This window comes from Mercenaria mercenaria, chromosome 13 (genome assembly GCF_021730395.1).
Source record: "Mercenaria mercenaria strain notata chromosome 13, MADL_Memer_1, whole genome shotgun sequence".
Classification (NCBI taxonomy): domain Eukaryota; kingdom Metazoa; phylum Mollusca; class Bivalvia; order Venerida; family Veneridae; genus Mercenaria; species Mercenaria mercenaria.
Genome location: NC_069373.1, coordinates 3,507,942 through 3,629,837, shown reverse-complemented (window position 1 = coordinate 3,629,837; position 121,896 = coordinate 3,507,942). Strand labels below are relative to the sequence as shown.

The 121,896-nt window shown below is 36.4% G+C and overlaps 2 protein-coding genes across 4 annotated transcripts; one reads left to right on the top strand and one right to left on the bottom strand.

Annotated features, from left to right (window-relative positions):
* Positions 1-395: 395 nt before the first annotated feature.
* LOC123530128 (ATP-binding cassette sub-family D member 1-like) lies at positions 396-41,349 on the bottom strand. The gene is made up of 10 exons (XM_045310842.2): positions 40,376-41,349; positions 37,705-37,885; positions 25,181-25,305; positions 23,400-23,559; positions 21,840-21,934; positions 21,102-21,247; positions 16,928-17,073; positions 14,154-14,238; positions 11,297-11,422; positions 396-4,418 (listed from the first exon to the last, which is right to left on the bottom strand). The coding sequence occupies exons 1-10, from the start codon at positions 41,273-41,275 to the stop codon at positions 4,145-4,147; spliced, it is 2,238 nt and encodes a 745-aa protein (XP_045166777.2). The 5' UTR covers positions 41,276-41,349; the 3' UTR covers positions 396-4,144.
* A 6,616-nt stretch (positions 41,350-47,965) lies between these two features.
* LOC123530129 (uncharacterized) lies at positions 47,966-118,740 on the top strand. 3 transcript variants are annotated; one of them, XM_045310843.2, is made up of 12 exons: positions 47,966-48,100; positions 67,701-67,836; positions 76,700-76,844; positions 95,358-95,472; positions 99,740-100,938; positions 102,026-102,092; positions 104,137-104,194; positions 107,780-107,831; positions 108,640-108,691; positions 113,570-113,654; positions 113,918-113,979; positions 117,571-118,740. In XM_045310843.2, the coding sequence occupies exons 1-12, from the start codon at positions 48,038-48,040 to the stop codon at positions 118,525-118,527; spliced, it is 2,991 nt and encodes a 996-aa protein (XP_045166778.2). In that variant the 5' UTR covers positions 47,966-48,037; the 3' UTR covers positions 118,528-118,740. The 3 variants fall into 3 exon arrangements, with proteins under 3 accessions (XP_045166778.2, XP_045166782.2, XP_045166780.2); XM_045310845.2 differs by lacking the exon at positions 47,966-48,100 and adding an exon at positions 61,681-61,951; XM_045310847.2 differs by lacking the exon at positions 67,701-67,836 and having other exon boundaries at positions 47,981-48,100.
* Positions 118,741-121,896: the final 3,156 nt, after the last annotated feature.

Sequence of the window (121,896 nt, the reverse complement as noted above, 5' to 3'; positions counted from 1 at the left end):
TGACCTAGTTTTTGACCCCAGATGACCCAATATTGAACTCGTCCAAGATTTTATTGAGATAACATTCTGACCAAGTTTCATTAAGATTGGGCCAAAATTGTGACCTCTAGAGTGTTAACAAGCTTTTCCTTTGATTTGACCTGGTGACCTAGTTTTTGACCCCAGATGACCCAATATCGAACTCATCCAAGATTTTATTGAGGGTAACATTCTGACCAAGTTTCATTAAGATTAGGTCAAAATTGTTACCTCTAGAGTGTTAACAGTCAAATTGTTGACGACGACGGACACAGGGCGATCACAAAAGCTCACCTTGAGCACTCACAAAAGCTCACCTTCAGCACTTTGTGCTCAGGTGAGCTAAAAAGTGCTACAACAGTTAAAACAAAACATACTGATCTGTCAATTTGTTCTTTATTGCTCAAACATAAATAAATATCAATTATTTCATACAATTATGTAATTAAAGCTCAGAATATATTAGCAACTGTCCTAACTAATTCTAACAACATTTATAAAAGAGAAAAGGGAAACAACTGCAAATTAACAATGACATACTGGCAAGACTTTAAGAAACAAGACAATATTCTCATGATATTTGACTCTTACTGAAACTTATCCAGATACCAGATTTAAAATAACACCAACATTTTTAATCAACAATTGCATCATTCAAGCCATTTGTGTAACACATATTACTGATAATGCATGTTTACCAGAACAAGATCTGTTAGTAACATATATAAGCTCCTCTTGATGACCGTCAGAGGGTATGTAATTTTTTATTCTGTGGCATTAACATTTGACCAAAACCTCCCTGGATGACCTGTCACAGGGTATGTAATTTTGTATTCTGTGGCCTTAACATCTGACCAAAACCTCCCTGGATGACCCATCAGAGGGTATGTAATTTTGTATTCTGTGGCATTAACATTTGACCAAAACCTCCCTGGATGACCTGTCACAGGGTATGTAATTTTGTATTCTGTGGCATTAACCTTTGACCAAAACCTCCCTGGATGATCCGTCAAGGGGTATGTAATTTTGTATTCTGTGGCCTTAACCTTTGACCAAAACCTCCCTGGATGACCTGTCACAGGGTATGTAATTTTGTATTCTGTGGCCATTTCCTTTCACCAAAAAACCCATAAACAGTGATCATCTACTGACCATAGGCAATATGAAGTTTGACCAATGCAGGCCAGTGTTCTTTAGCTACCAAGCTGAAACCATTTTCAGTTTCAAGGTCACTGTGACCTTTGACCTACTGAACTTCAAAACTACAGCAGACTACTGACCGCTGGCAATCATCCTACAAAGTTTGATCATTGTGAGACCAATCATGCTCTAGTTATTGGTCAGAAACCAAAATATTTAACAATGAATGATCAACTGACAGAACAACACTGAACAATATACCCTCTCTTCCTCGTAGGGGGGCATAATTATATAATGACTAAAAATACAATTTTATACTCAACCAATTTTGGAGAAATGTTTTTTTTTTAAATGGCTATAGTCAAACTAACTGGAACAATATTATAAAGTACAAAATCAACAACAATAATAGTAAATGCTTAACAACATACAAATGGATTCCCCAATTCATAATACTTGAATTACCCCAAAATCAATGTGGTTAGATTGCCCAAAATCATAATGATTTAATTGCTCCAAATTATAATGATTTAATTGCTTCAAATCATAAAGCTTGATATGCCCAAAATCATAATGATTTAATTGCTCCAAATTATAAAGCTTGATATGCCCAAAATAATAAGGTTTGCACTGCCCTAAATCTTTATGCTCGGATTGTCCAAAACTGTAATACCTGGATTCCCCAAATAACAGTACTTGGAGAATGAAACAAACTACCTTGGATTTTGTGATAACTATGTAGATGTTAACAAGCGCAGCTAAAAATGGTGCAGATAAAACTTTCAGCTTTAATATTTCAAAAGAAACTTAATACTCCTGCAGGTCTTTGCACTGCAAGAAATATGTCAATTTTACTTCAATCACAGCAGCTCTGCAGACTTACTGAGAGTTTTTATTGAAGGTGGCAACATTTCCATACTATTCCTACATAAAAATTAGAGGTTAATAAAAGATTACTGTTGCTATTCCCCTGACCAATTCTCTCAGCTAATCACATTCTGCTACGCTTGTTGAATCACACCACCTTTCATTAAAAATGACAGGCAGTCCATCTCCAGAGAGAATGGTTATACCTTGTGTCACTTAAAAGTATATTCTAGTCTAGTCTAACCCTAACCATGTGCTACAAAAACTTAAAAGCGAGGTATAAGTAGTTCTAAACACATGGTTCACATGATAGACTAACAAATACTTAACTTAATAACAATATTATTTGAATGAGCTGTGTTAAACTAAAATCAAACTACATCTATTGGCCTATCAGAAGACTAAATAATACCCCCGTATCGTCGTCTTCCTGTATGAAATAAAGACCTTTTTTACATATTTTAAGTAGAAAAGTAGCATAAGGATATACCTGTGTACCAAAATGGAAATAAATCAATCCATCCATATATCGAAATTTTGAAAAAATTTAAGTCCTAAAAGAGTTACAGTTTAATAAATTCATTCATTCAAGAGTATTTGAATAGACAACCAAGTTTTATGCTAAAAAGGGCCCTAACTTCCCACCAAAATGGTGGCATGTGAACGACATGAACCTGGCCTGCATTTTAAATTCATAGACTTAATTCAATCCATTCATCCTTTCAAGAGTTGTTGAACTGTCAAAGTTGAAAAGGGGCTAAACTGTGCTAAAATATAGTGGATTGTAACCAAAACTGAAAACAAGTTTCATTCATCCTAAAAGTTATCCAAAAGGAAACTGACATGTTGCTGAAAGTAAACTGGCCCTAGATCGCTCACCTGAGTTACCCTTCTTGCTTGAACAGTTCTTGTAGATGGTTATGAAAGGAAAATGTCTGTGAAAATACTCGGAAGTAGTGGATGTGTTTTCCAACAATAATCTACATAATTAATGGCAGGTAATATGTACAGGAAAACCTGACCACACCTCCTAGCAGCCGTATTATTCCACAAAACAGAATTATTTGTACAATCTTTGTTAAGGGTCATGAAACAAACATTAACAAATTTTGTGTTAAACTGGGCCAGGGATTTCTCACAAGAAGATTTTTGAAGCTTACATTATATACACATGGAAAAATGACTATGCCCCCTTGCCACCATGTTTTTTTGGACAAGTCTGAATAATTTGAACAATCTTGGTAGAAGATCACATAAGGACCATTTGTGTCTAATTATTTCAGCAGTTTCATGGAAGAAAATTGTTCAAGTTTCCACTATAAACATAGGGATAAATGTTCACACCCTGGGGAGACCAAGTTTATTGACAAATAGGAGTCATTTGAACAATCTTGGTACAGGGTCACAGAAGAACCATTTAAATGATATTATTTTAAACTAGGGCCAACAGTTTCTGACCAGGAGATTTTTAAAGTTTCCACTATATAGGGAAAAGTGGCCATGCCCCTAGCGACCGTTTTTTTTTTTGGCAAATCTGAACACTTTGAATATTTCTGGTAGAGAGTTAAAGATTGTGTGGAATTATTTCAAAAGCAGACTAGCAGTTTAAAAGCAGATGTCGTCTGAAGATTTTTCTATTTTTAGCTATAGCAGCCACTATGTGCAACCAAGCGGAATGGCTTCAACAAATTTTGGAAGAAGACCACCCAAGGAATATCCAGGCCAAGTTTTATCAACTTTCGCGAAACAGTTTCAGAGATGTCATTTGAAGAAAATTGTGGAAGAATGTCTGACAGTGACTGATCACAATAGCTCACCCGGAACCCTTTATGTTAAGGTGAGCTGAAAAGGGGCAATGCCATAAATCTGCCAATTATTTGTGGATTGTAACCAAAATCATCCTTGACCTTAACCTTGCGAATATACCTCTTTATACTAAAACCAAACTTGGTTAAAAAATTCTCAATAGTTATCACATGTGCATGGACATAGGGATACACCAGTGCGACTCCAGCATACCCGATCATAAACTTCGTTTATAGGAGTATAAATACTTTGGCGTTTATAAATAGCAGCACTAAATTCTATAATTAGCAATATCTAAGTTTTGGACCAATCATCAACTTTCAGCCTCCTCCTCTAGTTGTTCCTGGTCAAGTTCCTGCTGCAGTGTCTCAAGGTCGTTGAACTTTCCGTGTTTATTAAGAAGCACCGAATCTTCTCCAAGCATTGTGCACAGCTCCGACAGTCTCTGTTGCATCTTGGGAATGCCTGCTAATTGTGTCTCAAGCTTCTGTTTCTCCTCATTGAGAGAGAGTCGAGTTGTGTTATCAAATTTTTCCAGCCTCCAACCCCCCTCACCATCAAACTGTAGCAGGTGGGAATGGAATTTCCTGCAGAGAAAAATTAGTCCAGTTATGAACATTCCCTAGAATATTTCTACGGACAGATTTTTAAAACTTTTTATACATATTTACTTCAACATTTACTCAATTAATTTCAGTGATCATTTGGGTACTTTACCTAATTTTTAAGTTTTTACCACCTGAAACATTTCCGTGCAATTAACTGGAACTGTGAAATACCATCTACAACTATACAGCTTCATGTTAAACCCAAAAGAAGAATCAGTAAGTGAGAGATTGAAAGCTGTGCTAAAGGTTGCACAGTTACAAGTTCCAGAAATGTCCTTAACGAAAACTAGAATGTGTCTGTAGGACACAGGGTGTGCCCCCACTGGTACATCTGTTACAAATAAGGGGCAATAATTTGAATGTTTGCAGTCTTAAGGGGGTATAGCCTCAACAAACATTTTATATAAAGGATTCATTATTCTAGGCCATATACTTTTTGTGCTATGAGCATCACAAACAAAACTAGATGTGTGTCCATAGAACACAGGTGCCCCCACTCCTGCACTTCATAGGCTATAAAACAATCCTCTCATGTTTTATGATTCTAGGTCAAGTACATTTTAACATACATGTTTCACAAACTTTTTTTTTTTGAGTAAGTCTGGACAAGAAGTCTGGTCTTGTGTAGTGAAATTATGACTGTAGGTAAAATATTTTCGGAGCTACGCCTGACAAAACATTAAAATGACAATTTTTTCATAGGTCAGGGGCCAAAACTCCTACAATACTGAATGAATCCGGATGCGAAATCCCAGGTGCACAACTGCACATGCTGATCAACATTCCTGTAAACTTTGGTGACTCTAGGTCAAATACTTTTGGAGCTACGCGCGACAGAACATTAAAATGACCAATTTTTAACTAAGTCAGGGGCCATAACTCCTACATGACTGAATGAATCCGGACACGAAACCCCAGGTGCACAACTACATATGCTGACCAACATTCCTGTAAAGTTTTATGACTGTACGTCAAATACTTCTGGAGCTACGAGCGACACAACATTAAAATGACCAATTTTTACAAAGTCAGGGGCCATAACTCCTACAAGACTGAATAAATCTGGACGCAAAACCCCAGGTGCACAACTACACATGCTGACCAATTTCCTGAAAAGTCTTGTGACTGTACGTCAATACTTCTGGAGCTAGGCGCGACACAACATTCTCGGAAGGAAGGACAGACGGACAAGAGCAAACCTATATGCCCCCACCACTCATGGGGGGATGGGGGGGGGGGGGGTTCGGCAGCACAAAAATCCACTATTTTGGCTATTTCAAGGGCCATAACTCTATAATAAATGCTAAGATTCTCAAGAAGAATGTGTGCAAGGTAACATCATGATAAAGACCTGTGCAAGGTTTCATGAATTTACATCAAATACTTTTTGAGTTAGGCATGTCATTAGGTGAAAATATGCATTTCTTTCTATTTCAGGGGCCATAACTTCAAAAATAGGGGTGGTGCCAGTGAAAAAATAAGAGGTGACCAAGTTTATATCATGATAAAGACTCATGCAAGTTATCAATGATTTATATCAAATCCTTTTTGAGCTAGGCACATCACAAGGTGAAAGTGTGCATTTTTTACTATTTCAGGGGCCATAACTCTAGAAATAGGGGGGGCGGAGCCAGTGAAAAATAGGAGGTGCGCAAGTTCATATCATGATTTAGAGTCATGAAAGGTTTCATCAATGTAGATCAAATACTTTTTGAGCTAGGTGCGTCACAAGGTGAAAATATGTATTTCTGACTATTTCAGGGGCAATAACTCTGAAGATCGGGTGTGTAGCCAGACGAAAAATAAGAGGTGCACAAGTCCATATCATGATAAAGACTCGTGCAAGGTTTCATCAATTTATATCAAATACATTTTGAGCTAGGTTTGTCACAAACTTCAGACGGATACACAGACAGACAAGACTAAATCTATATGCCCCCACCACTCATGGGGGGCACAAAAACAAAGTCAGGTCTGTATACACATTAAAACAAACAGTCATACAGGGTGTTTCATAATATCTGTCACCATTTCATACATTTCATACATTGATATTTCCTACACAAATATGTATGAAACAATTTGAATTTCATATTTTTATTGTATAGTGTTTAAAGTTGTGTTTGATGTATAATACGTGTATAATACCTTTAAGACATTGAATACATTCCACATCTTAGCTACTGTCAATTTTACAGAACATGCTCTAAATGACGCCCATTCTTGGCAATTATGACGTCATGTCTATGTTGAATTTTTTTTTATTACAGCGGTGCATGTGTCCCTACTTATTGCACAGATTTCTCTCTTGACTGTGACCTTAAGTTCACTAGTTGTTCTTGGTTTATAGACCCTGTCTTTTAGATAACCCCATTAGAAGAAATCTAAGGGCTCAGGTCGGGAGAGTGGGGTGGCAATTCATAATTGGTCTTGAATGAAAAAAAGTTCTGCCCAAAGGTTTTTTGTAACCACTCAATCACATCACCGGCTGTATGAGGAGTCGCCCAATCTTGCTGAAACCACATAGTGTCTAGACTGATACCCTTCTATTGTAATGCTGGCACAAATTTACTTCTCAGGACTTTTAAGTAACGGTCCTTATTCACTGTCTCAACATTTCCTCCATTATCTTCAAACAAGAGTGCCAGAATGTCACAATATACGCCCGTCACAGCAAATTTCTTTACTCTAGCTGCTGTATTGCAAATGAATTTTAATTTTGTGGTTGTTTAGTAATCATTGTAAGTCTTTTGTTTTTCTAAGTCCACAAAAAAACTCCTTACCAGGTAGAGAGACCTTAAAATACACCTAAAATTTGAAAGTAACATCTAAGTTGTACCACAGAAAAGTGGCCTTGGTTTTTCCCTACGGTCAATTATAAAACAGTTACAATATAAGTTATTTATAGTAACAACTAAGGGAAGTTAATCTTTAAAAAAAAAAAAAAAAAAAAATCCCCCCTCCAAAAAATTGTAAGTCCACACAAAAATCCTTACCATGATAGGTCAAAATACACCTCAGAATTGGATGTAACATGCATGTTGTATTACAGAAAAGTGGTCTCGATTTTTCCCTACGACTAGTAATGAAAAAGTTACAATACAAGCTATTTAAAGTAACAATAAAGGGAAGTAATTCTAAAGAAGGGACCTGTGCATGACACTTTGTCTCATGATGGTGTACAATTGTGCTAAGTTACATCAAAATCCCTCCATGAATGAAGAAGAAATGCTTCGGACAAAGTCATTCTTGTATCTGACCTTTGGCCTCTTAAGTGTGACCTTGACCTTAGACCTAGGGACCTGGTTCTTGCACAAGACACTCCATCTCGTGGTGGTGAACATTTGTGCCAAGTTATATCAAAATCCCCCCATGCATGAAGAAGAAATGCTCCGGACAAAGTTTTCATTCTTGTATCCTTTGACCTCTAAGTGTGACCTTGACCTTAAACCTAGGGACCTGGTTCTTGCACAAGACACTCCATCTCGTGGTGGTGAACATTTGTGCCAAGTTATATCAAAATCCCCCCATACATGAAGAAGAAATGCTCCGGACAAAGTTTTCATTCTTGTATCCTTTGACCTCTAAGTGTGACCTTGACCTTAGACCTAGGGACCTGGTTCTTGTGCATGACACTCCGTCTCATGATGGTGAACAATTGTGCCAAGTTAAATCAAAATCCCTCCATGCACGAAGAAGATATGCTCCGGACAAAGTCATTCTTGAATTTGACCTTTGATCTCTAAGTGTGACCTTGACCTTAGACCTAGGGACCTGGTTCTTGCGCATGACACTCCGTCTCATGATGGTGAACAACTGTGCCAAGTTTCATCAAAATCCCTCCATGCATGAAGAAGATATGCTCCGGACAAAGTCATTCTTGAATTTGACCTTTGACCTCAAAGTGTGACCTTGACCTTAGACCTAGGAACCTAGTTCTTGCTCAAGACACTCCGTCTCATGATGGTGAACAACTGTGCAAAGTTTCATCAAAATCTCTCCATGCATGAAGAAGATATGCTCCGGACAAAGTCTGTGGACGCTGCCCGCCCGCCCGCCAGGGGCGTTCCCATAATACGTCCCGTTTTTTAAACGGGCGTATAAAAACTGCCCACAGGAAATGATGTCATTGATGACATCATGACGTCAATGTTTTCCCGTACTTTTATGCTTATAAAAAAAATTCATCTATCCACTTTTCATTGATGTATAAATTGTTTTTGTAGCTTAAAAATGCTTAATATACCATGTTTTGTAATGGGGACAGATATTATAAAACACCCTGTACTAATACTGCAATTTAATGTTATTCATTCACGTTAAGAGTCAGAACTAACAAGTAGCTGCGTTCAATATATTCCTATAGCCACCTAAGTATGCAAATGTGAGCTCGGACAGACGGACGGATGCACGGACAAGACCAAATCTATATGCCCCCACCACTCATGGGGGGGCACAAAAACAAACAAGAGGACCATCATGGTCCTGAATCGCTCACCTATCTCCACATGACCCAATTTTCATGAAGATCCATTGAAAAATATGGCTTCTAGAGAGGTCACAAGGTTTTTCTATTATTTGACCTAATGACCTAGTTTTTGAAGGCATATGACCCAGTTTTGAACTTGACCTAGATATTATCAAGGTGAACATTCTCACCAATTTTCATGAAGATCTCATGAAGAGTATGGCCTCTAGAGAGGTCACAAGGTTTTTCTACTTTTATACCTACTGATCTAGTTTTGACCACACGTGACCCAGTTTCAAAATTTATCTAGATATCATCAAGGTGAACATTCAGACAAATTTTCATGAAGATCCTTTGAAAAATATGGCCTCTAGAGTGGTCAAAAGGTTCTTCTATTTTTAGACCTACTGACCTAGTTTTTGACCGCAGTTGACCCAGTTTCGAACTTGACCTAGATATCATCAAGATGAATATTCAGACCAAATTTCATACAGATCCCATGAAAAATATGGCCTCTAGAGAGGTCACAAGGTTTTTTTATTATTTGACCTAATGACCTAGTTTTTGATGGCATGTGACCCAGTTTCAAACTTGACCTAGATATTATCAAGGTGAACATTCTCAGCAATTTTCATGAAGATCTCATGAAGAGTATGGCCTCTAGAGAGGTCACAAGGTTTTTCTATTTTTATACCTACTGATCTAGTTTTGACCACACGTGACCCAGTTTCAAAATTTATCTAGATATCATCAAAGTGAACATTCAGACAAATTTTCATGAAGATCCTTTGAAAAATATGGCCTCTAGAGTGGTCAAAAGGTTTTTCTATTTTTAGACCTACTGACCTAGTTTTTGACTGCAGTTGACCCAGTTTCGAACTTGACCTAGGTATCATCAAGATGAATATTCAGACAAAATTTCATACAGATCCCATGAAAAATATGGCCTCTAGAGAGGTCACAAGGTTTTTTTATTATTTGACCTACTGACCTAGTTTTTGAAGGCACGTGACCCAGTTTCGAACTTGACATAGATATCATCAAGGTGAACATTCTGACCAATTTTCATGAAGATCCATTGAAAAGTATGGCCTCTAGAGAGGTCACAATTTTTTTCTATTTTTAGACCTACTGACCTAGTTGTTGACTGCAGTTGACCCAGTTTCAAACTTGACCTAGATATCATCAAGATGAACATTCAGACCAACTTTCATACAGATCCCATGAAAAATATGGCCTCTAGAGAGGTCACAAGGTTTTTCTATTATTTGACCTACTGACCTAGCTTTTGAAGGCACGTGACCCACTTTCGAACTTGATCTAGATATCATCAAGGTGAACATTCTGACCAATTTTCATGAAGATCCATTGAAAGTATGGCCTCTAGAGAGGTCACAAGTTTTTTCTATTTTTGGACCTACTGACCTAGTTTTTGACTGCAGTTGACCCAGTTTCGAACTTGACCTAGATATCATCAAGATGAACATGCAGGCCAGCTTTCATACAGATCCCATGAAAAATACGGCTTCTAGAGGTCACAAGGTTTTTCTATTATTTGACCTACTGACCTAGCTTTTGAAGGCACGTGACCCACTTTCGAACTTGATCTAGATATCATCAAGGTGAACATTCTGACCAATTTTCATGAAGATCCATTGGAAAGTACGGCCACTAGAGAGGTCACAAGGTTTTTCTATTTTTCAACCTACTGACCTAGTTTTTGATCGCAGTTGACCCAGTTTCGAACTTGACCTAGATATCATTAAGGATGAACATTCAAATAAACTTTCATACGGATCCCATGAAAAATATGGCCTCTAGAGAGATCACAAGGTTTTTCTATTATTTGACCTACTGACCTAGTTTTTGATGGCACGTGACCCAGTTTCGAACTTGACCTAGATATCATCAAGGAAAACATTTTGACCAATCTTCATGAAGATCCATGAAAAGTATGGCCTCTAGCGAGGTCACAAGGTTTTTCTATTTTTAGTCCTACTGACCTAGTTTCGACCAAATGTGACCCAGTTTCGAACCTGACCTAGATATCATCAAGATGAACATTCTGACCAACTTTCATAAAGATCCCATGAAAAATGTGACCTCTAGAGTGGTCACAAGCAAAAGTTTATGGAGGGACGCACGGGCAGACGGACAACGGACGCCACGCAATCACAAAAGCTCATCTTGTCACTTTGTGACAGGTGAGCTAAAAACAATCAAGAGTAGTTAAAACATACAAAAACATTCTGCAGAAATAAAAATTTGTACACAGACTTTTGATTTTGTTCATCCTTCAAAACAATTGCAAGACAGACTTGAAATTTAGCAATTATTTTGCATATAATTTTTTTTATATAAAAAAGCTTAAGGAATGCAGGTTACTTACCACAGAGATGGCCGATGTGTTATTGTCAGTAAGGTAATTCCCCTATCTTTGATTGTCTGGTATATCTTACTTTCTACATCTATAGATACAGCACTAGTGCACTCGTCCAACAGTGCAAACTGTGGCCTGTAAAATACATATTCCATTACGTTCACTCAGCATAATTTCTGTTTACATATTCACTACGAGGAAATACATGTATACTGACAAGACAGGGGCAAGAATGAAATACATGTATACTGATAGGACAGGGGCAAGAATGAAACATATGTATACTGACAAGACAGGGGCAAGAATGAAATACATGTATACTGACAAGACAGGGGCAAGAATGAAATACATGTATACTGACAGGACAGGGGCAAGAATGAAATACATGTATACTGACAAGACAGGGGCAAGAATGAAATACATGTATACTGACAGGACAGGGGCAAGAATGAAATAAATGTATACTGACAGGACAGGGGCAAGAATGAAACACATGTATACTGACAAGACAGGGGCAAGAATGAAATACATGTATACTGACAAGACAGGGGCAAGAATGAAACACATGTATACTGACAAGACAGGGGCAAGAATGAAACACATGTATACTGACAAGACAGGGGCAAGAATGAAATACATGTATACTAACAGGACAGGGGCAATAATGAAACATATGTATACTGACAAGACAGGGGTAAGAATGAAATACATGTATACTAACAGGACAGGGGCAAGAATGAAACACATGTATACTGACAGGACAGGGGGCAAGAATGAAATACATGTTTACTGAAATACATGTTTACTGACAGGTTTACTGACAGTAAAGGGCCAAGAAAATGAAACAGAAGTAAATTAATAGCACATGGGACAGGGGAAGTGCGGGTGTAAGTGTTAGGGTTAAGCATCTTTTTCAACATATCAGTCATAATAAGCCATGCAGTCCAATTGTAGCAGTGAATGGAATGCCCAACTCTATATTGCTGCCTCACTGGAGCATCACACTGTAAGCACATGACATGATACCTCACCCGGTTACATTATACTGACACTGTCTCAAGGTATTAGATACATAATAGTGTACCTCATTTTGAAGTATATTCAATTCCTCTTAAATTTTTCAAGGGGGGCATGGATTCAAGCAAAAATGGGACCAATTTTTTCCCCTTTTATTCTTTTTTTTCTAGTAAGTTTTCACTTTTTTCAAGACTTATTGATTTATTGTACAAATCTTTTTTATCTTACAGGTGATTTTTTGCTGTTCAAAGTGAATTTACCTCTGAAACAGAAGGGGGAAGAGTTAGACATCTTTAAAAATACCGAGTTATATGCAGTAAAAGTTTTCTATTTTGCCAATAATCTTTAGATTACTTATTGTGGAAAAAATGTAGGTAGGTTTCACTTCTGCCCCAAGCTTATTTTTGAATGAAGTAACAAAATTTTAAATAGTCCCACAGGACTCGACCTTAATTTTTCAATGCTGGAGTTAGAATTCTGTCACATTAAATCCTTTTACTTGCAGCACTCTAGAAAAAAATGATACCGACAGTTTTATTTTGTGTTTTATAAGTGTTTGCCAATAGTTTGACGTTTCTTTCATCAAAATAAATGGCATAATGAATTCTCTGCAAACATTTTGGACAATGGCTATTGCTTTGAAATTTGTCTCTACTTCAGCTTGAGGGTATATCATAAATTATACAAAATTTATAAAAAAAAACGGCATGGTAAAAGTTGTTTAACAAAAGCTTCAGCTGACAGCGTGCTCGACTATTCTCAGTGCTTGATAGTATAATATAAGCTATGAGTAAAACTTTAACATTACAATAAGCATATTCTAAGTCGAAAAGGGGCCATAATTCAGTCAAAATGCTTGATAGAGTTGCCTCCTCCTTTTTACAGACTGGGGTCATGATGGTAAACAAGTATGCAAAATACGAAAGCAATATCTCAATGGACTTTGAAAATATTTGGGGTGGTACGCAAATTTTAACATTACAATAAGCATATTCTAAGTCGAAAAGGGGCCATAATTCAGTCAAAATGCTTGATAGAATTGCCTCTTCCTTTTTACAGACTGGGGTCATGATGGTAAACAAGTATGCAAAATATGAAAGCAATATCTCAATGGACTTTGAAAATATTTGGGGTGGTACACAAACTTTTAACATTTGTGTGACGCTAACGCTCACGCCGACGCCGGGGCAAGTAGGATAGCTCTCCTATTCTTCGAATAGTCGAGCTAAAAATTGCTACACAGTCTAAAACCTTAATGCTGAGCATCTCAAGTGAGGTAGGTACTGGTACAATTTTTGCCTTTGGTATGACATGGCCAGGGAGTGAACCCATGACCTCCCACACTCCAAGCAGGTGCTCTACCACTAGGCTACTAAGGCTGTTCCATTCAAATAGGAGTAACAAAATGATACACATGTATATCTGCAGGACGGGTAAGAGAATAATATGCATATATATCATCAGGACATGGGTTACAGAATAATATACATGTATAGCAACAGGATAGGGGTCACAGAATTATTTACATGTGTAACAACAAGACAGGGGTTAGAGAAGGATAAACATGTATACTGACAGGACAGGGGTAATAATAATAGACATGTACTGTGAAATCATTAATATTTGTGGAGGACTAATTTTCATGGATTTTGTGGTTGAGTCAATCCACGAAATGTAATCCCAATGAACAAGTAAAATTCTCATTCATTTTATGTTCAAAAGTTGAAATTCAAGAATTCATCTACCCATGAAATTGCAGTTTTGACCAAAACCACGAAATTTAATGATTTTACAGTATATTAACAGGACTTATTGTCTAAAACAGGATCAGATCAGAAGTAAAAGTTACCTATGATAGAATATCCTGGCCATACCCATTCTCTGTTTCTCACCACCAGACAATACATCTTTCCAGTCACTCTCAGCATCCCATCCTGTCAATAAACAACAGTTAGTTCACTAAAAAATTAGGCTTTTATACACTATTTTAGGGCCAACAAATTTTTCACTTTTCGGACTGGATCCTTTGCTTGGGGTGGGTGGGAATTAAGAGAGGTGTTGAATATAAAACTGACATATATCACCATTCTTAATACTTCTACAATACTAAAACTGTTAACAAGAGGGCCCTGAAGGCCTTGTATCGCTCACCTGATCTAGTTCATACCCAAGATAACCTCAAATCTAATTTAAGGCCTATACTTCATAGACAAACATTTTGACTTATGTTTGAAGTAATTCAGGTACATCATTAACAAAGTTTTTTCAATAAATTAACCTAGTGATATACGTTTTTACCTCAGGAACCCTACTTTTGAACTTGACCTAGATTTCATGCAAACAAACATTCTGACAAAGATTTGGGATGATAAATCTGGGGCCTCTTAAGTGTTACTAAAGTTTTTCTATCATTTTACCTAATGAACTTATTTTTTCTCATGTGACAAAGTTACAAATACTCCTAGATTTTAAATGGACAAACACTCGGACCAGGCCTCATGAAAATCAGGTAGAAAATCTGGCATTTTGAGTGTTAAGGTCTTTTTTTTTTTTAAATTTGACCTATATAATCCAAATTTTGAATCCGACCGAGATTTCATAGAGACTAACATTCTGACAAAGTTTAAAACTGATGAGAAAGAAAATATGGCCTCTACAGAGTGTTAACTCAGATTTAACATGGTTCCATAGTGCCTACTGATACATTTCGCTGATACTTTTAGTTTAGCTAAAAAACAGGTAAAAAATTTCAGCTGTGGTTATCTGTGAAGAAATCATATATCATAACTGAACAATATAGACAGACACAAAAAGCCATAGAGATAAGCAAAAAAAAATCTATCAAAATATTTGATCTAAGAATGAGTTATTTGTAAAAATGGGCCTAAATTTGAGTGATTTGTCTAAATATCTCAGAAAAAAACATGTATCCCCAATTCCTGTATCTTCGTGCCTTCCTATATCTTTGTGCCTCTGGCATTTACATGCGCTCTAGTTCATGCGAAAGTTCCGACGTCACTAAATTGTGTTAACATAATAAGCACATGGTATTTCTTAAACAAAGAAGGCAAAATGCATAAAAAACATGTAATTTGCCTTTATTCCACTTTAATTAAATATCTATCATAGAAAATGTGTAGCTGCTTTCAAAGAAACCAAGTACAATGCAATTATTTTTAAAATATCCAAATTTTCATTTCCAAAACTTCTGACAGTTTCATTCCAAGGTCATTGCCAATTCTCCTAACCTAATTTCATCGAAGGGGAAAATTTCCATGCTTAATGACATAAGCGACCCAAATAACACAAGTGGCAAGATGATATAGGAAAATGGCAGCCATGACTTAGGTTACACACATGGTGGAAACATCTTGAGATTTCACAAAGACTGTTTAGGATATCCAAACAAAAAAGTTTGCATGATAAAGATAAAAGGCTTATCTTCAATATCATATATACAGTTTTGAATGTATTTTGCCTAATTTTGGGATTTAAAGGGGGAATACGTAGGGGGCACGAAGATACAAGAAAAGGGCATATACCCATCATTTCTATGGTTTCATTCTGTTATATATATGATATAATATACATAAACAGAAAAAAGGCTGTCTAGAAAATTTGTGAAAACATGATAAAAATGTGCAATTTTTATTACTTTTTTAGTATAACCAAAGTAATTTTCTCAGAAATAAAAATTTAAAAAAGAAAAAGAAAAGATAATATAATCAATTGTTACTAATTAAATAAATTATAAAATTATGTAATACTCTATGTACCAAATTGAAAGTTCAAGGAAATTGTATCAATTTATTGGGAGATTTTATTCCAGGTTTGCCTCAGTTTTTCAGTCTCATATCTGAATACCAGTTTCTAATTGGTAATACACTTATCCAGTCCTTACCCCTCTGTGTGACCTTGACTGTGGACCCAGTGACCCCAGTTGTGTGCTCTGTATGTCCTCTTGATGAGGTTAAAACCCCTCTGTGTGACCTTGACTGTGGACCCAGTGACCCCAGTTGTGTGCTCTGTATGTCCTCTTGATCAGGTTAACATTTGATGATAGTTTTATGAAAATCTTCCAAGTGATGCTCAAGCAAATGGTGTTTCAATGTATGAAAATCTTTCAAGTGATGCTCAAGCAAATGGTGTTTCAATGTATGAAAATCTTCCAAGTGATGCTCAAGCAAAAGGTGTTGCAATGTATGAAAATCTTCCAAGTGATGCTCAAGCAAAAGGTGTTTCAATGTATGAAAATCTTCCAAGTGATGCTCAAGCAAAAGGTGTTTCAATGTATGAAAATCTTCCAAGTGAAAGGTGTTTCAATGTATGAAAATCTTCCAAGTGATGCTCAAGCAAAAGGTGTTTCAATGTATGAAAATCTTCCAAGTGATGCTCAAGCAAATGGTGTTTCAATGTATGAAAATCTTCCAAGTGATGCTCAAGCAAATGGTGTTTCAATGTATGAAAATCTTCCAAGTGATGCTCAAGCAAATGGTGTTTCAATGTATTTTTGACCTACTGATAATTATTACAATGTTCAAAGAAGATTTCAAACCAAAAATATTTTCTTTTTCAAGTTTTATTAGAGATGTCAGTCATAGCACTGTATCTAATTCTACTTACCTCCTTCTCTTTCCACCACATAATGAAGGTTGACAATATCTAGAATGCCCTGAAGATCCTCTTCAGCGAACCCTTTCAGCCTCATATCTTCTTGTGTATCTGGATATATCACTTGATCCCTTAATGTCCCTATTGACATGTAGGGTCTGTAAATGAATACAGTACAAGTCAAGATAATTAAAAGAACAATATCCAAGCTGAATTTATTTCATTTTACCAGCATAATATTTAGCGGTTTAGGCAAAATGGAGCTAATTCATTGGGGTATAAATTCACTGATTGCGCATCTTAAATAGCAATTTTATATATTCATAGCAGTACCATTTTGTGTATTAATCAACCATAAAATAAAAATAATAATAATCCTACAATAACTATTTCCCAAATATCTACCTATAAAACTAAAGCAAGTCGGAAACATAATTACACTGACACAAAAGGAACATTAATTTTGCTCTCATTAAATCTTAATCAACAGAGATGCGTACTGGTTCCATACCAGAGTTGACAGGTCATGGAGCTGCACTGACTCTGCTTATCACACCTTAAGATACCACAAAAAAAAATTGCACATGATTTTCAATTTTGCCTCTTTAGCTTTTGCTTTGGGTACAAGTTTGCAGCTGATCTCAGCTTTGAACAATGCAAGAAAATGAATTTCAAACTGTTACAAAGTAAATGAAAGTCTAAGATTTCAGTGTGAAGTCCTTGGTTTTCAAGCTAACAATAAGAAACAAACTTATCTCCACAAAAAGACAATATATTAATGTTTTAATTTTAAACTGTTTAGCAAAACTACAACAGGCTCTTCCAGAATTTAAGGATATAAATAAAAAGCCTTACATATATTGGTGAAAATTGCATATGAAGGAAACCCGAATAACCTGTAACTGCAGGTGTGTCACAGACAGTATTTACTACAAACGATTCATTGCAGGTGTGTCACAGACAGTATTTACTACAAACGATTCATTGCAGGGGTGTCACAGACAGTATTTACTACAAACGATTCATTGCAGGGGTGTCACAGACAGTATTTACTACAAACGATTCATTGCAGGGGTGTCACAGACAGTATTTACTACAAACGATTCATTGCAGGGGTGTCACAGACAGTATTTACTACAAACGATTCATTGCAGGGGTGTCACAGACAGTATTTACTACAAACGATTCATTGCAGGGGTGTCACAGACAGTATTTACTACAAAATATTCATTGCAGGGGTGTCACAGACAGTATTTACTACAAACGATTCATTGCAGGGGTGTCACAGACAGCATTTACTACAAACAAGAGGGCCATGGTGGCCCTATATCGCTCACCTGAGTTAAGTTGCTTGCTTGAACAAATTTCTTTGCTAAAGCTTCAAAAACAAGACGGTAGGTCAGTAGGTCACATTCATAGTCACTGAAAGTCAGTTTTAAGATTGGTGTGCAAAACTGTACATGTCATCCAAATTTCAAGGCTTTATCTTAAAAAACAAGAAAGTAGGTCAGCACGTCAAGGTCACAGTTGGGAGACCCCTTATCACTTGGAGTCATCAGGTAAATATAATTCAACAGTCTAGGAAATATGATCTGATTATTTTTTAAGTATTTTTTCCTATATAACTCATATACCAAGTGACCCCTGGGGCAGGCCTCTTTTCACCCCAGGGGCATAATTCGAACAATCTTGTTAGAGATCAACTAGGCAATGATACATACAAAATATCAAAAGCAGAGGCCTTGAACTTTCAAACAAGAAGATTTTTAAAGTTTTTTCCTATATAAGTCTATGTAAAACTTGGGACCCCCAGGGCTGGGCCTCTTCGACCCCAGGGGCATAATTTGAACAATTTTGGTAGCAGACCACTAGGCAATGCAACATACCAAATATCAAAAGCATAGGCCTTGCAGTTTCAGGCAAGAAGATTTTAAAGTTTTTTCCTATATATGTCTATGTAAAACTAGGGAACCCGTGGCAGGGCCTCTTTTCACCCCAGGTGATTAATTTGAACACTCTTGATAGAGGACCACAAGGCAATGCTAAATACCAAATATCAAAAGCCTAGGTCTTGTGGTTTCAGACAAGAAGATTTTTATTTTTTTTTCCCTAAACAAGTCTATATAAACCATGTGACACCCTCATGGGTGGGGCCATATTTCATCCTGGGGGATTATTTGAAACCCCGTATATTTCCCGTATATTCTGGATATACGGGGTATGTACAGTTTGTATATTTCGAAAATACAGGGATTAAATTTCCCATATATTCTTTGTATACAACTCCGTATATTTCCCGTATATGCCGGAAATACGGGATTTAAATAATTTGTATATTTCGAAAATACGGGACGTATATGTCCCGTATATGTTTCATATACAACCCCGTATATTCTGGATATACGGGATATGTATAGTTTGTATATTTCAAAAATACAGGGATTAAATTTCCCATATATTCTACGTATACAACTCTGTATATTTCCCGTATATGCCGGAAATAAGGGATTTAAATAATTTGTATATTTCGAAAATACGGGACGTACATGTCCCATATCTGCTTGGTATACAAGGTGAGCTAACAACTGAAACGGCACTGCAATATTTTCTTTTCATACATTTACTTTATACTGCCCAAGAATAAATTCTTTTAATGAAGAAATATCAATACATTGTGCATGCTTAGTGACTGGAAAATTACAATCAATATCAGTACTTAGATTGTGTTTATAATCAAATAAACACCATTCAGCCAAACTTGCATCAGTCAAAGACAGTATGGCTGTAACAGCCTTCCCTAACTAAACATGGAAACAAAGGCCCTAGGTCGCTCACCTGAGAAACACACCATAACAGCGTAAATATGTTTAACCAAGTGATTTCATGGAGACAAATATTTGACAATTTCTTAGACTGAACCAAACAGTGCCTCTGAGTGTGTAAACAAGCATTTTCTTTTATTTGACTAGTGAACTAGTTTTTTCTATCAACATGGACCCAGCTTGTGCTTGTCCAAGATTCCATTAAAACAAACATTCTGACAAAGTTTTGGGAAGACTGGAGCAAGAAAGTGGCCTCTTGAGTGTAAACAAGCCTTTCTTTTGATTTGACCTAGTGACTTAGTTTCTGACCCCACATGACCCAGGTAGGAATCATCCGAGACTTTTAAGATAAAAAACATTCTGACCAAGTTTTATGAAGATAGAATAAAAAATGTGGCTTCTAGAGTGTAAACAAGCTTATTTTTTTATTTGACCTGGAGACCTAGTTTTTGACCCACATGACTCAGATAAATATTCATCCAATATTTCATGCAGACAAAAATTCTAACAAAGTTTCATGCACTTCAAATAAAAAATGCAGCCCCTATGGAATATACAAGGTTTTTCTTTTATTTTAACAGGTGGCCTAGTTTTTGATCCCAGAAGACTCAGATTCGATACTGGGCTAAAGATCATCAAGATAAACATTTTGACCAAGTTTCATGAAGATATGGTCATAAACGTGGCCTCTAAAATGTTATCAAGCTTTTCCATAGACTTGACCAGATGACCTACTTTTTGAACCCACATGACCAAGATTCAAACTTGACCTAGAGGTCATTAAGATAAACATTCTGACCAATTCTCATGAGTTTCAAACTTAAACTGTTGGCTCTAAAGTGGTAACAAGATTTTCCTTTGATCTGGCCTAGTGACCTAGTTTCTGACCACACAAGACCCTGTTTCAAAGATGACCTAGATAACATCAAGACAAACATTCTGACCAAGTTTCATAAAGATTGAGTCACAACTATGGCCTTGAGAGTACTTACAAGTTCTTCCTTTGATTTGACCAGGTGATCTAGTTTTTGACCCCACATGACCCAGATTCAAACTTGACCGAGAGATCATCAAGACAAACATTCTGACCAAGTTTCATGAAGACTGAGTCACAACTGTGGTCTCTAGAGTTCACAAGCTTTTCCTTTGACCTGGCCTACTGACATAGTTTTTGACCCCACATGACCCAGTTTCAATCTTGATATACAGATCATCAAGGCAAACATTCTGACCAAGTTTCATAAAGATTGGGTCACAACTGTGGCCTCTAGAGTGTTCACTAGACAAATTATGACGCATGATGACGACGCACAATGACAGGTCACAATACCTCACTTTGTGATCAAGTGAACTCAAAATCTCACCTCTGCGGAATGTAGAACATGGATGATGTTGGAGGTCGGTGGAGTTTTCCATCATACACTGGCCACAGTCCACTGAGTATTCTAAACAATGAGGATTTTCCACAACCATTTGGTCCTGTGATCAGTAAATGCATGCCAGGCTCCATCTAGGTATAATTGCAACAATAAGTCTTTTATTGCACTAACGCTTGACTACTGGAAACCATTCCACATAATAATAACTTAATATGTATAAAAGCTTTTGTAAAGCCTTTACCAAAATTTGAAAAAGGGGCATTATTTTGTAAACTGTTTTGTTTGTTTTGCATTTAACGCTGTTTTTTTTTACAATATTTCAGTTATGTAACGACGGACAGTTAACCTAACCAGTGTTCCTGGATTCTGTACCAGTATAAACCTGTTCTCCACAAGTAACGGCCAACTTCCACACATGAATCAGAAGTGGAGGACGAATGATGTTTTTCATCAAATCGTCACGGAGAACATACACCCCGCCCAGGGATCGAACTCATGACCCAAAGATCTGTAGATCTGTGCTGTCCCTACTGAGCTAAGCTGGCGGGCTTTTGTAAACTGTAAGTTTGAGTTATGGAAGTATGTACAATTTGAAAGAAGGAACCTGCTTACATGCAATGTTACTTTTAAAATGTATCTAAACACTTGATTAGTGGAATATTGTTTTAAATCATAATGCTGTGCATCTTAAATACTGCTAATATACAACAGTAAATAATTTACCTGAAGAGAAAGACTTTTAACAATGATATCACCATTGGGAGTTATAATTGGCATGTTCTCTACCAAAATATTTCTTTCTGTTTCAACAACTTCTCCTGTTTAATAAAATACACAATATTTTTGGTGTATCAAATATTTATTGAACAACATTTTCTCATCAACAGTCCTTCTTATTCTTCAAATAGTAGAGCTAAAAACTCAAAATAAATGAACTTAAATGAAAAACTAGAAGATGTAGAAAAGTGCAAAGGCAAGAAGTCGATAGGGGAAAGGCAGGAAAGTCAAAGAGACACTGACGGTTGGCTGCAATAGGGATCATCTACTTGGCATGTCCAATCATCCCACTAAGTTTCAACATTCTGGGCCTAGTGGTTCTCAAGTTATGAACTGGAAACGGTTTTCCATGTTCAGGCCCCTGTGGCCCTGATCTTTGATCAAGTGACTCCAAAATCAGTAGGTGTCATCTACTCCGCATGTCCAATCATCCTATTAAGTTTCAACATTCTGGGTCAAGTGGGTCTCAAGGTATTGATTGGAAAGATTTTTCTATGTTCAGGCCCCTGTGACTTTGACCTTGGCTAAAGTGACCCAAAAAACAATAAGGGTCATCTACTCTTTATGTCCTATCATCCTATGAAGTTTGAAGGTTCTGGGTCAAATGGTTCTCAAGTTGTTGATCGGAAACCGTTTTCCATGTTCTGGTCCCTGTGACCTTGACTTCTGATTAGGTGACCCAAAAAGCAAATTTACTCTACATGTTTAATCATCCTATGAAGTTTCAACATTCTGGGTCAAGTGGTTCTTAACTTATTGATCAGAAATGTTTTTCCATGTTCAGGCCCCTGTGACCTTGACCTTTGATCTAGTAACAACAAAAATAATAGGGGTCATCTTCTCTGTAAGTCCTATCATCCTATGAAGTTTGAAGGTTCTAGGTAAAATCTCTCAAGTTATTGACCGGAAATGGATTTCCATGTTCTGTCCGCTGTCCGTGACCCCAAAATCAATAGGCGATAGGGATCATCTACTTGGCAAGTCCAATCATCTCACTAAGTTTCAACATTCTGGGCCTAGTGGTTCTCAAGTTATGAATTGGAAACAGTTTTCCATGTTCAGGCCCCTGTGGTCTTGATCTTTGATCAAGTGACCCCAAAATCAATAGGGGTCATATACTTTGCATGTCCAATCATCCCATTAAGTTTCAACATTATGGGCCTAGAGGTTCTCAAGTTACTGACCGGAAATGGTTTTCCATGTTCAAGCCCCTGTGACACTGACCTTTAATAGAGTGATCCCAAAATCAATAGGGGTCATCTACTCTGCATGACAAATCATCCTATGAAGTTTCAACATCCTGTATGAAGTGGTTCTAAAATTATTAACTGGAAATGGTTTCCCTGTGACCTTGACCTTTGATGGAGTGACCACAAAAACAATAGGGGTCGTCCACTCCATAAACCCTGCAGGTCCCAATTAAACTTTCTCCATAAAATACAAAATCTAGTAAAGATACAAGTGACAATGTTTTGATTAAAAAGAAGGCCAAAACTGGCAACTTACCATGAGCTTTAACAGGCCCTTCTATTTTCTCCAACAGTACTCCAGTTTTCTTCTGACCATCTTTCACAACCAGTGTACGTTTGTACTTGCCTTGCTTCACATCTTCAAACACTGTAAACATGTCATAGACCCTGGATGTGTAACCTGCCAGTTCTGTTATCTGTAAACACAATATAAGCATGGCTGCCATCGCTAGTCTGCAAGTGCTAGACAATATGTAAGGAAAGAGCTATAGTTCAGATTTTCTAAGTACAAAAAGGGCCATAATTCTAACAAAATGCATATCAGAGTTATGGGTCTTGGCCTACATTGTCCCCTAATGATGATAAACAAGTGTGCAAAGATTCAAAGCTGTAGCTTTTATAGTTTTTTGAGAAAAGGTGGACCTAAACAAAAATTTGTCACTATTACACAGAATAAAAGAAACAAGGCAGTCTGAAAGACAGCTATATCCCCAGCCACTGTTATGGATGGTGAAGGGGTAACCTTGACCCTGAGCTGTGACCCTGACCTTGAACTGACATTGCTGACACATGAAATATGCATATCGTCTTGATGAGGCGATTATTTGACCAAAGTGTCATGAAAATCCTTTAAGGGGTTTAGAAGATACAGAGCTCAAACCTTTTACCTTGAGTTGTGACCTTGACCTTGAGTTGACATGGCTGACTCATGAGTTCTTGATGAGGTGATCATGAGTTCTGCACATCATCTTGATAAGGTGATCACTTGATCCAGGTATCATATGAATCCTTCAAGGGGATTAGGAGATACAGAGCGGACACAAAATGGAAGACTCAAATCTTTGACCCCGAGTTGTGACCTTGACCTTGACCCAACATGGCTGACTCATAAGTTCTGCACATCGTCTTGATGAGGTGATCATTTGCCCCAAGTTTCATGAAAATCCTTCAAGGGGTTTAGGAGATATGGAGCGGACACGAAAGTGTTACGGACAGACGGAAGGATGGACGGATGGACAGACAAAGACCATTCCTATAACCCCCCACCACTCATGGCGGGAGATTAAAAATACAAAAGCTTAATTTTGTGACAAATTCTTTATTATCGTTCTAGTGGCTTGTCTATCTAGTCTATCTGAAAGTCAATAAATATTGTCTTAAGTTAAATTCAATATGGCTGCTGTATTGTTTTGTTCAGATTTTTCAGGAGCAGATAATTTTTCTAATCTGCAGAATACATATATGAATTTATTTATTTATTGCTTCGGAGGTCAATTTTAGGACATATGAGATCAGGGCATATGCTGTTCTAGGTAGGTTGTATGAGTTTCATGATAAATAGAATAACAGACAACTGCCTTTTGATATCAATGTTATCAGGCTCGGCAGATATGGGCAGAAGGGGTTTGGTGAACCTCACCCATTATCAACCTCAACCTGATAACATTGATATCAATAGACAGTAGCCTATTATTCTCTATTTGTTTTTAAAGTTTTATGCAATGTCAGTGGTATATTTGCCTTTTATCCTAAGTCTTACAGGCTTTCACAACAGTCACTTATAACCTCCACACATGAGACAAGTAAGAACATTAATAGCTTATATTTCTATCTGTTAAGAATTGACAGAACATTCAATCTGCTTGCCAATAAGCTTGTACCTATCCTAAATCGTAACGTAACCATTTAGCTTCATTATATTTAGTTATCATATATGGTATATAACATCTCATCTGTAAGAGAAATTCTGAAAATAGAAAGTGGTTAAATTTCTATTCTTTAAAAATCCTGACGATAAAAAACAAATTATAATGTTACCTCTTTATATGATGATATAAGCCTTTCAGTTGCATCAGCAGAATTGATCAACAAGTTCCTAGCTGTAGTGAAGGCACGAGTTCTCTCACTGACGCCTCCATCTGGATCGTCATCCACTTTGCTTCCTACAAAATTAAAACATACATAAATTTCATGAAATGCCTGTCAACAGATAACCTGCATGTTAAGTACATGAGATTTGACTACATTTGTATTGGCAAATTTGTATTGAGAGAGATGTAGCTATATCAGAGGTCCACTATGACAGCTACCTTACTTACAGTAGCCAATATTTTTGTTAGAACTTTTTAACACTAAAATTATGGGGAGAATGCTTCTGTAGCTTCATTTCATGAATTCATCACCATCTTTTGTATAACAAGAGGACCATGATGGTCCTGAATCGCTCACCTGTCCCAACATGACCCGGTTTTGAACTGAGTATGACGTCATTTTTTTCTATTATTTGACATAGTGACCCAGTTTTTGACCTCATGTGACCCAGTTTTGAACCTGACCTAGATATCATCAAGATGAACATTCTGACCAACTTTCATACAGATCCCATGAAAAATATGGCCTCTAGAGTGGTCACAAGGTTTTTTCATTATTTGACCTACTGACCTAGTTATTGACGGCACGTGACCCAGTTTCAAATTTGACCTAGATATCATCAAGATGAACATTCTGACCAATTTTCATGAAGATCCATTCAAACGTATAGCCTCCAGAGAGGTCACAAGGTTTTTCTATTTTTAGACCTAATGACCTAGTTTTTGACCGCAGCTAACCAAGTTTGGAACTTGACCTAGATATCATCAAGATGAACATTCAGACCAACTTTCATACAGATCCCATGAAAAATATGGCCTCTAGAGAGGTCACAAGGTTTTTCTATTATTTGACCTACTGACCTAGTTTCTGATGGCACGTGACCCAGTTTCGAACTTGACCTAGATATCATCAAGGTGAACATTCAGACCAATTTTCATGAAGATCTTGTGAAAAATATGGCATCTAGAGAGGTCACAAGGTTTTTCTATTTTTAGACCTACTGACCTAGTTTTTAATCACAGCTGACCCAGTTTCGAATTTGACCTAGATATCATCAAGATGAACATTCAGACTAACCTTCATACAGATCCCATGAAAAATATGGCCTCTAGAGAGGTCACAAGGTTTTTTTATTATTTGACCTACTGACCTAGTTTCTGATGGCACGTGACCCAGTTTGGAACTTGACCTAGACATCATCAAGGTGAACATTCTGACTAATTTTCATGAAGATCCATTCAAAAGTATGGCCTCTAGAGAGGTCACAAGGTTTTTCTATTTTTAGACCTAATGACCTAGTTTTTAACCACAGCTGACCCAGTTTCGAACTTGACCTAGATATCATCAAGATGAACATTCAGACCAACTTTCATACAGATCCCATGAAAAATATGGCCTCTAGAGAGGTCACAAGGTTTTTCTATTATTTGACCTACTGACCTAGTTTTTGACGGCACCTGACCCAGTTTCGAACTTGACCTAGATATTATCAAAGTGAACATTCTGACCAATTTTCATGAAGATCTTGTGAAAAATATGGCCTCTAGAGAGGTCACAAGGTTTTTCTATTTTTAGACCTACTGACCTAGTTTTTGACCGCAGTTGACCCAGTTTCGAACTTGACCTAGATATCATCAAGATGAACATTCTGACCAATTTTCATAAAGATCCCATGAAAAATGTGACCTCTAGAGTGGTCACAAGCAAAAGTTTACGCACGGACGACAGACGACGAACGCTGCGTGATCACAAAAGCTCACACTGTCACTTTGTGACATGTGAGCTAAAAAAAACAGGCTAAGCAAGTGAAGGGGACGGCTTTTTGTGAACCCAAGCTTGAAATCTGGAGGCTTCCCAGAATTAAATGGGTTCAGTATTTCCCAGTCTTGGTTTAGTCAAAACTTTGCAAACTTAAACACTTAAAATACTAAATAATGAGCTCAATTATATCTTATTTCTAAAAAGGAATGTTTGCCTGTATGTGTATCTAAGTTTGCTTGTGTTCAACGTATGTGCAATTCCTCAAAAAGAACGTCAGTCATCTTGGGTTTCTTGAAGAAGTGCAATATACAAAAGATACTCTGATTCTGCAAGTTTTAACCCATTCTTTTACAAGATGTCATGCAATTTACTGTATAGTGTAAGTCTCATCTAAACGGCTGTCCATAACTTGACTGACAGTACCTCGTAGTCACTTAGGACACTAGAAAACGTTTTGAAATACTTATGTCCTCAAAGAGGGAAATGACAAAATCATTTTTAGATATATGAGTGATATTTTAACCCTTGAATACACAATGTGTAACTGTTATATCTGTTTTAAAATATCATTAAAAATATTTTCTAATAAACAATTATTTGCTCAGATGCCAAAAAGTAAAGCACAAAGCACAGTCTCTAAAATGTCAAGCATATATTTTTTCCAACAGAACTTTTGGCTAAGAGGGGAAAAACCATCAGGATCTTTGTGTGTGTGTGTGTGTTTTTACAACAATGGGGACTGGCCTGTTCTGGTTACCTGCAACTAAAACAGCTAAATATTATATAAGCAAAATAGGGAAGAATAGCCTTGATAGATGGAAACTGTATAATTTGAAATAGTCTGATATAATTGGAAAATATTTTTTGGGGAAGTGGCCTATGTACGACCCTTGCTATAAAGGACAAAAAAACCCATATTCTGCCACAAAATCAGCTGAACAAGTGCCCTGGTACCACTCAGCATCTGCAGGTCAAACCATCCATAATTATGTAAGTAATTATGTAAGTGTGAACTGTGTAATTATGTCAGTGTGAACTGTGTGAATTAATCTTGTAATTCTGATAAAAAGATATCAGTGTTTTTGACCTGTTGAATAAAACTTACATACATGATATACATGATACAGTAGCTACCATTTCATCTGATAATATACTAAATATAGATTTAATTACAATGTATATCATTTCATATAAATGTCAAATAAGCTAAATTTCAAAATCAACAACATTTAATTTCCCCATAGGCAATATAGACACAAATTTGCAAGGCTCTCCAAACTGGTCCAAGACTCGCATAATAATAAAAAAAAATTTATTAAAGAAGGAAGCCATGTCGATCATGGACTAATCTTCCCTGAAGTCCTCCATTATATCATTTAGATTTAAGTATTAACAAAACAGTGTTCCCACTGTCATTTAAAGTTGGGGTGAAAACTGTGTGTGTGTGTGTGTTCAGGTTTAATGTCTTTTTCAACATTTTTTCAGTCATATAAATGACGGGGTCTACTTGTAGCAGTGAGCACAATGCCCAACTTTATAGTGCTGCCTCACTGGAATATCATGCCGTAGACACGTGGCATGATACCCCACCCAGTCACATTATACTAACACTGGGCTGACCAGTCCTAGCACTATCCTCCTAATGCTGAGCGCCAAGCGAGGAAGCTACTAGTACCATTTTTAACGTCTTTGGTATGACGCGGCCGGGGATCAAACCCACGACCTCCCGCACTCGAAGCGGGTGTTCTACCACCAGGCTACCGAGGTGGTTGGGGCTGAAAACTGAGTTTTTCTTGTACTTTTGCACCCCCTCACTAAGAGATATGTAACAACTGTCTCCAAAACTGGGGGTGCAAAGTACCATTCTGGGGGTGAAAAATCCCCATGTGGGGGTTTCTGGGAACACTGACAAAACATAAAATGCAGATAACAAACTGTAATAATAACAATATGAAAAGGCATTAACCTTTATCCTACTGGCGGCAAGTGATTTTGCCTTTGCGGCCAGTGCAGATCAAGATCTTTTCAGTCATTAAATTTTCAGTGAACACTCCTTTAATTAGTAAGTGGAACTGACCAAATTGAATGATGGACTAGTCCACTTTAGAAATTTAGCAGGGTAAAAGTTAACACACCCAAATATTGCTCTCACTCAGAGATGAGGACAACTGGTTCACCATCAGCAACATTTATCACTTTCCAATGTTTTCCCCTTATATTAAAATTATTAAAGCAAAATGTAAAGAGAAAAGATGAGAATAAGCAAATTCAGTGATTTTTTACCCCCCACAGAACAAGTTGTTTGTGAATGAGGGGACTATGTTTTGAAAGATATATGATTTCCAGATATATACAAGTGATGTACAAAAAAACCCTGCAATGGTTTGTTGGTTTCCATGTTTTACAAAAAAGAGGAAAACTCTGCCCTTGAGAAGTAAAGATCCATCAATGAGCTACCAAACTCTGAAGTTACTGAATAGATCCTTATGAAAGATGTGCAAGCACTACCACCCAAATGATATATTTGCATTAAATTTCATGAACATCAGTGGATTACTTTGTTATGTGGGATTTTATGGATTGTAACATAATTAAAGGACAATAACTTTAAAATCAATGAAGTGATCCTGATGAAACTGTAAGTGCCCCACCGCCCTATAGTGATAGAATTATAGTCAAAATCCCAATATTAACCAAATCAATGGGAAAAACTCCGCTTTACTAGGTCACGGGGAATAACACTTCATGTAAGCAAAGGTCATGTGCTGATTAATTATTATGCAAGGTTTGGTGATCCTAGTCAAAATACATTTTGAATTATAAGCAATTTCAACTTTTTTTTACCAAATTAAGAGTAACAAGGCAGTCTGAAAGACTGCTAAATCTGTCACTGTTATGGATAGTGAAAGGGTAAACCTTTGACCTTGAGCTGTGACCTTAACGAACAGACATGGCTGACTCATGAATTATGCACATCGTCTTGATGAGGTGATCATTTGACCCAAGTTTCATGAAAATCCTTCAAGGGGTTTAGGAGATACAGAGCTTAAACCTTTGACCTTGAGTTGTGACTTTGACCTTGAGTTGACATGGCTGACTCAAGAGTTTTTGATGAGGTCACTGGTGATCATTTGACCAAAGTTCGATGAAAATCCTTCAAGGGGTTTAGCAGATACAGAGTGGACACAAAATGGAAGGCTCAAATCTTTGACCCTAAGTTGTGACCTTGACCTTGAGCCGTCATGGCTGACTCAAAAGTTCTGCATATTGTCTTGATGAGGTGATCATTTGACCCAAGTTTTATAAAATTCCTTCAAATGGTTTAGGAGATATAGAGCGGACACAAAACCTTTGACCTTGAGTTGTGACCTTGACCTTGAGCCTGCATATGAGTTCTGCACATCGTCTTGGGTAGGTTATCATTTGACCCAGGTTTCATATGAATCCTTCAAGGGGATTAGGAGATACAAAGCAGACACAAAATGGAAGGCTCAAACCTTTGACCCAGAGTTGTGACTTTGACCTTGAGCCAACATGGCTGACTCATGAGTTCTGCACATCATCTTGATGAGGTGATCATTTGACCCAAGTTTTATAAAATTCTTTCAAGGGGTTTAGGAGATATAAAGCGGACACAAAATGGAAGGCTTAAACCTTTGACCTTGAGCCGATAAGGCTGACTCACGAGTTATGCACATCGTCTTGATGAGATGATCATTTGACCCAAGTTTCATGAAAATCCTTCAAGGGGTATAGGAGATATGGAGTGGACGGAAGGACGGACGGAGACCATTCCTATAACCCCCCACCACTTGTGGCGGGGGATTAAAAATTGTTTTTACTAGGCAAAGGGGGATAATACAATATGTGAGCAAAGGTGATGTGCTTATTAATTATTATTTGAGGTCTGGTGATTCTATCACAAATACTTGTTCAATTATAAGCATTCATTTTTTTTTTCCAAACAAATCAAGGGGAAAAACTCTACTTTTACTAAGTCAAGGAGGATAGTTCTATATGGGAGCAAAGACCATGCTCTAATAATTATGTGAGGTTTGACAGTTCAAGCATGTTAAAATTGATACTTATGTGAGGTTTAGTGATTCTAGCTTCAGTGATTTTTTAGGCCGTTTAGCGGTTGAAATTCGGCCCCATTCCCCTGTCCAAAAAGTATGTTATTTTCCCCTATTCCTGAAAAAACAAGAGCTGTAAGAGGACTGCAACGCTTGACTATTGAACAGCCTTGTCAACTGAATGAATACGAGTCAAAAAGGGGGCATAATTAAGTAAAAAAGCAAAACAGGGTTATAGAACCTGCATAGTGCTTATCAGCTCATGACAATGGACACGTGTGTGAAGTTTCAATGCATTCCCATTAGTGGGTACTGAGATACCAGCTCACATATAATAATTTAACCAAAAACTCCTAAGTTGAAAAATGGGCATAATTTTGTAAAATGCGAAGTAGAGTTACTGACCCTTTGCACTGCTTGTCATATTATGACAGTGAATAAGTGTGTCAAGTTTCAATCCTTTCCCGTTAGTGGATACTGAGATACCAGCTTACATAAAAAAATTAACAAAAAACTGTTAAGTCAAAAAAGGGGCATAATTTTGAAAAAAAAAAAATGAATAGAGTTATGGGACATGCTTTGTGCATGTCAGATCATGACAGTGAACAAGTGTGTGAAGTTTCAATCCATTCCCATCAGTGAGTACTGAGATACCAGCTTACATACAAAACCTTAACCAAAAATGTCTAAGTCGAAAAAAGGGGCATAATTTTATAAAAAAGCCAAAAAGAGTTATGGAACCTGTGCAATGTAAGTCAGTTTATCATGTAGTAAATAAGTGTGTGAAGTTTCAATCCATTCCCACAAGTGGTTACTGCTTACATACAAAACCTTAACCAAAAATTTTTAAGTCAAACAAGAGCTGTCCGTAAGACAGCCAAGCTCGACTATTCGAAATATTGTCCCAGAAGCAGGAAAATATTACCCAAAAAGGTTAAATATCAAGAGTTTTAAGTTCAAAAGGGGACATAATTTGACCAAAATGAAGATCAGAGTTATGGGACTTTCTGCTATCAACTAGTTTTATAACCCCAAAGGCACATGTGAAGTTTTTTGTTTGTTTGTTTGTTTGTTTTGGGTTTAACGCCGTTTTTCAACAGTATTTCAGTCATGTAACGGCGGGCAGTTAACCTAACCAGTGTTCCTGGATTCTGTACCAGTACAAACCTGTTCTCCGCAAGTAACTGCCAACTTCCCCACATGAATCAGAGGTGGAGGACTAATGATTTCAGACACAATGTCGTTTATCAAATAGTCACGGAGAACATACGCCCCGCCCGAGGATCGAACTCACGACCCCGCGATCCGTAGACCGACGCTCTACCTACTGAGCTAAGCGGGCGGGCTATGTGAAGTTTCAATTCAATATCTGCATTAGTTTTGGAGATAGTAACTTGCATGTAAAACTTTAACCAGAATTTTCTAAGTCCAACAGGGGGCATAATTTGCCCAAAATACACGTCAGAGTTACGGGACTTGACCCAGTGAGGTTGGTAATTGATCTAGAAAAAGAAACAAGAGCTGTCAGTGGACAGCGTGCTCGACTATTCTCAGTGCTTGATAGTATAATAAATTGGTACGCAAACTTCAACATTACAATAAGCATATTCTAAGTCGAAAAGAGGCCATAATTCAGTCAAAATGCTTGACAGAGTTGCCTCCTCCTTTTTACAGACTGGGGTCATGATGGTAAACAAGTATGCAAAATATGAAAGCAATATCTCAATGAACTTTGAAAATATTTGGAGTGGTACGCAAACTTTAACATTTATTCTAAGTCAAAAAGGGGCCATAATTCAGTCAAAATGCTTGATAGAGTTGCCTCCTCCTTTTTTACAGACAAGGGTCATGATGGTAAACAAGTATGCAAAATATGAAAGCAATATCTCAATGGACTTTGAAAATATTTGGGGTGGTACGCAAACTTTAACATTTATTCTAAGTCGAAAAGGGGCCATAATTCAGTCAAAATGCTTGAAAGAGTTGCCTCCTCCTTTTCACAGACTGGGGTCATGATGGTAAACAAGGATGCAAAATATGAAAGCAATATCTCAATGGACTTTGAAAAGATTTGGGGTGGTACGCAAACTTTAACATTTATTCTAAGCTTTCATATTTTGCATACTTGTTTACCATCATGACCCCGGTCTGTAAAAAGGAGGAGGCAACTCTATCAAGCATTTTGACTGAATTATGGCCCCTTTTTGAAATGGACTTTGAAAATATTTGGAGTGGTACGCAAACTTTTACATTTATTCTGAGTCGAAAAGGGGCCATAATTCAGTCAAAATGCTTGACAGAGTTGCCTCCTCCTTTTCACAGACTGGGGTCATGATGGTAAACAAGGATGCAAAATATGAAAGCAATATCTGAATGGACTTTGAAAATATTTGGGGTGGTACGCAAACTTTAACGTTTATTCTAAGTCAAAAAGGGGCCATAAGTCAGTCAAAATGCTTGATAGAGTTGCCTCCTCCTTTTTACAGACTGTGGTCATGATGGTAAACAAGCATGCAAAATATGAAAGCAATATCTCAATGGACTTTGAAAATATTTGGGGTGGTACGCAAACTTTAACATTTGTGTGACGCTCACGGCTACGCCGGGGCAAGTAGGATAGCTCCCCTATTCTTCGAATAGTCGAGCTAAAAATAAGTTTCAAATCTATCTGCCTTTTAGTAATAGCTGTATGTACTTGCACACAAAACTTTAACCAGGATTTTCTAATTCCAAAAGGGGGCATAATTTGGCCAAAATGAAGGTCAGAGTTATGGGACTTGCTGCTATCAACTAGTTTTATAACCTTGAACTTGTGAAGTTTCAATTCAATATTTGCATTAGTTTTGGATATAGTAACTTGCATGTAAAACTTTAACCAGAATTTTCTAAGCCCAAAAGGGGGCATTATTTGCTCAAAATACATGTCAGAGTTATGGGACTTGACCCAGTGAGGTTGATAATTGATCTAGAAAAAGAAAAAATAAGGTTCAAATCTATATGCCTTTTAGTATTAGCTGTATGTACTTGCACACAAAACTTTAACCAGGATTTTCTAATTCCAAAAGGGGGCATAATTTGGCCAAAATGAAGGTAAGAGTTATGGGACTTGCTGCTATCAACTAGTTTTATAACCCTGAAGACACATGTGATGTTTCAATTCAAAATCTGCATTAGTTTTGGAGATAGTAACTTGCATGTAAAACTTTAACCAGAATTTTTTGAGTCCACAAGGGGGCATAATTTGCTCAAAATACATGTCAGAGTTATGGGACTTGATCCAGTGAGGTTGGTAATTGACCTAGAAAAAGAAAAGATAAATTTCAAATCTATATGCCTTTAAATGATAGCTGTATGTACTTGCATGCAAAAACTTAACCAAGGTGTGACGCTGACGCCAGGGTGAGTAGAATAGCTAGACTATTCTTTGAATAGTCGAGCTAAAAAAGGGCGTAATTTTGTAAAAAAGTAAAATAGAGTTATGGAACCTGTGCAATGTAAGTCAGTTTATCACGTGAATAAGTGTGTGAAGTTTCAATCCATTCCAACAAGTGTTACCGAGATAGCAGCTTACATACAAAACCTTAACCAAATCGGGACGCAGACGCCGACGCACAGGCAAGTCCAATAGCTCTGCTATTCTATGAATAGTTGAGCTAAAAAATCCCCTTCATATCCCAACCAACGAAACCCTTTCTAGATGTACATGAGAATGTAAACTGTACTATTTAACAAGAGCTGTCCGTAAGGCAGCAAATGCTCGACTATTCGAAATATTGTCCCAGGAGCAGGAAAATATTACCCTAAATGTTGAAATATCTATAGAGTTTCAATCCAGTATCTGCATTAGTTTTAGAGATAGTAACTTGCATGCAAAACTTTAACCAGAAGTTTTAAGTTCAAAAGGGGACATAATTTGACTAAAATGCATGTCAGAGTTATGGTTGCTGCAATCAACTAGTTTTATAACCCCAAAGGCACATGTGAAGTTTCAATTTAATATCTGCATTTGTTTTGCAGATAGTAACTTGCATGCAAAACTTTAACCAGAATTTTCTAAGTCCAAAAGGGGGCATAATTTGCCCAAAATTCATGTCAGAGTTACGAAACTTGACCTACTGAGGTTGGTAATTGATCTAGAAAATGAAAAAATATGTTTCAAATCTATATGCTTATAAGTAATAGCTGTATTTATTTTACGCTAACTAATGAAATACTGTATTCAATCAGTTAAATATTTTTATATCTCATCACTCACACTGTGAAAATATGAAATCTATATTTTCACACTGTGAGAAATATAGTTCTGCCCCCTCATTACATTGTGTATGAATTTTAAATTATTTGCTTAAAACAGGATGAAAACTGTAGTCGCACTTTGTTCTTTATAGTATATTTCTCGATTCAAATTATTTTACTTAAAGAGAATTTCATAACGTTATGCAGCAAAAAATACAAGAGCTGTCACAGGAGACAGCACGCTCGACTATTTCGATGCTGGATAGTGAAACTGGGCACATCTGAGGAAACTAGAGTTGTCACTGGAGTGTTTAATGACTCCAATTGTGGATGAAGATACTGCACATTAGCCTGAGTCTATGTCAAAAATATCAACTTAAAGTAATAAGAGAGGTAAAGATAAAATGTATCAAAACACTATATAAGTATATCCTAAGCAAAAAGGGGCATAATTCATTAAATATTGGTGCCAGAGTTACGCACCTTGTGTCATATGTTGTGGGTGATGATGTTGAACAGCTATTTTAAGTTTGAATCAAATCCATTCAGTAATAACAGAGACAGAGTGAAAGTGCATCAAAACTTTAACCTGAAATTCTAAGTAAAAAGGGTAATAATTAATGAAAAATTGGTGCCAGAGTTATGCACCTTGCGTCATATGGTGTTGGTGATGATGTTGAACAACTATTTTAAGTTTAAATTAAATCCATTCAGTAACAACAGAGGTAGAATGAAAGTGCATCAAAACTTTAACCTAAAATTCTAAGTAAAAAGGATAAATAATTCATGAAAAATTGGTGCCAGAGTTATGGCCCTTATGTCATATGATAAGGGTAATGATGTTGAACAATTGTTTAAGTTTGAATCAGATCCATTCAGTAATAACAGAGATAGAGTGAAAGTGCACCAAAACTTTAACCTGAAATTCTAAGTAAAAGGGGGGAATAATTCATGAAAAAATGGTGCCAGAGTTATGCACCTTGTGTCATATGATGTGGGTGATGATGTTGAACAACTATTTTAAGTTTGAACCAAATCCATTCAGTAATAACAGAGAGTGAAAGTGCATCAAAACTTAAACCTGAAAATCTATGTGATAAGGGGGATAATTCATGAAATATTGGTGCCAGAGTTATGGCCCTTATGTCAAGATGATGTGGATGATGATGAGGAATAAGTATTTCAAGTTTGAATCAAATCCATCAAGTAATTACAGAGATAAGTTGAAAAAGAGAAAGTGCACCAAAACTTTAACCAAGGTGGGGACACGGAAAGACGCCGACGCCGATGCTTGGGCGAGTAGGATAGCTCTTCTTATACTTCGTATAGTCGAGCTAAAAATGAAACGGAACTTTATGATGTATGCGTCTTTATAACGTCACAGCACGTCTGACGTCATGTCTGTTTACGCGCGTCTGTTTCCCGCGCTGAGATTAAAAATAGTTGCAAAATGCACATTTAAACGTAACTGAGCATAAAATAAAAAGAAAATTTGTTTGTTTTTCGTGAATATGGAATATATCTCACCTCGAAGTGAGAAAATTTTCACATTTTCACTCGCGCTACGCACTCGTTAAAATATTTGAAATTTTCTCACTTTTCAGTGAGATATATTCCATATTCACTCAAAACAAACAAATATCCTCTATGTACTTGCACACAAAACTTTTAACCAGGATTTTCTAAGTCCAAAAGGGGGCATAATTTGGCCAAATGCAGGTCAGAGTTATGGGACTTGATGCTATCAAGTAGTTTTATAACCCCAAAGACACATGTGAAGTTTCAATTCAATATCTGAATTAGGTTTGGAGATAGTACCTTGCATGTAAAACTTTAACCAGAATTAACCAGAAGTCCAAAAGGGGGCATAATTTGCTCAAAATACATGTCAGAGTTATGGGACTTGACCCAGTGAGGTTGGTAATTGACCTAGAAAAAGAAAAATTAAGTTTCCAAGCTATATGCCTTTAAATGATAGCTGTATGTACTTGCATGCAAAAACCAGTCCCAGTGTGGGTGGGCTATTGCATATACGACCAACTCGCGTTAATTTAACCCCGCTAGATCCACGGGTCCCGAACTTTGGACCCCAATGACAGCGTTATAAAGGGGTCCAGTGTACTTAGTTATTGTTTTAAAAATATTGATCTTGTGATGAAAGCATGCTGCTCCAAGTCATCTTGAACCTGTTGAATTAATCTTTATAACAACTTTTTGTCTTTTGGGACCTGGAAATTGATTATCCACAATTAATTAACATTAAATGCATTATTATTGGCTCCTAACTGAAACATAACTCAGTATTCTTAAAGGGGTTATTCTTTAACAGAAATCCTGCCTGATGCCTAGCTACAACCATTACTTAAAGTCTTCATGTTGTTGTAAGTGTTGTAAACCTACCATCTGATCTCACACCTCCTGTGCTAATAATAGGTATAGCTACCATGATGAGACCACTTGCACTCCAAACATATTTCATAAGAAACTGCTCCAACATGATATACCAGAGTCGTTGACAGAAAATAGCTTCCATTTGCCGCTTCAGTCGTAGATAACTTTTTTGCAGCAGATTCAGCTCCACCTGTAACGAGAGTAAGTTATAGCAATGTTATAATAGAAAGAATGGAAAGTACAAAGTTCGAGGCCAACTCTTTAGTAATGAGCTGGCACCTCTGGACTGGAATATTATATTGGCATTAATTATCAACATGAATACATCATACTTTTCAGCCCCACATGCTAAGCTCAGTAGGTAGAGCGTTGGTCTACGGATCGCGGGGTCATGAGTTTGATCCTTGGGCAGGGCGTATGTTCTCTGTGATGATTTGATAAACGACACTGTGTCCGAAATCATCTGTCCTCCATCTCTGATTCATGTGGGGAAGTTGGCAGTTACTTGCGGAAAACAGGTTTGTACTGGTACAGAATCCAGGAACACCAGTTAGGTTAACTGCCCGCCATTACATGACTGTAATACTGTTGAAAATGGCATTAAACCCAACAAAAACAAAATATTTTTCAGAGAGTTAAATTTTTTTCATTGAAGTCCAGAAGAAAACAAGAGCTGCTTTTGAGAAAAGCGCATGTCTCCCACAACTGCCTAATCATCTAGATTGGCATTTCTTCCCCACTATGTATCTGAGCCAACCATGCACCAAAACCTGTATCACTGGCATCAGTAGTTTTGGTAATTCAAGGGCCATAATTATGAAGTGCCAGGACAGATTTGGCTAGTTATCGAACTTTGCCAAAGACTTATTGGCAAACACATTTTGCCCAAGTTTGGTGAATATCTGATGAGAAATGTTCGACTTAGAGCGCAGACAAGATTTGTGACAGACAGATAAGATAGACACACGGACACACAGACAGGAGAATATTAATATGTCTCCCACCACAGTGGTGTGGGAGATATAATAAGGTTGACACACTATACTGTAAACATATCATGATATGTAGACACATCAGGTGTGTCTATTAAGTGACAGTCTGACCACACAAGGGACTACCAAATTTATTCCAATAAATGCATGTATTAATTTCAGGGCTTCCACTGGGATTTTAAAAGTTGGAGCCACCAGTTTAGCCACTTTCAAAATTTTAGAGCCACTTTGGAGCCAATCTGTTTTTTTGAAGCCTTGGTCTGTTTTCTATGCATAAAGAAGGGATATGTGTATAAAATAAACAACATAATATGTGTTATACTTACTGTGTAAATGTAATATCTTTTGTGTTTATATTTTCTTATAACAAATAAATAAATAACAATTTTAAGTCTTTTTATCAATGATGATACAAAATTAAATTAGCATGCTTATTAAAAACACAATCTCCTATTCATCATATAAATCAACTTTCAACTATCAACAGACTCTTTTAAACAGAAAGATGTGCATTTATTGGGATTTTACGAGAGCTCTTAAAAGGGCAGGGTACTTAAAAATGGGAAAGGGTGCATTTTGTGCGTTGCACACCTTTGTCTACATCAAACAGAAGGTATATTTCCAAGGTTTTTTGGTTATAAATGTCTCTTTTGTAAGTTACTGCATTGTTTACTACATGGTGTGCAATACAATCTTTATGCAGAACCTAACATTTTATGATATTTCTAATAAAGAAAACTTGCAAGACAAAAATAATGACTGCAATCATAAATCAGACAGTAGGTATTTATTAATCATAAGCATGTTATATAAGCACACAGGAATAATGTTCTGTTTCTTTGTTTTTCATTTGAATTCATAGCAAGTTTCTTCTAGTGCAAATCTGAATACATTTTCAATAAAATTAATCATTAAAATTTTTTCCTTATATAATTTTAATTTCATGTAAATTTAACATTATTTTGCTGAAAGAAATATAAAAATCAAAGATATTATGATACTAAGTAATTAAATATCGAGTATCAACTGCAACCGAGATCAAACTGTGAACAACAAAACTGACACAAGGTGTCATGCTAAAATTACAAAATATGGCGGAAATTGAAAGAAAAGTTTGAAATTATTTAAAAATGTCGGATAATTATAGCAATTACCGTAAATATTATCTGATTTAGTTAATCTCGTACAAAGAACCAAAAAAATCGTCGGGAAAACAGCCATTCAAAACAAATGGGTCACCGCTCATTGATCAATAAAATTGGTTTGGTCATCGATAATTGGATCAATTAAAATAAACATCAGCGGATACTTCAAACATTTCCATTGAAAACGTGCTTTCTTTAATAATTGATCACATCCGTCTCCCCCGCTCCAGTTAACTCGCACACACATGTCACAACATTATGTAATATACACCTGTCGAAACATGCGTCAGCTGATTACTTGCTATCGGTATTATCTACCCGGGAGAATATCCGAGAGGCGCGAAACGGTAACCACGCTTCCGGATCAAATACACAATAACAACGTGGGTAAAAAATGAAAATATATGTGGAGCCATAATGTTTTGCCACTCGGGATTTTTTGGAGCCACTTTAGTCAAAGTTTGAGCCAGTGGCTCCAAATGCGATAGGCTGCGGACGCCCTAAATTTCTATAAAATAGGTAGGATGAAAGGGTTAATGGTACCTTGTGTCCACCATAGAATGCAATTTCTTCAGCATTTGTGATAATTCTTGACTGCATGTATCTAAGATAGCCTCTCCTATTTGCTTCTTCAGCAACCAGCTTTCCAAACTTAGGCGAAACCGCTCTTAAAATCTCTGCTGTTACAAATAAAACAGTTGTGGCAACAATTGTTGGGACTGATGAACTTGCACCTCGGCTTGATGCTAGTCTGTATAAAGTGAAAGACATGAGGGCAACATCCAGTAACGGTTTTGTAATATGTGAATATAAATGAGCCAAAGACGATGTGAATAGTGTTATATCTTCTGTAAGACACTGGTCAACATTTTGCAACCTACTATCTAAGTTACTGACCCTATAGTAAGTTTGATCATCAAAATATGCTTTATAAGCATGGTCTACTAATCGTGTCCTGAATACAAGGGCTAACTGACTTTCTAAGAAGCGTATTACACTATTAATAAATGTTGCTGGAATTGCAATTCCAATCCACTGTGCAAGAAGAATCAGGAATGCTTTAACATCACGTCTTACAATTGTCTTCACAATACGACCATCTAATTTAGCAACATATATTGAAAGGAATGTACGTACAACTAGTGTACATGTATGTAAAGATAAGACACCCAGTTCTTTGCTCCATACTTTGGGTACGATTATTTTAAGAATATATTTCAACTGCTTGTAGAAACGTTTATCTACACTTGGAGTGTCTTTCTTCGGAGATGACTTAGCATTTGTTCTCTTGGCATAACTCTTCAGTACCCTCGGATACAACCTCCTTGCCGAGTAAGTTGTGAATATGCAGACAGCAACACCAAAAACAATCTTCTCTCTTACATATTTGTTGGAGACTGCTGCCTTTAGTAGTTTTACGAGAGCTTTCCACACCTTGGTCATGTTTATGCCTTAGTAATACAAAAATTACATCTTAACTGTCAAATACACCCTCACTTGTCCTCCATTTTTATTTCACGTGGGAACTTTGACCCTTGCACCGGCTCAACAAATAACTATACCCTACCATTTACAACTTACTCTAAAATCCGGTAGCCGTTCATTATATTTGATATAACAGTAAAAGATTTCATTGCTAAACAGACATGTATACATCAGCTGATTTAAACACGTATGAAATTATTTGCACAAATGATACAAGTTAAGCATAATTGTTGATAGCTCAAATTCTATGCTGTGGCAAATACAGTACCGTACTTACCTCATATATATCCTGGTGGGTAGTAATATACATAAACGAAGTCAAAAGACAATTACATGGAAATGTATCACTGAAATTGATTATTCTTTTCTGGAAATATGAATTTCAGCGACTCGCAAGACAATATCAAAATGTGGTTCTGTGGGATAGACGCACTTCTGCCAGTTCCACCCTAACACTGTATTATATTTGATACGATATTAGGTGCTACCTAAAAGACAGAGTGAGAACTGCTGTTCAAACTACAGGTCAAACATTAGACTAATTACTTCCCTTGTCTTACTTTATTTACGGCTGAAATAGGAGTCTATTAAAACATTTTGTATTTTATGGTATAAGGCATACAGACACTAAATAGAAAAATGGTGCGAAAAAAAATGGTATCGCATAATGGCGGACACAAATAGTCCTCAGTTTTTTTGCTCTGTAGAGCTATTTTCCTTATTTTCTTTGCAATTTTTCTTTTTGCTAAAATCACATGACAGATCTATTACTGACATGTAGGTAGCATTTTTATAAAGAAATAACATGACAAATTTTTTCATGGAAACTTAGATCATACACCACTAGTATAATTTGGGGTCTCATTTTTTAGCTGATTTTGCAGTTTGTGTGTTTGACTGAAATTATTTTTCTTGCATCAAACATGACCCCTACTTTTCTTTTGATTTTTCTTTAGCACTAACAATATTCTTCAAGAAAATGTAGGTTACAGACATTTAAAATGGGTCCTGGAGTGTGCTGCGGCCATTGGAAATAGGTCAATTTTATATAGAACAAGAGCCATGTTAGACATGGCCAATCCCCCCGCCGGGCATATTATAATTGAAGGCTGAAGTTCCTGGCAAGTTAGTGTCTGAAATTATTAATTTTTGGGAAAGCTTTGAAGAACCATTTAGTTGTGGTCCGCATCAGGGGTTTTAAAGATGTGGAAGAAAGAATAAGTCAGTGATGAGGTGGTTTACTGCTTAATTTTATTAATTTTCATGAACAGTAAAGCTATGACGTTTTTCTATATGGCTACTGTAAAAAGAAGGAATGGAAAGCTAACAGGGAACACTAGTGCCAGAATGTCACAATATATGCACGTCACAGCAAATTTGTTTACTCTAGCAGCTGTATTTGCAAATGGAATTTTAATTTTGTGGTTGTTTAGTAATCATTGTAAGTCTTTTGTTTTTCTAAGTCCACAAAAACTCCTTACCAGGTAGAGATACCTTAAATTACACCTAAAATTGGAAAGTAACATCCATGTTGTACCACAGAAAAGTGGTCTTGTTTTTTGCCTACGGTCAATTATAAAAATGTTACAATATAAGTTATTTATAGTAACAACTAAGGGAAGTTAATCTTAAAAAAAAAAATTGTAAGTCCACACAAAAATCTTTACCAGGAAGAGATTGGTCAATATACACCTCAAAACTGGATGTAGCATGCATGTTGTACTACAGAAAAGTGGTCTCGATTTTTCCCTACGACTAGTAATTAAAAAGTTACAATAAAAGCTATTTAAAGTAACAACAAAGGGAGGTAATTCTAAAATAGGGAACTGCGCACGAAACTTCGTCTCATGATGGTGTATAATTGTGCCAAGTTACATCAAAATCCCTCCATGCATGAAGAAGAAATGCTTCGGACAAAGTCATTCTTGTATCTGAACTTTGGCCTCTAAGTGTGACCTTGACCTTAGACCTAGGGACCTGGATCTTGCGCACGACACTCTGTCTCGTGTTGGTGAACATTTGTGCCAAGTTATATCAAAATCCCTCCGTGCATGAAGAAGAAATGCTCCGGACAAGGTTTTCATTCTTGTATTCTTTGACCTCTAAGTGTGACCTTGACCTTAGACCTAGGGACCTGATTCTTGCGCATGACACTCTGCCTCGTGGTGGTGAACATTTATGCCAACATATATCAAAATCCCTCCATGCATGAAAAAGATATGCTCCGGACAAATTTTTTTAAGAAAATATGATAAAGGGGAATAACTCAAAAAATAGGCAAGGCAGAGTTATTGTTCTTGCACAATGCACTTCCTCCCAATGTGTGCTATCAGTGTATGAAGTTTGAAGAAAATCCCTCCAGTACTTTTGGAGTTATGCTCCGGACAAAATGTTTTAAGAAAATAAGATAAAGGGGAATAACTCAAAAAATAGGCAAGGTAGAGTTACTGTTCTTGCACACTGCACTTCCTCCCAATGTGTTCTTGAACAAACAGGCGGTTTGTATGAACCAAAGAAGTATAAAATACATTTTTATAGCTCTTTGTATGAACATAATGGCGAATCTAGAAAAACTGCTGATTAAATTTATTCTAAATGGAGATAAATGACAGAATTTGTATCTAAGAGCCAAACATATTAAATAACATGTACTACTATTACTACTCCTCATGTGCCGACACTATTTAACATGTGTATATAGCAAAAGACACTTGAGTCACAGCCTTTTGCACTCAACAACATAAGCCATTAGACCAAATGAGTGAATACAAATGTTTGTTTTGTCAGACTGACAGAATTATAGGTCATATATCAACTTTCAATGCATTATTTAAGGCATGGGCGGGCAGCTAGGTTAAGCCACTGTCCTTTAAGTTAGCTGGATTACTTAAAAATCCACACATGAAAGAATTCTACACCCGAGCAAGGGTTCGAACACACAGCATTGAAGTACAACTATTTTTAAGTCAACTACCCTAACCATCCGGCCACAAAGACTAAGACTCAGATGTAATCATTTAACTGTATCCACTATCAAGCAGACTTTTTTTTATTTCAATTTGCTGAAAATTAGAGATTAAGTGTTTTGTAACAGGGATAATTCCTTAACTGAAATCACTGCTGTTTCCTTGTTTAAAATCTGGAAAGTAGATCCCTCGGAAGCACTGAGAACAAGGCAAACTGAACATTGCAGACTCGGTTTGATTGAGTCTGTTCATGAAAGTTTGACAGTTGTGATGTAGTTAATGTGTCAAAATAGATGATGTTATACTACTCAAGGTTCAAGCAAAGCATATATACTCTGACTCTGGTGCTGGACTGATTTAAGTAACCAGTTGTATTTTAGGCCAGCGAGTGTATCTTACCTCACAAAAACTTGTTTAAACAAATATTAATTAAGATTCTTCAAAAAATGGTTGACATATTTAATTTCTGACATTGTTTCTGATGACACACTGTGCATCCAAAATCTGGCAACAATGAGTTGGATGGCATCCAATGACACCCCTGACTTGATCAGATAATACTTGATACTTTGAACTTTTATGTCACTGTATTAAGGGGAACCGGAAACCATGGATATACATTATTAAACATAACTGATACGTATGCATATAATTATATGTATTTCAGTGAATTGAAATTTCTCTACACTACATGCAGCCACAGGAAAACACTGAAGCAATTACAAGGCAGAGACTGAAGCACTCATGAAGGCCATCTCAATGATTGAAGACTCGACAGAAGAAAGCTCCTCAGTCGTCTTTCTCACAGATGCACTGTCTGTCGTGGAAGCTTTGATCAACAATAAAGCTCCGCGGCTAGCCAGGAGAATGCAGAGCCCGAGTATAACCTGCAAAGTAGCACTTCAGTGGATTCCATCCTTTTGTGGACTTGCAGGCAATGAAGAGGCAGACAAACTGGCTAAGCTAGGAGCTCAGTCAGAACAACCAACATAACCTGTGAGTTACAAGGAGAAAGTCATCATTATCAAGGCACTAACGAGACCAAGGATGGAGAAAGATGCTTTTCATCTCATTGATCGGTCTGAACAAGTGATGATGGTCAGGCTCCGCTCAGGGCACTACAAGCTGAATGCTCACATATACAACAAATACATCATAGCTAACTTGTTTATGTGGTGAAGAAGATCAGACTGCGGAGCATATATTTCAGAGATGTAAAAGGCATGACCAGGAGCGAGCTGCGACTTGGCCGATAGACACCTCAATCCACCAGAAACTGTATGGAGGCATTGAGGATCTGCGGCAAACCACAAGTTTCATCGGGCTACTGGTCTGACAGTGTAGTCGCAAACGACAAGAAAAAGAAGAAGTCAAATGAAATGTCTTCATGTCATTGTACTATTTAGAGTAATATGAGCGGGAGTAGTTATTGATCTGTAGAAAGTAGGTATCATATTTGACCTGATCGGATTTGTTATATGTACATGCCACTTTGATAAGGCAGTAATCACATTTTGAATACATGAACCATACCTTTACCTCCAGCAATTTGCATATATTTAGTAAAATGGAAATGAATTTTGTCACAACTGGTTAAACACTCACTTTCAGGTATTGTGACATGTGCATATAATAATACCTACCCTGAAAACATCAGTCAATTATTAAAAGTCTGAAAAAAATATTTGAAATCAGTAGCTGGTTAGTGTTTCTCTTTTGACTTTAAAAATGAGACAAAAGAATCTTGTATGGAACAGGAGTACAATGCATTATCAGGGGAAACAAAGTTGTGCAAACGTGTGTCCGAAATTAGCATTGTAATAGATTGTACAACATTTGACAACAAGGTACAGGATTAGCTCTTTTTACAGACTTAATAGTCATTTTATTTTTGTTGTTGATAACTGCTTTGTCTATATTGAAATGGCTATTTCATGAGGACACGAAAGTATGGAATTCAACTTTTGAAGATAAAAACGATGGTATTTTATCGGCTTGTTAAAAATTAATTACACAACTATGAAATCCATAAAAATTAGTTCCCCACAAGTATTTATGACTTTGCAACTTGTTTTTCGGCCATTTTTCTGCATAAGTTAACAGGTCCTCTGTCAGTCAATTTATTTTCAATTAATATCTTGTCAGGGATAAAAAAAATAAAAATTTAGTTGGAAAATGAAATGTTCATTGATATGAATAGTTGTATGCATGGGGTCCGTATGCATGCAAAAAAAAAAAACAACTCATTTTGGCAATTTGCTCTTAAAATTTAAAACACCATCTTTTAGTCAGGCTAGAGAACTGCTTTGCATATGTATTTATATACTAATGATGTTTATGTGCATATAAAGTTATGTCAATGTGCATAGGGCTTCTTGCTAGGACTTGAACCAAGAATTCTTACAAAAGTAAATGTGTTCTTTACACTACAAGAAATGATCCCTTGCTTAGCAACAGAGACATTAAAATTTTTATTTAAATACAAAATATTGCATATGTATGTTATCCTTCAGAAACAGACACATTTACTATAAATTAAAACTTTATTCTATAACAGTAATTGGAAATTGGACTGTTGGAGGTCGAATAATCTTGGAACGAAATCAATGGAATATTTCGATGGTTAGAGAAACTGATTAAATTTTATGTCTTGATTTTACCAGTCACTTGAGATTTCCCCGCATGTAGAATCGAGCGAAATCAAGACCCGTATACGTCTTTCGCTTCAAAACCACCCTAAATATAAATATTTTTTCCTGAAAATAGACATGCAAACGTATACTTATATTCCTGATAACAGCTTAAAAGGATTTAAAAAAAATATTCATTACTTTAAATTTTATGACTTGATTTCGCATGTCACTGACCATCTGGCAAAAATCAACACCCGTATATATTTTTCGTTTCTAATTAATACTTAGTATAAATATTTTTTCTTGAAAATCGACATGCACACGTAGAAATATATTCTTAATTAAAGCTTAAAAGGATTTTAAAAAGTATTCATCACTTTAGATTTTATGTCTTGATTTTGCCTGTTACTTGAGATTTCTTCTCATATAAAATCTGGCGAAATCAACATCCGTATAAGTTTTTTGTTTTAAAACCAAACTATATATAAATATTTTTTCTTGAAAATTGACATGCACACTAAGAAATATATTCTGAATAAAAGCTTAAAAGGATTTTAAAAAAATCATCACTTTAAATTTAATGTCTTGATTTTGCCTGTCACTTGAAATTTCTGCGCATATAGAATCTGGCGAAATCAACACCCGTATACGTTTTTCGTTTCAAAACCACCTTATATATTTTTTTTTCTTGAAAATTGACTTGCAAACTTAGAAATATATTTTTAATAAAAGCATAAAAAGATTTAAAAAGAAAATTCATCACTTTAAATTTTATGTCTTGATTTTACCTGTCACTTGAGATTTCCGCGCATGTAGAATCGGGCGAAATCAAGACCCGTTATATGTTTTCCGCTCCAAAACCACCCTAAATATAAATATTTTTTCTTGAAAATTGACATGCACACGTAGATTTATATTTTTAATGAAAGCTTAAAAGCATTTTTAAGCATTTATTCGTTAGTGTACATTTTATGTCTAGATTTCGCTAATTTGATTAGATTTCGCGAAATCTACTAGATTTCGCTATTCAGTCATACCCCCGAATGACGGAATTTATACAAATTAAGGGGAGATCATCTCTTATACATATCAGCTTCGTCGTCTGCAAAAGGCAAAACAAGATGAATTGGATGGGAGGAGCTCGAAATCGTGTTAAATACCAAGAAGAAAGACGGATCCAAGAGGTAATTCACTAAGAAGTTGACAAAAATACATATACTGAATATACCAATTACCGGGATATACATATTACCGCGAATGTCCTGTTTTGACACTTAACAAGAAAATTGCTTTACAATTTTTCTCTCATTATTAATGCTCAATGTGCTCAGATTTTTAGCAAAACTATTTTTGAAAATTGGAATGTCTTTCTTTTTATTTCACACTGATCTCAGAAATTAAGGAATTTAGCTAAGTGACTGGTCATTATGGTTAATCTTTGCAATTTTTCTCCACAAATTTTCATTAAACTTGCTTATTTCTGCCATATCTTTTTCATATTTAGTTTGGCCCATTGTAAAATAGAAATGCTTTCTTTGTCTTAGATCAATTTAACAACTTCTTTAGATTGAAAGTTGAAATTCACGGTAATAGGTATATGCCAGAAAATGCTAAAATTCTCCACCTCTGTTCTTTGAATGACAGTAGTGGAACTTTTTCCTGGGGTTTTGACGATTTTTTGCCAAAAGTCTTAAGCTAAAATATAAATTAATTAAACAGAATAAAAATTATCCTTTCAAACAATCATTTTGTTATAAATAGAGTCCACTGAATTTAAGACTCACGGTAATTGGTATACCCAGTATAATACACTGCTAGTAAAATATGTGGGAGTCTCCGGGTGTCAGACTATTCCCTTCCAAGATGATTCCCCCTCAAGACAATTCCCCACAATTCCCCACAAGAAAATTCACTCCCAGACAATTCCCCCACAATGTTATATAAGGGTGACAGTTCATATGTGTAAAGAGTTGTAATGTTTATTTAATATGGAAAAATTCTATACTCCAATACTGTATCAGTCTTCGTCGTAACTGGGTTGCCCGAAGTCCGGGACAAGTAGATCCTGTTTCGGGCAAGCCAAAGTTTTCAGGTGGTTGCCCGAACGGACAAGTGCTTTTTTCCAAAATTTAAATTCCTTAATTTTCACAATAATTACAGAATTTCGTGAATCTGAAATGAACATTCTAAATACTAGCTTTCGTATATTTATCAGGCTGGTAACATTGCCCGATCGGGCTTATGACACAAAAAGTAATATTTCTTGACAAATAATGAAGATATTTCTTTCAAACTTGGTCCATTTATTAAGTATTACATATAATGCTTATAAAGATAGAATAACTTTGTTGCCTTCAGTTTAGTTAGAATTACTTCCCTTTTTCAGATTTTTATGATGCATAATTTTTGAAGTCCAAAAATATTATGTTTTAATGCAATGTTTAAAACAGAAAAGGGTTCAATGGCTTTCTAGTGCTCCAAACTTGTGCGCCAATACCTTTATTCTATAAATTTAGGGTAAATACTTTGTTTCTAGTGCAGACGTATGAGCAATTTTTTTAGGACTAACATTTCTCATCATCATCATCATCATCATCATCATCTTTGATAATGGCAAGCAGTCCTGTTGGACTATAATGGCCATGCGTGGGGGTTAGTAAAGTGAAAGATTATCAAGCCTCCCAAGCTACTCAATCCACCCAGGAGGACATTGACAATGTGATAAAAAATAGTGCAAAAACCTACTCAAGCCCTTAAAGCCTATACATTGCATAATCTACTATGTACATGGTGAAGAAACAAGAGAGTTAGTACTGTTAACTTCTCTATAATGTTGTAAGTGAAAGCAGAGTAAAATGTTTACATTCATGTACTAGCGCAATAATTTAGAGCATAAGAAAGCTATTTAACCCTTTTTTGTTTTAAACTTAGCATTAGAACATTGTTTTTTTGGACTTCAAAGATTATGCGTCATAAAAATCTGAAAAGGGGAAATAATTCTACCAAAACTGAAGGCAACCAAGTTATTTTTATTCTAATTTGTATCATTTGTTATGCTTAACAAATGGACCAAGTTTGAAAGAAATATCTTCATTATTTTTCAAGAAATATTACTTTTTGTGTCATAAGCCCGATCGGGCAATGTTACCAGCCTGTTTATGCATGAATTGATGACTTCACATTTGCAATATATAAAGTTACTTTACAAAATTCAGAAATTACATCCCTAAAATTACCTGAATTGACTGGAATTTACCCGCGAATCATAAAGATATCAAAACGCCATGCCAGTAATTTTCCATTCCACGAGCATGTGCGACCTATCGTATCGCTGTTACTTTTGTTTATCGACATGTACACAAAAAATGCGTGCGTATAATCGCTTCAAATTTTCAACACCGTTTGAGAAGTTATACAGTTTGAATTCTATAACAATTTTAATAAGATATCGACAGAAATGTAGGCAAAATTCTATAAAAACGATCGAAGTTTCATATAATTATTTGTAAAATTTCAAACAGCGCGATCTTATTTATTTATTTATTTATTTCTAAAAGTAAATAAAGAATACATACTATAGTCATAAATTTCAGACTTTTGACAAGAAAGTACAAAAAACAGAATTAAAAAATCTTAAATAATGAAAAAGCAGCAGCAATTTAAATACATCGAGTAAAACGATTTTTGGCAAACTGATTTCTGCAAGTGCGGCAGAATAGGTTACGTGACCTCGTGGACGTAAATAAAAACAATGATTGTTTTAAAATAAAGCAGTATGATGTCGCTGTGGTTTTTAATAAGTTTAATAAGTAAATGAATCTTTGTACTTTTTTGACTCGACACTATGTCAGATATTCTTTTCAAACAATAATGTAAATTCCTTGAGGGCAAATAGGTCACAGAGGTAGGATATCTACTTTTATCATTTGACACATTTACCTGTCAGTCTATACGGGATATTGTATATTCGCTTTTAAAAAAATTAAAGAAGATACTTTTTTTACTGATTTCTTCTCAGCAATTTAAAGAAACCGAGGCCGTAATGAGCAGACAGTGATGTTAATCCATGGCGACATAAACATGAAGGTAATGCCATGAAAAAATCTCGGGAAAAAAAACACAAACACTGTATGTATGATCTCACTTCAGAAGCCATGATACCGACACACTTCTTTTTAGCTCTTTGGAGGGGTTTTTTAATTGATGATGAAAACAAGGCCAATTACTTGTTTATTCAAAAAAACAATTACCGATAATTGTTAATGTTTTTTTTTCGCTTTAAAACACGGGTGGGTTGACTGATGTTTTATTTTGTCCAATTTTTTTTTGGACAACATCGCCCGAACTTGATAATAGGCTAACATTAGAAAATTTTACTTGATAATAATGCTTCAAAAAAAAACAAAAAAAAACAACAAAAATACTGACCTACCGACCCTACTTTTTTTGGTCTTGCCAGCAGAAACACAACATTTTTTTTTAGGGGGGTTGGGGGTGGGGGTGCCTAACCAGGCTGATCCATTATTGCAGTTAACTTTGAACAACTACACAATATTTTAAAGGCCCTAGAAAAGTAAGTTTTAGAAGTGTAGTGCAAATTTGAACCCCACACCTGGCATATACAGGCCTCGACCTTAACTTTTTTCAGCAGTTGCCAGCAGGTCCACCAACTGCTAAAATCTAGTAGACCTGCTCAGACTTTAGTGGACTTCCAATTCTATCACAAAAATTGTGATGTTGTAGACGTCATAACTTCATATGACTCAAAGAAACAGGACTTATTTCTAAAATAATTAAAAATGAAGACTGTAGCAATCTGTTATCCCTAAAATAATTATTTTGAAAAGTGTCCCAAAATATGGACACAATAATCATCATCCACCCGACCCATGTTGAAAATGAAAAAAAAAAAAAAAGAAAAAAAAAAAAAACCCATTAACAATTGTCGGTAATTATTCTGTTGATAAACTAAGTAATTGGCCTTATTTTCATTATCAATTAACACCTCCTCAGAGAGCTAAATGAAGTGTGTCGGTTTGAATATTATGGCATCTGAAGTGGAGATCAAAGCGGTATAGTTGCCCGAGATTGTCATGGCATTACGTCATGTTTTCGCGCCAAGTGACACATCACTGTCTGATCGTACTTTCTCGATTCCTTAAATTGTTGAGAAGAAATCAATAAAAAAGTTTTTTCTTTAATTTTTTAAAAGTATATGTGCAATATCCCGAATAAACTGACATGTAAATGTGTTAAGCCGTGAACGATAATAGTGGATATCCTACCTCTGTGACCTATTTGCCCTCAAGGAATTTACATTATTGTTTGAGAAGAATATCTAACAAAGTGTTGTGTCAAAAAATACATGTACAAAGAATCATTTAAAACTTACTAAAAACCGCAACAACATCATACTGCTTTATTTTAAAACCACAATTTCTATTTACGTTCACGAGGTCACGTAACCTATTCTGCCGCGCTAACAGAAATCTGTTTGCCAAAAATCGTTTTACTCCATGTATTTAAATTGCTGCCGCTTTTTCATTATTTAAGATTTTTTAATTGTGTTTTTTGTACTTTCTGGTCAAAAGTCTGAATTTTATTACCATAGTATGTACAGTTTATTTACTGTAAGAAAGAAATAAATAATCAAGATCGCGCTGTTTGAAATTTTACAAAACATTATATGAAAATTTGATCGTTTTTAAAGAATTTTGCCTACATTCCTGTCGATATCTTATTAAAATTGTTATAGAATTCAAACTGTATTAGTTCTCAAGCGGTGTTGAAAATTTGAAGCGATTATATTAAAAAATGAATGCACTACGCGCGTTTTTTGTGTCAAAAGTAACCGCGATGTAAATTAGATATTACGATAGGGCGCACGTGCTTGTGGAATGGAAAATTACCAGCATGACGTCTTGATATTTTTACGATTCGCGGGTAAATTCCAGTCAACCCAGGTAATTTTACCTGATGTAATTTCTCAATTTGGCAATCTGACTAAAGTACTTGATCTTCTAAACGAAGATCTGAGAACGACCCATTCACATACGTCTTCTGTATATTTTGGATTTCCATTATTGCTATTTTTATGTTATCCAATCAGACGACTTGTTCGATTGTCAAAGAGTAAGAAAAATATGCAGTTATTCTAGGACTCGAACCCGGGACCCCTCACTTACAAAGCAAGTGGCCTACCGACTGAGCTAACCGGATATCTGATACACTACGACATAAGAATTATAAATATCAAAAGTCAATGCTACAGGTAGATTTGCAAGATGTTGTAAGCTAGGCTCTGATTGGCTAGTGAAAGGGCCGTCAGAACGAGGCAATGAATAGGTAGTTTTCAGATCCTATGCGTAGCATAATAGGAGATGTACTTTAGTCAGATTGTCAATTTGGTAAAGTTACCACGTAAAAACCACTCGCCCGATCGGTGGAGTAGTCCATTCGTGCTATCCTGACTTTAACTCGCCAGTGCTTATAACTGTAGAATGCCGTACTTAAGGCAAAATCAACTTTCGTTTTGTGAATTCGCCGATATGGGTACGAATTTTTCCTCTTTATTTTTCACTTTTAAGGGTTTTATTTTACTTGCAGACCGTGACTGAAAATTGGTTGACCGTCGGTCTACCCAACTTTTGATAGTTAGTGGACCTGCCAATATTTTGGTTGCGTCTGTCAAACAGTCCACCGCTAAGGTCGAGGCCTGATATAACTAGATACTGGTATAGGTCTTACTTTTTCTACGCCCCGTTTGAAAAACTTGCATATGGAACGCCCTGCATGGATGCGGGGAGGCTAGGACTCCATCTAAAACCTTGTACCCAGATACATCTTAAACAATGTAAGGGATTTTGATGAAACTTGCCCAGTTGTTCACCATCATGAGACGGCAGTGTCATGCGCAAGAAACCATGTCCCTAGTCTACTAAGGTCAAGGTCACACTTGGAGTTTAAGGTCAAATTCAGAATTGACTTTGTCCGGAGATATCTTCTTCATCATAGTAGGGATTTTGATGAAAGTTGGCACAATGTGTTACATCATCATGAGAAGGTATGGTACATGCGCAAGAACAGTCCTAGGGCTAAGGTCAAGTCACACTAGAGGTAAAGAGATTACAAGAAAATAAAAAACTGTGTCCGGAGCATTTATCTTCATGCAATAGAGGGATTTGAATAACTTGCACAAATAGTTCACCACATGAGGAGTGTAATGCGTCAAGAACCAGGTTTAGGTCTAAGTCAAGGTGACACTTAGAGCAAAGGATACCAAATGAAAACCTTGTCCGGAGCATATCTTTACATGCATGAAGGGAATTTTGAATGAAACTGGCACAGTTGTTTCACCATTCATGTACGAGTTATGCACAAGACCAGTCCCTAGGTCTAAGGCAAGGTACACTTTGGAGGTCAACAGGTCAAATTCAAGAATGACTTTGTCGGAGCATAAAACTTCTTCATGCATCAGAGGGATTTTGATTGAAAAAGTTGGCCATGTTCACATCTTGAGAAGGAGTGTCAGCGCTAAGAACCATGGTCCTAGGTCTAAAGGTAAGTAACACTTAGAGGTCAAAGGATAAGAATATTGAAAACTACTATTAGTATCGAGCAATTTTTTTCTATGCATAGAGGATTTTGATAAACTTGGACAAAATGTTCAACACCTGAGGCGAAGTATGTCATGCGCAAGAACAGGTCTCTAGGTCTAAGATCAAGGTCCCTATAGAGAGTCAATAGGATACAAAGTGAAAACCTGTGTCGGGCATTTCTTCTTCATGCATAGAGGGATTTTGGATAGTACTTGCACACACTGTTCACCACCACAGACTTAGTGTCATGCGCAAGAACAGGTCCCTAGGTCTAGGTCAAGTATTTACTTGAGGCAAAGGTCAGATCAAAAATATTTGCTGAAAGCATTTCTTCTTCATGCATGGGGATTTTGATGTTTAATACTATGAACAAATTTACACCTCATGAGATCGAAGTGTCATGCGCAGTTCCCTTCTTTAGAATTACTTCCCTTTGTTGTTACTATAAATAGCTTATATTGTAACTTTTTCATTACTAGTCGTAGGGAAAAATCGAGACCACTTTTCTGTAGTACAACATGCATGCTACATCCAATTTTGAGGTGTATTTTGACCAGTCTCTACCTGGTAAAGATTTTTGTGTGGACTTACAATTTTTTTTTTTATTTTTTTTTTTTTTTTTTTTTTTTAAGATTAACTTCCCTTAGTTGTTACTATAAATAACTTATATTGTAACTTTTTTATAATTGAGCGTAGGGAAAAACCAAGACCACTTTTCTGTGGTACAACATAGATGTTACTTTCCAATTTTAGGTGTATTTTAAGGTATCTCTACCTGGTAAGGAGTTTTTTTGTGGACTTAGGAAAACAAAACACTTAGTTATTACTAAACAACCACAAAATTAAAATTCCATTTGCAAATACAGGTGCTAGAGTAAAGAAATTTGCTATGACGGGCGTATATTGTGACATTCTTGCACTCTTGTTTCCTACAGTTTTCTCCCATAATTTCTGTCTGCTAGTTACTTGAATATTGCAACATGGTTATCCACTTACGTTGGCTTAGCCTGCCCCATGGATAGTGTGGGTAGGCTAGTTGACTACCATTTAAATAACTGAATGTTGAATTAAGCATAAACCAAAATATATCATATTTATAAACAATATTATTTCGGGCAAGTAAAAATGTTTTCGGGCAAGTGGTTTTCTTAACTTACTTGCCCGAAAGGACAAGTGCTGAAAAAAAATTAAGGCGAAGACTGCTGTATAATTTAAAAATAAGGCAGTGGCTAGAGAACCAGAATCGGTTCCCTAGACAGCGAACTTATTCATCCGGAACCAGTTCTCTAGCCAAAGTACCGTGCATAGGCTAGGGAACCGGAATTTTATTTCTATGCATAAAACTGTCGAAATTCACTTTGTTTCTTTTGGTAAGTATCATGTGCATATTCTTATCTTAATAAGTTAATTATTTTTACCATTTCAGCAAGCTATGCCCTTTTATTTATTTGTGTTTACTGTGTCTCCAGAAGTGTACTCGCCGCATACTGTCCGCCATATTGGAATGATAAAATAAACTAGTACGAATGAATGCGAAATCATCGACACTGGAGCCGAAATAAACTTGAAATTTAAACTTAAAAGGTATAAGACAATAAAAGAAACGATTAAAACAAATTAAGTAATTTCTGTTAATTAGTATTGATTACATATCTTTGAACGTGAAATGCCGAGGTGTTACAAACAAGTATTTAAAGTGATCAGAGAATCTGTATGAAGTTTTAAGGGCAATTAAATTAGTTTGTTCATCTATAAACATGTAATGACGCAAATACAAACCAATATTATTTTATATTTAAATAATTTAAACATAGTACAAGTTTAAAGCAAAATTTAATAACATTTAAAAACTGCAAAGTAGTTTTCACGCATTCATTCGTACTAGTTTATATCATTCCAATACGGCAGACACGGTATATATGCGGCAAGTACACTTTTGGAGACAGTAAAGTTTAACGCAGATAAATGCAAGGGCATGATAAAATTAATTAAGATAATAATATGCATGACACTTACCAAGTAACAAAGTGGATTTCGGCAGCATTATGCATAGAAATAAAATTCCGGTTCCCTAGCCTATGCACGGTATTTTGCTTAGAGAACAGGTTCCGGACGAATAAGTTCGCAGTCTAGGGAACCGATTCCGGTTCTCTAGCCACTACCTAAAAATAAATAGAAAAACTTATATTTGATGCATTAATTTGGTACTCAAAATAAGGAATTTTTTATGTGGAGTAGTAGCATTTTGGATAAGTGGCCATGGCTGAGAACTTAATTATTTTTAAAGCAATTAATTTGTTAACGGTATATATAGAGGAATCTCTATGCAAAGGTGTATTTAAAAAAAAGAGAAAATATTTACATTTAATATGGTAATCTGATTGTCAAAATAGCGTATTTTTCTATGTGAAAATGTTGCATTTTCGAAAACGTGGAAATCATAAAAGTGCTTAGAGCTGAAATACACTTAAAGCAATTAAGTTAATTTTTGTATTTATCTATAGACAACTAGAAAATGCTTTTGTAAAAAAGCGCATGTCTCCCCCAATGCAATGTCCTATAGGCAAGAAGTCAATAGGGGTCAGGAGCGAAAGTCAAAGAGACACTGATGGTTGGCTGCAATAGGGGTCGTCTACTTGGCATGTCCAGTCATCCCGCTAAATTTCAACACTCTTGGCCTAGTGGTTCTCAAGTCACTGTTCAGGCCCCTGTGACCTTGACCTTTGATCAAGTGACCTAAAAAAAAATAGGGGTCATCTACTCTGCATGTCCAGTCATCCTATTAAGTTTCAACATTGTAGGTCAAGTGGTTCTCAAGTTATTTCCAAAAAATGATTTTACATGAACAGGCCACTGTGACCTTGACCTTTAATAGACTGACCCCAAAAACAATAGGGGTCATCTACTCTGCATGTTGAATCATCCTATGAAGTTTCAACATTCTGGGTCAAGTGGTTCTCATGTTATTGATCGGAACTGGTTATCAATGTTCAGGCCCCTGTGACCTTGACCTTTAACGGAGTGACCCCAAAAACAATAGGGGTCATTTAGTCTGCATGAACAATCATCCTATGAAGTTTCTACATTCTGGGTCGAGAGGTTCTCAAGTTATTGATTGGAAATGGTTTTCCATGTTCAGGCCCCTGTGGCCTTGACCTTTGACAGAGTGACCCTAAAATCGTTAGGGGTCATCTATTCTGCATGACCAATCATCCTATTAAGTTTCATCATTCTGGGTCAAGTGGTTCTCAAGTTACTGACCGGAAATGGTTTTCAATGTTCAGGCCCCTGTGACCTTGACCTTTCACAGAGTGACCCCAAAATCGTTAGGGGTCATCTACTCTGCATGACCAATCATCCTATTAAGTTTCAACATTCTGGGTCAAGTGGTTCTCAAGTTACTGACCGGAAATGGTTTTCAATGTTCAGGCCCCTGTGACCTTGACCTTTAATGGAGTGACCCCAAAATCGATAGGGGTCATCTACTTTGCATGTACAATCATCCTATGAAGTTTCAACATTCTGGGTGAAGTGGTTCTCAAGTTATTGATCGGAACTGGTTATCAATGTTCAGGCCCCTGTGACCTTGACCTTTAATGGAGTGACCCAAAAACAATAGGGGTCATTTACTCTGTATGAACAATCATCCTATGAAGTTTCAACATTCTGGGTCGAGAGGTTCTCAAGTTATTGATTGGAAATGGTTTTCCATGTTCAGGCCCCTGTGGCCTTGACCTTTAACAGAGTGACCCCAAAATTGTTAGGGGTCATCTACTCTGCATGACCAATCATCCTATGAAGTTTCATCATTCTGGGTCAAGTGGTTCTCAAGTTACTGACCGGAAATGGTTTTCAATGTTCAGGCCCCTGTGACCTTGACCTTTCACAGAGTGACCCCAAAATCGTTAGGAGTCATCTACTCTGCATGACCAATCATCCTATTAAGTTTCAACATTCTGGGTCAAGTGGTTCTCAAGTTACTGACCGGAAATGGTTTTCAATGTTCAGGCCCCTGTGACCTTGACCTTTAATGGAGTGACCCCAAAATCGATAGGGGTCATCTACTTTGCATGTACAATCATCCTATGAAGTTTCAACATTCTGGGTGAAGTGGTTCTCCAGTTATTGATCGGAAATGGTTTTCCATGTTCAGGCCCCTGTGACCTTGATCTTTGATGGAGTGACCCCAAAATCAATAGGGGTCAACTACTCTTCATGATCAATCATCCTATGAAGTTTCAACACCCTGGGTCAAGTGGTTCTCTAGTTATTGATCGGAAATGGTTTTCAATGTTCAGGCCCCTGTGACCTTGACCTTTGACGGAGTGACCCCAAGATCAATAGGGGTCATTTACTCTTCATGACCAATCATCCTATGAAGTTTCAACATTCTGGGTCAAGTGGTTCTCTAGTTATTGATCGGAAATGGTTTTCAATGTTCAGGCCCCTGTGACCTTGACCTTTGACGGAGTGACCCCAAAATCAATAGGGGTCATCTACTCTTCATGATCAATCATCCTATGAAGTTTCAACATTCTGGGTCAAGTGGTTCTCTAGTTATTGATCGGAAATGGTTTTCAATGTTCAGGCCCCTGTGACCTTGACCTTTGACACAGTGACCCCAAAAACAATAGAGGTCGTCTACTCCAGCAGCCCTACAACCCTATAAAGTTTGAAGGTTCTAGGTCAAATGGTTCTCCAGTTATTGCTCGGAAATGAAGTGTGTCGGTGGCATTCCCAAATTGGTGAAAAAAAGGCCTGTATAGAGTCAGTACACTTAAAAATGATACCACATAATTTCACGAAAAATATTATATGTTTTGTTTGTTTGGATATACCTTAAAGCCCAACAGCTTTAGGGGGCAAAGCCCCCTGTGAACCCTACCAAAGCCCTGTCATGGACATAGAATTGGCGTGCGAGCCTCTTTGATCCGCGGCGTGAAAATTTGGCTCAAATTTTTTTCAACCCAGTGCTAGCCCTGCACACTTTCGTAATTTATATGTTTGTTTATTGTATGCATACACTTTTATTTTTTTGCACTATATATATTTATATCCGTATTGTTTTTTATATTTGTTAATGGCCAAAGGCATGTATAATGCTTAATAAATCTTGAACCTTGTTAATTTCAGTTATGCCTAAAAGGTAAGGACATCAAAGTTATCCAATAATAAGCTGATAATTAGGTAATATGTAACCCTTTGATTAAAACATCAATCATCATCAAAGATGATTTAAGAATATTTTCACAATGTCTAACTAAAAAATATAGATTAAGAGAATAAAGAATATAAATATAATTATTAGGGATGGGAACGAATACTGAAATCAATATTCGAATATTCGGTTTGCCATATTCGAATATATTCGAATATTCGGTTTGTTTTAATGGAAGCTTTAGAAATAGATACATATAACACGTATTTTGTTAAAGCGTGATCATCGTAAATGTTTGTTTCGGGTAACACGATCCTACCTAGCAAAACCCACTGATCCTAGCGTTTTATTTCACGATTCTGTCAGTATAATCATGAACAGATTTAACTAATTCAGTGTTTTAGCTTCAAAATGATACAAAAAAGTCAAAACGATTATAATTTAGACCGTCGCAATTTTATTTAAATATAGCAGGTCGTCCCATTTAAACATGTGACGCGCTGTTGTATTACCGCCGCCATTTTGAAAATTTTCCATTGGCGTGTAAAAAACGTCGTGTAAAAAGCAAGTAAGGCAGACTTAAACCTCCTTCAACATGAACTTATGCATCAATCATATGTTATTTCTTGATTTTATTATAAAGTACTTCAAAATTTAATTTGAATACGGCCGATGGCGGATGAAAACCGATTCTGCGGATGGTCTGAAACGCCGTACAAAATATTGTGAAAAGATCGACAATATCTACAAGTTTGGTATTGATTTCGAAAAAAAGTCTACAACTTGTTACATAAAACAGGTGCCAATAAAAATGAACAAAAGATAAAAAGATATCACATTTACGCCTAATACAAACTGTTAATCCGTAGCGATGACCCCTGGTAATTATACATATATTATTTTCTTGTTAATTGGATATCTTTTGACATGCATCTAACACATTGACGCCTGTTGCAAACTGTTAATCAGTAACGATGGCCCCTGTCAGTTATGCATTGCTATTTTCTTGTTAATTGGACATCTTTTGATACGCGATAAACAAACATTATATGGTTTTATTCTGTAGAATTAGCATGCTCATATTGCCCAAAATCAATGATACTTATTTTGGAAAAAAAATATATACAATAATTTACGAATATTCGAATTTGATTTTCATATTCGAATATTCGACCGATTTTCGAATATTTGAATGTTCGAATATTCGTTCCCATCCCTAATAATTATCCAATGAACTGTTAGTAACCAGGTGAAAGAATAAAAAAAAATTCATGTAGAATAATAAAAAGCTCACCTTAGAACAAAATTAGTAAAAAAAAGGATATTTTTACATCAATATAAAGAAAAAATAATATAAATAGAATAAGGTGACAATTCCACCCCCAGTTTGGGGGGGAATCATCAGGGGGGGAACTGTCAGATGGGGAATAGTCTTGGGGGGGGGGGGGGGAACTGTCTGGAATTCGGAGTCTCCCTGTGTCTTGGCTACCATAAAATTGACGCTGTTTTTAATTTTTGATGGTCGCGGCCATTATCCGTAACAGCATATAAACACACAGGTGCTAGACACATAATCAAATATTTTACTTAATCAGGCCTATATATGTATATCAGATATAAGGTCCTTATCGTTAAATTCATTCGCACATTGAGTTGTTACACAATGGAACAATTTACCTGCTGAGATAATTAATGCAAAAACTGTTGACACTTTTAAAACAAGGCTTGACAAACACTGGATTAATAAATGTTATGATAATTATGTCAGATATATATTGATAGAAGTTTTGAACTTTAATGTTTCTGACCATGCAGGTGCAAAAATACTAATAAATATAAGAAGCATATATTATCCCGCGACAACCTATTTTCGGACACAACCCGTATTCGGCCGGCCCCCGGTAATGTTTTAGCTTTCCTGGAAAACACGCCCTTTCCGGTTTCCCACACGCATGCTTTGTTCATATTGTATGTAACAGTGAGGGTAATCGGAATAGGAGACACGTTCCTGTGTCCCATTTGTGCTGATCCCACCAACTAACTCCATAAACTAACACTGAAAGTACTTTATAAATACGTTTTGTGTAGTTTTCTTGATACTAACAGTTCAAATGAATGTTCGAAATTTGTTTAAACTGTTTCTGACTTTTTGTGATGTAAACATTGGAGCGCAGTATATTTTGAAGCAGGCGTCCGAAAACGGGTTGCACAACTTCCGGTTAATGGAAAAGTAGGTCAGCCATGTTGGAAAGGATATTTAAAACATGCTGCGGGATGAGGTTTGTTTACTTGCGTATTTTTTAGGATAAATGCTTGTTGAACAAAACTCCAGCATTTTTAATTGTTGTACATTTTCCATGTAGCGAAACCATAGCGATATACCGTCAGGTGTCCAAAAAACAGGTTGTACCGGGATACTAAGAAAAAGTTTAAGCACACCAGTTATCAACTATATAAATAGATAATCAACACAGACAGGAACCGTTGACGCGAGAAAAAACAGAAATCAAATGGGGAATATACGCCATATCAGGGCGTCGAAAATTCCTCTGTCAACATAAGGTAACAAAAGGTAACAAAAGGTAAGTTATCGGAACAAAAACATCATGCTGAACAAACAAGAACACTGCTGCAAGAAACGACCAGATCACGGTTTTCTCTTTGTGGTCACCACTTGAAAGCATCAATCCAAGCGTTAACGCTTTTTATTTCATTAAAATCCCTCAAATAGCAAAATAAATGATGAAAAGTTTCATGAAATACCACGATTTTCAATCCATGTCGTTTCCGACGTCCATTCTATACATGTATACAAAAATGATTTCTGGTCGATTCCTGTGAAATAAACAAATAACGGCTACAACTTCCATATGTACTTTCAATAAACAAACTCTTTTCCAGTCAATCCGCGAAGTCTAAACTGAACGGTGGCCATCTACAAACATAATTCATCTGAAAAAGTACGAAGCTATCTAATTTGCAACGGTATTTTATCACCATGTGCATACTGTTCTGCACTAAATATTATGCAAGCTAGGACTTGATTGGTTAAGACCAGTCATTATTTACCTGTTTCATTATTGACCAATCGTATAACACTATTACAGTACTTCGCATCATTTTCCTGTCACTTCAGAATCAAAATGGCAAGCACGGCTGATATTTTCAGATGAATAATGTTTGTAGAGGACTGTCTTTCAGTTTAGATTTCACGGAGTGACTGGAAAAGAGTTCATTTATTGAAAGTATGTGGAGGTTTTAGCCGTTTTTTAGCTCACATGTCACAAAGTGACAAGGTGAGCTTTTGTGATCGTGCAGCGTCCGTCGTCCGTCCGTGCGTCCGTAAACTTTTGCTTGTGACCAATCTAGAGGTCACATTTTTCATGGGAACTTTATTAAAATTGGTCAGAATGTTCATCTTGATGATATCTAGGTCAAGTTTGAAACTGGGTCACGTGCGGTCCAAAACTAGGTCAGTAGGTCTAAAAATAGAAAAACCTTGTGACCTCCCTAGAGGCCATATTTTTTAATGGATCTTCATGAAAGTTAGTCAAAATGTTTACCTTGATGATATCTAGGTCAAGTTTGAAACTGGGTTATGTGCCATCAAAAACTATGTCAGTAGGTCAAATAATAAAAAAACCTTGTGACCTCTCTAGAGGCCATATTTTTCATGGGATCTGTATGAAAGTTGGTCTGAATATTCATCTTGATAATATCTAGGTCAAGTTTGAAACTGAGTCAAGTGCGGTCCAAAACTAGCAGCGTCCGTCGTCCGTCCGTCCGTGCGTCCGTAAACTTTTGCTTGTGACCACTCTAGAGGTCACATTTTTCATGGGATCTTTATTAAAGTTGGTCAGAATGTTTATCTTGATGATATCTAGGTCAGATTCGAAACTGGGTTAACTGCGGTCCAAAACTAGGTCAGTAGGTCTAAAAATAGAAAAACTTTGTGACCTCTCTACAGGCCATATTTTTTAATGGATCTTCATGAAAATTAGTCAGAATGTTTACCTTGATGATATCTAGTTCAAGTTTAAAACTGGGTCATGTGCCTTCAAAAACTAGGTCATTAGGTCAAATAATAGAAAAACCTTGTGACCTCTCCAGAGGCCATATTTTTCAACGGATCTTCATAAAAATTGGTCAGAATTTTTATCTTGATGATATCTAGGTCAGATTCAAAACTGGGTCACATGAGCTCAGAAACTAGGTCGCTATGTCAAATAATAGAAAAAACAACGTTATACTCAGTTTAAAACTGGGTTATGTGGGGACAGGTGAGCGATTCAGGACCATCATGGTCCTCTTGTTATTTATTTCGTAGGAATCGACCAGAAATCATTTTTGTATACATGTATAGAATGGACGTTGAAAACGACATGGATTGAAAATCATGGTATTTTATGAAACTTTTCGTAATTTCTTTGCTCTTTGAGGGATTTTAATGAAATAAAACGCTTGGATTGATGCTTTCAAGTGGCGACCACAAAGAGAAAACCTTGATCTGGTCGTTTCTTGCAGCAGTGTTCTTGTTTGTTCAGCATAATGTTTTTGTTCCGATAAGGACCTTATATCTTATATACATATATAGGCCTGATTAAGTAAAGTATTTGATTATGTGTCTAGCACCTGTGTATAAACATCTCTGAGCTGAAATTTTTTGGTAGGCTTAAGTTGGAAATATTGTTTCTCGTATTCTCAGGGTTTCTCATATTCTCATTTTTTGCCTAAAGTTGTCAAGTGATTTAGTGTTTGTTATTTTCTAGACAGGAATGGTACAAAACTGACACAGGGAAAATTTCGAGTGATTTGGACGCAAATTGATGAAACTGTATTTTACTGTATTTTAAAAAAAAATCAGGGTTCAAATTTAGACAAGCTGAAGCATACAAGCTAAATGCTAGTGGAATTTGAGAATAGCTGGTGGGCTTGGAATGTAATTTCAGCTAGTCAATAATATACCAAGCAAATGTCTTCAAAGCTTTAATAAAGTTGGTTCTGCAGGTATACATTTTTCTGCATGAAAGAGATGTTATCATTTTTGTTCATAAATGATATTTCATTGTTCAACAAAACTCTGATATAATGCATGATTCCCGCTTGCATTAAGTTAACATGGAAGGATTTGACTTTAGTTTGTTTATTTACAAGTGGATAAAAATGGCACTAGCTATTTTAAGCTAATAGAACTTTTTTGTGTGACTGGCTACTTACAGAGATTAATCAGTAGGTTTTGGCCAGTAAAATATTAATAAAGTAATTAGATATTATTGTTTAACATTAGCTAGTATCTTTTCATTTTAGCTAGTGAACAAAAAAGGCACTAGCTACTTTACGCTAGTAGAAAATGTTGCTAAATTTGACCCCTGAAAATCCTTATTTTTTTCTGGTGGTGTTAGCAAATTTGCCATAAATTATTTATTATGCAATTAATTTTCATATTTCTTGATGTATTTACTACAGATTACATCTTTTTATTACACAATGGTAGTTTTAATGTTTTAAAATCTACAACTTTTTTGTGATGAAGAGTCAAATCTAAATCCACGGGAATACGAGTACCTCTTGGTCCATTTCTGTGGTTGAGGGTGGTATCAGATACTGTAACAAAATAATTAAATGGGATAATTTCTGTAACATTTCATGGCTCCATCTGAAGGACAAGTGAATTTTCTACAAAATAACACCCAATGCTATTTATGAAATGGTTAATCTGTTACAGGGAATAAAAACAATTTCCCTACTGCCCGCCATTACATGACTGAAATACTGTTGAAAAACGGTGTTAAACCCAAAACAAAGTGAACAAACAAAATAATCCATGCAACATAGTTTGAACTCGGGTTATACACACAAGTTTCAAATGGGTACCCCTACAGCAATATTTTGTCCGCCATTGCAGTTGTGACCTGATCAGGGTACTCTTCATTTTGAAAACAAATAGGCGGTATAAAATCGTTATTTACTGACCTTTTTTGAGAACTTAAACCTTTTAAGGTACGTTTTTCATGAACTTTTGTGAAAATAGTTATATTTATAATTCAGTTAAACAAATAAATATGCAAAATTTTGATCTTTATTTTCAAAAAAAACCATGTGCTCTGAAACTTTTGCATGATGTCATAGTTTTTCACGAGAGATTATGCGCGATGTTGCGGTTTGACACTGGTTAGTTAACCAAATGGGGTTACGTCATAACTTAATGAACTTGACCACCAGAAAATAAAAATAGCGTAAGTATAGTTATGGTAGCCAGAACTACGCACAGAAATATTTTATAAAGGAACAACTTTTACCAACAATCTACCTGACCATTACATGTTCTACCATACTGTCCCATATACAATCATGGATACTTGAAATATTCAGAAAAATTTGTTCCCCTTTAAAAAAGAATGCCATTTGTACAGAAATAAATATAAACATGTAACAGTTCTTTGAAAATGGGGAGTTTATAAAGGTGCGTTGAACTGTCCATAAGGAGTGGCCCCTTTTCCAGAATTCAGTGTCACTATATCAGTAAACTGAAGTTATTTTTGTAGAGTTATGTATCATATATATATATTATACTGTTCAATTTCCATGTGAAACAAACTTAGGAATCCTTTCTTTCTATGATTTGATGTAGTTTGAAATTTTTTCTCAAGATGTGTGACTAAGGGTTAAGCCAGGTTTTTTTTTCGACCGTTTTTATAGCCGTTATTGGGCTATATTCCCAATGCCAAAAAGTATGTATTTTTCCCAAAATTAGTGCAAAAATTCCCAATCAACATTCTGAAGAAAAATTTCATCAAAATTGCACAAACATTGACCAAGTTATGGACAATATTGTAATGGCAGTATGTTAAAGAGGTTGTACAATGTGAAACAAGTGTATGAGAAAGTACTTAAGCACATCCTTACTATATCCTATGGGACAAAATATTTCCCAATTTGGAACATTTACGCTTCAAAATTCCCAGTATTGGGGGTATAGGCTACGTTCCAAAATCAGAAGGAAAAAACCCTGTAAGCAGTTTTGTACCCTTCATTTTCAGTGATAATATCAGGCATTAAATACATGTATGCATTTTTATGCCCCCGAAGGGAGGCATATAGTTTTTGAACCGTCTGTCAGTCTGTCCGCAATTTTCGTGTCCAGTCCATATCTTTGTCATCCATGGATGGATTTTCAAATAACTTAGCATGAATGTGTACCACAGTAAGACGACGTATCGCGCGCAAGACCCAGGTCCGTAGCTCAAAGGTCAAGGTCACACTTAGACGTTAAAGGTCATATTTCATGATAGTGCATTGATGGGTGTGTCCGGTTCCATATCTTTGTCATCCATGCATGGATTTTCAAATAACTTGGCATGAATGTGGACCACAGTAAGACGACATGTCGCGCGCAAGACCCAGGTCCGTAGCTCAAAGGTCAAGGTCACACTTAGACGTTAAGGTCATTTTCATGATAGTGCATTGATGGCGTGTCCGTCCATATCTTTGTACTCCATGCATGGAATTTCAATAACTGGATGAATGTGTACCACAGTAAGACGACGTGTCGCGCGCAAACCCGGTCTTAGCTTAAAGGTCAAGGTCACACTTAGACGTTAAAGGTCATATTTCATGATAGTGCATTGATGGACGTGTCCGGTCCATATCTTTGTCATTCATGCATGTATTTTAAAATAATTACGCATGAATGTGTGGCACAGTAAGAGGACGTGTCGCGCGCAAGACCCAGGTCCATAGGTCAAAGGTCCTAAACTCTAACATCGGCCATAACTATTCATTCAAAGTGCCATCGGGGTCATGTGTCATCCTATGGAGACAGCTCATGTTCAGATCAAATATTAATGAAATTCTTACAAAAGGTTTAGGTCTTTACTGTCAACATATAAACTCTGGTATGGTGGAAGACGGTCCTGAGAAACCCACTATGTGTATTTATAGTAGACAAATTACCAAAAATAACATACATTGGCAAGGTGTAGTTTTGCATTTTGGTATTAATTCATAAATTTGGTGCAAATTTTACAGAAATTCTTTGAGAGACAGAAGTTCGCAACTGCCCATTCTTTTGCAAGTAAAACTCCAGCTCAGACAAAAAGAGGCCTAAGTCAAGATTTGATAGCACTTCACACTGTCAGCAGAGTTTATTCAGGGGTTCCAGATGGTAAAAGTTACTACTTTTTGCTTTTTTCTTTAATCAGTTTATAGAATGAAACACGATAATTTTATTTTATCCTGTTATGCTATATTCCAATAACATTGATTAGGTGATTATGATAACATCAAATTAACTTTTTAGTTAGGTTTTTCAAAGTTATAAACCCAGGGTTTGCCTTACCGCGTAAAAAGCGCAGGATTATGCGATTTTTGGCAGTCATGTCCCAAAAAATCTGCAGGAGTGCGACCTCGCTGTCGCGCAAAAAGTCCTTTCCGATAATTTTTTTCGCGTAGTTCTTTTTCGTTAATTCATCCATTCCCACTTCCATTTGTTTTTAATGGTCTCTTCTAGATCTTTGTTGTACCCTATGAGAGAATTTCGTTTTGTGTGTTTTGGAAAGTATTGTGTATAAATGTAAAAGTAAGATCACATTCACTGCTTTGTTTTTACTTCGATGTAGTGATAAATACTTTACTGTTAAATCTTAGCCCATTATCACACCATATAATGTGATAACGCGATACCACAAGACAACATGACACCGGACTTAACGTCGTGACACTTTTCGGAGATTGTTTTTGTTTTGCAGTATGATAAATATTTTCAATTTTGTCTGTACACAATGTGAATCAATGAAAACCAGATTCCTACCAGGTTTTGAGTAGGACTGGGACGATTTCTCGGTTAATCGGATCTGATTCGATTACTAGGTGAAACCGGTTTCAATTTTGCAAAACCGCTAATTGCTCTCAACAATAAACATCACAATTTGTACTTTATCTTTATACATTTCTTTGACTAGCACATAGCCCCGCGGTATATTTCCGTTAAAACACATTGAAAATAGTCAATAGTCACGGATTTGCCTGTCGTGAAGATGTGATATGTGTAAAATAAAATACACCAAATTTTGACTTATTAATTATCACATTGTTTGCAAAGGATAAAGTTTTTAAGTTCCAAATGTAATCAGCTGCTGGAAGTACCTTGATACCGTCGTCAGGAAAGAAAACAGCATTTTCAATATGGCAGCCGATTAACCGGTTCGATTCGATTTCATACAAAAGATTAACCGGTTTCAAAATTTTGAAATCGTCCCAGCCCTAGTTTTGAGGATGAATATAGGCATCCATAGGAATGTTTTTAATCCCCCGCCACAGGTGGTGGGGGGTTATAGGAATGGTCTCTGTCTGTCCTTTCGTCTATCTGTCAGTAACACTTTCATGTCCGCTCCATATCTCCTAAACCCCTTGAAGGATTTTTATGAAACTTGGGTCAAATGATCACCTCATCAAGACGATGTGCAGAACCCATGAGTCAACCTTGTTGGCTCAAGGTCAAGGTCACAACTCGAGGTCAAAGGTTTGAGCCTTCCATTTTGTGTCCGTTCTATATCTCCTAAACCCCTTGAAGGAATTTTATAAAACTTGGGTCAAATGATCACCTCATGAAGACAATGTGCAGAACCCATGAGTCAGCCATGCGGGCTCAAGGTCAAGGTCACAACTTAGGGTGAAAGGTTTGAGCCTTCCATTTTGTGTCTGCTCTATATCTCCTAAACCATTGAAGGATTTTCATTAAACTTGGGTCAAATGATCACCTCATCAAGGCGATGTGCAGAACTTGAGTCAGCATGCCGGCTCAAGGTCAAGGTCACAACTGAAGGTCAAAAGGTTTGAGCCTTCCATTTTGTGTCTGCTCTGTATCTTCTAATTCCCTTGAAGGATTCATATGAAACTTGGGTCAAATGATCACCTCATCAAGGCGATATGCAGAACTTATGAGTCAGCCATGCCAGCTTAAGGTCAAGGTCACAACTCAAGGTCAAAGGTTTAGCCTTCCATTTCGTGTCCGCTATATTTCTCCTAAACCCCTTGAACGAATTTTATAAAACTTGGTTCAAATGATCACCTCATCAAAATGATGTGCAGAACTTATGAGTCAGCCATGCCAGCTCAAGGTCAAGGTCACAACTTAGGGTCAAAGGTTTGAGCCTTCCATTTTGTGTCCACTTTGTATCTCCTAAACCCCTTAAAGGATTTTCATCAAACTTTCCTTGAAGGATTCATATGAAACTTGTGTCAAATGATCACCTCATCAAGGCGATATGCAGAACTCATGAGTCAGCCATGCCAGCTCAAGGTCAAGGTTGCAGCTTAAGGTCAAAGGTTTTAGCCTTCCATTTCGTGTCCGCTCTATATCTCCTAAACCCCTTGAAGGAATTTTATAAAACTTGGGTCAAATGACAATGTGCAGAACTTATGAGTCAACCATGCCGGCTCAAGGTCAAGGTCACAACTTAGGGTTAAAGGTTTGAGCCTTCCATTTTGTGTCCACTCTGTATCTCCTAAACCCCTTAAAGGATTTTCATCAAACTTGGGTCAAATGATAACCTCATCAAGAACTCATGAGTCAGCCATGTCAACTCAAGGTCAAAGTCACAACTCAAGGTCAAAGGTTTGAGCTCTGTATCTCCTAAATGCCTTCAAGGATTTTCATGAATTTTGGGTCAAATGATCACCTCATCAAGACATTGTGCAGAATTCATGAGTCAGCCATGTCAGTTCAAGGTCAAGGTCACAGCTAAAGGTCAAAGGTTTACTCTTTCACTATATCCATAGCAGTGGGGGGGATTTAGCTGTCTTTCAGACTGCCTTGTCTGAATTAAAAATACTACCAAAATAATCACACAGAATGCTAATCCACGGCCAGATTGTCATTGTTTTGGATATTGAACCAAGGATTTTTTTTTCATTTTTGAGGCAATAAGCTTGGCATTAACCTCAATAAAAAGCCCAACATTCTATCTCTTTGTCTGCCAAATATCTCGTCGACATCTCCATTACTTCTGAAAATACAAGGTGTTCAAGTTGGATGGATAAACTTCAAATGTTCTGTCTGATACCACGATTCGCTGGGAAGGTTCCTTCTGATTATAAGATGTTCTGTCTGACACTGACATTTGATCATACATTTTCTTGCTTTTATGTTGCTTGGTTTGCAGTATTTTATCAAACTTACATGTCGCGGGCTTAGCGCAAAACGGTTGTAACTCCTTCTTTATTTCATGTAAGTTACAACCGTTTTGCGCTAAGCCCGCGATGTGTTTTCATTTTTCTACTAAGGGTTTAGGTTATAATGTAACAATTCACCGTCATTTGGTTGAAAATGTACCTTTGCGGTGTAGTTGAAAGAAGTACCTATAAAATAAATGTACCAGATTGAAGCCACTGACACTTTCAGGATTGCATGTTGATGGCGTCACATAGTAAATGACCATACTTTCATTTTCTCTGTGTATTTTTTGCCATAAATGCGAAATTTAACCTGAAACCTGTCTTATTTTACAGAAAATACATTCTGTGAATGAAATAAGCCCCCATTTTACATGCAAAAGTGCCAAAAATTGAAAAATTGAGGGTTTATTTTATCTATAGGTAGGGGTGCATATCAGTCAAAATGATCGATACGATATTTCGAGGGGTTAAAGCCAGAACGGTATAAGTCCATTTTTCAAATAGTGGAGAAAAACGCAAAAGAAGGTTTTAGACACATAAAACTTTTTACTGAATCATAATATTTAGATAAGATTTGGTTATATTACAGACAATAATGTTGTTACAATGTATGAAGAATATAAAAGGACTACTCATAAATTAAATTGGTTTTATAGTTAAAATTGTACTTAACTCAATCTGGCATACAACAAAATGGAAAATAATTCGAGGGTTCAAATGTGTTAAGTGCACTTAGTTCTCTAAAATATTGCAATAATGCTGGTTTTATTCGGTGCCATACTGTCACAAGTGCACTTATAACAAAACTGTTAAATCTTATGACATGATTTACAAAGACTAAGGAAATATGTGCACTTAGTACAAATAGAAATGTTGAGTAAAATGTGTATAAAATTACAAAATATGTTTAAAATTGTATAACAATTACACTACACAAAATTTCAACAATCCATTCTAGATATTAGTAAAAGAACGTTTTCCCATCTTTTTCTATATAGTACCTCTTAAAACAAAACAACTCTTGTACTTATAATAACTATTCAATATCAGACTCATCACTTACTTTTCAACATGTCTGGTTCTGATAGGCAGTCTCTGGCTGCTTTTTCAGAATGAATATTCTTGAAATACTGATGGAATTCTGAAGATGTTGTTCCATCAGAACAAAGCTAAAGAAGTCCTTCCTTTTTTGTATAATGGAAGATTTTATAGAAGCTTCTTTCCTTGATTTCTGTTTTATACATTGGAAATGTAGGTCATCGAAACTGTATTAAACATATTCATTTGCAGGTTTACCGTCTTTAAATTTTAACCTTTTAGTTTTTTTCCCACTTTTCTGTCCCTTTTTATCCAAGCTTTTTTTTTTGAACTTCATACTTGCAATGCTCTTTATGGAAAGAAATTCTCACTGGTAAATGTGCTACAACACAAGGAGTTTTTGTTTTTGCCATTCTCACAATTCTATCCGACTGACAGGGTATGAATACAGTAACAGTTACTGGAGTTGCTTTCTTTGCTCTTTTATTGCCTTGTTTATACTACTACACCATTTACAGCCATTATCCATTTGCATAAGTTCGCTTACTTAAAACTTGCTCAATGGTTTCTATGTTATTGTATTTTTCTTTTGCATGCCAAGTGTTTATAAAAATCTCGGTGATCAAAATTCGCTTCTCTGGAAAAAGACAGTATGTTACAAAATCCCATTCATACTTTTGCAGGGGTATCATATTCCCCTCTTAAAAAAAATAGCAGGGGTATCATAATCCCCTTCTTGAAAATGTCGGTGCTCTCAAAAATCCCCTTGATTAGAATACCCTCTACTGGAGAAAATATCAACAAGGGTAACTTTTAAGTTAATATTTGAAGAAATTGTGTGGTTCCTATTTTGATAAAGTGAAAATAATCAATGAACTAACTTTAAGTATTATATTAAACTATTTTATATCCAAAATTCAACAAAATAGAACTTCGAGTTTTAACAACTGATAAACTGAAATGGTGGAAGTGAAATTTAAAATTAAACAAACTGAATAATATTTCTCTTATTGTTTTCATTAAAATTATTATCAGTGTTATTAAATAAACAACAGTATTTTCTGACAAACAAATATAGATTCAACATTATGCATTGAAGTGTGTCTGAACTTTTAGCTCATAACAATACTGGGGTAAAGCGGAGGATAGCGGATAAGTCATGCCTCACTAATTGACGTTGAATTATACCAACTAAACACTATTGTCACTAAATGGAAATTCTGTAAAAATAATTATCAATTTTTATTGTCCCCTACTTTAATGTTATAGCAACAATTCTCACCTTCACAACAATCACAATGAAAAAACATATGCATTACTGTCCTAGTAAATTATTTTATGTACATGTATGCCAACTTCAAAGTTCACAAGAGCTTCTTTATTCTTTATACTTCAGATATTTTCCACAAATTTCATGTTGAACTTAAATTAGGCAAAGAGAAGAAAAACAAATTGTATCAACCTAATTCTCTCTTTATACATGTAATAAACTTGGTTGACAATGGAACATGGAATCAGTAAAACTACGACTGCAGATGGTTGGTTTTGTTTTGTGCTCAATTTGTTCGATTTTTTTTCTCTATCTCTGATTTTCATTTTACTATGTTCCTGATTAAACAGTCTCAACAGTTTTGTCATCTGTTCTATTCTTTGTTTTTTGTTCACAGCACAAGCTTGACAAAAAACTGATTGTTTACCTCCTTTTATAATTCTCTCTCATAGTTTTAAATCTTTTCTTTGCCATTACTATTTAATATATACGAAAATGGCAGAATACTGTTAAATCTGGAGTTTTCACCATTTTAGCAAGGAACAATATAAGTTTTCACGTGACTATAACATAAACCTTAATAAAAATATTACTTTCCATTTACAATTAACATTTATATACCTTGTGGATACAAGTTCTGAAAGTATTTTCTTTCCTAATTAACCAAAGGTGTTAAATCCAGAATGTATTAAGTGATCATATTTCATTTGTGCCTTGAATTATAAACATAATGTGTTACTTCTAGAATGGTTTAAGTGCACTTGTATCGTTTGGCACATTTTTTACCTTACATAATATATCAAAATGTATACCGCCAGAAGGAACTAAGTGCACTTAAATCCTTCTGGTTTTCAAGTTAATGCACTTAAAACGTTCTGGCATACAATAATACTGATGATAAGCACTTATTGCGATATGGTTCCCTTTGATATCTTAGGTTTTATACCTTATATGGTGCCAGAGATAAGGGCAAAAGAAGGAGCTTTAAAAAAGGTATTAAAAAGTCTAAAAAAGTGATTTTCAGTAAAACGTGGACTTATACCGTTCTGGCTTTAACCCCTCGATTTGTATCGATACAAAATGATCGATATACGATATATCATATGATATTTTCTAACGGAATAATAACAGAGTACAAGACCATTATAGTAATGCAATATGATCTTTATTACTAGTATTGATTATCACTTTTAAGGTCAGTCAGTTCTGAGACAAAATCACAGGACTTGGATACATTTTTCTTTAGGAAACAGAGGCAAGCATGTTAGAATTGTTGTTTTACCTTTTTTTAATATTAACTATCTTGAAGAAATAACTAGATCTAGCAGCTGATTCAATATTTCGGAATGGTATCTTTTAAAATGACATGAGCTTCTCAATTCAAACCGACAACAAAAGGTGTGGTAGTCTTTTCGTTATGATCAAATAGCCAGTAATTACCGGCAATTAGCATGTCACTAGCTCTGTCAATTTTGTTGTTCACAGTTTGATCTCGGTTAAAGATAATACTCGATCTTTAATTAGTATCATAAATTTTGTGATTTATTAATATTTCTTTAATCAAAATACTTTTAAATTTATATGAAATTAATTTTGTTTGAAAGAAAATTAAACCATTCGATCTTTTATGGAATGTAACAGCAGTCTTAGATTTTAGCCGTCACAGTTAGCGCGGAGAGTAGTTTCCCTTTACCAAAATGGCAACGATCGGAAACAAAACTTGTTTCGAAGTTGGAAAATCATATATACCTGTGTATAATCTGCCCACCCACGATTCGGGGGTGGTCCCGGAGGTCAGAAAACTGCGCATTCTACATGGGTATCTACAGTAATAAGGCCATTCACCATGTAGTTAGTTTTTGATCGATACAGGAACGTTCGATCCGATGTATCGATCGAACCCTGAATACTGGTATTCAATACATATCGAGAACCGGTACACACCCCTATCTATAGGTACTTTTTTCTATGACTTGTTATACCCGAAAACACGCGTAAATTTGATATAATACAGCAAACCAAGCAAAAGAAAGGCAAAAAAATGTATGATCAAATATCAGTGTCAGACAGAACATCTTAAAATCAGACCTTGGTGTCAGAAAGAACCTTCCCGGCAAGTCATGTGGTGTCAGACAGAACATTTGTGGTCTACCCAGCCGACTTAAACACCTCGTATTTTTGGAAGTACACAATGTAATGGAAATTTCGCCAGGATATTTTGCAAAGAGATAGAATGTTGGGCTTTTTATTGAGGGTAATGCCAAGCTTGTTGCCTTAGAAATGAGAAAAATCCTCAGTTCAATATCCAAAACAATGAAAATCTGGCTGTGGATTAGCCATCTGTGTGATTATTTGGTCTTTTTAATTCAGAAAACATTCCTTTGGACGCCTCTTTCTATCCTCGAAACCTGGTAAGAATCTGGTTTTCATTGATTCATATTGTGTGTAGTCAAAATTGAAAATACTCACTGCAAAATGAAAACAATCTCCAAAAAGTGTCATAATGTCCCAGGCATTTTTCTCATCATTTTGGGAATGCCACCAACACCGGTACAGTTGGGAAAATACCTCTGTAATTTGTCTTAATTGGGAATATTGGAAACTTAACGAAATGTACTTTATTTCTTTTTGAATAAGATTTTAAAATGTGTGATGGTATATATTGATAACTGTTTACTGAATTTAATGAGTAAAAGTCTATAAAATAACAGAACTTGTTGAAAAAAAAAAGACCTTGGCAGTAACAGTGGTTTGGAAATTTCAAGTTCAACATTCATTGGGAAAAAACATACTTTTTTGCATTGGGATTGCCTCCGTTTATGGGTGGTAGCTTTAAAGGGAAAAAAAGCCCTGTGTCAGATCCGGTGTCATGTTTTCTTCTGGTGTTATTGGATGTGATTATAATTACTTCAAGTTGTCCAGGTTTTATACTATTGCAGACCCGCCCGCTTAGCTCAATAGGGAGAGTGCCGATCTATAGATCGCAGGGTCGTGAGTTCAATTCTAGGGTGGGCCGTATGTTCTCCAAGACGATTTGATAAAAGACATTGTGTCTGAAATTTTTCGTCCTCCACCTCTGATTCATGTGGGGAAGTTGGCAGTTGCTTGCAGAGAACAGGTTTGAACTGGTTCAGAATCCAGGACAGGGCACTCGTTTGGCCGTTTTTGGGGCCGAATATGGGCCCCATTCCCCTCATAAAATAATATGTTTTTCTCCCCTTTCACAGAAGAAAATTCCCCTGATAACAGGTTTTTTGACACAACTAAATATGAACTCTCTTTCAAGTTACATTAAGTTATTCTAAGGAAGGTTACTGCTGCAATATAGTTACATTAGTTAGAAATGATTGAAAAGTAGTAACATATATTTGGCTAAAATCTTCCTCTTTTTGTCTTAAAACGTCGAAAAATTCCCCTTCCTGAGGGTATGGGTACCTGTCCCCAAAAGTTGTCTAGTGCCCTGCAGGAACACTGGTAACTGAAATACTGTTGAAAAACGGTGTTTAACCCAAAACAAACAAACAAATACTTTTGTGATTAACAGGTACAAAGAAAAGGAGGACAATAAAGAAAGTAGATCTGGAGAAATTTCGTTCATGTACACATCAGATAGATGAAGTTGACATGGGGCCTTGTTCACCATCGCAAACTCCATCAAAACTCCTCCTCAGTGATGGAAAGCTTGAAAAGTATGTTTTTGATATCATGTTTTGAATTTTCGTTATTCCACCGTAAATACTTTGTTCTTTTGATCCAAACATTTCTTCATAACAGGCTTTTGATCAAAACATTTCTTCTGTTATGATAGACTAGTTTGTTAACCAGGTTTTCAACGAAAACCTGAGTTATTAGATTGGGGTAGATGTCGGTAGGGCGGGCGGGGTAGATGTCGGTAGGGCGGGCGGGCGGGCGGCGGTGGCAGCGGCGTCAAACTGGTGTTTCCGGTCAATAACTTTTGTTTCGGTAAAGATATTTGAATAAAACTTGGTATGTATGTAGCTTATATCAAGACAGGCTGGGATTGATTTTGGGGTTTCTGGGGTCAAGGTCACTGTTACTTAAGATAGAAAAAGGGTTTCCGGTCAATAACTTTTGTTTCGGTAAAGATATTTGAATAAAACTTGGTATGTATGTAGCTTATATCAAGACAAAGGCTGGGATTGATTTTGGGGTTTCTGGGGTCAAGGTCAAGGTCACTGTTACTTAAAATAGAAAAAGGGTTTCCGGTCAATAACTTAACTTAGGAATGAGCTATCATGATGAAACTTGGTGTATAGAAAACTTATATAAAGTTGTAGCTTGGGATTGATTTTGGGGTTTCTGGGATCAAGGTCAAGGTCATTGTTAGTAAAAATAGGGTTAGGGTTAGGTTAGGGTTAGGGTTAACATATCTTCTACATGCATGGAGGGATTTTGATGAAAGTTGGCACAATTGTTCACCATCATGAGACGGAGTGTCATGCACAAGAACCAGGTCCCTAGGTCTAAGGTCAAGGTCACACTTAGAGGTCAAAGGATACAAGAATGAAAACTTTGTCCGGAGCATATCTTCTTCTTGCATAGAGGGATTTTGATGTAACTTGGCACAATTATACACCATCATGAGACGAAGTGTCTTGCGCAGTTCCCTTCTTTAGAATTACTTCCCTTTGTTGTTACTATAAATAGCTTATATTGTAACTTTTTCATTACTAGATGTAGGGAAAAATCGAGACCACTTTTCTGTAGTACAACATGCATGTTACATCCAACTTTGAGGTGTATTTTGACCAATCTCTACCTGGTAAGGATTTCTGTGTGGACTTACAATTTTTTTTTTTTTTAAGATTAACTTCCCTTAGTTGTTACTATAAATAACTTACATGTATATTGTAACTTTTTTATAATTGACCGTAGGGAAAAACCAAGACCACTTTTCTGTGGTACAACATAGTTGTTACTTTCTAATTTTAGGTGTATTTTAAGGTATCTCTACCTGGTAAGGAGTTTTTTTGTGGACTTAGAAAAACAAAAGAATTACAATGATTACTAAACAACCACAAAATTAAAATTACATCTGCAAATACAGGTGCTAGAGTAAAGAAATTTGCTGTGACGGGCGTTTATTGTGACATTCTGGCACTCTTGTTTATTCTTATGAAAAGTTGAAAACCTGGTTTCGTGGCATTGCTGCGTTTCTTGTTATGAATATTTCTTGGCATACCAAGTAGAGGTGCGCGGTATTACTGGTATACCGGTTACCGTGGTACCATCTTCCCGTGGTACCATACCATGGTACCAGTTCGGGGAATACTGGTATTTTATCAACATTATCCGTTCTTGTGTTTATTTTTAGCTCACCTGTCACAAAGTGACAAGGTGAGCTTTTGTGATCGCGCGGTGTCCGTCGTCCGTGCGTCCGTAAACTTTTGCTTGTGACCAATCTAGAGGTCACTTTTTTGTGGGATCTTTATAAAAGTTGGTCAGAATGTTCATCTTGATGATATCTAGGTCAAGTTCGAAACTGGGTCACGTGCCGACAAAAACTAGGTCAGTAGGTCTAAAAATAGAAAAACCTTGTGACCTCTCTAGAGGCCATATATTTCACAAGATCTTTATGAAAATTGGTCAGAATGTTCACCTTGATGATATCTAGATCAAGTTCGAAACTGGGTCACGTGCCATCAAAAACTAGGTCAGTAGGTCTAAAAATAGAAAAACCTTGTGACCCCTCTAGAGGCCATATATTTCACGAGAACTTCATGAAACTTGGTCAGAACGTTCACCTTGATGATATCTAGGTCAAGTTCGAAACTGGGTCACATGCCTTCAAAAACTAGGTCAGTAGATCAGATTATAGAAAAACCTTGTGACCTCTCTAAAGGCCATATTTTTCATGGGATCTGTATGAAAGTTGGTCTGAATGTTCATCTTGATGATATCTAGGTCAAGTTCGAAACTGGGTCACGTGCGGTCAAAAACTAGGTCAGTAGGCCTAAAAATAGAAAAACCTTGTGACCTCTCTAGAGGCCATATATTTCATGAGATCTTCATGAAAATTGGTCAGAATGTTCACCTTGATGATATCTAGGTCAGATTCGTAAGTGGGTCACGTGCCATCAAAAACTAGGTCAGTAGGTCAAATAATAGAAAAACCTTGTGACCTCTCTAGAGGCAATATTTTTCATGGGATATGTATGAAAGTTGGTCTGAATGTTCATCTTGATGATATCTAGGGAAAGTTCGAAACAGGGTCATGTGCGGTCAAAAACTAGGTCAGTAGGTCTAAAAATAGAAAAACCTTGTGACCTCTCTAGAGGCCATACTTGTGAATGGATCTCCATAAAAATTGGTCAGAATGTTCATCTTGATGATATCTAGGTCATTTTTGAAAGTGGGTCACGTGCCATCAAAAAGTAGGTCAGTAGGTCAAATAATGAAAAAATGATGTGACCTCTCTAGAGGCCATATTTTTCATGGGATCTGTATGAAAGTCGGTCTGAATGTTGATCTTGATGATATATAGGTCAAGTTTGAAACTGGGTCAACTGCGATCAAAAACTAGGTCAGTAGGTCTTGAAATAGAAAAACCTTGTGACCTCTCTAGAGGCCATACCCTTGAATGGATCTTCATGAAAATTGGTCAGAATGTTCACCTTGATGATATCTAGGTCAAGTTTGAAATGGGTCACGTGCCTTAAAAAACTAGTTCAGTAGGTCAAATAATAAAAAAACCTTGTGACCTCTCTAGAGGCCATACTTTTCATGGGATCTGTATGAAAGTTGGTCTGAATGTATCTAGATCAAGTTCGAAATTGGGTCAACTGCGGTCAAAAACTAGGTCAGTAGGTCTAAAATAAGAAAAATCTTTTGACCTCTCTAGAGGCCATATTTTTCAATGGATCTTCATAAAAATGGATCTGAATGTTCACCTTGATGATATCTAGGTCAATTTAGAAACTGGGTAATGTGCAATCAAAAACTAGGCCAGTAGGTATAAAAATAGAAAAACGTTGTGACCTCTCTAGAGGCCATATTTTTCATGAGATCTTCATGAAAATTAGTGAGATTGTTCACCTTGATGATATCTAGGGAAAGTTCAAAACAGGGTCACGTACCTCTGAAAACTAGGTCAATAGGTCAAATAATAGAAAAACCTTGTGACCTCTCTAGAGACCATATTATTCAATGGATCTTCATGAAAATTGGTCAGCATTTTTATCTTGATAATATCTAGGTCAAGTTCAAAACTGGGTCACATGAGCTCAAAAACTAGGTCACTATGTCAAATCATAGAAAAAACAACGTCATACTCAAAACTGGGTCATGTGGGAAGAGGTGAGCGATTCAGGACCATCATGGTCCTCTTGTTAATTTACAAGCTCTTACCGTAACAGCAAATGACACCATGCATGATTTTCTGATTTATATTTCTGGAATTCCCATGCTACTATTACTAGTTTCCAAAACTAACCACCCAGTGGTACAATTCATAATTTTAGCATGTCCAAAACATTGCGGAATAATACTAATTTCACTTGGGTATTGATTACATTTTACTCGGACTTTATCAAACCGCCTGTGTAAAATCTCAAACTTTTAACTAAAATTAAGGTATAAAATCGATATAATATTTCAGTTTTGTTGTTTGTAGCATCATCTGAAGCATGTGCAGTGAAAAATCTTAATTTGATTTCTGAAATAGTATGATATTTATTAATTATTTTCTAAAGTCACTGTATGTTTATTGAAAATATACTTTTTTATACCCAAATGGAAACTGGCAGGTACTCGAAAATGCAGCTCTCTGATTGGTCATTTAGAACCCCTAATGTACTGTGATGTCATGATAAAGTTATGAATTAAACATGCATGATCAACAGCATGATCCCTAATCAAAACCTTCAAAAACCTCCGGATTATTATAGTATACTAAGATGGTTGACGTCATTGGCGCACTTGTTTTATAATTAATTTACATCAGGACACTTGATTGACGTAATTCTTTCGACGATCAACAACGCTCTCAGTGAAATTTAAAGCATGATCAGGACTGTAAATTCAACAAGACCATACGTGACAAAAAGAATATTTCATGTACAGAAATAAAAAAAAATGATCATATATTTTTGGTAAAAAAATTTTACGACGTGCAGTTCTGGTGGGTCGGACAGAAGCTGCAAACAAACAAAATTTCAATTTAGGCCTGACACCAGTTCAGTGATTTTCAGCAGAGTTATTGTCCTTGATTCATCAAGTTTTATAACGTTTTGGCTGCGCTTCTCTTATATTATTGAGCCAATTTCCACAACTGCTCAGATTTCATCAGGAGGAATTACAGAAAACTTGACAACAGTGATCATTGCCACACCTGGTTGTGAATATCTTGGGCATGTTCCAGTTTGGTGTTTTTCTGTTGATTTATGGCCATTGATTCATAAAATTTTATGATGCTTGGGTAATTTATTTTTTATAATTGGGTATATTTCCAGGAAACCTTACAGGAGTGATCAGTGCCAAGTCTACTCTACTTGTGCAGTGAATTTCAGCAGAGTTATTGCCCATTATTTGTCAAACTTGTGATATTTTGGCAATTTCCACCAAGCCTCGGTAGCCTAGTGGTGCTTCGAGTGCGGGAGATTGTGGGTTCGATCCCCGGCCGGGTCATACCAAATACAAAAAAAATGGTAGTAGTTACTTCCTTGCTTGGCGCTCAGCAGTAAGAGGATAGTGCTAGGACTGGTCAGTCTGGTGTCAGTATGATGTGACTGGGTGGGTTATCATGTCACATGTCTACGGCGTGATATTCCAGAGAGGCAGTACCCGGTACTATAAAGTTGGGGATTGTGCTCACTGCTACAAGTAGACACAGTCGTTTATATGACTGAAAAATTGTTGAAAAAAGACGTTAAACCCGAACACTCACACACTGTCCTATACCACAGGTTGGAATTCCACCAAACTTCACAGGAGTGATCAGTGCCAAGCCTAGTTGTGTACATCATTGGAATGTTATGGTTTATTGATTTTGTCTGGAGTTATGGCCCTTAATTCGTGGCATTTTACAATTTCTGCGTGTTAAGTTGTAAGAGACATTATGTTTTTCATGAAAAACAATCTCTACTTGTAGAATTTGGTGTTCCTAACCAAGACTTGGGATCTCTCAAGTCAGAAAGGATGAAAATGAATACTCTGCAGTATGAATTTTGGTGCACATTATGCGTAAAGTAGTAAGATTGCTGTTTACTCAATCAAGATTTTGAAAAAAAAATTATAAGACAACTTACAGTGTTCTATGCCTATGCCTTTTTATACGCCCGAAGGGACGTATTATCTTATAGGCCCGGTGTCCGTCCGTCCGTCTGTCTGTTAGCAATTTCGTGTCCGCTCTGTAACTCTTGAACCCCTTGAAGGATTTCAAAGAAACTTGACACAAATGTTCACCACACAGAGACGATGTGCAGAGCGCATGTTTTGGATGTCTCATTTCAAGGTCAAGGTCACACTTAGGGGTCAAATGTCATATGATTGTGTTTCGTGTCCGCTCTGTAACTCTTGAAATGCTTGAAGGATTTCACAGAAACTTGGCACAAATGTTCACCACACTGAGACGACGTGCAGAGCGCCTGTTTCGGATGACTAGCTTCAAGGTCAAGGTCACACTTAGGAGTGAAAGGTCATATATGACTTTGCTGTGTCCGCTCTAACTCTTGAACTGCTTGAAGGATTTCAAAGAAACTTGGTACAAATGTTCACCACACTGAGGTGACATGCAGAGCACGTTTTGGATGACTCGCTCTAAGGTCAAGGTCACACTTAAGGGTCAAAGGTCATATATGACTTTGCTTTGTTTATTAATCCCCCGCCGTGGCGGAGGGATTATAGGAATGGTCTGCGTCCGTCCTTCCGTCCTTCCGTCCGTAACAAAATCGTGTCCGGTCCATATCTCCTAAACCCCTTGAAGGATTTTCATGAAACTTGGGTCAAATGATCACCTCATCAAGACGATGTGCAGAACCCATGAGTCAGTCTTGTCGGTTCAAGGTCAAGGTCACAACTCAAGGTCAAAGGTTTGAGCCTGCCATTTTGTGTCCGCTCTATATCTCCTAAACCCCTTGAAGGAATTTTATAAAACTTGGGTCAAATGATCGCCTCATCAAGACAATGTGCAGAACCCATGAGTCAGCCATGCCGGCTCAAGGTCAAGGTCACAACTCAAGGTCAAAGGTTTGAGCCTTCCATTTTGTGTCCGCTCTATATCTCTTAAACCCCTTGAAGGAATTTTATAAAACTTGGGTCAAATGATCACCTCATCAAGACGATGTGCAGAACCCATGAGTCAGTCATGCCGGCTCAAGGTCAAGGTCACAACTTAGGGTCGAAGGTTTGAGCCTTCCATTTTGTGTCTGCTCTATATCTCCTAAACCCCTTGAAGGATTTTCATCAAACTTAGGTCAAACGATCACCTCATCAAGGCGATGTGCAGAACTTATGAGTCAGCCATGTCGGCTCAAGGTCAAGGTCACAACTGAAGGTCAGAGGTTTGAGCCTTCCATTTCGTGTCCGCTCTATATCTCCTAAACCCCTTGAAGGAATTTTATAAAACTTGGGTCAAATGATTACCACATCAGAACGATATGCAGAAATTATGAGTCAGCCATGCCAGCTCAAGGTCAAGGTCACAACTAAGGGTCGAAGGTTTGAGCCTTCCATTTGGTGTCCACTCTGTATCTCCTTAACCCCTTGAAGGATTTTCATCAAACTTGGGTCAAATGATCACCTCATCAAGAACTTATGAGTCAGCCATGTCAACTGAAGGTCAAGGTCACAACTGAAGGTCAAAGGTTTCAGCTCTGTATCTCCTAAACCCCTTTAAGGATTTTCTTGAAACTTTGGTCAAATGATCACCTCATCAAGACGTTGTGCAGAATTCATGAGTCAGCCATGTCAGTTCAAGGTCAAGGTCACAGCTAAAATCAAAGGTTTTACCCTTTCACTATCCATAGCAGTGGCGGGGGATTTAGCTGTCATTCAGACTGCCTTGTTAACCAGGTTTTCAACGAAAACCTGAGTTATTAGATTGGGGTAGATGTCGGTCGGTCGGGCGGGCGGACGGCGGCGGCGGCGGCGTCAAACTGGTGTTTCCGGTCAATAACTTTTGTTTCGGTAAAGATATTTGAATAAAACTTGGTATGTATGTAGCTTATATCAAGACAAAGGCTGGGATTGATTTTGGGGTTTCTGGGGTCAAGGTCAAGGTCACTGTTACTTAAAATAGAAAAAGGGTTTCCGGTCAATAACTTTTGTTTCGGTAAAGATATTTGAATAAAACTTGGTACGTATGTAGCTTATATCAAGACAAAGGCTGGGATTGATTTTGGGGTTTCTGGGGTCAAGGTCAAGGTCACTGTTACTTAAAATAGAAAAAGGGTTTCCGGTCAATAACTTTTGTTTGGGTAAAGATATTTGAATAAAACTTGGTATGTATGTAGCTTATATCAAGACAAAGGCTGGGATTGATTTTGGGGTTTCTGGGGTCAAGGTCAAGGTCACTGTTACTTAAAATAGAAAAAGGGTTTCCGGTCAATAACTTTTGTTTCGGTAAAGTTATTTGAATAAAACTTGGTATGTATGTAGCTTATATCAAGACAAAGGCTGGGATTGATTTTGGGGTTTCTGGGGTCAAGGTCAAAGTCACTGTTACTTAAAATAGAAAAAGGGTTTCCGGTCAATAACTTAACTTAGGAATGAGCTATCATGATGAAACTTGGTGTATAGAAAACTTACATAAAGTTGTAGCTTGGGATTGATTTTGGGGTTTCTGGGATCAAGGTCAAGGTCATTGTTACTAAAAATAGGGTTAGGTTAGGGTTAGGGTTAGCATATCTTCTACATGCATGGAGAGATTTTGATGAAAGTTGGCACAATTGTTCACCATCATGAGATGGAGTGTCATGCGCAAGAACCAGGTCCCTAGGTCTAAGGTCAAGGTCACAGAGGTCAAAGGATACAAGAATGAAAAGTTTGTCCGGAGCATATCTTCTTCATGCATAGAGGGATTTTGATGTAACTTGGCACAATTATACACCATCATGAGACGAAGTGTCTTGCGCAGTTCCATTCTTTAGAATTACTTCCCTTTGTTTGTTACTATAAATAGCTTATATTGTAACTTTTTCATTACTAGACGTAGGGAAAAATCGAGACCACTTTTCTGTAGTACAACATGCATGTTACATCCAATTTTGAGGTGTATTTTGACCAATCTCTACCTGGTAAGGATTTCTGTGTGGACTTACAATTTTTTTTTTTGTATTTTTTTTTTTTTTTTTTTTTTTATGATTAACTTCCCTTAGTTGTTACTATAAATAACTTAAATTGTAACTTTTTTATAATTGACCGTAGGGAAAAACCAAGACCACTTTTCTGTGGTACAACATAGTTGTTACTTTCTAATTTTAGGTGTATTTTAAGGTATCTCTACCTGGTAAGGGGTTTTTTTGTGGACTTAGAAAAACAAAAGAATTACAATGATTACTAAACAACCACAAAATTAAAATTACATCTGCAAATACAGGTGCTAGAGTAAAGAAATTTGCTGTGACGGGCGTATATTGTGACATTCTGGCACTCTTGTTTATTCTTATGAAAAGTGTTGAAAACCTGGTTTCGTGGCATTGACGCGTTTCTTGTATTGCTATCCATTGCAGTGCTCTTGTTTTTATTTTGCAGATCTCTTTTTGTTCTCTTACAGTATTTCTTTTTTAATTACTTCCCTTTTGTGTTACTATAAATAGCTTATTTTGAAACTTTTTTATTATTGGCAGTAGGGAAAAACCGAGACCACTTTTCTGTGGTACAACATGGATGGTACATCCAATTTTTAGATGAATTTTGACAAAACTTTAACAGGAAAGAATTTTTTTGTGGACTTTGAAAAAAAATTTTTTTTTAATTTCTTCTTTTTCTTGTTCCTGTCCTTTGGGCTTCAACAGTCAAGTTCTTTAAATTTTGCTCCCATCCTCTGATGTAACCCTTCGGGCGTATATTGCCCCGTTGGCGGAGCTCTCGTTTTCATTAAGAAAATGGGAAATTTATTGGTGTAAAATTAATGTATATCTCTGCTAAAAACTGCTAGCTTGTTTCCAGGCTTGTTTTTTTCTTATGTTAAATGTCCCTTCCCCTCAGAAGATGTTTTGTAAATCATGCAGTTTTCCCCAAAAATTGACTTTACATCAGTTTTTTTAGCTTGACTATTCGAAGAATAAGTAGAGCTATCCTACTCACCACAGCGTCGGCGTCGACGTCACACCCTGGTTAAGTTTTTGTTACCAGTCCACATTTTGACAAAGTCTTTTGAGATAAAGCTTTGAAACTTTTAACACTTGTTTACCATCACCATGTCCAGTTATAGGCAAGACTACATAACTCTGTCAAGCATTTTGACTGAATTATGGCCCCTTTTGACTTAGAAATCTTGGTTAAGTTTTTTGTACCAGTTTATATTTTGACAAAATCTTTTGAGATAAAGCTTTGGAACTTTCAACACTTGTTTACCATCACCATGTCCAGTTGTAGGCAAGAGTACATAACTCCATCAAGCATTTTGGTTGAATTATTGCCCCTTTTTGACTTAGAAATCTTGGTTAAGTTTTTCGTACCAGTCTACATTTTGACAAAGTCTTTTGAGTTAAAGCTTTGAAACTTTCAACACTTGTTTACCATCACCATGTGCAGTTGTAGGCAAGAGTACATAACTCCATCAAGCATTTTGGCTGAATTATGGCCCCTTCTGACTTAGAAATCTTGGTTGAGTTTTTCGTACAAGTTCATATTTTGACAAAGTCTTTTGAGATAAAGCTTTGAAACTTTCAACACTTGTTTACCATCACCATGTCCAGTTGTAGGCAAGAGTACATAACTCCATCAAGCATTTTGGTTGAATTATTGCCCCTTTTTGACTTAGAAATCTTGGTTAAGTTTTTCGTACCAGTTCATATTTTGACAAAGTCTTTTGAGATAAAGCTTTGAAACTTTCAACACTTGTTTACCATCACCATGTCCAGTTGTAGGCAAGAGTACATAACTCCATCAAACATTTTGGCTGAATTATGGCCCCTTCTGACTTAGAAATCTTGGTTAAGTTTTTTGTACCAGATTATATTTTGTGTAAAGTGTTTGACATATGGCTTTGAAACTTTTATATCTTGTTCAGTATTATAGTCTCTATCAATAGGCAAGAGTACATAACTCTGTCATCTTTTTTGGCTGAATTATGGCCCTTTTTGAACTTGGAAATTGGTTCTGTTTTCGTATATGTCCATGTTTTGTCAAGACTATTTGACATATGGCTTTTAAACTTTAAACACTTGTTTATCATTATGATTTCCATCTGTAGGCAAGAGTACATAACTCTGACAACTATTTTGGCTGAATTATGGCCCTTTTTGGACTTTGAAATTTTTGTCAAAACTATTTGAACCGTGGCTTTGAAACTTTTAACACTAGTATATCAACATGATTTCCATCTGTAGGCAAGTGTACATAACTCTGTCAACTATTTTGACTGAATTATGACCCTTTTTGGACTTGGAAATTAGTTAAATTTTTTATACAAGTCCATATTTTGCCTAACATATAACTTAAAATATTTGCCATCATGGTCACACATTGCCATTTAGTGCAAGACTAATCGAAATCCACAAATACAGGAACATTTTTTGTTTAAGCCATTTTTTTCTTTTGTCTGAAAATCTATGGAAATATTTTGACCCCATTCTTCAATCAATTCTTCGAATAGTCGAGCGTGCTGTCATTCGACAGCTCTTGTTTTTATTCCCCTTTAGCTGATTGACCAAGCTATTTCTCCCCAAGTCACAGGCCCGGGCTCCTGGTAGAAAAAACAGAGCTTTCTGTCAGGTTTTGAGAGTCTGAAAATTTAGGCATGCTGGCACTAAAATGTATTTAGAAAAAAACACGAAATAAGGGTACCTATGCTAGTTAGGTTTTCACTGTTGTGCACATCTTTAAGAATATTTAGTAATTTACATGAAGATTGCAGGGCTGAATGTTAAGAAAATTTGACAGTGTTGGCAGTCACAAGTGGTATGTGTGCCACAACATACTCTGATATCTCGTTATTTTTTATTCCCCAACATGAACCGAAACTGCTACTGATCAGCGACACCCCCGAAAAGGCTTATTTCAATGCTAACAGTATATCTTAAATCGTATTTAATTCCACTCTATTTTCAAACGAAGACAAATTTCAAATAATTTTTGTACAGGTTATGTCACGCCCTCAACGAAATTCACATTTTTTTGCCCAATTACGAAAGTCGCGAAAACTGTTTCAAGGTGACGGGTTTTCTCCCTTCGGTAATCTGGATATCTTGCATATTTAGTAATAGGTAACCAGGGTTGTCAATAAGAACCGGCCGCCGGCCTAAATGGATGGTTCAAATGGCATTTGGGCTGGTTCAAATTCAAAAAAGAAAAAAAAAAAAATTGGGCCTAAAAAGTTAAACCTAACAACCATAGCTTTTTTTGCCTGTTTTTTAGCTCACCTGTCACAAAGTGACAAGGTGAGCTTTTGTGATCGCGCGGCGTCCGTCGTCCGTCCGTGCGTGCGTCCGTCCGTCCGTCCGTCCGTAAACTTTTGCTTGTGACCACTCTAGAGGTCACATTTTTCATGGGATCTTTATGAAAGTTGGTCAGAATGTTCACCTTGATAATATCTAGGTCAAGTTCGAAACTGGGTCACATGCCGTCAAAAACTAGGTCAGTAGGTCTAAAAATAGAAAAACCTTGTGACCTCTCTAGAGGCCATATATTTCACAAGATCTTCATGAAAATTGATCAGAATGTTCACCTTGATGATATCTAGGTCAAGTTCGAAACTGGGTCACATGGGGTCAAAAACTAGGTCAGTAGGTCTAAAAATAGAAAAACCTTGTGACCTCTCTAGAGGCCATATTTTTCATGAGATCTTCATGAATATTGGTCAGAATGTTCACCTTGATGATATCTAGGTCAATTTCGAAACTGGGTCACGTGGGGTCAAAAACTAGGTCATTAGGTCTAAAAATAGAAAAACCTTTTGACCTCTCTAGAGGCCATATTTCTCAATGGATCTACATGAAAATTGGTCAGAATGTTCAGCTTGATGATGTCTAGGTCAAGTTCGAAACTGGGTCACGTGGGGGTAAAAACTAGGTCAGTAGATCTAAAAATAGAAAAACCTTGTGACCTCTCTAGAGGCCATATTTTTCATGAGATCTTCATGAATATTGGTCAGAATGTTCACCTTGATGATATCTAGGTCAAGTTCGATACTGGGTCATGTTGGATCAAAAACTAGGTCAGTAGGTCGAAAAATAGAAAAACCTTGTGACCTCTCTAGAGGCCATATTTCTCAATGGATCTTCATGAAAATTGGTCAGAATGTTCACCTTGATGATATCTAGGTCAAGTTCGAAACTGGGTCACGTGCGGTCAAAAACTAGGTCAGTAGGTCTAAAAATAGAAAAACCTTGTGACCTCTCTAGAGGCCATATTTTTCAATGGATCTTCAGGAAAACTGGTCAGAATGTTTACCTTGATGATATCTAGATCAAGTTTGAAACTGGGTCACATGGGGTTAAAAACTAGGTCAGTAGATCTAAAAATAGAAAAGCCTTGTGACCTCTCTAGAGGCCATATTTTTCATGAGATCTTCATGAATATTGGTCAGAATGTTCACCTTGATGATATCTAGGTGAGGTTCAAAACTGGGTCACGTGAGGTCAAAAACTAGGTCAGTAGGTCTGAAAATAGAAAAACCTTGTGACCTCTCTAGAGGCCATATTTCTCAATGGATCTTCATGAAAACTGGTGAGAATGTTCAGCTTGATGATATCTAGGTCAGGTTCGTAACTGGGTCATGTGCGGTCAAAAACTAGGTCAGTAGGTCAAAAAATAGAAAAACCTTCTGACCTCTCTAGAGGCCATATTTTTCACGAGATCTTCATGAAAATTGGTGAGAATGTTCACCTTGATGATATCTAGGTCAAGTTTAAAAGTGGGTCACGTGCCTTCAAAAACTATGTCATTAGGTCAAATAATAGAAAAAGCTTGTGACCTCTCTAGAGGCCATATTTTTCAATGGATCTTCATGAAAATTGGTCAGAATTTTTTATCTTGATGATATCTAGGTCACATGTGCTCAAAAACTAGGTCACTTTGTCAAATAATAGAAATAACGACGTCATACTCAGTTCAACACTGGGTCATGTGGGGATAGGTGAGCGATTCAGGACCATCATGGTCCTCTTGTTTCATGATTCTGTCACGAAAATATAATTTGTATAAAGGACTCTCCATCCAGCCTAAAAATTGATATTACCCGCGGCCGTTTCCGTTCATAATACACAGCATGTCATCATGGGCGATGTTCAGTCTTAATTGTTGAGCGACATGTCATATTCATACATGTCATATTCATTCATACATGTCGATCTTTGATTTGAGTTAAAACATGCGATAAACCAATGACAGCTTTGGATGTAGAACGTGTGACGTATTTTATCGGCAAAATTATTTAAGCTCCGCCTTTACAAATGTTGATATACGTACGTCATAATTGACGAAATCCAAGCTAACGTCAAAGAAATGAAAATCATGTTTCACGGACTGAATTAATATTAGAGATCTGCATGAAAAATATTCATCAGTCATTTTTTGTAATCAAAACAACAAAGAAACACCATGCTGTATGCTCCACATTAAATTTTATTTGACACATTAAATACATGTAATATGTATATGTAACAATATAGATCAAATGACTCATTGAGATGTATTTTAAACAACATATAAATACAGCAGTATCTAAGATTGGGTTTTGTTGGCCGCTCGAAAAAAGAAGGTAGAATTGTTCAACCGAAAGGAGACCAGGGGCGTCAAAGCAATGCAACAAAACTATAGGGGTATAATTAACAGTGCAATACCAGAAATACTTTGAACTGACACTAACACCACTGAACGATACGGTAGAACTGAAGTACACCAAAACCGATGGCTGCGCATTGCAATGACGGAGCCATTGGTGTCACATGACAGGGACCGACCGCCCACAGGTAGCTATAAACGGCAGGCAACTATTATGCGGACCACTGCGTGAAGGTAAGCACATAGTTGCATGCAAAGGGTTACTGTTTAACAGTGAAGCACCGAGTAACGTGGCAGATGTATGCAAGTACACCTAAACAGGATGGCTATACATTGCAACGACGGAGCCACTGGTGTCTCACGACAGGGACCGACTGCTCTTAGGTAGCTGCATACAGCCGGCAACTATCATGCGGACCACTGCATGAAGGTAAGCACATAGTTGCATGCAAAGGGTTGAGAACGCAATACATACAGCAGTACAGCAATACCAACTAGATTTCGCCTTACACTAGGGCAAAACCTATTCAACCCAAGCCACCTAGCCACAAACTTGATTTGAAAGCAGTACGCCAAAGTACGGTGCTTAGGACGGGATATGGCATTAAGCTGAGCTTATAAATAGCAATAACTTGACGCGCCTGATTGCCTTTCGGTATGCACAAATAGAATTTTTCCGTCACAGAGCGAAATTTAAAAGAAAGGAAAATAAATAAATAAACGTGATTGAATTCATTGTTTTAGATCCTGATAGAAACATCATTCTTGAAATGATTAAAGACAAAACTCTTCAAACTTTAAATCACAAAGAGCACATAACCCAAACTTGTACAATGAATATAAAACTGTTCATCTGTTTATAATCCATAGTTAAACTTCTTATTTATCAGCTGTATGTCAGTTTTGGAAAAAGGCCCGTATCAAAAAACAGTTTATCAGATGAGTATGTAAGGAAATGTCTCATTGATAACATACTTCTATATCGAATACCTGCATTACTGTACCGCACTGGTGGAATAAACTCTGTTGAAAATGTTCTCCATACACAGTCAGTTGATGTTTCACTAGAAGATGTTCCTTGATTGATTAACGATTCACAATGTTCATGTCGTTAACAGATTCGTACTTCAGGTATTCTCTGTTCATACAGGGCCCTTTCCATAACCATGTTTATAATAAGTCCTACAACGATAAAACTACAGAAAAAACAGTGTTAATGTTCATATCAAAGACACTACATGATGATGTTGTATGACTAAAGACTGCTTTTAAACAATATATGATCTAAAATAGCAGAAACAGCAATAACACAATAATAACTACGGGGTGTGGCGGGCGGGAAAATTTGTTTGTTTGTTTGTTTTGGGTTAAACGCCATTTTTCAACAGTATTTCAGTCATGTAATGGCGGGCAGTTAACCTAACCAGTGTTCCTGGATTCTTTACCAGTACAAACCTGTTCTCCGCAAGTAACTGCCAACTTCCCGACATGAATTATCAGAGGTGGAGGACGAATGATTTCAGACACAATGTCTTTTATCAAATCGTCATGGAGAACATACGCCTCGCCCGAGGATCGAACTCGCAACCCCGCGATCTGTAGACCGACGCTCTCCCTATTGAGCTAAGCGGGCTAAGACTGCTTTTAAACAATATATGATCTAAAATAGCAGAAACAGCAATAACGCAATAATAACTACGGGGTGTGGTGGGCAGGAAAGTTTGTGTTTGCTGTCAAGTTTAAAAACGAGTTAACTGAGCAGATAACGCGTGATTTTCGCTTTTAAACGGCTATACAATGTACATGTTGCATAACTGGTACCTGATTTAACAGGTCAATAATACAACCGAAACAAGTCGAAAAGTGTAACAAGTAGAAATTGCCTAGTAACGAGAACGACGCTGTTGTTTCTCGAAAATAAAACAAATTATTTTTAGTCGAAAATAATTTTCATTATTGTAGTGTCAAGTTATCACGAGTGACGGTCCCGATTTAAAAAAAAAAAAACAACAAAAAAAAAACCAAAGAAATTATCCACAAGTTTCTTTATATTTAATAACCCTTACAGAAGCAAGCATCTGCAGCGTACATAATGTGTACTTGCTGCGTACATGCCGCGAACACAGTAGTACGCCAGAGAAATACGTTTTACATACACCGCATGCTGCGTACATGCTGTGTACTATTTCACAGAGTACACAGCATGTACGCAGGAGACAGTAGTACACAACATGTATGCGGCACAGTAATTGAAAATTTCAGAAGTACACTTCATATACACAACAAGAAAACAGATTTTTCTAGCAACTCTGGTTATAGATAATAGACCCATCATGTGATCTCTTTGGAGCATGCCTAGTAATAACTTCCTGTCTATTTGAAAATTGGAGCTAAAATGACAACATGCAGTCTCTTAGAGTAAAATATCCTAAAATAAAGGACTAACATACAGTATCAAAGTTTTGTAAGTTGAATTTGCTTTTTGTATTTTAACTGAAGTTAACATATTCATGTAGTATAATTATTTACTTCATACTTAGCTGTGTTTGACTTTTGTATTTGAATTATAATTGTTCTTTTCATAACTTAGCAACTTGATCAAGACAACTTACATACCGGTATATATAAAGGAAATATTATGTATTATAATTTAGGTTATAATTTTAAATGTAACAAACTTGCCACAGCAAAACTTATACTATATTAATCAGTAATTCAACTTCTCTTTCAATTATAGTAATCAATAAGCATTTTTTTCTTTTACATTTTGATTTGGCTTAAAAACTTAATATGTTCATTACTTTACTTAAAATACATTGCATTCCATTGCCTAAATGTCTTTGCACAAAGTTATACTGACTGAATGTGTAAAGAATATATCGATGCAAAAATATCAGATAAGAATAAAATCAGATAATCATGTACACCGGAGAGCCTATTTGCATGTGAAAAGTGTAATAATATTGTGCCGCGTACATACTGTGTACTATTTCTCTGGTGTACTTCCCGCATACTAAATTTCTCCGGTGTACTTCCTGCGTACTATATATTCGCAGCATGTACATGGCAGATAGTACGCAGCAGAGCTCATTTGCATGTCAATAGTGTACTACAAACGTACTACTGGTGTATATGCGGTGTATATCTTGCGTACTATTTCAAGTCCAAGAATTTAGTACACATCATGTACGCGACAAGTACGCCACGTATACACAGCAAGAGTACACGGCAGGCCCTTTTCTTTGGTAAGGGAATCCAACATCGCTTTTAACTAATCAGTAAACAAAGAAGGCTTGCATAAGTTATAACTAAGAGTTGAAGAGTAGTGACAAGTTAGATATTAACATTTCAGGACTTGAAAAATGCATTCATGAACGTGTAAACTTATTTTTATTATTTTCTCCAAATTTAACAGATGAGCTCATAAAAATGTGAAAATAAGGGGTTATATATATTGTATTTAAAAATGCAGTGTAAAAGATGTTCTTAAATGCTCCCAAAATGCCCCAGAATGCAGAAAAGCGCTGAATTTCAAAATTTTCCGGGTGAGCATGCCCCTATACCCCCCTAGCTGGCCGCCTACTTTTCTATATCAGCCTGTTCTACAAAAACTTATTGACACCCCTGGGTAACTCACCTGAGATAACGAATTCGCACTATGTCACACTAAAACACCGGTAAAGAGAAATTTCAGTTAAATTTTTGGTTAAACAAGAAGTTATTGAATGTTATCCGGTACTTTATTCGAACTATTACATTGCCTTTATTAAAAATAGGTATCACGGAGGTTTGTTTGTTTGTTTTGGGTTTAATGCCGTTTTTCAACAGTATTTCAGTTATGTAACGGCGGGCAGTTAACCTAGCCAGTGTATCTTGATTCTGTACCAGTACAAACCTGTTCTCCGCAAATAACTGCCAACTTCCTGACGAATTATTTCAGACACAATGTCTTTTATCAAATTGTCATGGAGAACATACACCCCGCCCGGGGATTGAACTCGCGACCCGGCAATCCGTAGACCAACACTCTCCCTACTGAGCTAAGCAGGTGTGCTTGGTATCCTGGAGGAACACCAAGCTTTGAATAGTTGGTATCCCTTGCCAGAGTTTGGGGTCCTCGGGATCCCAGGACCCCGTTAGTGTCGAGGCCTGGTTCAAGGGTTTTTTTTGTAGTCTTTCCAGAAACAAGATAGGTAATCTTATCACATATATACTGATACACTTGAGTAGCTTACTTTCTCCACATTTAAACAGAATACAAAAATAAAGGAAAACTTAGTACTGTTCTTTTGTAGGAATAGCGGTTGTGTGAAATCAACAGGTAACCCCATGCCTTCCAGAGAACTTTTTCCCAGGGGGAAACACATTCATAGAAATTGCATCCACAAGAGCAGTATGGATGCTGAACAGGTATACCTTATATTATTATACCCCCAGCAAACATGTGGGGGGTGGGGGGCTATATAGGAGTCAGTTTGGCATTGCCAGTCCTGTTGCGTCCCATCGGGACATTTTGTCCCAAAATCTATATGCTACTCTATCTCAGTTATTACTAAATGGATTTGATTCAAACTTAAAAAAGATGTTCCACCTTATCACCCACATCATGTGACACAAGGTGCATAACTCTGACACCAATTTGTCATGAATTATGCCCCCTTTAACTTAGATTTTTAAAGTTAATTTTGATGCATTTTTACTATAATTTCAGTTATTATGAAATGCATTTGATTCAAACTTGAAGTAGCTGTTCCACATTATCACCCACATCATATTACACAAGGTGCATAACTCTTGCACCAAAGTTTCAAAAATTATGCCCCCTTTTGTTTAGAATTAGAATTATACTTATGAAGCTTGGCAATATGTGACCGTTATGTGTCTATTCGTTGTCAAACCCAACTCAATCACTCATACTTACAGTGTTTTGATACACTTTATCTGTACTCTCTTATTATTTCATATTTTTTAACACAGACTCCAGCTATTGTGCAATATTCATCCATCATTGGAGTCTTTAAACACTCCAGTGGCAGTTCTTTACAGATTTAATATTTTTTTGTCGCGCGTAGCTCCGAATCTATTTTACCTTCACTCATTACGAAGAGAAAGGAGTTAGTTGATCTGTGGCCTTTGTCATGTAGTGGGGGCATCTGTGTCCGATGGACACATTTCTATTTAATGTTAACTGTATATAGGGTACTATATGATAAATGTGGCATTTTCTGCTTCATAATTTGTAACATAAATTTTGATCTAGAAGTCTGAAACTTAATTTGGATTTAGATCACCATAGTGTGGTAGTGCACACACAATTTTGTCAGGATCTCTTTAGTAACTTCAGAGTTACTGCTCTTTAATTGTTTAAAAATCCACATATTTGTACATAACAAACTAACCAGTTGGGAGACTTTCATTAAACTTCTTTCATTGTTTTCCATGAACATTTATTATCAACATGTGAAGTTGTGTACCCACACCTGGTCACCCCCACTGCACTGGTCACCCCCCCCTCCCCCCCCCCCCCCCAAACCCAGTCCCAACCCCCAATTTTGTCTTTCACTCTGGTTGTTTTAATTTTTCAAACTGTCCATAAATTTTTTTAACATGCAAAGTTGTACCCTTCCCCCACCTAGCACCTCAACCCAGTCCCTCCCATCATCCACAATCATGCATTTCTTCTGCCCCACCATCCCCCACCCCCAACAATTTGTTTCTTTTCTTTTTTAGGTTGACTTTTAGCTATTGCTCTCGCCCCGGCGTCAACGTCGCCGTTCTTTAAAGATTTTGATAAAGTCAAATATCTCTGTTACTGTCAGAGCTATTGACTTGAAACTTAAAATAGTTATTTACTATCAAACTCTACATCAGGATAAACAATCTCCATAACTCTGATTTGAATGTTGACAGATTTATGCCACGTTTTAACTTAAAATGTTTTCGCTTTCGAAACAGGAAATGAATGAGGTGGCATGACTGATGCATTATGTATTCAGCTATTTGGGTGGTTCACTACAGCTAAGCAACGCAATGCTAGTTTAATACTGATGTGGCACTTGAGTGTCACACCCCTTACCAAAGAAAAGGGCCTGCCGTGTACTCTTGCTGCGTATATGTGGCGTACTTGTCGCATACTAAATTCTTGGACTTGAAATAGTACGCAGGATATACACTGCATATACACCAGTAGTACGTTTGTAGTACACTTTTGACATGCAAATGAGCTCTGCTGCGTACTACTTGCCGCGTACATGTTGCGAATATATAGTACGCAGGAAGTACACCGGAGAAATTTAGTATGTGGGGAGTACACCGGAGAAATAGTACACAGCATGTACGCAGCACATACACTTTTCAAATGCAAATAGGCTCTCCGGTGTACATGCTGTGAACAAGGTGCAAATTATGTATTCTTTTCTTGTATTTTTGCATCGATATATTCTTTACACATTCAGTCAGTATAACTTTGTGCAAAGACATTTAGGCAATGGAATGCAGTATATTTTAAGTAAAGTAATGAACTTAAGTTTTTAAGCCAAATCAAAATGTAAAAGAAAAAAATGTTTATTGATTACTATAATTGAAAGAGAAGTTGAATTACTAATTAATATAGAATAAGTTTTGCCTTGGCAAGTTTGTTACATTTAAAATCATAACCTAAATTATAATACATAATATTTCCTTTATATATACCTGTATGTACGTTGTCTTGATCAAGTTGCTAATTTAGGTTTGAAAAGAACAATAATAATTCAAATACAAAAGTCAAACACAGCTAAGTATGAAGTACATAATTATACTACATGAAATATTTTAACTTCAGTTAAAATACAAAAAGCAAATTCAACTTACAAAACTTTGATACTGTATGTTAGTCCTTTATTTTAGGATATTTTACTCTAAGAGACTGTTGTCATTTTAGCTCCAATTTTCAAATAGACAGGAAGTTATTACTGGGCATGCTCCAAAGAGATCACATGATGGGTCTAATCTATAACCAGAGTTGCTAGAAAAATCTGTTTTCTTGCTGTGTATATGAAGTGTACTTCTGAAAATTTCAATCACTGTGCCGCATACATGTTGTGTACTACTGTCTCCTGCGTACATGCTGTGTACTCTGTGAAATAGTACGCAGCATGTACGCAGCATGCGGTGTATGTAAAACGTACTTCTTTGGCGTACTACTGTGTTTGCGGCATGTACGCAGCAAGTACACATTATGTACGCCGCAGATGCTTGCTTCTGTAAGGGACAGGCAAACTATAATGGACACAAAGGCTATGATTTTATCAAGCAAAGCTAGAGAGATATGTCTCAGTACTAGGACAATACCTATGCAACAACATTATTCTGCAAATGTCGGACTGATACAGCAATTATAAACAGCAATACTACGTCAGTAGCCATAAAACAACAACAGCAATACTTTGTTAACAGCTATGTAATCCACACATTAGCCTCCCGATAAAATATTTCGCGCTACTTTGATTGTAGGTCCCCGACCAGTATGAATGCCCGGTGTTTGATGAGAAACCTGAATCCGAGAAACATTTAGATTCAAGATCTTGATTTTGGCGACTTCTAACATTCAGAGTTTTACAAAAATATAACACATTCAGTCACCCTCCAATCGGTAGAATTATTTAGGCTTAGATATGTGTGGAGACAATTAATGAGTGACTTTTTGTGCTGTGGAACGGGTGTCTGTTCAAATCTTACAGCAATCCAAAAAATGTTTTTCTTTTTTTTTGGTGACTAAAAAGTCATTTTAATGCCATTGGGTAACAAAAAATAGAAAAATATGGTCATAGTTACAATAAAAAATATATGTATTATAGAATATGACTATATTTTTAAAGAACCTGTTGGCGTGATGAAATTGAAAACCTGGTTTTCATGGAATTTCCAAGTTTCTTGTGTTAGAGATATCACTCAGCCACATCAAAATTGTGGCCCTTAACTTAGTCAAAAACATGCATAAAAAGTCATAAAAGTTAGTGTCACACATATTTCAAAAAGGATATGACAAAGGATCATGAAACCTCATAAATATATTATTTAGCATATGAAGGTGTGCTCCTGTGATTTTGTTTGGGATTTCTGGTAGTTAGAGCAGAGTTATGGCCTTTGATTGTAAAAATATACATAAATCAGAGCTCAACACTAATGCTGGTTCGCTGGTCTGAGACCTGTGCTTTTCAGGGAGGATCACTTTTTGAATCTTTGTGGTCCAATTATTGTGCATCAAAAATTACAAGCGAGTCATTTTTCAAATAAATTGATGTACATTGAATTGTACTGCAGTATAGCAGTTTAAAAATAGAATTTGGGTTTCCCTGTGTGGTTTTCCTTGAAATTTGGAATGCCCGGTTGTAACGCTGGTACTAAAACCCGGAATGGAACACAGTAACTTACCTTTCATTTATGACCTCACGGGAATACTTAGTCTGCAACTGTTGAGGTATCAGTACAGTATCAGGCATTTGGTAAACCTGAGGCTCTGGATTTTGAACCAGAAAAATTGAGGAAAAAAATGTATTTGACCCACACAGACACCCTCCTTTCCCCCAAAACTGTTTCCAATTAGATTTGTTTTGTTTTTCTGTGAGACATTTACAGAATTGTGACCGTAGCAGAAAGTTGTTTTAAATTTTATTTATTTCCTTTTTCCTTGCAGGAGGAACAAAATTGGGAGAAAAATTCAAAGACAGGTTTGATCAATGTTGAAAGCAAAGTGAATGATGATGATACTGTCTGTAAACTGTCAAAGGAGTTTTCCTTCTCTAAACCAAAACCAGATGGCTGTTACAAAAATAATACAATAAAGGCTAAGCTTGATCCTTATGTTTCTGAAGATTTTCAAGTTACACCTCTTGTAAGATACGTAAAGAAACGCTCACCAGAAAATATGGAATTTGACAAGTATAAGAAGAAAAGACATTCCGAGGGAACTAACATCAGAAAGGAAAAAACTTCTTATAAGACTGAAAAAAAGACATATCATTTTTTAAAAGAGCCTTATTTCTCATCCACCCCAGTTACAGATTTACATGCTGATATAAATGACAAGAATAAAATTCGAGAACATTTTGGCGGCATTTCTCCAATAACTAAGGGTGTAACCTTCTCGAATGATGTAGAAAGTGGCTTTAGATTCAAACCAAGACCAATGATAGTCACTTCATATAAAAAATGTGATAAATCAGGGGCACCTCAGTGTCATGTACAGGAGAGAAATGTGAATGAAATTGAAGAACAGATGAATTCAGACTCTTCATGCGGATTTACTCAGCGTGGAGATGGAAGTTCTCGAGATGTCTGTAACAAGAAAAAAGTATTTGAATATAACCATGGCAAACTAAGCAGATCTTTGTGTAACTTGAATAATTGTAGAAAAAATCAGATGAGTATGCCCGTTGATGGTTTAAAGACACAAAGCACACAGTTTGATTCTTTATCTAAATATGGCTTGACAGAAAACACGTTTGACAACTCACTGCCAGGAGACAGTCTCAGTGCAGTGCATGAAATTACTGGGGCTTTAGCTAAGTACAGAAATATTTTTAGGCATAAAAATAACCATGAGAGTCCATTTTTGAACAGTGACAGAGATTCTGTAAAAGGACAGGATGAAATAAATAAGACGATTGGAGTTGACAATAGAGATGAACATGGAATTTCAAAACCAGATTTTCCTGACCTAGAGGAAGAATTTCAGTATAAACCTATGAAGACCGGGTCAGAGAAAATGGCAAAAGAGATAATGAGTATATGTCAGAAATTTGAGAAAGGGACTGAAAATGGTATTGGCAATAGAGAGAGTCATATGTTGGACAATACAAAGAGTGCAGCTATGAGGTTGTCAAGTGGGTCAGTGTAAGTAAAGCTACTAAGCTAGTATATTTTGTAGGTCAAAATGATTTCTATAATATTACATGTAACAAATGTATCCTATAAGGAGAGGATGTGTCATGTGCAACTCCCAGACCCCTTGCCAAAAATTCAAGATCACAATCGGAGGTCAAATTTTTCCTGTCTGGCCCATTACTCTCATCCATCAGGAGAATATTATTAATATTTGAGACAAAAGTTCCCCATAATGAGACAATGTGTCATGCACAATACACGGATCATTAACTTAAAATTCAAGGTCACACTTGAGGTCAAAGTTCAGTGGTTGTATTTTCCCCAGTACGGTTCTTAACTACCATCCATGAAGGGATTTCAATTTTTTTTGCATACGTGTTTTCCATGAGATGATGTGTCATGCACAACAGCAAGATCCCTAACTCAAAGGTCAGTGTCACACTTGGAGGTAAAAATTCAATAATAAAATATCCTTAGGAGGGCCAGCACATATTTATACAGTCTCGCCAGGCAGATGTACGTTTTTGACAACAGAAAATGATGTCAGACAACCTTCAGCTTTTCCCAAAAGTAAAGAAAATGAAAGTAAACAGGCTAAACTTGAAAACGAAAGTCGCATAAATTTGCATTGGTTTATAGCCAGGGTTTATGCGCAGGTGTCACCCTGTCAAAATGTATGTGCATGGTCATCAGAGGCTAATACGCAAGTACGTTACAGCTACGGGAAGGATATAGGTTATAAGAAGCTTGACCAAACATTAACCCAGATATTACATCCACTCCCATTAATGGTACTGCCCATAATTAAATCTTGGACCAGTTCATTTTAGAAATTTAGCAGGGTAAAGGTTAATAGATATTTTTATCGATAATTTTACTGATGGGACCAGTTTTATGTACCTGGTTGCTGGTCACGCTATGAAAAAAGACATTTAATGGGATGATTCATATTGTAAAAACATTTGGGCAGGATTTTAAGCAGTCAGTTAATAGAAAGGTCGCTTAATACAGGTGGGCGCATGAACGATGTCAACTGTAATAATAAATAAATTTGAACTGTGTGTGACAATTTTTTTTTGACTGTTCTATATTTCAGACGAAGTTATTCAAGCCCTGTTCCAGTGGGAGAGTTTCCAGAGCACTTACTATCTCCATCAACACAGGTTTGTCAATCTCCCATTTATGGTGCTGTAACAGTCAAACTTGTATATAGGAAATAATGGTAGCTCAGTAAGGTGGCCTCTTAATAAAAAGGTGAACAAACCATCTCGTATCACAAACATCATCTAGTCAATGTCCATAGGAATATGGTCAGTAATAAGAATCTGTCAAAAAATATTCTTTCTTGGTGTAGTCAAAAGAAGTCCAAAGTAAATAGATCCTAGTTTTTTTCCAATTTATGCGGAATTTCTTGTAGAACAGATGTTTAAATCAAACTTTTTCATTGATAGAATGCTTTCTGCATGAAATAAGATGGTCTTCATGCTGCTTATACTCCCAATGACGGCAAGTTTTTCTAGAGTGGAACTGAAAATAGGGTTTTAATTTGCGGTCAAGAGCAAATATGTGTCTTTTTGTAAGGTTGCAGACCACCGATGACTGGCATTTTCTTAGTAACTATTCAACTCCCTATTTTCTTTCTATCAGTTGTCAGTTTATGATAGAAATTTATTGAAGGTTAGATTAAAAAAAAAAATGTTATTCTGTAAAGATACAAAATAAAGTAGAATCTTAAAGTGGTCTTTTATAAAATAAAGAAAGATTTGAATTAGTGATCCTTAACCTGTAATGGTAATTTATTATTGTAATTTAGAGAAATATAATTAAGACACACAGAAGCACAGTTCTTACCAGCAACAAGGGAAATCAAAAAGATCATGAGGGATAAATCCAATATAAAGCATCCTTTTTTCTTACAAGATATTAAATTGAATACTTTGTTACCCCAGTATTTGCCCAAAATTTGCAGATTTTCAACAAATTTTGTTGCTTGAACATTTATTGGGACAAAATTGTCATTTTAAGAAACAGTACAAATTAATGTTGAGTGTGAAAGGACATTAGATGATCAATAAAGAAAAAGAATCAGGCAGTTTATGCTGCACATTGGTAGTCATTGGGTAGCTTTGGCTGTCTTAGATCTAAGATCACATAACCCTTTCCCACATCGATACGTTTATCACCGTATCTATCGATTACCAAACAGAAACGATTGACCTGTGTCTATCGGTTACCCGATAGAAACGTATAATACCGATTAACGGCCATTTGAACAGAATCGTTTTATCCCGTGTTAATCAAAACAGAAGGACCGCGGCTTCCAAATATTTTATGACACCCCAAGAGTTAATTGCAGCTGAAGTCACCCGTGATGTACCGACGTTTTAATTTTTAGCACAAGAATACTGTAGTCAGTTACGAGTCTCGATCTCAGCGATCTTTTTGCACTTCCAGAAATTTTACGATCCGTTATTTTTGTAGCGTTATTCTGTTTGATGGTTGTTTTTTTATATAAATACTTACCGATTCTGATTCGGAAGATGAGTCTATTAACTATAAATCAAACTTTCAAACATCAAAATGAAATTGTATATGAATTTCAATGTGAAAGTAATCCAAAACAGAATTTTATGCCTAAAAATATAATTCCCGTACTTTAACACTTTATATCTTCGAAACTCAAAGAGAAACTACAATAAATTTCGTATCATCGGAAAGAGAATTTAAATTGCTATAAACTTTATATTGACAAAAATAATGTCAAACTTACAGAAAATATTAAAATAATGACATTTTTAACATAAGTGTGTGTAATCACAAAATAATGCCAACACCTCTGTTCAGATAAGACAGATTATTGATTATTGATTATCACTTATAAGTGTTATGTAAAAGAGGTTACTTTGGCTTCTGTTCTGTGTGGTAAAGGGTTAAAACAGATGAAATACAGAGAAAAGTTGTTTTGACATAAAGTGAAAGGTGGCATTCATGAGCAAATTTGACAATATATTGTGTTTCATTGCTGTTTTATTTTCTGTTTTTTTGGAGAAATAGTTTTGTTATATAAGCTACAAACATTAATTGGTATTCTTTTGGTTCAGAGAACATTATTTAAAACAATATTTTACCACAGTTAAGAATCATTTTAATTCTTTTGTTAAATATTAAAAATATCACCATTTTTGTTACAGTTCTTTTTCACTTCAGCTGCAAGATAAAATTAACCAAAAGCTGTCAGAGATTATTGCAGATGAAAGAAGAAGTGGTATGCATTTAGTTTTTGTGACTGCAATAATTGTGATAATACTTTTATTCTCTGCAAAAGTCACTGAATTTGTATTACATGGATATTATTTAAACTTTATTATTACACATCAGTGTAGATTTCACTGGCACTCAGCTGGTTTTTTGAGTATTCGTCCTTGTGACAGTAAAATGATTAGAGCTGGTACTTTCTAAAATGAAGGCAGAATTCAGCGACACAAACTCTGTTTCACCTAATATGGCCTACGATAATTTATTAATATTGCATGTAAATTGTCAAAAATAGCATTGTTAATACTTAAACGGTTAATATCTCTAGTCACTTTTCAACTTTTTGCAAAAAAATGTGTTTATACTTAGTAATTTGAAATGACGTAAAATTAACCCAAGTCATTGTTTTGCTCAAAGATAATTAGGATGGAGACAGTAGTCTTAGTAGAAGTACATGCATCCCAAATTTATGAAAGTTCCAATATTAACACTGTGGTTTTTAGTATTAAAACTTTTTTTCAGTATTTGGCAGGTATTTGCTGTTATTCTTTACAATGCTAAAGAAAAAATCGTAAAATCTGTGTACTTTTTTTTTTTTACAGATCAGACTGATCTAAATACAACTAATGATGGTATTTCAAACAATTTTTATAGTTTTGGTGTACTGATGAAATAAAAATATGACTTTTGAAGGGGCAATTGTTCTTTAGATCAATGTTAAGAATAGAGGTGTTAAAATCTATTAAACACATTTCCATCAGTTGATATTTACTGAAACTTCCTTTGAAATAAGCCAACCTGATCATCTTGGCCTTTATCCTACACAGTAGATAGATAGTCGCAGTAAACATTAACTTATACTGAATATAAATTGCCAGTGTTCCATACATTTATCCATTTCTTTCATAAAATTAATTTAGAGACCAAACTGAAGTACCACTTGCTACAACTTGTGACTAATACAAAATGTACACAGCATAATTATCATTATGGTCATGTGCTTAGGCCAAGATTTAGTCACGAGATGTTCTACAGAAGCTCATTGTTTTTGTGCCCCCCCCCCCCCCCCCCAAAACCCCACCCCTGGTGGGGGCATATAGATTTGGTCTTGTCTGTCCGTCTGAAGTTCATGACATACCTGGCTCAAAAAGTATTTGATATAAATTGATGAAACCTTGCATGAGTCTTTATCATGATATGAACTTGCGCACCTCTTATTTTTCGTCTGGCTCCGCCCCCTTTTTTCCAGAGTTATGGCCCCTGAAATAGTCAAAAATGCACATTTTCACCTTGTGACATGCCTAGCTCAAAAAGTATTTGATATAGATTCATGAAACCTTGCATGAGTCTTAATCATGATATGAACTTGTGCACCACCTATTTTTGTTATCGGGGTTCGCCCCCTATTTCCAGATTTATGGCCCCTGAAATAGCAAAAAATGCACATTTTCACCTTGTGACATGCCTAGCTCAAAAAGTATAATCCGAGAATAATGAATCCTTTTCATAAAATGTTTGTTGAGGCTATACCCCATTAAAACTGCAAACATTTGAATTATTTCCCCGTATTTGTGACAAATGTACCAGTGGGGGGCACAGCCTGTGTCCTACAGACACATTCTGTTTTGATTTTAGCTCACCTGAGCACAAAGTGCTCAGGGTGAGGTATTGTGATCGCTCACCGTCCAGCGTCCGTCCGTCCGTCCACACTTTCCTTTAAACAACATCTCCTCCTAAACCAACAGGCCAATTTTGATGAAACTTCACAGGGATGTTCCTTGGATGGCCCCCTTTCAAAATTGTTCAAAGAATTGAATTCTATGCAGAACACTGGTTGCCATGGCAACCGAAAGGAAAAACTTTAAAAATCTTCTTCTCAAAAACCAGAAGCCTTAGAGCTTAGATATTTGGTGTGAAGCATTGCCTAGTAGACCTCTGCCAAGTTTGTTCAAATAATGACCCCGGGGTCAAAATTGACCCCGCCCCAGGGGTCACTTGATTTTACATAAGAAAATCTTAAAAAATCTTCTTCTCAAAAACCAGAAGCCTTAGAGCTTAGATATTTGACATGTAGCATTGCCTAGTGGACCTCTACTAAAATTGTTCAAATCATGACCCCGGGGTCAAAATTGACCCCGCCCCAGGGGGCACTTGATTTTACATAGGAAAATCTTCAAAAAATTTCTAAAAATAAACCAGAAGGCCTAGAGCTTAGATATTTCACATGTAGCATTGCCTAGTGGACCTCTACAAAATTTATTCAAATCATGGCCCCCGGGGTCTAAATTGACCCCGCCCCAGGGGTCACTTGACTTGATTTTACATAGGAAAATATTTAAAAAATCTTCTTCTCAAAAACCAGAAGCCCTAGAGCTTAGATATTTGACATGTAGCATTGCCTAGTAGACCTCTGCTAAAGTTGTTCAAATTATGACCCGGGGGTCAAAATTGACCCCGACCTAGGGGTCACTTGACTTTAGATAGGAAAATCTTCAAAAGTTTTCTTAAAATAAACCAGAAGGCCTAGAGCTTAGATATTTCACATGTAGCATTACCTAGTGGACCTCTACAAAATTTTTTCATATCATGACCCCCTGGGTCAAAATTGACCCCGCCCCAGGGGTCACTTGATTTTACATAGGAAAATCTTCAAAAATTTTCTAAAAATAAACTAGAAGGCCTAGAGACTAGATATTTGACATGTAGCATTGCCTAGTGGACCTCTACAAAATTTGTTCAAACCTTGTCCTCCGTGGGTCAAAATTGACTCCGCCCTAGGGGTCACTTGATTTTACATAGGAAAATCTTAAAAAAAAATTCTAAAAATAAACCAGAAGGCCTAGATCTTAGACATTCGACATGTAGCAGTGCCTATAAGACTTTTACAAAGTTTATTCAAATCATGACCCCTGGGGTCAAATTGACCCTGCCCCATGGGGTTACTTGATTGTACATAGAAAAATCTTCAAAATTTTCTAAAAATAAACCAGAAGAGCTTAGATATTTGACATGTAGCATTGCCTAGTGGACCTCTACAAAAAGTTTTCAAATCTTGTTTTTAAAGTTACTTAAAGAAAATTTCAACTATGTTTTCTCATAATTCTTTTGATTGATTTCTATTATGATCTTTTGACCTTGAAGACTTGTCCTTAAGTGCAATGATAACAGGTGAGCGATATAGGGCCATCATGGCCCTCTTGTTTGTTGGTTTTTTTTGTGTGTGTGTTTTGGTTTTGTGTTTCTTCAGGGTTAATGTAACAGAGACAGAACGACATACAGTGTCGGACCATTAGTTTTTCATTGTGGATGAAACATGACATATATTAACTTTCCCTTATGTCTCCAAAACAGAGAATCTTTGGCAATGGCAACCAGAAATAAACAACAGTGAGTTGCCATAGAGAACTTTCAGCAGCATTTTAAACCAGACTATTGTTGCAGAACATTGATCTTGTTTCATTACTTTGTATAAGCCAAAAGCTGAGGTCCAAAACTAGGTGAGTCAGACTTTAGTAAACTAATAGTCTAACACAGTTGTTAGTCTTCATATTCAAGCAAACTTCCAGGTTGTGCCTATATCATTCTACTCTTTCAGGTTTAGGAAACTACATTAGCAGACAGACAGAAAGTAGTTCACAAGACTATGGGTAAATATATAGTTTTCAAATTTGCACACAGCTTTATATTAGAAATAAACCATTGCTTTATTTTTTTTAGACATATCCTGAATTTGCAAATAAATAATAGAACTTTATTATACTCCCTTTAAAGAAGAAGGGGTTGTATTGTTGTGCTCATTGTTGCCTTGTCTGTGGATTTGTAGACCATTTGGTTTTTGATTACCTAGAAAATTCTTGGGCCTACAGTGTTCAAACTTAATAGAGATAGCCTGTGGTTATTATGACCCATGTTGTTTTAGAGGTCAAAAGGTCAATGTCACAATGAACATGAAACTGAAAGTAGTTTCTGCTCAATAAGTAAAGACTATAATCATTAAATTTCATAGGATGATTGCCTATGGTTAGTAGATGACCACTATGTTTTGAAAATAAGTAGATGAAGGGTGATGGTCACAGTGACATTGAAACTGAAAACAGTTTTTGCTCAGTTAAGAATGCTTCGCCAGCAGTTTTTAAACTTCATAAGATTATTATGTCTCCCACCATGTAGGAGATATATTTATTTACTGCTGTCTGTGTTTGTGTGTATGTTGTCTGTCTGTCACAAATCTCGTTAATGAAAGAATTTGTCCTTGGAAATACTTCATTTATAATATTTTCAGACCATTCATTACTTATATAACTGAGCGCACTGGATATCTACAGTAGGGCATAATATGAATCTACGTAGAACAGTTGTGCATGATGCTGTTAATCATAAACAATTCTCTGACTAGAAATCAGTTAATTTGAATTACCCATAGGAATTTCTGACTATAAACTTTCATTATTTCAGTGCTGGTTCATACAAGCCATTGAAACCTTGTGTAGGTGATGTCCTGAATGAGGTAATTTTCTCTTGTTTGATTATGCTTCTGGAAAAAGGGATGTTGAAAAACAGATCACCTATCATTCTCTTTGATGTTTCATGTCCAGATGTAATAAGACACACAGTCTAATGTGCTGAGCCACTTGCATCAAGGTGTGGCCAATGTTACAGGCTACTTAATACCACTGACCTTTTAATGCACTTAATGGAGTCTGTAGGAGGTCAGAGTTACTGAAAACGTAAAAAAGAACAGTGTTTGGTCAGAAACTTTAGATTTATACATTCAAGTACAAAGTCTTAGAGATTCTTTATCTTGTCTGCTCTACTACACATTGATCAAAGGATTTTGAAATACTTGCTATATGTAGCCTCTTAACATATAATGTATAATACCAGATTTATATAGCACCCTTTCATGATAAACACATTCAAAGGCGCTTTACATAGTACAAAGGCAGCCACTCAAAATTCATCCTCTACTAGTACATGGAGTGATCTTACCAGAAGGACAGAGCAAGAAAAAGCCCACAGAACAGCGAGAGAGAGAAAGAAATCCTTAAGATACAGGCCTGTCTGGCTAAATTAGCCTAGCTCTTTGCAAATAGACAGTCTGGTTCTTCAACATGCCCAATGTATAGCACTAATATTTGCGAGGTTGCCTTTCCTTAGAATAACCAGTACAGGCCTCTTAGTTGGAGAGACACTCAAGAGCATCTCAGAAATTTCCAGTGCTTTGACGAGGATGGCCACATGTTATACTCAAGACCCCAGGTTTCTATCTCAAAAGATGATGTCTCTGCTAATTTGACAAAAGTTGTCATTGGATTGTGTGTACAGACCCTTTCATTGACAGAGTGCACTCAAAGAGATACTACATGTTGGGTATCACTTCTTGTAGCAGTCTCTTTATTTTGATAAATCCTTTGAATAAATCAGTTTTGTTTTTTGCTCACCTGAGCACAAAGTGCTTGGGGTGAGCTGTTGTGATCACTCATAGTCCATCCAACCATAGTCCATCCATCCATAGTCCATCCATCCATCCATCCATCAGTCCACATTTTTCTTCAAACAACAATTCCTCTGAAATCGTGTGGAGGAAGTTGATGAAACTTGGCCTGGATATTCCTTAGATAGTCTTCCAAAATTGTTCAAATGTTTCTGCTTGGTTGCACATAAGGGCCACCACAGCTAAAAATAGAAAATCTTCAAACAACATCTCCTAAATACTAGTCTGATTTTGAAATAATTTCATACAAATGGTCCTTATATAATACTCTACCAAGATTGTTAAGATTATTCAGATTCATCAAAATACATGGCTGCCAGAGGGTTTGGCCACTTTTCCTATATGTACATAGAGTGAACTTTAAAAATCCTGATGTGTGGGAACTGCTGACCTGATTTTGGAACAATTTCTCGCATATTGTCCTTCAAATTGTATGACCCTCTACTAAGATTGTTCAAATTCTTTCAGTTCATCAAAAAGCATGGTGCATGGTTGCTTTATCTATATGAATACAGTGGAATCTTTTTAGCTCACCTGTCACAAAGTGACAAGGTGAGCTTTTGTGATCGTGCGGTGTCCGTCGTCCGTCGTTCGTCCGTCCTGCGTCCGTCCGTAAACTTTCGTTTGTGACCACTCTAGAGGTCACATTTTTCATGGGATCTTTATGAAAGTTGGTCAGAATGTTCATCTTGAAGATATCTAGGTCAAGTTCGAAACTGGGTCACGTGCCATCAAAAAGTAGGTCAGTAGGTCTAAAAATAGAGAAACCTTGTGACCTCTCTAGAGGCCATATATTTCAAAAGATCTTCATGAAAATTGGTCAGAACGTTCACCTTGATAATATCTAGGTCAAGTTCGAAACTGGGTCACGTGCCATCAAAAACTAGGTCAGTAGGTCTAAAAATAGAAAAACCTTGTGACCTCTCTTGAGGCCATATATTTCATAAGATCTTCATGAAAATTGGTCAGAACGTTTACCTTGATGATATCTAGGTCAAGTTCGAAACTGGGTCACATGCCATCAAAAACTAGGTCAGTAGGTCTAAAAATAGAAAAACCTTGTGACCTCTCTAGAGGCCATATATTTCACAAGATCTTCATGAAAATTGGTCAGAACGTTCACCTTGATGATATCTAGGTCAAGTTTGAAACTGGGTCACATGCCGTCAAAATCTAGGTCAGTAGGTCAAATAATAGAAAAACCTTGTGACCTCTCTAAAGGCCATATTTTTCATGGGATCTGTATGAAAGTTGGTCTGAATGTTCACCTTGATGATATCTAGGTCAAGTTCGAAACTGGATCACTTGCGGTCAAAAACTAGGTCAGTAGGTCTAAAAATAGAAAAACCTTGTGATCTCTCTAGAGGCCATATATTTCACAAGATCTTCATGAAAATTGGTCAGAATGTTCACCTTGATGATATCTAGATCAGATTCGAAACTGGGTCACATGCCATCAAAAATTAGGTCAGTAGGTCAAATAATAGAAAAACCTTGTGACCTCTCTAGAGGCCATATTTTTCATGGGATCTGTATGAAAGTTGGTCTGAATGTTCATCTTGATGATATCTAGGTCAAGTTTGAAAGTGGGTCACGTGTCCTCAAAAACTAGGTCAGTAGGTCAAATAATAGAAAAACCTTCTGACCTCTCTAAAGGCCGTATTTTTCATGGGATCTGTATGAAAGTTGGTCAGAATGTTCATCTTGATGATATCTAGTGCGAGTTCAGAACAGGGTCATGTGCGGTCAAAAACTAGGTCAGTAGGTCTAAAAATTGAAAACTTTGTGACCTCTCTAGAGGCCATACTTGTGAATGGATCTTCATAAAAATTGGTCAGAATGTTCACCTTGATGATATCTAGGTCAAGTTTGAAACTGGGTCACGTGCCTTAAAAAACTAGGTCAGTAGGGCAAATAATAAAAAAACCTTGTGACCTCTCTAGAGGCCATACTTTTCGTGGGATCTGTATGAAAATTGGTCTGAATGTTCATCTTGATGATATCTAGGTCATGTTTGAAACTGGGTCAACTGCGGTCAAAAACTATGTCAGTAGGTCTAAAATTATTAAAATCTTTTGACCTCTCTAAAGGCCATATTTTTCAATGGATCTTCATGAAAATTGATCTGAATGTTCACCTTGATGATATCTAGGTCAGTTTCGAAACTGGGTCACGTGCGGTCAAAAACTAGGCCAGTAGGTATAAAAATAGAAAAACCTTGTGACCTCTCTAGAGGCCATATTTTTCATGAGATCTTCATGAAAATTAGTGAGAATGTTCACCTTGATGATATCTAGATAGTTCTAGATAGTTCAAAACAGGATCACGTACCTTCGAAAACTAGGTCAATAAGTCAAATAATAGAAAAACCTTGTGACCTCTCTAGAGACCATATTTTTCAATGGATTTTCATGAAAATTGGTCAGAATTTTTATCTTGATAATATCTAGGTCAAGTTCAAAACTGGGTCACATGAGCTCAAAAATTAGGTCACTATGTCAAATAATAGAAAAAACGACGTCATACTCAAAACTGGGTCATGTTGGAAGAGGTGAGCGATTCAGGACCATCATTGTCCTCTTGTTTATGAAACTGCTAGCCCAATTTTAAATGATTTAACACAAAATAATGGTCCTTGTGTGAACCCCTACCAAGATTGTTCAAATTTTTTTGATTCGTCAAAAAACGTGGCCCCATGTGGGCTTGGTCACCTTTCCCTATATGTATATTGTGGAAATTATATAAATTTTCTTATATGAAACTACTTGCCCAATTTTGAAATAATTTCACATGGTCCTTGTGTGATCCTCTACCAAGATTGTTCAAATTATCTAATAAATAAGAAAATACATGTCCGCCAGGTAGGGAGCTTGGTCCCTTTGCCCTATATAAATAAAAAGTAAAGTATAAAACTTATGGTCAGAAACTGCTAGTCCTATTTCAAATTAATTTTACACAAATGTTCCTTTGGTGGCTCTTTATGAAGATTGTTCAAATTATTCTGATTCATCAAAAAACATGCGTGGTCACTTTTTTCTCTATATGTTTATAATGGAAAAAATTTTGTTAGAAACTGCTGGCTTGATCTTAAGATAATTTTGCACAAATGTTCCTAAGCTGACTCTACCAAGATTGTTTAATTTATTCTGATTTGTCAAAAAGCGTGATCACTTCCCTTTATGTACATATTCTTGTCGGAAACAGCAGGCCTAATTTTAGATTAATCTTACATAAATATTCCTTTTCTCAACCTTTTTAACCTTTAGCCTGCTGGCGGCAAGTCATTCTGCCTTTGCGACCATTGCAGACCAAGATCAGCCTGCACATACATGCAGGCTGATCATGGTCTGCACTGTTCACTATTCAGTCAGTAAATTTTCAGTGAACACCCCTTTGAATAATAAGTGGTGCTGCCCAAATTGAATGATGAACTAGTCCATTTTAGAAATTTAGCAGACTAAGGGTTAACTTAAAAGCTTTTGATAAAGTCAAATATCTTGTTACTATCAAAGCTTTTAACTTGAAACTTAAAGTAGTTGTTTACTAACAAACTCTACACAGGGAGAAACAATCCCCATAACTCTGATTTAAATTTTGACCGAGTTATGCCCCTTTTTAACTTAGACTTTTTTGGTTAAAGATTTATAAAGTTTTTACTAGCAAAGCTTAAATTCAGAGTCAAGTACTGAGATAAGTTGAGCATGCTGTCTTATGGACAGCTCTTGTTACTCAAAATTTCATTACAGTCATATTCCATTTGATATGTTGTAATGTTTACACAACTAGAGAGTAGACCAAACTTAAGAAAAATGTAAAATTCTTTCGAATATTACTACCCAAGAATTTCTAAGTTTAGCTATTAATGACCTCTAGCTTGTTTATATTATCTAGATGAAAGAGTTGGAAGAAGAAGATTCTATGAGTCCTGATGTTGTGCTGGATGAAGTACAGAAGACCACTACCACAGACAATCTAGGTACAAGGATTATAAGAATGCAGCCATATATTATAATTGTTCACTGACTAATAAATTATTGTATTAACGTTAAGGTCAGAAACATTTATACATTTTGCATCAGTCATATTAGCAACATCATGAAAATAATTCTCTCTTGTATGTCATATAAACAAGGAATGATTTATTTGTCAATTCAAAAGTCTCCACAAAGTTGTGGTGGAATTTATATTTACTCTTTGAAAGTAATTACGATGTACTGTATGAATTTTATTTTTCTACAGGAACTATAACCACTGAGAGTTTTGAGGCTGATGCCTTTTTTGAAAGTGAAGAAGTATTACTGGTATGTAATTGGTATTTTTAGCTCGACTATTCGAAGAAGCTATCCTACTCGCCCCGGCGTAAGCGTGAGCGTCACACAAATGTTAAAATTTGCGTACCACCCCAAATATTTTCAAAATCCATTGAGATATTGCTGTCATATTTTGCATACTTGTTTACCATCATGACCTCAGTCTGTGAAAAGGAGGAGGCAACTCTATCAAGCATTTTGACTGAATTATGGCCCCTTTTCAACTAAGAATGTGCTTTGTAATGTTAAAGTTTTACTCATACCTTATATTATACTATCAAGCACTGAGAATAGTTGAGCACGCTGTCCACTGACAGCTCTTGTTTTGTTTGAACACTGTATTCTGCATTATGTAGTACTGTTCATGTTGTATCTAGTATCTCTGTATAAGCTCTGTTCTACATCATGTAGTATTTTTTGTGGTGTATCTAGTGTCTGTGGGAGCTCTGTTCTACATTATGTACAGTAGTATTGTTCATGGTGCAGCTAGTGCCTGTGGGAGCTTTGTTCTACATAATGTAGTATTGTTTTTAGTGTATCTTGTGTCTGTGGGAACTATGTTCTACATTATGTAGTATTGTTTGTGGTGCAGCTAGTGCCTGTGGGAGCTCTGTTCTACATCATGTTGTATTGTTTGTAGTGTGTCTAGTGTCTGTGGGAGCTCTGTTCTACATTATGTAGTATTGTTCTAGGTGTAGCTAGTGTCTGTGGGAGCTCTGTTCTACATCATTTAGTATTGTTTGTAGTGTGTCTAGTGTCTGTGGAAGCTCTGTTCTACATTATGTAGTATTGTTCGTGGTGTAGCTAGTGTCTGTGGGAGCTCTGTTCTACATCATGTTGTATTGTTTGTAGTGTGTCTAGTGTCTGTGGGAGCTCTGTTCTACATTATGTAGTATTGTTCGTGGTGTAGCTAGTGTCTGTGGGAGCTCTGTTCTACATCATGTAGTATTGTTTACGGTGTATCTAGTGTCTGTGGGAACTCTGTTCTACATTATGTAGTATTGTTCATGGTGTAGCTAGTGACTGTGTGAGCTCTATTCTACCTGATATAATATTGTTCATTGTGTAGCTAATGTCTGTGTGAGCTCTATTCTACCTTATGTAATATTGTTCATGGTGTAGCTAGTGACTGTGTGAGCTCTATTCTACCTTATGTAATATTGTTCATGGTGTAGCTAGTGTCTGTGTGAGCTTTATTTTACATTATGTAGTATTGTTCATGGTATATTTAGTGTCCGTGTGAGCTCTGTTCTACCTTATGTCGTATTGTTCATGATGTATCTAGTGTCTAAGTGAGCTCAGTTATGTTATGTAGTGATGTTTCAGGGTTCGCACAGATCTGGAAAAGTCATGGAAAATGAAAATGGTCTGAAAAAATCATGGAATCTTGATTATTTTGATTTTATCATGGAAAAAACATGGAATGTTAAAAAAATTGTCATGGAAAGTTGAGAGTATTCTGAAATTAGTCTTAAAGTGCATAAAAATGATTAAATCTGTTGAAATTTTATCTTAAAAATCTCAATTTGAATGCCTAATTGTGAAATTGTATCGCTACAAACAATTCTATTCTATTCTATTCAATATCGAGTGCGAATCTGTTTGGGTAGGAAACAAACATTAAAAGTTTACTACTGCACTGGTACCATTTTTAGCTCGACTATTCGAAGAATAATGGAGCTATCCTACTCGCCCTGGCGTTGGCGTGAGTGCGAGCATCACAGTATTGTTAAAGTTTGCGTACCACCCCAAATATTTTCAAAGTCCATTGAGATATTGCTTTGATATTTTGCGTACTTGTTTACCATCATGACCCCAGTCTGTAAAAAGGAGGAGGCAACTCTATCAAGCATTTTGACTGAATTATGGCCCCTTTTCGACTTAGAATATGCTTATTTTAATGTTAAAGTTTTACTCATAGCTTATATTATACTATCAAGCACTGAGAATAGTCGAGCACGCTGTCAACTGACAGCTCTTGTTTTATGTGCTTTTCGTAGCTTAAAAAGATTTTTAAAAATGTGTCATAGCAAAGGATTTTGCGGATAAAACTCTTAAGTGGGACACAAATGAACAATACTGACTGGTTGAAGCCATTTAAGTCCGATAGCTGAAAGGCGTTGTGCACCACCATGTGTGACAAACAATGTCCCAAACCAAATGGAAAACTGAGCAATATCATGGAAAACTCATGGAATTCTGGTATCCAAGATCTGAACGAACCCTGTCAGTTCATGCCTCTGTATGAACTCTGTTCTATGTTATTTAGTATTATTTGTGTTGTATCTATTATCTGTATGTGAGCTCCGTTCTGTGTCATGTAGTCTTGTCCATGGTGTATCTAGTGTCTATCTGAGCTTTGTTATATGCAATATGTAGTATTGTTTATGGTGTATGTGATACCTCTGTGTGAGTTCTGTTCTACATTATGCAGTATTGTTTATGGTGTATCCAGTGCCAATGTGTGCTCTTTTCTAGATTTTGTAGTATTGTTCATGGAATACATAGTGTCTTTGTGTGGTGTATTCTACCTTATGTAGTAATGTTCATGGTGTAGCTAGTGTATGTGGGAGCTCTGTTCTACCTTATGCAGTATTGTTATGGTGTATCCAGTGCCTATGTGTGCTCTTTTCTAGATTATGTAGTATTGTTCATGGAATACATAGTGTCTTTGTGTGGTGTATTCTACCTTATGTAGTAATGTTCATGGTGTAGCTAGTGTATGTGGGAGCTCTGTTCTACCTTATGCAGTATTGTTTATGGTGTATCCAGTGCCTATGTGTGCTCTTTTCTACCTTATGTAGTATTGTTCATGGAATACATAGTGTCTTTGTGTGGTGTATTCTACCTTATGTAGTAATGTTCATGGTGTAGCTAGTGTATGTGGGAGCTCTGTTCTACCTTATGTAATATTGTTCATGGTGTAGCTAGTGTCTGTGTGAGCTGTATTCTACCTTATGTAGTATTGTTCATGGTGTAGCTAGTGTCTGTGTGAGCTGTATTCTACCTTATGTAATATTGTTCATGGTGTAGCTAGTGTCTGTGTGAGCTGTATTCTACCTTATGTAGTATTGTTCATGGTGTAGCTAGTGTCTGTGTGAGCTGTATTCTACCTGTGTGTGACCTCTGTTCTACTTTATGTGGTATTGTACATGGTTTATCTTGTATTTGTATGAGCTCCTCTTCTGCTTTATGTAGTATTGAATGTGTTTTATTTTATTGTTTGTGTGTAAATTTTGTTCTACATATGTAGTATTGATCTCAGTGTATCTAGTGCCTGTGTGAGCTCTGTTCTACATTATATAGTATTGTTCATGGTGTAATTAATCTCTGTATGTGAGCTCTGTTCTACATATGTTATATTGTCCATGGTGTATTTAATGTCAGTGTGGATGATTTGAGGAATTCAACAGCAGATGCATCATACAAAAGAGACGCATGTGTGCATTACCTATTTTGCAGATAACACTGCCTCATTTATCATTGATATATTCCCTGCATTTTATATATGTTTTATTATTTATCATCTATAGGTCTAAGATCTTTGGAAGAAATAATGTTAACTTTTATCTTTCTCAACAGAATGCTGATACTGAACAAATGCAAGATTTGGAAGAACAGTCAAACATTCAAACACCTCTTGCTGTAGAGAAAGACTTCAATGTAATAGACCATGAGACAAATAGGTTTAAAAGTGAAAAGGAAGTTGAAAATAATAATAATATAACACTGAATAAGACACTAGAAGCTGACACAAAGGTTGGTGCTAAAGTTGATAGCACATTAGATGCTTGTTTAGAAAGTTGTGAAATGATAGATAAGAATTCCAAAAGTGGAAAAATTAATCACGACTTTTCAAGTCAAGTTAATGATGTAAGATCTCAAGAACTGGAAACAAATTCAAATGAACTGGGAAAAGAATTATCAAGAAATATTTATGGAATTGAAGATGGCATTCTTGAAAGGAATAATGTCACAAATATCAGTGATGAAAATATTGACATTGAAAATGACTATAATATTGGAAAATCGGGTAGTGAAGATGAGAATTGTGAAAAGAATAATGCTGCAAACATTTGTGACAAGAATCTTGATAATGAAAGTGAAGGTATTGGAAAATCTGGTAGTGATCTGAATATGGTAAAGAAAATAAAATGTTCCGAAAACAATTCTCAAAATGTTGAAATATGTTGTGTTGCTGATAAGTCAGAAACATACAAAACAATCCAGCTTCAAGTTCCAGAAATATCAAGTGGTAAAAATCAGTTTACTCAAACAGTTGGGGAATCAAGTCTTCAAAAATCCTACGTAGAAGTGTCAACTTCACCTTTTTTGGAATTAAACACAGTGCAAGAAGTTACTGACGTTGGAGTTCAGTGTGATCTGGCCTCGTTTCCAACTTTATCTTGTCTAGCTGGAAAGTGTTACAAGGTTAAACCGATAAAGAGCTCTACTTCCTTACATAAAGATCCTGAGAAGAAAGATTACAGCAGTTCCACTGACACCAAACCTGAAAATGTATCTGCTGCTCAGAACTAATGAAAAAACAAGCTACTGATTTTGACAAAAACAATTAACAATAGACTATAAAATTATATGAAATCAATATTTTAGAATATTGATAATGATTTTTGACAGCAGAAAACTGTAACTCACTGAATTAACTCTGACTGAATTTATTGTTTCATATTAGATTTTGTTATTGTAAAGTTTCATTTTAATTCATTTAAAAGAAATTGTACTTCAGATCAATGAATTTTGTGTTAAACTGTACTGATCTCCATTAATTCAGTTAACCACATGGCTATTTCACACTTCTTCCAAACTCCTTTGCTGATCTGCTGATTTAGTCATCAAAGTGGCTGTGTTTATAATATGAAGATGTAACCGTCGTATTAGTCCCCTACTGGTTGAAAACAGTTTCAGAGACTTAATAGGAATGGGCTTTTCCGGCCGTCTGTCATTTCATCCGTCCATCCATCCATTTTGTGTCTGGTCCATAACTCTTGTCATTCATTAAGGGATTTTAACCTTTAGCATGCTAGGTAAATTGTCGTCTGCTGGAAATGTCGTCTGCTAAAATTGTTAAGTTCATTCAATTTGCTCCAAAATTGGAAGAAATATTGTCAGAGTAGCAAACAGCTTGGAACCTGATCAGATGCCGATTTAATCGGCGTCTGATCTGGTTCCAAGCTGTTTGCAAAGGCTGTTAAATTCGCCTGCAGCAGGCTAAGGGTTAATATTACTTGGCACAAATGTTCCCCATGATGAGACGACTTGTCATGTGCAAAACCCAGACCCCTGGCTTAAAGGTAAAGGTCACAGTTTGAGGTCACAGGTCAACAGAGCTTTTTTCCTGTCCGGTCCATGCCATCCATGAAGGGATTTTAATATTACTTGGCACAAATGTACCTCATAATGAAAATAAGATGATGTGTCATGAACAACTTTCAGACCCCTAGCTCAAAGGTCAGAGTCACACTTGGCAGTCAAATGTTAACATGGCATGAATAGGGTCTGTTTTGTTTCTGGTCCATAACTCTGTCATTCATTAAAGGATTTTAATATTACTTGGCATAAATGTTCCTCATGATGAGATGACATAACATGCACAACATCCTAGCTTAAAGGTCAAAGTCTCACTTGGAGATTAAAGGTCAATAGGATATTTTTCCTGTCCATCTTTAACTTTGTCGTGCAAAACAGGATTTAAATATCAGTTGCACAAATATTCCCCAGGATGAGACGTGTCGTGCGAAAAAACCCGCGCCCTTAGCTGAAAGGTCAAGGTCACACTTGGGAGTCAAAGGCCGAAATGGCTTTTTTTCTGTACAGTCTGTAACTCGACAATCCTTTAAGGGATTTTAATATTACTTTGCACAAATTTTTACCACCATAAGACCAAGTGTCAGGCACAAGAACCAGATCCCTAGGTCTAAGGTCAAGATCAGAAAGACCAAAGGTCAAATACATGAATGACTGTGCGGAGCATTTTCTTCTTCATGCTTGGAGGGATTTTGATGTAACGTGGCACAAATGTTTACCATCACAAGAGGGAGTGTCGGCACAAGAACCAGGTCCCTAGGTGTTAGGTCAAGGTCACACAGAGGTCAAAGGTCAAATTCAAGAATGACTTGGTCCGGGGCATTTGTTCTCCATGGAGGGATTTTGATTTAGCTTGGCACAAATGTTCACCACCATGAGGCACCCTTGTTTTAAAAATGCCTTCCCTTTGTTACTATTAATAGCTTATATTGTAACTTTTTTATTACTGGACGTACGGAAAATTGAAGACCAATTTTCTGTGGTATAACATGCATGTTACATCCAGTTTTTAGGTGTATTTTAACCTGTCTCTACCTGATAGTTTTGTGTGAACTTATATCATATAGAATATTTTCTTCTTTTTTTAGCTCACCTGTCACATAGTGACAAGGTGAGCTTTTGTGATCACCCTTCGTCTGTTGTCAGTCTGTCCTTGCGTCAACAATTTCTGGTCTGCATTATAGTGGTTTCATTTATGATTTTATTTTAACTAAACTTGCACACAACTTGTATCACCATAAGGTCTCGGTTCCTTTTTTGAACTGGCCAGATCCCATAATGGGTTCCAGAGTTATGGCCCATGAAAGGGCCAAAATTAGCTATTTTGACCTTGTCTGCACAATAGCAGCTTTATTTATGATTTGATTTTTACCATACCTGCACACAAGTTGTGTCACCATAAGATCTTGGTTCCTTTCTTGAACTGGCCAGATTCCATTATGGGTTCCGCAGTTATGGCCCCTGAAAGGGCCAGAATTAGCTATTTTGACCTTGTCTGCATAATAGCAGCTCCATTTATGATTTTATTTTAACCAAACTTGCACACAACTTGTATCACCATAAGATCTTGGTTTCTTTCTTGATCTGGTTAGATTCCATTATGCGTTCCAGAGTGATGGCCCCTGAAAGGGCCAGAATTAGCTATTTTGACCTTGTCTGCACAATAGCAGCTTCATTTATGATTTGAATTTAATCAAACTTGCACAAAACTTGTGTCACCATAAGGTCTTGGTTCCTTTCTTGAACCGGCCAGATCCCATAATAGTTTCTAGAAAGGGCCAGAATTAGCTATTTTGACCTTGTCTGCACAATAGCAGCTTCATTATACCCACACAAAACGAAGTTTGGGGTGGGGGGCGGGTATACAGGAGTGAGCTTGGCGGTTGGTCGGTCCGTTGGTTTTCATGGTTTCCGGATGATAACTCTTGAAAGGCTTGACCGATTTAAAACTTTTTGGTGCACAGGTGCAGCATCAGAAAATACAGGTCAAGTTCGAATTTGGGGTCAGTAGGTCAAAGGTCAAGGTCACAGTGACCCTGAACAGTAAAACGGTTTCCGGATGATAACTCATGAAAGGCTTGACTGATTTAAATAATTTTTAGTACACAGGTGTAACATCATAAAATACAGGTCAAGTTCGACTTTGAGGTCGGTAGGTCAAAGGTCAAGGTCACAGTGACTCGGAACAGTTAAATGGTTTCCGGATGATAACTTGAGAACGCTTGGGCCTAGAATCATAAATTTTAGTACGGAGGTGTAACATTATGAAATACAGGTCAAGTTCTACTTTGAGGTTAGTAGGTCAAAGGTCAAGGTCACAGTGACTCGGAACAGTTAAATGGTTTCCAGATGATAACTTGAGAACGCTTGGGTCTAGGATCATAAATTTTTATACACAGGTGTAACATGATTGAATACAGGTCAAGTTCCACTTTGAGGCTTGTAGGTCAAAGGTCAAGGTCACAATAATACGTTTTAAACTATATAAAATAATAAACTGTTTTCGGACAATAACTTCAGAACGCTTGGGACTAGGATCACGAAACTTAATAGGGAGGTTGGTCATGGCCAGCAGATGACATG

Coding starts and splice junctions, on each gene's coding strand:
- LOC123530128 (XM_045310842.2), bottom strand. CDS start 41,275: ATGACCAAGGTGTGGAAAGCTCTCGTAAAACTACTAAAGGCAGCAGTC. Junction 23,560..25,180: donor TTATATCATCATATAAAGAG/GTAACATTATAA, acceptor TTGTGTTTACAG/ATAACAGAACTGGCAGGTTA. Junction 21,248..21,839: donor TTAAAAGTCTTTCTCTTCAG/GTAAATTATTTA, acceptor AATTATACCTAG/ATGGAGCCTGGCATGCATTT.
- LOC123530129 (XM_045310843.2), top strand. CDS start 48,038: ATGAATTGGATGGGAGGAGCTCGAAATCGTGTTAAATACCAAGAAGAA. Junction 48,101..67,700: donor AAGAAAGACGGATCCAAGAG/GTAATTCACTAA, acceptor CAAATTTTACAG/AAATTCTTTGAGAGACAGAA. Junction 108,692..113,569: donor TAGGTGATGTCCTGAATGAG/GTAATTTTCTCT, acceptor TATATTATCTAG/ATGAAAGAGTTGGAAGAAGA.